Consider the following 127693-nt stretch of genomic DNA (forward strand, 5'->3'; position numbering starts at 1 on the left):
TGGAGAGACGGGTAGTCCAGACTGTCTGCTTGCTACCCTCGACATGCAGTTCGAGTGCCACCCAGGACGCTTCCCCACTGCGTGCTCTCGGGTGGCACAGCTCACCTCCCTGCTCTCCGGACGCGCGGCAGAGTGGGCTGCTGCGCTCTACAACTCCAAATCACCGGAGTGCAGCGACTACGCTGCATTCGTGGCCACTCTTAGAAATACTTTTGTTCCACCCAGCAGCGAAATGGGGGCAGAGACACGACTCCTAAAACTCCGCCAGAAGGAGCGCTCTGTGTGCGCATATGCGTCGGAGTTCCGCACCATCTCCGCCAAGCTGCGGTGGGATGACTCTGCCCTCCGAGCCGTCTTCTTGGAGGGACTGGCAACCTACATCCGGGATGAGATGGCGGGAATGGAGCTACCCCAGACCCTGGATGAAGTTGTGGACCTGGCGTTGCGCATGGATCAGCGGGTTTTGGTTCGGCCCAAGCCTCTCATTCGCCCATCCAGGGCGCCTGGACTTTTTCCTCGTCCCCCCACGCCTACTCCCGGACCCGTTGTCACTGAGGAGCCCATGCAACTGGGCCACCTTCTTCCGGAGGAAAGACAGTGACGGTGGCGCGAGGGCCTCCGCGCCTATTGTGGTTCCCCCGACCACAGACGCATGAACTGCCCCCTCCGTTCGGGAAACGAAGGAACCCACTGAGTCTCGGGGTCGCTCAGCCTGGGTCACCTCCAACCCCTGCCCTTTCCAATCGGCTCCTTCTGCACGTCACCCTCCAATATGGCGAGACCTCGCTCCAGATGCACGCGCTGGTGGACTCGGGGGCCGCTGACAATTTTATGGATGTGGATCTGGCTGAACGCCTACGGATCCCCACTACCCCCTTGGAGAGGGTTGTACCAGTGACCACGGTGGACGGCAGGCCCCTCCAGCCTTACCCTGTCCAAAACCGAACGCAGTCTCTCCAGATGACAGTCCAGGGCCACCGGGAGACCCTCCATTTCCTGATTATCCGTGCTCCATCCTCTCCTCTAATCCTGGGGTTTCCCTGGCTCCGCCTCCACGACCCACGGATCTCCTGGTCCCAAGCTCGCCTTCTGGAATGGGGGGCCCAGTGCCGGACCCTCCTCTCTCCTCCTCCACCTCGACCTGACTGCCCGGAGGGTGGCTCCGGTTCAGCGCCACCCAATCTGCCACCGCCCTATCGGGATCTGGCCGCGGTGTTCGATAAGCAGCGAGCCACCGCACTGCCGCCTCACCGTCCATACGACATGGAGATCAAGCTCCAGCCAGGAACCATTCCACCCCGGGGGCACCTTTTTTCTCTCTCCCCCGCCGAGTCCAGAGCTATGGAGGACTATATCGACCAGGCCCTCCAGCAGGGTTTCATCCGACCCTCGTCGTCCCCAGGTGCTGCAGGCTTCTTCTTTGTGAGGAAAAAGGAGGGTGATCTCCGCCCCTGTATTGACTACAGAGGACTGAACTAGATCACAGTCAGAGATCGCCATCCTCTGCCGCTCCTCACGTCCGCCCTGGATGCCGTCTCCCAGGTGCAGATTGTCACCAAGCTGGACCTCCCGAGCGCCTACAACCTGGTCCATATCAAAGCTGGAGATGAGTGGAAGACGGTGTTCATCACCCCCACCGGTCACTGGGAGTACCAGGTCATGCCCTTCGGACTGTGCAATAGCCCCGCCGTTTTCCAACGCTTCATCAATGATGTCCTCCGTGACATGTTGGGACGGTGGGTGTTTGCCTACCTGGACGACATCCTGATATACTCCAAGTCAGAGGCTGAACACCACCACCATGTTCGCGCGGTCCTGACCCGGCTCCTGGACAACAACCTGTTCTGCAAGCCCGAGAAGTGCTCCTTCCACCAGCGGTCCGTTTCATTCCTGGGCTACCTGATCTCGGATCAGGGTCTAACCATGGACCCTCAGAAAGTCCAGGCGGTTAAGGACTGGCCCCTACCTACCAGCCTAAAGCAACTGCAGAGTTTTCTGGGTTTCTGCAACTTCTACCGTCGATTTATCAAAGACTTTAGCACCATTGTAGCACCTCTCACTTCTCTCACCCGACCGAGCCCTCCTGGTCAACCGTTCCGGCTCACCCCAGACGCCGTTCGGGCCTTCCACTACCTAGTCGCTCGTTTCACATCGGCTCCTATCCTGCGCCACCCGGACCAGGCAGTCCCTTTTGTGGTCGAGGTTGACGCCTCGGATGTCGGTGCTGGCGCCATCCTGTCCCAAGGCGGCCCCGACGACAGGCTACATCCCTGCGCCTACTTCTCCAGGAAGTTCTCCACCACCCAGCAGAAGTATGGCGTGGGGGATCGTGAACTGCTAGCCATAAAATGGGCGTTGGAGGAATGGAGGCAGTGGCTTCTGGGCACCTCTCAGCCGTTCACTATCTGGACTGACCACCAGAACCTAACCCACATACGGTCCGCCAAGCAGTTAAATCCTCGCCAGGCACGCTGGACGCTCTTCTTCGAACCCTACAAGTTCCATCTCGCTTATCGCCCCGGGACAAAGAACCAGAAAGCGGACGCCCTCTCCCGCCAGTTCACCCATTCAGCGCCCACGTCTGAGCCGGCGCCCATCCTCCCAGAGCACCGTTTTGTGGCCCACCTTGGGTGGCCGTTGGAGGAGGCCATCCAAAACGCCCTCCAGGGTGACCCAGCGCCACCAGAGACCCCCGCCGGTCGGCTCTACGTCCCCTCGGCCTGTCGCAGTGAGGCGTTGTCCTGGGCCCACTCATCACGCCTGTCTGGTCACGCAGGCTTCTCTCGGACTCTCAGGTTCCTTAAACGGGCTCTCTGGTGGCCACGTATGGAGAGGGATGTTAAGGAATACACGAGCGCTTGTGACGTCTGCGCCCGCTCTAAGGCATCCACCCAGGCTCCGGTTGGCACCCTCAGACCTCTTCCGGTGCCCAGCCGCCCCTGGTCCCATGTGGGGCTGGACTTTGTCACGGGTCTCCCGCCGGTCAACGACCTCGACACCATCCTGACGGTCACTGACCGGTTTTCCAAGGCTGTTCACTTCATCGCCCTCCCGGGCCTCCCCTCGGCCCGACGCACTGCAGAACTGTTTCTGGAGAACGTGGTGCGCCTCCACGGGTTCCCGGTCGACGTGGTCTCGGATCGTGGTCCCCAGTTCACGGCCCGTTTCTGGAAAGCCTTCTGCCATCTAGTGGGATCCTCTGTCAGCCTGTCTTCGGGCTACCACCCACAGACCAATGGTCAAACGGAGCGGGCAAACCAACAGTTGGGCCGGTACCTCCGCTGCTTTGTTTCGGCGCAGCCCTCGCAGTGGCCTAAGTACCTCCTCTGGGCGGAGCTGTCTCATAATCTCCACACCTCCTCGGCCACTCAGATGTCCCCTTTCGAGGTCTGCTATGGCTATCAGCCCCCGGTCTTTGCCCACCAGGAACCCGAAGTCGCGGTGCCGGCCGCTCAATCCCTGGTGAGGCGCTGCAAAAATGCATGGATCAAGGCGCGGGCCTCCATCACCCGGGCCAACGCCTGTTACTCCCACCAACACCTCCGCAGGCACCGCCCGGGCCCCTCCTATGCTCCAGGGGACAGGGTCTGGGTGTCCACGGCAGGCCTCCGGGTCCGCGCCGGTTCCAGGAAGCTCGCTCCCCGGTTCCTCGGACCCTACCCCGTGCAGAAGGTCATCAACCCGGACACGTACAGGCTGCGGCTGCCTACAAGCCTTCGCGTCCATCCCACCTTCCACACCTCCCGGCTCAAACCTTATGTGGAATCCTCACTCCTGCCGCCTCGGGCTCCGGCGCCTCCGCCGGCCCGCTTCCTCGACGGTGAGCCCATCTACACCGTCCGGCGCATTCTGGACGCTCGCCGCCGGGGTCGGGGTTGGCAATACCTTGTGGATTGGGCGGACTACGGCCCCGAGGAACGCTCCTGGGAGCCGGCCCGCTCCATCTTGGACCCTGCCCTCATCTCGGACTTCTGGGCCCACCGAGGTGGCCCGGGGACTTCTGGAGCCGTCCCTTGACCGGGGGGTCCTGTCAGAGTCCAAGCCCCCAGGCCGGGCTCTCCCAGCTGACCGGCTTCTGTCTCGGACCATTACCCAGCATGCCCCTCGCGGGGATTCCTTCCACGTTGCACCTGCGTCATCATGTCTATATATGGAAGACGCCACACCGGCTCTTCACTCAGTCATCGTTCCACCGTGTTCCATGATCAGAGTATTCAGAAGCTAAGACTGTTAAACCTCCACCTTTCTAACTCAGACCTCATCCTTCCGTCAGCCTTTTCAGCACCGCTTGCAGCCAGCAGTCTCTAATAAAAGCTCTTACTCCCGAACCCAGTCTTCGAGTCTGACATGAGTACGGTTCCAGTCATCTCTTTTGCACCAAGTTCCTGGATGTGCAGCCATGGGTGCAACTACCCGTTTTCTGAGGAGTGTGCAGACACATGACGTGATAAATGTGAACATTTTATATTTAAAATAATCAGTCTGGTGCATTTAGATAAAGCAGAGTATCAGGCTGGTAAGAAAGTGTAAAACAGCATCTATTTGTGGCATTATTCATGACGCTGTCCTTCCTTTAACCTTTGTTGAGCGCTGACCACAGCTGGTGACTGGGAGGTCCACTGATGCGTCCCTGCGGCTCAGCGAAGCTGAACTGGTGTTGCTTATTTACCGAAATAACAAACCAGCTGGGCAGCGCTCGCTGTAGAATGTGTGAGCGTGCAGAACGTAGAAACTACGTTACTCTCGCGACGATTTAAGGAACAAAGTCGAATCGAGCTGCTGTTATTTATTTATTGTTGTTTATAACAACATCATATATCAGGGAGGCTCTCAGCCCAGGGCTGGAGTCTGCAGATCGTTATTATCATAATTATTAGAATCGTGTTTTCTTCACACCGACACCAGAATATTCTGCTTTAATGTGCAGACACCCAAACCTTTAAAATAAAATAAAATCACATTAAAATGATTCATATTACATTGTTATTGAGAGATTATTTATGTGTGCACGCCAGTGGTTTGTTTAAGATGCCTGCAGATGAACGACATTTATAAATGTGGCTGCTATTTAAAATGTTACTGATTTGAAATTTGTTTAAATCATTTGGAAAATAATAGATTTACTGAATTTAAGATTTGCGTTTAATGTTTTCTTTCCATCGTGCAGAAGAATTTCTTTTCAGAACTGTACATTTCTACTGGAGTATAGATAAGATTATAGATTGTGTTCCTTCAGCGGGTCCAACCAGTGGTGTAGATAATTTAGAATACTGAAAAAAGCTAAAAATGAATAAAGTAATAAATGAAAGCAGAAATGGTTTTGTGACTGAGCTTTTACTTTAAATAGCATCTCTGTTTGAGGTAGAAACAATGAACAAATCGGAGATTTTACACACGGTAACACGCTCAGAGTGCATCTTCGAGCTGAAAACGTCTGATTTGTTAAATCTTGACTCAGACATTCCCAGTAACACTCAGCATAAGGAGTTGTTTGTGATGCTCTTCCAGACTGTCAGCATGTTGGATGAGAGTAGCTTTGTCCTTTGCCTTTACGGAAGGCGGAGATATCATTTATTTGTCTCTTTCACGTCCTTAGGAAGCAGCTTTCAGGCTCATTGTCCATTCTGAGACCTAAAAATAAAAGCATGAAGTGTCTTCTTTAAAACCTGCAAATAAACATCAACTGATGGGTGATAACACTGGAGAGAAAGCACCATAAAGTGTCAGTAAAATCCTGCGAATGTGTGCAAAGTTTAGATCTTATCAGCAACGTGAGAGCATGTGGCTCTGATCCAGATGTGACTTGACTGTTGACTAATGATTACAGATTCAGAACAAGCACAGAGGTCCTTCAAACAGGGGAAAAATCAGCAAGAGGAAGAGTCGTGTTCATACGGACAGAGCTTCTCTGACATAAACTTTAGACGAGGAGGCAGTGGTCCTCATGGAAACCTCTGTAGCGGCGTTAGAAGGTCTGTGTCCTCCTGAGGTCCCCTCGCCAACTGACCGGCTCTTCCTCCTGAAAGAGTTCCTGATCCCGGTGGAGAGGCGTTCAGAAACACGCCTCATGACCCGTCCAAGGCCACGATTCTTAGGCTTGATCAGACCAACGTCGTCCTCCAGCTCCTCAGGCGGCACGTCGATGTTTCCAGAGTACCAGAAGACCCACCAGATCAGGCTGAGGAAGATGATGATGGCACCAACGTAGATAAACAGGTCGTGGACCACCAGCCCTCCAAACACCCCCACCATCATGATGAGGACACCGAGTATGTCGTGGGCCACTGCGAACCAGAAGGAGCACTTGCAGCGGCCTACTGCGCCATAGCTCCTCTCTGCAACTGGCTCCACGCGCACAAATGTTGACATTGTGGAAGGTGAGATCCTCTAAAGAAGGAGAAGCAAAGTGACAGGTGCTGCAGGGCAGAGACGACACAAAACAACCCGCTGAGACTCCGCTCAAAGTCCACACAGTCAGTTATCAGCAGGAGCCGCACCAGCTCGGACTGTATTGGATGTTTCAGTTGCATCGTCATCGCTGACAAACACCAAGTCATTCATTCAAGCCCCTGGCTGAGTCGATCCCGCTTGTGCTTCTCCTTCAGAACAGGGACCCACACCAGCCCCACCACGACAAACATCAGCCCGACAGACAGGCAGGCCGAGGCCACGGATCGGGACGGGTCGGCGCCCCTGGGCGACCGCAGCGCGAAGAGTAGGATGCCTGCGGCGGACATCAGAAACCCCATCACCATGGTGATGATGGCTTTGTTGAGGATAGTCCAGCTCAGTGCTGCTGCTTCCCAACGCGAGCTCTGGGTCCCATCATGATGGGAAGCTTCGTCAGTCACCTCCATCGTTGAGCTGGTGCTCGTTTACGCTTCTGAGGAAGAAAATAAAAAGCGTGAAACAAGAATCTCTAGAACTTGAGTTGATGATTCAGCAGCAGCACCAGGAAAGACCTGCATCATATGCAGCAGATACACCCTTGTTGGGTTGAATGAACACAGGACCCACCCTCCTTAGCATTACCACACGCATGGAGCAGCTGCACAGGCTACAGCGTGATGACAATAGGGACGTCACCTGATACGGTCGACAGGTACACAGCTGACGGCTGGATTCATCACAGGTAAACAGTTGTCAAGGCCGCCGCAGCTTCAAGCCAGCAGTTTGTAGATTAGACCATTTGTCCACATCGTCCTCATTCACCCACATTTTTAGGGCTTTCCAGCATCAACTGCCTTTCAGGTCAAAGGTCTGATACTCTCCTTCAGGGTGTTCTGTTTAGGCGCAGCATTGAGGGTTAAATCCTGTCAGTAAATATCTGTTGCCTTTAAAAGCACATCACCATAACATATTGCTTATAAGTTTCCATTTATCTGATTAAACAAGCGCATCAAATGAAATCAGCTGTTGTGGTCAGACTTTTGAGCCTTTTTACCAAATAGCTTCTGTCACCGAGTCTTTTTCTGAATACTTATGCATGTATTACAGTAAGGTTCCTCTACCGTCCTCCTCTGGTGTGAAACAAAACACTGCTCGAGTCTGTTGTGAGCTTCCTCCTCTTGGTTCTTTTTTTTACTGGTGAAAACGTTTTGCACGACTGGATTTTTTTGTGGGTGGTGAACCAAGAAGCCCTGGAACTACTGTTGCATGTAAAAGGCTTTTAGCTACTTAATAAAAGACCGTTCCCCTGTTGCAAACACTGACATAAGGTTTCGTTATGAAAGAATTTACTAGTGTTTCTGCAACGTATATTAACTTATACATGTAAACCGCTTTTCTCCTCTCATTTATACATACATACACTCGCCTAAAGGATTATTAGGAACACCTGTTCAACTTCTCCTTAATGCAATCAACCATCGCTTAGCGTTTCCCGAGGCCATCGGCGTCCTGGTTACTAACTTTTCTGCCCTTCCTGAATGGTGGATAACCTCCAGTAAGATCATTTAGGGGCTTCACTATTTTTGAGAAGTCCTGGACAAATCGGTGATAATACCCCGCAAAGCCCCAAAATGACTTCAGCTCCTTGAGTGTCTGAGGTTTTGGCCAGGTGCGAAGGGCAGCAACCTTTTCGGGGTCAGTTTCAACTCCTTGGTTAGAAACAATGTGGCCTAAATACCTCACCGAGGTCTGAAAGAACCGACATTTAGAAGGTGAAAGTTTTAACCCATTTTCTCTTAGTTGTTGGAGGACGTGTATAAGCCTGGACTCATGTTCTTCTAGTGAGCTTGAAAACACTATGACGTCATCCAAAAAGACTAGTACTTCCTTGAGGTGTAGGTTGCCCATACACTTTTCCATTACTCTTTGGAAGGTACTAGGGGTGTTGGTAATGCCCTGGGGCATGCGATCAAACTCATAAAACCCCAATGGACAGACAAAGGCGGTCTTCGGCTTATCACGTTCTTCCATCTCTATTTGGTAATAGCCTGATTTAAGGTCCATTACTGAAAACCGTTTTGAGATGGATAAGGCGGAAAAGGCTTCTTCAAGATTGGGGAGTGCATATGCATCACGTATTGTCAGGGTGTTCAGCTTACGGTAGTCAATACATAAGCGGACCTCCCCGTTCTTTTTCCGTACCACTACTATTGGGGAGGAGTATGAGGATTCTGATTCCCGAATAATGTTAGCCTCCAGTAGGGTTTGCAGGTGTCGTCTTACAGCCTCGTGGTCATTTGGGTGAATTGGCCGAGATCGTTGTTTGAAAGGTGTGTTGTCGTTCAAGTTTATGTGATGTTTCACTTTTGTTGCATGGCCAAAATCTAGGTCATGGCAGGCAAAAACATCTCCATATTCGTTCAGTTTGTTTGTAATTCTTTCTTTCCACTCATTTGGGAGAGGAGACTCGCCAAATTGGAAGTTCAGTTTTGGTTGGGAACTCTGATTGGCAGGTTGAGTGGTTGCAGCACAACATTGGATGGTATCTCTCCCACTAGTTTGTGCAGGTAAGTCATGAATATGTTCTGGGGTGTGCAGTTCTGCTATAACACAACCATTGGGAAGTGTAATGTCATGCTCTGTCTCGTTCCTAATCCAGACCGGTAACCTCTGAGGGTGCTGCTCAGGTAAGTTCACAAGACGGCATTCTACAAAGATTCCACTCGGTAGGGTAGAAGATGGCTGCTCGATGATCACACATTTGCCAGCGTGATTAGCTTTGATGTAGCATTCTAGGGGCATTCTCCCTTGAGCAGGGACATGATGTTGTAATTTTCCTCTCAGTGTCATTAAGCCAACTCTTCCAGTGGAATCCTTTGCGTTCCTCAGTTTGAGAGTTCGGAGGATTTGCCTATAGCCATAGACTGGAGAAAGTTAATTTGGATTTTTTCTATTACAATACCCATCATAAACTACATCAGGTACATTGGTACCAATAAGGACTGGTAGATCACTGTTTGATCGTACATCTGGAACAACCAAAACTAAGGTTGAGACTTCAGGTTCTGCCTCAACAAAGTCTTTGGGAAATTTTAAGCTTAGCTCTACATAACCCAGGTACGGGACGTTCTGACCACTGGCAGCTTCTACATCTAAACATGCAATGGGGTGAATGGGATAATCTGAGAGGTTCGCATGATAGAACGATGATGACAAGTGGTCACTTGAGACCCAGAGTCTAGGAGACAGTTACACTGAACTCCTGCAACTGTGACGCTAGCAGTGCATTTCTGACCTACTAAGCCTTTTGGTAGCTGTATCTGGTCATCATCTGTAGAATAGGAATGAATGAGTGTTTTGGTACCGATTGCTGGTTCTGAATCTGTGGTGGGACATTCTTGAATGGGTCCAGTCCCTGTATGTCCCTCTGCAGGAAGGTCGGTTTAAAGACAGTTTACATTGTTCCTCGTATGCTTGTTGTTTTTGCTTGAACTCTGTTTAGTTCCAACAAGTTGTGGGTTTGGGTCATTGCTACACTCCTCAATCCCTCTCGTTTCCCTCCACCCGCATGTGCTCTGCTGTGTGTCTGATCCTCCCTCTTCCCCGCCCCTACTGCTCTGTGTGTGGACAGTCTGGACACACAGTTACACATGTTGACCAGCCGGCTCTTAGAGCTGGTTCGTTCACGACCAACACGTCATTACATCAGACCATTAGAAAATTCACTTTATGCATCTATTCATGGACGTAATTTTAGGGGGGGACAGGGGGGACATGTCCCCCCCCCCACTTTTTCCAAAGTCAAGCTTTGACCCCTGCATGTTTTACCATCCAAAAACAATATTACGCTATTTTAAATTGACACTGGTTGAGCTCTAGGACCAAGCAGAAAACAACCATTTGTGTTGAAGCCTGTTTCCCATTAGAACATACTGTAAAGACCCCCACCCCACCCCCCCACCCCACCCGTGTCCCCCCCACTTCTAAAGTGAAAATTACATCCATGCATCTATTATACACATTTTTTATTGAAAAAAAAGAAAAGAAAAAATAACTTTGGGCCATCTTATTTTCCCTTTCTAGACTTGTTGTCCGTCCTACATTTTCAGAATTCATACTTTTGTTTACCAACTTAAGATTTTAGGTTCATCTTAAACCTGACTGAAAAAAATCAGCTGGGCACACTGGGCCAGGTGTTTCTAGTTGTTTTAAGAATTTAAACATTTGTAACATCCTCTACAGACCCAAAGATTTTCTAGTTACCTAAATAAATATGTAATTCCTATACTCAAAAAAAGATTATCTGAACAAAAACTAAATGATCCAATATGCATGTAAACTATAGCTGCGTCAATAAACCTTATAGGGATCTGGCTGGAGTTTCATCCTGAACCAGCCCTCATGTAAACCCCTCTTATCTCTTAAGGTTGTGAATGACCAGTCACCAATTCTTGTCATGTGTCTTGCCCGTGTATGTCTGATCTCTGAATTGTGTGCACTGAAACTCTTAATTTCCCTCTGGGATTAATAAAGTATCTTTGATTTGATCACTGGGATTACAGGGAATTATGATGCATTTACATCAGTTGGTCAGCAGGTGGCAGTGTGTGGAGTATTTAGCCACACTAAAAAGTGTATCTGGAGTTAAATAAAAACAAACCTCACATTATTTACAACAGAGTTTATAACATGATAATTACATATAGAGAATAAAAGGATTGTTTAGAGTCAAATGTCCATTTTGAGTCTGTACAAACACTAGACGATCATTTCGCTCTCAGCGCTCTTCTTCTGCCCTTTTTCTCTGCCTTTCTGGCCGGTTTGCTTGGAGCTTTAGCTCCTTTCTTCACACCAGCAGGTTTAGCTGTTTTCTGCAGCTGCTGCTGCTGCTTCTTGGAAGGTTTCTAAAACAAAAAGATCAATGATCAAAGAGGAGAACCTACAGCCTATAAATTATAATTTAAAACTAATTTCACAAGTTGCAGCAGTGGACAGCACAGACCTCCAGTTTGGGCTTTTTGGTGGGCGTTTTAATGGGAACCAGCTGTGGGATTTCCTCATCCTCTTCCTCATCCCCTACTGCCTTTTTCTTCGGCTTGTCCTTTTTCTTTGCAACAGTTTGCTTTTTGTCTTCTGTCTTCTTACCTTTCTTTCTCTCTGCAGCTTTCTGAAATTTCACAGACAGGTTTAGCCGACAGACCGCATCACAACCCTTCCACCTTCATGTCGGGGCTCACCTGGCCTCGGGGGAAGTCCTCCCCACTGAGGTGGCTCAGCTCGGAGGTGTAGATGGGTAAGGCCACGGATGCTTGACTCTTTAAATGGATCAGCTTCATTACTGGTCCTTTCTGTCAACACAGCGGGTAATAAGTGATGCAAATGAAGTGTGAGTTTGAACAAAAACTAAAGACTGTGTGGGTTAGCAGTTCCACAGCACAAGAAAACAGAAGGTGGCAAAGGCTGGACAGCACTGATGCTAGAAGAACTCGAGACAAAGACTAGCAACATCACAGACCAGTGACACCAACATCTGCCCAGAGGTTTGAGATGGTTGGAACCTGCACAGACGGAAAAAGAGCTTTTTCCTCAAGCCTTGAGGTTTCCATCACCCCCCTGTAGAATATTGTGCCTTGTGATTATTTTGTAGAAGGGAGATTTATTTTTCTTTCTAAAGCCCAGTTCACAGATCTTTTAATCGTCAGATCATTTACCAAGCACAAGGGAAACACGCGATGAAAAGGCACGGATGTAAAGGTCACAGCCCAAGGGTGTGGTGTGCAGTAACTCGGCTAACGTTTATGTAGCTTTAGCCTTTTACTGCAGGTAACAGGTAACATGGCTGGGAAAATAGGAAACAATGAGCGCCCTGAAAAGGAAAGTTAAGCAGAGCGGCAGACATCGCTGATAATAAGGTTGACAAAAACTGTTCACTTGTGTGGACGTGTTGTACCCAAGCCCCCACAATGCGGCTCTAAAATTGGGCCCAACCCGGAAGTACCAGAAATTGCAGTTCCACCCTCATCCACTGGGGGCTGGTGTCAGAAGCGAGCAAATCCTCACTGACTCCCATGTTAAAAATACCAATTTCACAGCAGAAATAAACATGTTTACAGCCTGGTACCAAAACATGTTTTTGGTTTAAATTATCTAGTTTACACTCATGACAACTCTGAGGGGGGTGAATTTTATTCTCACTGTTTAAGTGTATTAAAAGCCTAAAATTCTGTATAATTAATGAGCATCAGACCCACGTGACCGCAGAGCTAGCTCGTGGAAAGGCCTCAGTAGAGCCTCGGTCTGGCTTGGAAACTGCTCCGGGATTTTGAGTCTCTGTGTTTGTGTATTCTTTATTGGATATTATTTGTGCAATTGTTGGACAAAACAACTTGCTGTGGCATTAATTGCGCTAATAGAGCGTCCAAGGAGTCTCCACTTCATTTTTTCGGTAAGTAAAATTATATTTTTGTATTTTAGATCACTGCCGAGCTGAGCTTAGATTTTAATAAGTACTGTTTAACCATGAAATTTAAATGTAATAGGGTAAAACCCAGTGCATTTAACATAAAGCTGCACTTTAGAAAATGGGTTGAAATATAACATGTTGGTGGAGCTGGGTTCTAACTATCGGCTTGTGGAGCTCTCGGTAGACGGATGTTTTCCACCCGGTTTTACACAGCGGTCAGCCCGGCGTATCTCTGACTCAGAAGCTCTGGTGTTGTGCACAGTTAACTCCGGTTGTAGCTAGGTTGCTACCTACGTTAGCTTAGCTCCAACATTCGCATTAGCTTTGGGTTAGCTTCTGGTTAGCTTGAAGCTAGTTCAACCGGGTGTCGTCACTTGATCCCAGCCTTACAGCCCCACCTCTTCCCTTTTTTGGAATTGTCTGGGCTTGACGGCAACCTGCTGAAGGTTTTCACTGATATGAAACTTTGTTTTGTTCGTTTTTCGCTGTATTTTATTGCTTCTTAAATAAACTACATTTAAAACAATCAGACATTGAGAATTGAATGTCTGTTTTTATTTTTATTTTAAACCAGCAGAACATTTTTGTTCATTTTTGTTCTGTTCTCTAATGAGAGAAGATTTCAGTTTAAAACAACTTTTGTCAATCCAAAACAGTTCAATAAGGCTCGACATGTTCAGCTTTAGAAAATAAATCTTTAAGTGAAAAATTATCTTCTAATATATTCAAATCTCACTTTAAAGCACCGGAGAGCATCAAAGAGGCCCAAAAACAGTGATTTGTTTTATATTGTGATATATACTGACTGATAAGAACTGGCTCTGACTGATTCTGGTACCAGTCTGAACACCAAACCCTGGTGGTCTAAATTAGTTGTTTTTGTTGACAGATGTTGTCTAAATAACAACAAAGACACCAGCAGCAAATAAGTAAAATGCTTCACACTTATCGTGCATTTGGTCATTCTTAATTGGTGGAAAAACAAGTTTAAAAGTTGTGCTGAATAACCAATCTGACGAGTAAAACAGACAGCAAACAGACTATCAAAGATCAAACTCTCAACTGTATCACACCCACCATCTCGAGTTTGGCCACGATGGCTTGGACCGCCGCTTCAATGTTTTCTGTCACCTCATCTGCTGTCATGTCCGACTGAGCGACGCGTGCCATGCTGGAAAATGACCAAGTTGGATGGTGAAACGCGTGGCAGCAGAACGACAGGTTTTAACACAACCGTTACGCTTATTATGTATCAAAGTTGTAGAGACAGGCTCCATCAGAGGGAGGACCATCTGGATTTACATTGAGTCTCTCTGGCACCAAAATAACCCACGTCAAACAGAAACCATCAACAGGGTTGTACAGAGGTGCGGTTGATTCACAACATTAAACTTTCATCCCAGTCTGTTACACCCCCCCATTCAAATAAAACAGGTGTTTTCAATCTGCTGCAACAGGGATGGAAACATCCTGGGACTGATCTCACCAGCAGCAGCCTTTGTTGGTGACCGTCAGGGTGGTGCCCTGGATGATGTTCTGGATGTCTCGGGCCAGATGGTTACTCTGCAAGTTCACAGATAGAGGTGCTCTGCAAAGACAATAACATGGCGGCAATACTTGGAACTCCCTTCTCTCAACACGCTCACTTAAACAGCTGGGATAGTTCGTACCTTTTCCTTTCATAGAAATGCTTTCCGAGATGGGACGGCAGAAGCCGACGGACACGGGCATCGGCGAGGAAGATGCTGAAGTTTCCCAGCAGGCGACGCTTGGCTTCATAGGGTTTATATTCTGTCTTCAGAACCCTGTACGGTATAATCTACCAAAACAACAAATAATCAGTACATTGGAAACTTTGACTTTGTTTAATGACCAAACTGTTACACTGCTGACATCACTGGACATTGTGGTAGAGTTAAATTATGGTAGCATGGTCAGATTACCTCTGATATGTTCTTGACACCTTTCTCCTGCAGCAGCTTCTTATAAAACCTCTGGGTCTGATCTGAGGTCATTCGGGGCTCATCCTTAGTGAAGAGGCAAACTTCCTCCGTGTCAGACTGATGGCCATGGGGCAAAGGACTGAAGAACGGAACACACACTTAAAATGATGGCAAACACAGTTCAGTAATAGAGCAACTCCCCAGTCCCGGACTGCGGGACTCACATCTGGATGCATTGCTTCTTCTTAGGGATCTTCCACAGGGTGAAGAGCAGGCTGATCGGCTGGGTCTCCTCCGAGAACAGCGAGTCTGAAGCGGCTGCTTTAGTTTTGAGAAACGCCTGCAAGGCTTGGACGGCCTTTTTCACCTGCAAATGTAAATAAACGTAAACTTAGGAACTCCTGCTTAAAGTCCCAGGACATCCACGAGGTCCAGAATGAAGCTAGCGTGTCTCGAGCCTGACTTAACAACGCCCAAACAAGCTAACTTGTGTTCGCTACATCTACCGGAAATAGCTACAAGCTCACAAACGCAGTTTCTGATACTTCAAACAACACTTGATACAACTGTGAGAGGATAAACGACACTTTAGAGACTTTTACCTGCGCCCGGTCTAGTTTTACTTCTGACTTTTCCGCCATGCCGTCCGCTTCACGTGCGAAGACAACGCGCATGCGCAATACAGACTCGTGGGCCACGTGACGAATACAAATTGAAAAACTTTATTCGTATGTCAAAAACTGACAAAAATGAGAATTTGAGGCTAAAATACTATTTCACGTGCGCATTTTTCTGTTAACACGTTTCAAAAACAAAATGTGATCAGAATAAGTGAAACTATAAGGAAGAAATTTGAAACCCAAAAATATCTTTGCATTAGTTTTTATGCAGACATAAATCTAGCAAGAAAACCTGTTTATACTAGCTTAGATGTGTTTATTATGACAACTGTCTCCAGCTCAGAGAAGTAAACAGTGTAACAAACTATTTTTAATTTAACTGTCTGGCCTTACAAGATATAAAAATTAATAGTAAAACAGTCTGACTGAGTGCTGCCTGCGTGGTTGTGCTTACCTGTAAATATTAACCACTCAGGGAGGAATTCAGATTTTCCTAACTTAAGTCCAGGATTCCCCATTCAGAGCAATGTGTGTAATCTCTGAGGTGACCTGAAGAAACCCTTAGATCCAACATTAATAAAGCTTATGTCAACACTGATGCACGTGTTAAACTCTTTAATGAAGATCTTCACTTACAAATGTGCACACCTCCTCCTAACTTGGTCCTGATAACATAGTGGACTGGGAAAACTTTGAAGTATTCAGTCTATTAAAGTAGATTTGCGTTAAATTCATTGTTTAAACAAGCAGATCAAACATGTCGAGAGTAAAACATAATAAAACAAGTACACTGCTCTGTCAGCTTGATCATTTATTTTCAGTTGAGATTATGTAACAGCCTGTTTTCTGAGAGCGTTTGTCCTTGGATTATCAGAGTAGTACTGTGTGAGCTCAGTCCAAATAACCCAAACTAAAATTCTGATACAGCAATCTTTAAAATCAAATATCCACCGGACTCCCAAGTCCACTCTAAAGAAGGGAGATGCACTTTTAATTATAATTACAAGCCAACTCCAATGTTTGCATGATGTAGAAATCACTGAGCGTTTTCAGCTCTTGCTCTTCAAACTCAGCAACGCCGCATCCACAGACCTAAAGAACAAATAGCGTGTCCAGCCGACAGCACAGCTGGCCCTGGGAGTAATCAAGAGGGGCGTGTAGCTACATTAGTGGCATAGCCGAGCTCTCAATATGAGAAAGCTGACGCGCTGGACATGGACTCGTTTCATGTTGCTCATCATATAAACTGATTTCAGTCTTGTTTTCTTCATTTGATATGATTTGACTCTGCTTCCTTCCTCCTTGTTGGCGATCTTCTCTTCAGCAGAGTTGTGTGTAGAGAGAGAGGAGCTGTTTGGGTCAGCTCGGGCAGCGTTTCTCCTCAGGTAACGAGTGAAGGAGCTCCATGCACGCAGGTGCATTTAGTCCTTTTCTGGAACCAGCTTCAGCACTTTGCCGATGGCGATGGTTTTGCCTGGAGATTAGAGTTAAAGCTCGTGTTTATACAGGATGTAGAGGTTTGTAAATACATTTAATTTCCACCCACAAAGATGCAGCAAATATAAATACTATGGGACACAAAAGTAAATAAAAACAGCAAAGAATGACAACTAAAGGCTTACGGTTTCAGTTTGCATAAACAAAATCTAGATTAACTTTAGTTTCTAATCCATGTAGAAACTTCATTTTATTGAGATTTCACACAACAAACGGTTTGAAGTTGGCAGACATTTTCAGCTGCCATCATTTCTTATAGGACTATACGAGTCCTGTCATGTTTTCACCGACTGATAATCCAGAGCTGAACCTCAGAACCGCCCCGATGAAGACGAGCGGGCGTTTGCTCACCTTCGTCTCTCAGCGTGAACCGTCCCATCTGAGGGAAGTCTTTGAAGGTCTCCAAGCAGATGACTCCTGCTGCCCGGAGCCTGGCGATACACACCTGATCCTGCTTCACAAAGCGAGGTCGTGTTTTGCTCTTATCGCCCGTCTTCTTGTCAACCAGACAGATTAATGCCTGAGGGTGGAAAATCCAGACTCTCATCAGTTCAGGCGAGTCAGGAGGCAAAAACATGCACCGCGCAGGAACTACAACGGTGTGTTAGCGCCACCCAGAAGACGTGCGTTGGTGTTTTTAGCTACGTTCACAGCAGAACTAAAGGAGCTTCGTTTATAGTCTCGGACATCATAACTTCCTGTTCCAGCTCTGAGCTGCAGACGCCAGCTGTAGCCATTATCAATCTAACTCTAACAACTAGATATAACACAGCTAGGCTTGAGCGGTCTCCACATTTTGATGCCATTAAACTTCCTCCACATTTTACCAAGTTGAAATGAAGATTGCTCTTACAAAGATCCATTGCAGATCTTATGATCAGTGTGTGTTAGACTTAACAAGTTAATAATTCTCTACACTCACACACATCTTCATGAGACACTAATTAAGTTTAAGGTTCACCTCACATAAAGTTTAGATTCTTATTCGCCGAGTTAAGCGTCTTGTATCTGAAGGAAGGCGTGGCTTTCTGAGGAATGTTCTGGTAAAGCCTTCCAGTCACGGCTCATTCTGATTTGCCAGAATGGCCAGAAATCATAACAAGGTAGTTTAATAAATCAGAGTAATTCAGTTTCTAGCGGAGTTCCAAACCGGCCAGTTCGGAACAAGCATCTCTCTGGACATACCGTCAAAACCTGTTTGCACGCTTTACGCCGACACAGCCAGACGGCTGCCTAAGAACCACATCCACACATCCACACAACCACGCAGACGAGCATTCCAGCTGCTGTTGTGACCTGGAGACGTCTCAAGACTGGACGGGTCGTATCGGAGTTTGATCTACAAAATCCCGGTGCCGTGAGGTCCACCCGACTTCTGACAGTCCGGATCTGCTGGGGGTCTCCACCAGGGTTTGTAGACACGCGTCTGATGCTGTTTTATTGATAATCAACTCTCGTTTATAGCAGACAACTAATTCTTTTACACCCAGATTTCACAATTTATTTCAGATGCAAAGGTTCTGATAAACATCTAGCTTCCATCACACCACCTACACACCCCACTCCATCACCTCTCATTATTCATATCTTGTCAGGTATAATCATTAGTTTAGAAAAGAATAAAATTACTTTTCAACTAAACACCTGACTGTCTGAAATAATAAGAAGTGTGTTTATGGTCCCTGAACAAGTAAAAGTAACTATAATCCTCTGATTAAACTTCAAAGATCAATCAGGTTGATATTTCATATTTACATGCAACCATCACACCTTATTGGTCATCATTAATTTGCAGTCGTAACGCTACAAAGTGTGACCGCTACACACGGACATTGTTGCTGTTTACGGTATTGCAGTCATACTGCCCAAGCCTAAAGAGAATATTACTGTTTACTGTTTAGTCAGTAAAACCACGGTCTGAATCCTTCCTCCTCATCCACGCATCTCCTCTGGGTGGCACCAACGAACCACTGAAGAGAACAGCTTCAGCTGGAGCAGCCATAAAACAAAGCATCACGTATGCTGAAGGGTCTTTAGTGACCAGCTTACCGTGATTTGCACCTCCTCAATGCAGGTGTGGATGTGAAGAACGGCGTTATATCCTGGACAGATGATCGATTTGTGCTCAATGATGACGATCTGAAGGAAACAGATGACATGCGTGCTAGTTCCACCCGGGCTCAACACTAAACACAGTCACACAAGTGAAAACAGTTGCACCCGCTTAGACCCCAGCGTGGACAAAGTATGAGCCCAGTCATTTGTTGCTGCTGCTATGGCAACCTGTAAGATTTAATTCTGTTTAATCTGAGAGCAGACGCTGCTCCTCAGAGAGAAACCCCTAGGAGCAGGAGAGCTGGTGTCCTGGTCTTTACCTGGGCATCAAACGTGCGACCCGAGTGGCAGAGGTTATCAGGGCTGCAGAGGATGAAACCTGGAAGGATTTCTTCTTCTTCTATTCCCTTCAACCTCAGCTTCAGGTTCTCTCCTGGACTCGCGTCGTCTGTCTCCACGTCATCACTAAGCAGGCTCAACACTTCTACTGTGTGCTGTAAGACACCAGAACCGAGTGTGAACCACCTCTGCACAGAGCATCTTCAGTCTCAGCATCTTCAGGACTCGTAGATGTTCTAGTCATCTCTTGAAGGTGCCATGTTTGCTCCCAGAGAGATGGAGCGGCACCATTCACTCACCCTGTTGGGCATCATGACCAGCTGCTGGGCTTTACTGATGGAGCCAGACTCCAGCTTCCCCAGGATGACGGTGCCCATGTCCTGCAAACACACGCAGAGCTGTCAGACCACAACATCTGTCACGAGTCAGTCAGTAGGACCTTCTGCTCAGTAAAATATAAACACATTACACATAAATACTCCTCTCTACAAGGTTGAGAACAGCATCAATATAAAATGCAGCAGGCCTCCGTAGCTGATGAGGTTCAGGTCCGTCTACACCTGGGACCAGAGAGGCTGAGTCAAGGTGAATCAGTGAGATGGCTCTAGACTTTCTGCTCAGGTGAACTCTGACATCACCGTGTGTAGAAGAGAAGAGAGCTGAAGACCTGCATCCGAGTTAGACCTCACAGATCCATCAGGATTCGTCAGCATCAGCATGTCATCGGCAACACGGAGCCGGAGCCACGCTTGTGGTTTATGAACAGGAGGGTCCATTCCAACAGCGAGTGGGTTAGTGGCTGCACTGCCTGTCCCAATGCATTCTGGGACGTGCAGTTCTACATGCATTTGAACAGGCTGATCTCACGGGTCTGATATAATCTAGTTTGACACGTGTGACTGAGTCTCTGTGGTTCTGCTGAAAGTTTGCCATCTCCAGCTATAGAGCTCCAGGAGTTGACGTCACGTCTCCCGGCATGCAACAGTCCAGATCGAAACGGCGCCATCTTGGCAGGCAGAAGCCCGCACCTGGACTATTTGTTATTGTCAGAAAACTCAAACGGGAAATATGGTAGATTCCTGTTGTGCCCCAGGATGCAGAACAGACACGGACGACATAAGGAATGAGCCATCTACAGGATTCCCCAAGATCCGGAGCACCGCAAACGTTGGATCATTGCAGTAAAACGCGCTAGTGACCGGGCTAAAATGAAGCTGTGGGATCCCGAGAGTAAAGGTTTTCGCTTATGCAGCGACCACTTCATATCAGGTACTTAAACCAACGTTTCCTCAACTGTGTGTGGTATTTATTTTAAATGCTTTTATTACGATCCTTAGTGGGCTTCCTAAACTTATTCTGGCGTGGCTTTTTCTGTCTTATTACTCACAGCAACAAGTAAACGTCACGTAAAACGTGAGCCTCGTGATTTCTGCGCGCTGCCGTTTACGTGTTTTATGATCACAGCAATTAACCGGCTAAGCTGTATTTAATTTTTAAGCAATGGCTGATCACACGTAAAAAGCACTTTGGATTGCTATTATCTATCTCACCGACACAGATCTCAGACAGATCCTGAGACGCTCCTGCCTGACATTTTTATTTATTCACTGTAGAAAATCAGACTAGTGATTTCTCTTGGCGTTCAGTTTATACATTCAAACAGCACAGCACTCTATTTAAACTACTTACGTGTAAATCTGTTATTTGTCCATCCATTTTCATCCGCTTATCCGGAGTCGGGTCGCGGGGGCTGTAGCCTAATGGGCTCGACACACGGGAGGCGACATCGCCTCTCCTCCATTCATTTTCAATGAGACATGCGCGACAAAGCGATAATCGCGGGTCTCCCTCCTACTAAGCGAAACGCGAAAAACGTGCGTGTGAAATTTTGTGCTCGTGCACGTGTCGTGCACAGGCGACCCAGCGACACGATCCCAGAAAGTTGAAACATTTTCAACTTTTCATCGCTGTTGCACGGACGAGGACCAATCAACGGAGGTTTCATTCACTGACCAATGAGCGGACAGGATGCTCCTCCGAGCAAACATGGAGGAGAAGTTGATTATTATTATGTTTTATAGTAAAATCAGAAGTAAGATTTCACATAACTCTAGCAGCACCTTGTGAAACATCATATCTACCACTTTTTTAACTCTGAACCGCTTAAATAACCTTAATTCCCTCCAACCTGACACAGCCAAACAAAACAACGGAAGTTTCAATTTCGCCATGGAACAGAACGCGTAGACGGCTTTGCCGCTGCCGGGGGTCGCCTCCCGTGTTTCAGGTAATAAAAGCGACAGCGACAAATTTCGCTGATCGCGGTGGTTTGTCGCCTCCCGTGTGTCGAGCCCATAAGTCGAGAGGCCCAGACTTCCCTCTCCCCAGCCACTTGGGCCAGCTCCTCCGGGGGAATCCCAAGGCGTTCCCTGGCCAGGGCCGCTCCGACAGCTTCTGGCGTTTTAAAAAGTATCCAGGGGCATGGTAAGGGTCGTCGATGTTTATAGTCTATTTAATTTCTGACTATATAAAACGATGTCTTTGGTTTTAAAGTGTGAAGTAAATGCCGACGAAGTAAAATCCAAGCCGATCCCGCCTTTGTTGCCTGCCAACATGGCGTCTACGCTCTGAGTCCGGAGCTCTATTGGCTGGATGACCTTATTAACACATTCACTGCCAGCCGTTTCCTGATCAGAAAAGCCGTTCGCTGCCAGCATTTTTCAGTGCTTTCATAGTTATTTTAAGAGTCACAGAACGTTGCGTTCTGGGATGATGTCGACGCCAAAACTACCAAAACAAAGCGGAGACTCACCTCTTACATCGGGAAGAATCCGCGCGCTTCGAGCTTTATCCGTTCTTTCATAATCCGTTGTTGAATTGTGATCGGCAGAAGCTTTTCCGGTTACCGCCTCACTTTTATTACAGCAGCGGTCCAAAATGATCTAACACATGGATTTTCTGCTTCCTGATCACGTGACGTGTGACGTATGCGGAAAAAGATTGACTTTAGAGCTTAGATGTTTGTTCTCACGGTGCGGGGGCTCGTTCCGACGCCCACACAGTAAAAACATGCAAATGACGACTTTATTCGTCAATGGCAGTGAATGAGTTAAGCTCCGAGTTGAACAAACCACAATCCCATTACATCAGAAGAATACCAGTTAGGCTCCTTCCCACAGCTACAGTTCTAGCCAACACAGGGAGGAAAGGACATTAGGGAGGCAGCAGACAGAAACTGGTTGTCTCTAGCCTGCCAGACTCATCCTCTGTTTATTCTACACAGAGAAATGGTACGGTAACTCACAGGCAGAGAGGCACTTGAGAGGCGGGACTAGCCAGCGCAAAAATAACCCATAAAAAAAAGGCGGAAATGTAGATTTTTAGCTGTAGTCAAAAATGGCTTCTGGCCCAAACATCTTTCTTTTGAAGAGGCTTTTAGCGCTTCTACTTGTTGTGGTTTTAAAGACACGTTCAAGTCACTTAGATCAGAGGAAAGAGACGTAGAGTCACAGTGTGTGACGTATGCTGCTTGGCGCCGACTGTGCGACTTTTTCACTTTTTTGAGCCGATTCTCCACTCGTGTGAGAATCCACAAGATCAGGGCGAGTTTTGCGCTGAGCGTCGTGTCGTGTACAGGGGGTTACGAGAGGCGATTAACACACGTGACCAGCTACCGATCAGCGATCGTGAGCTCGCACGGACTTCTGGAGTGTTTGATATTTTGCTCGTTCCTCATGAGGGTTGAAGCGGCGCTGCGAGCGGCTGCGACCCAAAAAGTATCAGAACCGCTCACGGCGCATATGCAATCCTGCATCAACACTGCTCGCCCGCTATTTCCCTAATAACACACGTTGTTTGTTTTTATTTCTAAACGTCTTTTTTTACACACATTGACAAAGATTGTCAAGAAAGCGTGTTTGTCGTGTTCATGTCAAATTAAACTGATCACAAAACACAGATTTACTTTCTTTATTTCGTTTTCCTCATCCAACCCCCATAAATCCCTGTGTGTCCTCCTGCAGCACTCCCGAAGGACAACAGGCAAAACAAGACAAAAAAGTCTGACGTGTTGTGTAAAAACTGCTATTTTTAGCACATTTTTAGGGCCGACGTGTTGCTACCAGACGTACAGTGTGAGCAGTCAGGTCGCATCCGAGAACTGGGTCGTGCAGCGTGAGCACGACTTGTGAGATCTGCCCTGCGAGGAAGTCGTACAGTTTGAGCTGAAGCTGAGTGCTACGAGTGAAAAAGTCACACAGTGTCCGCCCGGCTTAAGAAATCTCAGGGGGCGGGGCTATTTCAATAGGGAGCTTAAGTCACGCCCATCTACTTCCGGACCGTGGTTCCCTGGAAGAACAAAAAAATGAATGCAAGCCAATGGGGCTAAAAACGCTATTTTCTAATTCGCTTGTTTTGTGCCGTGGATTTCACAAATGATGTTCGTGAGTTTTAAAGACATTTTGATACCAAGTGAGCGCTTACTTTTGAATGGGGGGAAACGCTATTTTAGGTATAGAAGAAAACCTAAAATAGCCTCAGAAAACTGAGGGAAAAGGGCTGGAAGTTCAGCAAACTTCCCAAAGGAGGAAAGAACCGCCATAATCTGGTCATGTGGTAAGCAGCGGCTACGTTAGGGGAGAGGAGGTCATGTGGTGACGTCACAATGGCGACGTACCGATTTCTGGTGTGTAGTCATGCTAATTATGAACTTTTACAAGCTGATAAATCTCAAAGTACATGACAGGCAGGGTCGAAACACCCATCATTACTTTTCATTTAAATTGCAGTACAACATGTGTGTGATCCAGGGCGTAAGGGGAAGCGGATTAGAAAACAGCGGTTTTAGCCCCGTTGACTTGCATTCACTTTTACGTTCTTCTGGGGACCCGTGAGCCGCCCGGAAAGGAAGGAGACTTAGGCTCCCTATGGAAGAGTTCCCAGACTCTCAGCTCTCCCTTCCCATAAGGAAGCATGGGGCTGGCTGACCAGGCTAGGTTGTCTCTGCACCACAGCGATCCCAACGAGAGCCAAGAGGCTGAATGATCCTAAAGAGGAAAGACCCCGGCATGCCAAGGTTTGCCTGCACGAAAGCCTTTGTGTTTCTTGGAAAATCTCCCAGGAGGCCAAAAACCATCTGAGTCAGGCGATCAGATAAAAACCCACTCCTGAGTACAGGTGAAGGCCCTGTGCTGCTGCTCACCTTGTACTTGTCCACAATGGGAAGTCTGACAGGCCCATCGCTGGATCGGTTGAAGTTTGGCAAACTGTCCAAGTGGGAAATAAATGGCAAACCCCTGGTAACAAACACAAGTGGTCAAGTTAAAATGTGTTTTCACGGTCCTGACTACATCCTGGTACTGTGTGTGTTTTAGACGTTCCCGTTTCATCTTTGGAAAGCTCCGGCGGGTAAGCAGTGCAGATTTATGGGATGCTGGCGGGGTGAGCCCTGACTTACGTGTACCAGGGGCACTCGACTACGGGCTCCTTCAGGTTGGCACCCGTGAGTCCAGAACAAGGCATAAAATGGATGTCCTTCTTTGGGTTGAACCCGACTTTTTTCAAAAATGGCACCAGCTTCTCTTTACATTCCTCATATCTGCAGGAAAAGAAACGATTTCACCCTGAATCATCCAAACAGTCACAAATATTTGTCACAAATAAAGCATCGGAACATGTTAAAAAATACTTTATTGCTCAACTTCATGTTAAACCCGTTTGTATTCTCACCTTTCTAGACTCCAGTTCACAGTGGGGTCGTCCATCTTGTTGATCAGAACGATGAGATGTTTAACTCCGGCGGTTTTGGCCAGCATGGCATGTTCCCGGGTCTGCCCACCCTTCTCAAATCCCGTCTCAAACTCACCCTTCCTCGCTGAAATAACCTGAAACGAAGCAGGAACGCTTGACCGTCTAGAAACTGAAGATATTTCTGCGCCTGCCTCGGGGCCAAACACATGCGATCATGATATTTACTCACCAGAACTGCGAGGTCAGCTTGCGACGCCCCGCCGATCATGTTGGGGACGAAGCTCTTGTGTCCGGGGGCGTCCAGAATGGTAAAGTGTTTCTTCTCTGTCTCAAAATAAGCTCTTCCAACCTCCACCGTCTTGCCCTTGTCTCTCTCCTCCTGATTTGTGTCCAGAGCCCACGATAAATACCTGCAAATACGTCCCATCGCACGTTTTCAGACACGCACAAGTAGTCAAGTCACCAGAACGTATCGTGTCACGTTGTGACTTCTCACCAGGTCTCTCTGTTCTTTTCTTTAGCTTCTCGTTCGTATTTTTCCAGAGTTCTCTTGTCTACCATCCCCGTGAGGTACCTACAACACCGGCACACACAAGATGACTCACACCGAAGTAAGATGAGTGTTTTAAGTCTCCTCTAACAGGCAAGCTAGCGTGAGACTTTGAGAGATGAGGTAGAATAGAGGTAGACTCACATAATCTGTCCCCCGATAGTGGACTTTCCTGCATCTGATGTCACAAAAATAAAAATTAATCTGAGATGATTTAAATGGCCGGTAAAAAGAGGACGATTTTAAAGATAATGAACGATACACACCCACGTGACCAATAAAGACCACGTTCACGTGTTCTTTCTTGGGTGCATCAGGAGGTGGAGGAGCCACTTTAGGCATAGGCATCTCCTCCTCTTCCTCCTCCATCATCTCCTCGTCTTCCTTCCCCGTGGCACCTCCCTCCTCACAGCCATCTCCCATCTCCCTCTGGTCCTCATGTCCCCCGCCTCCCTCGCCTCCCCCAGGCTCCTCCTTCTGTTCCCACGTTTCCTCCTCAGCGGTCATGTCCGCCTCTGTGTTTCCATTCTCTACTGGAGCTGAAACCACAACAGGTTTGTTACAATCGGTGTCCTGCCTCACCTCAGAAGACCTGTGGCCATCCTCTACTTGTTCACAGTCATTCAGCTAAAAGCTGCTGGGCCTCACAGGGGATGCATTTTCCCATGAAGATCAAAAAAAGCGGGCTGCGCAGTGGTTAGAGCTGCTGCCTTGCAGCAAGAAGGTTCTGGGTTCGCTTCCCAGCCTGGGATCTTTCTGCATGGAGTTTGCATGTTCTCCCTGTGCATGTGTGGGTTCTCTCCGGGTACTCCGGCTTCCTCCCACCGTCCAAAAACATGACTATTAGGTTGACTGGTCTGTCTAAATTGTCGTTAGTTGTGTGTGTGCATGGTTGTTTGTCCTGTGTGTCTCTGTGTTGCCCTGCGATGGACTGGCTCTGTCCAGGGTGTACCCCGCCTGATTTCCCATTGACCGCTGGAGATAGGCACCAGCCCCCCCCCCACGACCCTACGTAGACAAGCGGGCTCAGAAAATGGATGGATGGATCAAAAAAGGCCTCCCAGTCTTTGTAGCAGAAATTACACAGCCTCGCGACCGTGAACACTGACTTTTTCTTCTGAAATTCACCCATCATAGGTATGCGAGAAGCTCCAGTCCCCTCTTAACTCATTGGTTCTTTGTCACCTAAGCTCTGCTGAATCTCTGGTGACAAGCAGTAAATGGTTTAAAGGGACAAGTTAGGAGGCGTTAAAACACCACCTCTTTATAACCTGATCAGGACCGGGGTCTCATCCATCATGCATTGCGTAGAATCCTTACTAAAACCCTACTTAAGCTCAGCAAAAAAATGTTCTTACGCCAAGCAGGTTTGTGATCTGTCAAACATGGAGTACGCACAGCTGCACGCAATCTCCGCTTCATAAATCTGAGAGTAACGAGAAAGTGTCTCAGCTGCATTTTAGTCACATCCCGCCCTCACCACGCCCACTTACTGCCATAAATAGTCAATGCAAAGTGCCTTGTGGATCTCATGCATATACATAAGCCGGCTGTTGCAGCGCTCCGCCAATGATGATGGCGACCGTAGATCAAGGCAGATCAAGGAAGCGCAATTTCACAGAAGCAGAAATTGAGGTACCTGTGGGTGAGGTGGAGAAATGAAAGGAAGTGCTTTTGCAAAACAAATAAGAGAAAATCCACGGAGTGGTACAGCGTTGCTGAAGCCGTCAATGTTGTGAATTCTTCAGAGAGATCTGTGGTGGATATAAAAAAATGGTCCAATCTGGATTCGATCCCCAGACTCCCGGGTGAAAGTCACGCGCGCTAACCAGTCAGCCAAACTGAGATCTCCCCTGTCCAAGTAGCCAGGGCACATGATCAATTGGGTCACAGTGACAGGACACACGCTGTCACAGACGCATGACATTCTGTCTCAATCTGTCCCCGTGCTGATATTCTGCATTCCATATTCTGTGCTTCAGGCTGTGTGTGTGTGTGTGTACGTGCACGTGTGGGGGGTCTTTTTCTGTGTGAAAACGAAGCGGTACAAGTGATAAAGCTGCAGGATTTCATAATTTTATCCTTCTCAGCAGCAGCACTGCAGGTGCTCTCCATGTCCAAAATGTGCGTAAGGACCTAAGTCAACTTAAAGTTGCGCACATTTTTCCACTAAGTTTTCTTTCATTAATCCCAAAGTTTGCGTGGAAAGTTGCTTACGCAGTTTTCCGACCCCGTTTTGTAGTAAGCAAGCTAGATAAATGAGACCCCAGGACGACACATGTGCATGAGTCTAACTAACTACAAGCATGTCCATATGGCTCTGACGGACACCCAACTGACTCCACTTGTCACAGGAAGTGTCAAGTGAGGTTGCGTCATCTGTTACGTAGACGCCCTGCCCCATGCACATGGCCTTACCAAAGCCAGAACCCCCACCCGCCTCCCTGTACCGGTGCCATCAGCCTGAGAGGGGACATAAGTGGGACCATCCACACGCCGCCTATCTGTTCACACCCTGCCCGACATGTGGATCTGTGGCTCGCTAAATGGAAACGTGCTGTCAGGTGTTCATACCGACTGGGTCTGCCACCTCCATGATAGCAGCTGGGTCAGGGGTACCTTGTGGGGCAAAAAAGAAAAAAAAAACAAAGCGTGTCAAAGTTTTCATGAATATTAACAATAAAATGTTGATTACGTCTCATAGTTCGTATCTGTAATTTGAATTAAAAATTAATCATTGAGCTGTAGAGAAGCGCATGCAACAGAGCGACTAGCTTAAGTGAGCAGAAACGTGACAAGCGAGTTGCTCACACTAAGCTAACTTAGCTGGATTAGCACGCGAGTTAGCAAGTTATGCTAAATTCACGGTTAACCTTACCGTCTGGAGACGGCGTTTCCCCGGGGCTGGCTTGAAGAAAGCTCGGTACAAACACCGGAGCGTTAACGTTGGGGACAAAAGGCTTGGCGTTTACGTTGAGTGAAGCGAAGGCAGCCGGGAGGTCCGCCGCCGGAGCCGGGGCCTCGGCATCTTCCTCCTGCTCCCACGAATCCGGGGCTGTGTCTCTCGGGTCCATGACTGCTTCGTCCAGAGTTCTAAAGCTTCACGCCACCATGCGAGGCTTGGCTGTTTGTAAAGTTCGGTTAAAACGCGACAAGTTGCTGGTGTGTTTCAGACTCTTAGCAGCACGTTTGGTGAGGTTCCCATCGCTTTAGAGCCTGGCTCTGATCAGCATATGGGTCTCTCGTAGCTGACGAGGAGCGCCGAGCAGCGTCACTTCCTACAACCACCGCTAGGGGGCGCGGTCGGACAGTTACTCTAGAAGAAAACCAGACCCGTTCACTTCATCACCTTTTATTTTAAAACATTTGAACACAAACATGAATAAAACACATGCATTTAAGGGCAACACGTCTCAGTTACACAAGCTCGAGGAAACTAATAAATACTGCAGCTATAAATAGAATAAATACCCTAACAGGGGCACTTTGAACAGTCAACATTAACATGCATTTGATTTGATCACCATCACTCTTTGGCATCAGTGACTCCTCCGCCAGAGATAGCAAAGGTGGCTTCATTCTCAGGCATATCAGGACTAGAGGAAATCACAAAAACACTTGGAGTTAACAAACATTCCCCAAACGACGTGTGATGGCCTAATTCAAGCCTCAGATGAAAAACCAATAATTTGATTTTATGCAGAAGTAAAATGTAAAAGTTTCAACTTTTGACTCAGTCAGACTTAAAACAACATCCAAGCTACACATACCTGTCAAAAATCTTAGCGATTCTCATTTCTCCACGCCCTTTCCTCAGGCTGATCCGTGTGGTGGAGGCGTGGGCCAGGATGTGCCCACCAATCGGCTTCTTGGGATCAGCCTGAAATCTAAAATGAACAATAATTCCAGTTTCAAAACAAACTTACTAGAATGACAACGGTCTTAATAACTCCGTCTTACGTCATTCCTGCTCCAGGATCAGCGGTCATTTGGTTGGTAACAAACACGGCTACGTTGTACTCTAGAGAAAACGTACATTACACCAGTAAACAAGAGCGGGGATCAGACATATTTATGGACCAACAATTATACAGAGTACCACAAAGTGATAGACACTGGTAAAAGCCGTTGTAGTACTAATATGTACTTACGTGTATTTGCACTATTTGGTTGTTGCTCCAAACTCACCTGATTTACAGGCTAATCACCAAACACATTATGTTAGCTCAAATTCTGACGTGTAATAAGGCAAACACTACAACACATGCCTGTGTGTGTGCGTGTGTGTGCGTGCGTGCGTGCGTGTGTGTGTGTGTGTGTGTGTGTGTGTGCGTGTGTGCGTGTGTGTGCTCTGTCTTCTCGATCCCCAGTGAGTCGTGGTGGATGGCTGCTTATACTGAGCCAGGATCCTCTGGAGGTTTCTTCCTGTTAAAAGGGAGTTTTCCTCTCCACTGTCGCTAAATGCTTGCTTAGGATGAGGATTGCATCAAGTCACTGACTAGTGTCAGTGACTTGATGCAATTTGCTGGGTTCCTTATATAGGAAACATGATTTCTGATTGGCTTAATGAACTGACCTGAATTGGAATGTTTATTATGTGAAGTGCATTGAGACGACTCTTGTCGTGATTTGGCGCTTTATAAATAAACTTGAATTGAATTTGTTCGGGTTTCTGAGCTGAAGACGTCTAACGAGGTGAGAGGAGGATGTTGCCACTTGTAACAGCAGAGCTGGACACACTCCGGTGGATAAATCCATTCCCCTCCGGCATTTGTATAATGGAGCTAAGTCAGCAGTTTCAATAAACAGCCTAGTTGTTCTGTGATTGAGGCTCAGCTGGGCGTGAAAATATAATGAGTGTCAGAAAAACTGCACAAATAAGAATGGATGAGTTTGTTGAGGAAAAGCTTCACAGCCAGGTCACGTTGGGTCCCATGAAACAGGGATCCACTCAACACGGGGCCTAAAACTCGTTCGTTCTGGAACACGTGTCTTATTCACACCTTCAGAAATCTTCTGCAACCGTGAAAGCATCTGAGCCAGCTTCTGCTGCCGCTCGGCCAGCTCCCCGCGACCGGAGAAATCCACTCTAAACAGAGCCATGATGGAGTCGATGATCTAACGGAACACAGCAGATGTAATCCAGCTGGATGAAACACACACCGCAGATGAACCAACAGCGGGGAGTATCACAAGTACAGGCGTTCAAACGCTCACCAACAGTTTGAACACTCCTCCTTCTTCATGGAACTTTGCTGCTACAAAGTCCAGCAGCTCCATCTGGTGCTCACCTGCAGAGACAACACGCTCCTCCTGACTGAACGGTACGTTCACACCAAAAACTAAACCAGCGTTTGATTAAAATGATCTCGTTGAGAGGAGCTGTGGCTCACTGGTGTAGGCTCGAGCGTAGAGCACGTTGTCCAGCACGGCGTCGTGGTCCACGTTGAACCTGTCAGCGATGTCTCTCAGCCTGTCAGGGCGGCTGGAATCAGACGGGTGAAGGATCACTCAGGAACACTGGAGCTACACGGACAACCACATCAGCTGGTGTCAGGAGGATACAAGGTGTTCTCTGTGTCGATGAAGATGACTTTTCCACCCGAGTAGCCGTCCTCGCCCGGCAGCTGCGCTGTAACTGAGCAAACACACGCGAACGCTGATTGAAACCAGGTAGATTTGTGAGGGTTTGTGTAAACGAATACCGATCCAGACTCACCACAAAGTGTGTGGGACAGCTGGGTTTTTCCCGTGCGGAACTCTGGGAAACAGATTTCACAAGTTAGTGTGAACCGTAACTTATTGTCTGGACTGCTTCATTCTCGGTAACGTCGCAGGGAGCTGGCGTCGGACTCCAGCCAGCAGCGTCGGGTGACAGGCAGGGGACATCCTGGACAGGTCGCCAGTCCATCACTGGGACACACTCAACCGTCTCACTGACCTGACGTGTGTTTTTGATGTGTGGGTAAAAACCCACGCATGCAGGAGGAAAACATGCTCACTCCAGGATTAGAACCCGCAGCCTTCTTGCTGCAAAGCAACAGTGCTACCACCACCACCATGCAGCCCTTCAGTCAACAACAGGAAATGCTTCTCACCTCCAAACGCTTCGGTGATAGCCATGCTCTCTACTCCTCCACCCAGCAGTTTGCTGCAGATGACAGGTAAGGCTGAAGCACGCAAAGCCAACAACATACTTCGTATCACCATTAGGACTAAAGTTTTACTCAAACTCCTGGCTCCCGGTCGTGACGTGGAACACCTGCTTCCTCTTTGCGCTGTACTCGAAGGCTGTCAGGAAACCAACGTTCTACAAGGTGAAACAATCAGACACACCATGAAGCAGATTCTCTATAAAACACCTCGTTGCTGCAGGCACCTTTAGACACTGGCGACAGAGATTCAGATCTAACCAGCATTTTTCCTGCGGCTTCCTTGATTTTTTCCACCTTTGCTTCGGACAGGCCCTTGATGTTGCACAGGGCTTTGCGTGTGGTCATCTGGATCCCCTTCACAGTGCAAATACCCACAGATTTCAGCTTTTTGATGTCTGCCATGTTCTGATATCAGACATAGAGGGACAATCACACATGGTGCATGTGAGTTTTGATGTGATGAATGAGTCTCTAGACCTGCTGTTTACTCACAATCCCATGCTTCTGAAGGAGGTCGATGTCCTGGAAGAAAGACTCCTGTTTGGTTCAGAGAAACACACATCTACATCAGAACTGGTCAGAACGTACAAAAACAATATCACTATTATCATGACACCACCACCATCAGTTTAATTCCACACACATATTTACATAATTTGTTCACACTTCTGCAGTTATTTAACCAGAAACTGATGATAACTCCCAAAGGTGAACCTTGATGCACGAATGACCAACATAAATAACCCAGTAAATAAACAATCTGTGACTGTAATGTACCCCAGTATTCGTCTTCCTAAACAAAAAATGTCCCAGCTTTATGTCCAGTCATTTCTAAGGAACACAGACATCCTCACAGACGGTGAAGTTATGGACTTGATGCCAGAATGTTTGCGTGGAAGGGGGAGATGTACTTGATTTTACTCTTTCTTTTTAATCCAACAACAAAAACAGGGAAAATAAGTGATTTGGAATCTATTCTTCCTCTGTGTGTGTGTGTGTGTGTGTGTGTGTGTGTGTGTGTGTGTGTGTGTGTGTGTGTGTGTGTGTGTGTGTGTGTGTGTGTGTGTGTGTGTGTACAAGGTCTACACCAACACCAAAAGCTAAATGTAGCACATCCAGAGCATCCGTGGTTCGAGGTAGGGCAGGGTGCGGTAAATCAAAAATGTATCCTCATCAAAATTTCTGTCTCTAACCGACGTCATTTTTTCCAAGTCAATAAATTTGGTAATGAAACAAAATGAAAATGTTCCTGTGGGTCAGTGATGTTCATGGACCTTTAAGAAGCTGTACGGAGTCACATGACAACGTGACTCAACATAATACATGTGACAGCCCCATAGTGGACGTTTTTCTTTGCATGCATGTTGTTATCGTGCATTTATCATTATTAAGGTGAGCTCCTCAATATACTGTGACATTGATTTTAGCCCTAGATCAAGGACAGTGAGAATTTATTCATATTTCTACAAGTGACAACAGATTTCCATGAACTGCTACGTGATTTTAGTGACTGTAGCTGTTCTAAAACAGCAACAGCTCACATTTGATTACACTCAGTAAGACCAGAGAACTCATCAGTCCTGTTTCAAGTAAAACGCATTTCCCCAAACAAAGGCTGTTCAGTGAGGAAGTTAAGTTTGTAACTATTACTTTTCTATTGAAATACACAAACTAGCTTATCCCCTCCATAGGATTTTACTTGTGTGTGTGTATATACCGGTATATAATTATTTAATTTAATACATTACATCGTCATCCTGAAAACTTGTCTCATCTTCAACAACTTGATCCTCAGCGACTTTCATTTTCAAACAGAAGCCAAAGCCTTACAAAATTAAAAGCTAAAAAATTAGCCAAAATCGGAAGTTAGCTTAATTAATAGTTTGATAGCTGTCTTCCAGCAACTGGTAAAACACACAACGCAACTAATTTCGTTCGACTTGATCACGTTACCCACAAAAAGGTGACAAAAGTAAACGTTTTAGCAAATATATATTTTGTTTTCAGCTGTAATAGTTCTAGTTTCTTCTCCAGCCGCTTTTGTTGGTCGCGCGACTGGCGGGACGTCTGATGCGTTCAGGGAACAACGAAAATTCGAGATTTACAACAAATGATAGATGACTTAATCATAGTTTTCTGTGTCGTTGATTATCTCAACAAATATTAACATTCATAATACCATAAATATATTTCAGGTGCTGCCAAAATGAGTCTTAGCCACAGATAAATGTAAAAAACAAACAAAAAAAACCTGACAACAGTCAGTGAACGCAACATCAAACTCACAAGTAGGCTGATACTTTAGTCTCCAATGATAATCCCTTTTAATTGCAAATGCGAGTAAAAATATGTAACTATTCTAATGCACATCAAAATAATTTTGCATTTCCACGCAAGTCATGGTCGGGAACTCTTTTTTTATTGAACACATCTTCTTGCCACAAAACATGTTTGTTGCTTCTATCCTTTCAGTGATGTCAGACAAAAAGCAGCGACATGGGATAGCGAAGGAGAACGTAAACTGATACATAAATGATGAAATTAAGTTGTCCCATTTAGAAAATAACAAAATGACCAAGTTTAAAATAAGTAGAGATGCCATTTGGCTTTTCTATTGTGACAAATGGTGGCAGGAAAAATACAGAGCACCTTTTTTTGCATTTAGATGTTGCAGAATTTAACGTTAATCAATGACAGGATCCAGCTGTTACAGTTCTTTAATACTTGCTTGTCATTTAAAACTACTTTCTTTCCCATTAGTGCAACTAGCAAGTACACAAAGAAGGACCAAAAACCCAGATGGACATAACCATCCATAGAACTGCAAACACTAAGACACACACACACCTTTTCTTCCTCTCATGTATCCATCTCTACCAGATGTTCTGCTAACATAAACCATATTTAAGATGAAATTAGTTTTTTATTTAAAATAAAACATAGAAAATAAAAGCAGTGCTCCAGGAATTTAAGTCTCTGCATGATGTTGGAGGTAAGAAAAGACAGTGAGAGCGAAGTGTCCCATAAATTTGGAGGGAGCCAGATGCAATGCTGTTGATGCGTTTCTGTGCTCTTCTCCATGGTCTCCCCGTCTCTTCTTGCGAGCGGCCCAGATATATTGCAGGCAGCAGATCTCAGATCGGGTCATCTCTTCCTATCTTTCACATCTTTCCAGATGCTGGAGGCATCATGCCTGGCATCCCACCGGACACAGCAGTGTTTGGCCCCAACAAGATCTGAAAAAGGCAAATGTATTTGACATCCTCATCAGCATGTACATTTCAGCATTCGCTTTCCCACTATTATAATGCGAAAGTTTGTGCTTCCAGAAACAAATGCCCTGTATTTGTATAGTGCCTTCTTAGGGTTCTACAACCCCCCAGGGCGCTTCACAACACAATCAGGCATCTACTCATTCAAACGCTGGTGGTGATGAGCTACAAAGTAGCCACAGCTGCCCTGGGTCACACTTAGAGAGGCAAGGCCTGCCGAACACTGGCTCCATGGGACCCTCCGACCACCACCAGCAGGCAAGGCAGGTTAAGTGTCTTGCCCAAGGACAACAGCAGCATTCTTTGGCCGGAGCCGGGATCAAACCTGCGACCTTCTGATTACTGGACAACCAGCTTTACCTCCTGAGCTACTGCTGTCACAAATAAAGGCTGTGGTTTACCCCACCTGTCTCTGCTGTTGAAGCTGCTGCTGCTCCAGCTGTAGCCTCTCCGTCTCAAACACCACCGGCAGAACCAGGATCATGAAGGATGTGGTGCCTACCCAGAGCGCAGATCGGGAAAAACTGGAAGTAAATCATGACGCCAGTTAGTTTCTTTTATGTTTCGTGAGCTTTCCTCAAATTAAGACAACATTTTTTTCTCTGAATCATATTTAGAAAATGACCTCTCTTCTTAAACTTCATTCTACAGTAAAATAAATATTTTAACTCTTTGACATTTCTACGTTTTCCTCAACAATTCCCATTATACTCTGGAAATAAATATCTGACTTTTCCCTCGACATCTGGAGCCAAATCTGGACACGTCCTCTCTTTTAGCCTCTTGTTCATCAGAGGCTCTAGCAGACTGTCGAGGACTCACCTGTAAAACTTCTTCAGCAGTGAGACGGAGCACTGAGCTGAAACGTCCGCAGCTGAACGAACCGAGTCAGGGAACATCTCTGTCAGGCCCCACAGCCTCTCCACAAGGGTCTCATCCAGCTGAACGTGAACACACACAAGACTGCATTAGGAGGAGGGAAATTACTGTTTTTCTATAAAGATCTGTCTATACGTTGGCCTTTAAGTGCAGATCAGCATAAATCAGACTGTTTTAACATTCGTATTTGTTTTGCTTTTCCTCCTTTATTGTTGTTGTCTTTTGATTTGGGCTTTTATATCACGTGCAGCACATCGGTCACTGTGTGTATAAAGTAGTTTATAAAGGTTAGCTGATTGGTTGAAAAACAACTGCTACTAGTTAAAGTAATCTGTTTAGTTAACGATTACAGTTAAGTCAAAGTTATAAATTGAAATCAAACACTGCAACACTGACTGGAAAGCGCATCAACTCGGTATGCTAACAGCAGACCAGGAGCACAGAGGGTTAGCTAACATGTTAGCCTTCGTACGACCCTGCTAAAAAGCACAACTGAAGTCGAGTGACTTGACACCCACGTCTTCATCTTCGTCGTCGTCTATCTCGTCCTCAGGTGGCCGGGTAGACACTGGGCCTGCGGGGGAAAGCTCCTCGATTGCGGCCATCGTCCTCTACCCCGCTCCAAGCTCGGTTGTTCGGTTTTGTTAGCTTAGCTGAGTCGCTGGCTGGCTAAAGCGTAAAAAGGTTTGCAAGTTAAACGGTTTCTAGTAAATTACCACTGAGTTTCATTGAAACTAAGAAGAGCGCATCGGTTTAACGATAGTCTGAGGTCACGGTCGGAAAACGTGAATCTTGTCGGGGTCACATGTCGTAAGAGGGCAGGGGTTAGTTTGTAGGACCGGTGGAAAAAATTGCGCCCCCTGTCGTTAGGGATGTATTACAGCTGGTGCGGTTCAGAGCCAAGACACACATAAAATTAGTTTCTTTGTACTTCAGTCAATCTCATTACGTGATATCTATTTTTTACTGTTTATGAGAGCTAATCTGTCGTGCAATAAAGGTGGAGTAAAGAGTCAAGTGGGATGTGTGATGAAAGGGTTTCAGTCATCAACATATATACAGTAGAGATGAAAGGAAAGGTGTCGGTAGTGAGGCCAGCCGAGACAGTGTCCACGAGGAAAAGACTGGAGCAAAACTGGAGGCTGCAGGCTGAAAACTTTAATGTTCTCTTTGGGAGTGACGAAGATGGATAGGAGGATCATGAAAGAGTCCATCAGTGGGACAACACCTGTTAGATGTTATGAAGATAACCTCAGAGAGGACAGGCTGAGATGGTTTGGACATGATGAGGCTGGAGCTACCAGGCTGAGAGGAAGAATAAAAAGGAGATTCATGCAAACAGGATATGAAGTGGAGCAGGAGATAGGACTAAATGGAGACAGCTGATTGGTTCCCCTGAAAGGGACAAACCCAGAGAAAAAGAAGATACTAGTTATATCTATAAAGACCATCAACACATCATCATCATCATTATTATTAAAGACGACTGAATAAATATGACATTTTCTGAAGAACTTTTACTCCTTATTTTAACAATTTCGTAAGATCTTTACGTAAAAGGCGCGACGTCACTGAGATTGCGATGTTCAAAGATTTACTTATAATAAACTCTCTGAGGTAGGTAGCACATAAAAGAGTGTGTGTGTGTGTGTGTGTGTGTGTGTGTGTGTGTGTGTGTGTGTGTGTGTGTGTGTGTGTGTTGGGTTGTTCTCGCTAGCTCCGAGGCCTTTCCTGTATTTCTGTCTCATTCCAGACTGGGCCGATGATCCAGAGCTGGTGCTGGGAGCAGAGAAGGAGCGGTTTTGGGACTCAGGGATTCCTTGTTTACATCCTCTCGGAGTACGCCGGTGGGGGGAGCTAGGCGGGCATTGGCACCGCCCCCATTCTTTAGGCCTGACGTCATTGTCGCTTGTGTTTTTTATGAATGAAAGAATCCAACCTCGGAGCAAAAGTAATTCCGGGAAAAGGCGGACTCGGTCTTGTCGCCAGAGCTGCTTCGAACCAACAGGTAATTTCTCCTTTTTAGGGGTAAAACAACACAATTTGTTTAAGTGTTTGCTTAAACTCGGCGGTAATGGCCGAGCATTAGACGACTGGGACGCTGGGCGCCTCACAGACCAAGGACAAGAGAGCAGGCAGCTGTTCGCTTTAATCCCCTTTAGCTCAGCCGCTGATGCTAGGTGCTAACGGGTAACATTGCTAAAACATTAAAGATAAGAAGTTAGTCTCGCTTTATGTTTATGTCTTTGTCGTTTAAAATCAATTAACACGCTTTACCTTATTATAATATTTGTTCTTTTTCGATTTCCGGTTGAAAATGTGACCGTCGGAGGTACTTGTTTACTATCGTAGCAGCGCCTTTGCCCTTAGCTAACAGCTCTTCTTTGAGAAAGGAAAAACGTGGATTGTGACATAGTTTTTACAAACACTTCAGCGGTGGTGTTCAGTGTTTATATTTCAGTTATTGATCGATTGTACACTATTTTAAAGTAGATGGTAAATCTGTGAGGTTCAGGTTAAAGCCGTGAGGCGTTCACTTGTTGCTGTCCTTTTTGGGAATGCTGTTTAAGGCTCTTTAATCTGTTAGTCATTGTGGAGGTTTTAGACGGAATTAGAAATAATAGTATGTTTTTTGAGAAGGAAGTAGCAACAGCTGCTAGTTTCCTTGGGTTAGCTCACGCTGACAGTCTTGGCGGAGCTGAAGGCTTTCTTGCTGAATCACCCTGACTTTACGAAACGGCGGTCTCATCGGTTAGAGCTGGGTGGATGGACGCCTTTTACTGGCATCCCACGCATGTTTCTGGGATGCAGCTCACCGTAAACAACCTGGTGAAAACGTAAAAATATGTTTTATATTCAGCCTGGGTTTAGCCACCACTAGGACGGGTGGTGAGGCGGCCACAGACCTGCGAGGGGCCCGGGGAGTTTGAGGTTTCCTGGTCAGGAGTCCGCCCCTGAACGTGGCTGTTATTGTTTCATGTAACTTTCTAACACCATCAGCACGTGGACATAAACGGATCACCTACAGCATCTAAATGACGCAAAAATACACTTTCTAAAGAATCTACCGGAAGATCAAAAATCCAAAAACGACCCAACAGCTTCCAAGTGAAATGATGTAAACAGTCACCAAGAGACAGAACATAGCAACCCAATGCAGTACGACCACAGAGGCGAAGGAAAAGCCGTTTCTGCTGAGTGAAAATGTCATTTTAGTTGTGGGTTGTACCCAGGGAGCTGCTGTAGCTGTAAGTCCAACTTCAGTAAATCTGCTGTTACTGTGCAGTTGTTGTTCCACCTTAAACTTTCTCGAAGCTGCTGGGTGTGCCTCAGATTCAGAAGAGGGCTTCTAAGTGGCTTTTTGATTTATGGTTTTACAGATATAATTAGTATCTTTGCATATGTAGATGGCTTCCTGAACAGCACCTGTTCAGGTAAATAAGTCATCAGGATTGATGAGCTAACCGTTATTTACATGATCTACTCAGTCTGTACACACCACCACGACATTTGTTCAGGCAGGCTTTCTTGAATACCTAACTGCAAACATTTGCTTGACTGTGTTCTTCCTACTGTTATATTATGTAGATTTTAACTAATGTGTCAATGTGCAATGTGTATCTTTATGATACTGATCTATTGATTGATTATTTATGGCTTACCTGTTGATAATTTGAACTTGAATTGTTATTTAGTATTTTAGCATTTTACTGCTTTAATTTTTAACTTTTTGATTTGTATTGTTAACTTAACAGTGTTCTAACCTGTAATATGTTAAAGTGACCTTACGCTTACAAATAAATGTATTATTGTCGACAGCTAGCTGGAGCTAGCCTCCAGCACGTTTTAGTGGTTTCTCTGCTCCAGCACACCTGTGCAGCAGCTCTTGAAGCTTCAGAAGCCCGCTGATCACCTGCTGATTGTAATCCGGTGTGTTGAAGCGGAGTTAAAACTAAAACCTGTTGGATACTGGCCCTCCAGGCCCAGAATTGAATACCCCAGGCCTAGACTAAAGCAGTTTGCTGGCACCTGTAAATGACCTCTTGCCTGTTTTCATGAAAGCTGCTTTACACTTTATCACAGCACACACCTCTTCTGACAACATCTGATGAAGTTCCTCCGGACCAGATGACCAGAAAGTGCTATGTTTTTCTGCTGCTGTGATTTTTTGATGCTTCTAATTGTGCGAGAGAAAAAATTTGGCTAACAGCTAGCCTGAATGCAGCAAAAACAAAAACCCATTGCTGCTTTCATAAAACAGTTCCAGTCTTTGTTGTTTGACCGTAGTTTACACAAACAGATTCTCATCAAACGTTACACCACAGACCGTTATGCCACACCTGTTTGATTTGGCCTGAGTACCAAGACATTCCTGTCGGACGTGACCTCTGGGCGTACCGGAAGTACCGACGTGCACTGTTAACCCGACTGTTGTGTAAAGGTTGATGCTTGCCACTTTTATCCAGGCTGTGCTCAGGCTAGCCATTAGCCTATCATTCCTGTCAGAATTGAACCGTTTTTCCAAACGGAGGCTGTTCAGCGAGTGGTCTGCCACGCTTAAGATATGAATTAGTTGTGACTCGCGTCAAAAAGTCCTAAAGTAAACGCAACGGTTCTCCAAGGTAGAACATGTGAACCTTTATTCTGGAGCAGAGCATTTAAAGGAATGCTTCAGACTGAATGTCTGTTTATAACTGCATATCTGCTGAAAGTGGGTTAAAGGGTCATGATAACACCTTAGGACCTTGTAAACACACATGACTGGTTCAGATTGAGCTGTTTGTGTGATGATGTCCCTCCTTGCACCTGACAAACATCCCAATAGGTCAACACGAGGAAGAGTTTGTTTCGTATGAAAGTGAAATGTCGTAAAAAGCCTGGTTTTCCCCGACTTGTGTGGATTAAAGAGTGACTTAGTGAGAGGAGGACGTTTGGTGTGTGAGGAGGAAAATCCAGTGTTGCACCAAAGCAGAGCGATAACACTGACGGGGCAGAAAGCAGCAGGGGAAAGCACCTCGAGCAGCTTTTTTCATGATGTGAGAGTTGAGTTTGCTGGCCTTACTCAACAGTGTGTTGGTGTTTTTATCTGTGTGGCCATTTTGTTAAAGATAGAATCAATGAAAGTGCCCTTTTCTTTTTGCTGAATCACTTTGGTAGCACGGCAGCAGCCCGAGTCCCGCAGGCCGAGGCAGGGCTGGAGGGGTTGGTTAGTTAACCCACTTAGAGGTTAGACTTTGATCCCTCACAACAACATGTGTGTGCTGACATTAGGCTGAGTGGGACGTCCTGATGCTATCTGAGCCTCTGGCTGACATTAGAGATGCTGCTGCTGTATCAACAGTTTGTTTGTTACGAGGGTGCAGTTTCACAACGGTGGTGAAAGATTCAGGTTCTAGGAGCTTGAAAGTTGGGCGTGTTCCGGCGTTGTAGGGCGAAAGCTTTGAACCGTTTGGTGTTGAAAGCAGGAAGTGTTGGGGGAATTGGTTAGGACACCTGTTTTGAGCAACCAAAGGCCAGGCACATGATAACTTCCCCCTAACCATTCCAGCAAGCAGAAGAAAGAGTGAAAGAAGAAAAAAGGCCCAGCGTTTTGAAAACCTCCTTCCTCTAGTATCAAACCTCACAGTTTAATGAGAGAGGGCCTTTGGAGGAGCATGAAAGATCTGTGGCTTCCTCAGCGTGCATGACTGGCTGTCTTGTGAGTGGATGGTAAATGCCAGGTCGGATACAAAGCAACGAGGCTTAAAGTCACATGGGAAAGCATCACTTTGGTTTTTTTTTTTTTTTATTCTTGTTTTTGTTTTTTCCAGAGACTATTTTTGTTTCTACTGGTGCTGCGGGGCAACACGGAGGATAACTGGATCATGACGACGGAGAGAAACAGCAAAGCCTTGAAGGTACAATTCAGCCAGAAATTAAAAAAAAAGAGCCGAGTCATGGTATAGCCCTAAACTACGGTTTGTGTTTCCACCCATTCAGGTGAAGCAGGAATGTGGGGAGAATGTGCCCTTCCTGTCGGACAGCGAGCTCATGTCCCTGTCGGTGCGGGAGCTGAACCTCCACCTGCGCGGCCTCTCCCGGGAGGACATCCAGAAACTGAAGCAGCGTCGTCGCACCCTAAAGAACCGCGGCTATGCGGCCAGCTGCCGGGTCAAACGCGTGTCCCAGAGAGAGGCCCTGGAGCAGCAGAAGATGGAGCTCCAGAGGGAGGTGGAGCGGCTCGGGGCTGAGAACGCCGGCATGAGGAAGGAGCTGGAGGGTCTCGGCGCTCGCCTGGCCGCCCTCCAGAGGTTCGCCAGGGGTCTGGAGTCTGGGGGGGCCAGCCTGCTGGCCACAGCTCCACGCCTCAACACCGCCTCGGTCATCACCATAGTGAAGAGTCCCCCTCAGCCTCAGCAACAGAGAGATCAGGAACCGTCGTAGGACCGCCATCGCTACCAGACTGGGGGGGGGCGGGGGGCTCAGCTGGTGGACAGTCTGCAAAGGAAACACACACGCACGCACGTAGGAAAATACTAAACGTGTCTGCATTCTGCCCATTTCACATTATGGGATGCAGATGTGCTTCACTTCAGAGCGGCAAGTTGGGGTGTTGCCTAGCAACAAGAGATTAGTTAGAAGTCATCCTGGGACAGAAGGACACGTCGTCCGAGTCACTCGGGTAAAGGTTTTCAAAGAATGATCAGAAAGTTGTAATGTACACACACACGCACACACACACACACACACACTGGACTCTGAAGCCAGGCTGACCCAGAGTTATCGCACATCCAGGAGAAACTTTCTGCTTCCACCTGACTTTCAGCAGAAGCTGAACAAAAGTGGGCGTGTCCCTCTTCCCGCTGACTCTGACCTTATCCGACATCCCAACTTCCCGTTTAGTCCGTTGATCAGCCTCTCTGTCGTCGTCGTCCGAGGTGGAGTAATGAACGTTTTCAAATACGTATTTCACGTGAAACTTGTGCCATCTTGAGGCCACATGAAAGGTTTTCTGTTTAGGATCCAGGAAACACAAGTACCCCAGAGGCTGGAAGCCGACATCTCCCCGCTCCGTCCGCCACCTCTGTGTGGTTGCAGATCTTCCATCAACGCAGTGCCTTCGGTCTGTCGGAGCTCAGAAACCTCAAAAGGAAAAGGTGACAGCAGGTCGAACCCGACAACACAGAACTTTCAATGGGATGGCGTTAAGAGTTTCAGGGCTGTGACCTCACGTCAGCTGCTGACACGGCCATTATGTTAGGAACACGTCTGCTAGGAGTCCCGCTCATGTCTGTGATGCAAAAACCTTCTGAAAACATTCCTGTTTGGTGTTATTTGTAATGTTTGTACGTGCTGCAGAAAGACGAAGATGTTGCGTGACATTTATAAGAGATCTATATATATTCTTTATTTTATTTGTATTTAAAGCTAGATATTATGAAAAGACAAGCTAACGAGTGCTGTGACGTGTTTCCAGAAGTACTTACGACTAGTCTGAGGATGTTCTTCTCATGTCTATTATTGTGTTGTGTCGCAACAAAGATTACAAATGTTAAATATGATTAGCAGCATAGAGACGCTCAGAGCTGACGGCTGTGTCCACGTATGATGACTTTGTGTATGTGAGTGTGTTTGCCACGTTTGTAACAGCTTGTCCTAACGCGTTCTTGGGAGGGACACTTATTTTTCTACGATGGTTTGTATGTTTTCAGAAGCCGTTTGAAATGTGGGGACAGGAATATCACTGGGTGTGAAGCGAGGAGAGGGATGAGAGGATGAAGGGACGGTGGGTGAGGGTGAAAAAGGAAGAAGCAGGTTGGAAAAGAAAGTGCAGAGAGCTGATTTGATACACTTGAAGACCTTCGTGAGACGTTTGAGTGCAGATGTTTATTTATCCGCTCAAACAGATCTGACTTTCACGTATAGTGCTAGCTAGCAATATTCCGAGTTTAGACTGTAACACAATAACTGTGTTGAGTGTACGAGGCGTGGTTTTAGCTATATGAGTGTCGTTGTGGCAAAAGCATTTATTCGCAATATTTTACCGTCTCGACGTCCGTCAAACTGTGCTGGATGTTTTGTAACACCTGCAAAACAATATGGTCTTTGTATTTATTACCTGTATTTTTTTTCTATTGTGAAAATTTAAGTACATCGTCTATTTTATATATTAATTATAATAAATGTTGTACATATTGTACATAAAATGGTGGTGTGTGTGTGCTGGATTGGAGTGGAAATACAGCATCAATAACACAAATACAGGTTAAATAACATTTTATTATGTCTGCTCATTTGATGTAGAAACAGTGTGAGCAGCTCAGACAGAAGAAGAAACCAACAGATATGGAAATGTTGCTTCAACACCACCGCAGAGACCTGAGACCAGGTTATTTGTAACAATGCTAAACTGCTGCTAAAATCATCCAAGTACCCAGAACAGAGCAGTAGCTGTTCCACCCACTCATACCGCCTTCTTGGTTGTCACCTTCAGCAGACTCAGGTCATGAGGTAAATGGCGTGTATTAGTAAAGCACCTTCTTAGGGTTCTACAACCCCCCAAGGTGCTTCACGACACAGTCACGCGCTGGTGGCGATGAGCTACGATGTAGCCACAGCTTCCTTGGGAAGTCGAGGCCTGCAGAACACTGGTGTCACCGGCCCCTCCGACCAAGGGCGTCAGTTTGTTGTCAGAATTGCTGGGGACAATAAAGTAGGCTAGCACAGGGGTCGGCAACCTGCGGCTCTGGAGCCGCATGCGGCTCTTCCATCCATCTGATGCGGCTCTCTGTGCTTATAAAATAATGACTGGATATTTAAATAAAATGCTTTATATTTTACTGCATTAATTTTACATCTGTATGCCAATTCTAAATGTAAAGATTGTCTGCGTAAACCTGAACAGTTCCAACCCGGTCTTACTGTGAGACCGGGTTGACGGGTCACGCTTGTGCGTAATCATATCGGCGCTTCTGAGCTGCTTTCTGGCCTTCCCCACCTACAAAGTTTAATTACAACAATCAAACGTGACAGAGCCTGGATTTGTATTCTGAACAGTCTAAACATGTTTTAAAAAGAAACGTAGGACAAAAGTGGCACCTGCTCAGTAAAATATTATTGAAGGCAGAGACGGGCTACAGCTTCTGGATCCACTTTATTTAATCGTTTTATTGATTATCTTTTTATGAAAGATAACTTTGACGTAAACGAGCGATCAGGCGCGTTGCAAGATTTTCAAAAGTGTGGGGGATGTTGTATGTGCCTAAAATAATTTGATGTTATTCATCTTGTTAGTTTAATTTCCATAATAGCGGAGCAGGTGCGAATTTTAGACGCGTCACGCATGTCTCAGTTTTAAACATGTTTAAACTGTTCAGAATACAAATCCAGACTCTGTCTCGTTAGATTGGTGCAACTAAAGTTTGTACTGAATGAAACTACATAAAACCATGTTGAAAAGAAAAGGATCCGATTAAATCGTTTCCCCCTTACAGTCATGGACTACAGTGCAGTGCGCACGGCTCTGGGGTTAATCAAGTTTAATTGTTTCTCTTTGCAACAATCTTCACAAGAAGGCAAAAGAGTTAAATGACAGGTTACAGATATTTCCATTTGACTGTTTATTTTGACAGATAAACTCAAGGATGTTGGTTGATTTCCTCCCACTGAAGCGGTCTGGAAACCCGGTCTCTCTGAGGGATGTGTCACTTGGAAAAATGTTATTTTTATGAAATTATGAAAGTTTGGCTGAATAGCGCTTGTTCCTGTCTCCAATATGGAGACGCATGATGCATCCAGTCGCCTCTTCAGCTCATAAAACACCTGTAGAGACATTTGGTCACGCACAAAGTTCATGTGGAGCAGAAGCGGTCGGGCCACGGCAGGTGAAACGTTCCTAGCCTACATGAAGTGAAACTGTTTAATTGTAACATTAATACGTTTCTGGACACGCTGGTGTGGTTGGTTAGACCAGTGTTTGAAGTGGAAAACACACACACACACACACACACACACACACACACACACACACACACACACACACACACACACACACACACACACACACACACACACCAATTAAAATAATGCTGATAGCGTGGACTAGAAGACAGGTGATGGGTTACGTATTTAAATGATGATCAGGCTGCTGTAAAATGTAATCTCCATCCACATCCAGACACAATTATCCTCTATTCTTTCTCTAGTTGCTCTGCTCTTGTCTGGGCTGACGTATCTGATGGTGCGCGCGGTGCGCCTAGTGGCTGTGATGCACATTTTACGCATTTGGAGAGGTGGGCTGGATGCTTTGCTTTCACTGGAAGATGGTCCACTTAACGCACGGGTGTAGACTACATGTTAATGACAAATGAATGAAAATTAAATTGGGAGTTTTTACTTCATATTTTAGAAATAAAAATGACGGGGGAATACATTCATGACGTCTTTTTAAACAAAATTTTCTAGCGCGACCTGCCTGCTTCACTTAAGTCACTGCTTATCAAGGCCTGTCCAAAATTACCATGGCTCACCCAAAAATGAAAACCTGGCGCTGCGCCTGTTATAATCCTCTGCAAATTATTGTTCTTCACGTTATCAAACTCAGACTTTGTACAGCTAATGTCAAGATGTAAAATTATGAATTCAGTCGAGCTCTTCCGTCCCTCCCTCTCCTGCTCTCCTTGAACCCGACATCGGCTGTCAGAATAGGGGAGGTGAAGAAGGAGATGAGGCAAACAGAGTGAGTGCGACCTAAAGAAACCAGACTGGAGTGGAGGTGAGCAAAACAGCTGGAAAAGTGTGGGTGTTGCATCCCCCACGGGTGCGACGCCCATGGTACCGGCTGCTGTCACCTGGTTGTGAGCAGCTCTCTGCTGTCTGAGGGTAGGCCCCGCCCACAACGCTGCGCTGCTGTGGCTCCCAGTGTCTTCATTACTGTGGGAAATGGGTAATAATGGCTCTTTGATGGGAATAGGTTGCCGACCCCTGGTATGAGATCTGAGCTGGTAAAACAAAAATCCTCATCAGCAGGATTTTTTGAAAGTGGGGGGGACACAGCTGCCAATCACAAATTTTGCCGGGGACATGTCCCCGGCGTCCCCGGTTAAAATGACGCCTATGCCTCCAACCACCACCAGCAGGCAAGGTGGGTTAAGTGTGTTGCCCAAGGACACAACAGCAGCATTGTCTGGTAGGAGCTGGGATCGAACCTGCGACCTTCCGATAACTGAGCAACCCGCTCTACCTCCTGAGCTACTATTAATAAAACGAGATGATCCTCAGAATCCGTTTATCTGATAAAAACAGAAACTGAATTAGTCTGAAGCTCGTGAACTGAGCTCTGCAATAGTCTGGGGATCTCCATTTGTCGCCCCCTAGTGTTCACAGTGAGCTACGACGCACAACCAGAGAAAAGAGGCAGTGGTGAACGTTCCTGTATGGTGCGTTCAGGTGACTCTGGAACTCCGGCTCAGATTAAAGAAACATCACCTGTGGTAGGATTTAGTGTTTTATTAACCAGAACAGTCATGATAACTCATCTGAAACTTGTGTGACTGTTTCTCAGCTAAGACTTCAAGACGAGCGGGAAACCAGCGTTGAACAGGATTTTAACACTGAGCTGTAAACAGAAGACAGTTCTTTTACTGGATGATTTAGGACAGTTGTTAAACATGACCAATCAGAGGTAAATAACTCCGATTCAATGGGAGATTTCTTTTATGAGTTATTTTACCACCTTACCTGTTGTGGATTGCTTCCTGAACAGCCTCTGTTTAGAGAAACAGGACTGATAGGCTAACAGCTAGTTTGAACTCTAGCAAGACCAAAATGTGTTTCTGTTGTCATAAAACCTCAAATCTACTAAATTTCACATTGACATAACAGCCTTCAGATTTCATGAATGTTACTAGTACAGGAACAACGTAGCACATCCAGCAGGAATCTCTTATTCTGTCCAAAAACTTCACATACATCTAAATCCCTTTTTAAGCAGGCAGCTAATTCTCCTCTGGTTAACTGTTAGCTTACTGCGCCGCTCGATTGTAAATGCTACTTCTCCAGACAGAGGCTGTTCAGAAAGATCATTCTCAGCTCTGACACTGGAGCAAATACCAAAATGGCCCCCAGATTCATCACCTGCTACAAGCTGAGAAACAACAATGTCATGAGGTTAAAGGTTACATATGTTCCATCGTTCCACCTTCTGCTGTGTTTGGTACTTTATTCCAACCGGAGCAGATGACGACCCCCCCCCCCCGGACAACATTGACCCGTGTGGGTGACATCGGCTGAGCCGGCCTACTTCCGGGTCACGTTCCCATCCATTACGGTCCATGTTACAACACAGAAACAACTTTAAGCACATGGATCTACTTTACAGACAAACCGCTGTGTCAGACTCTTGCAAACAAACTACCAAAATACATTTTGAAGTTAGCAAAATAAAAGTATATATCTTTGACAACAAATTTTCATTCCATTCACAGAAAATATTTAAAACTCCAACCTTGTTTTTATCATGAACCTCGTCCTTCCCTAGAGACACCACCAGCTGAGAGGACTGCGCTGCTACCGAGCCACACCTTTAGGAAATGTGGACCAGCTGAAGGATGAAAACAAGCTTCAACCCAAGCAGGAGAAGCTTGTCTGTCCGATATTAAACAGGATTTCTAGTGCTGGAGATGTGACTCTACACAATCAACACTTGTCCCGCCACAATAAGACGTCTGGGTGATGTGGGCACAGGAGTGTTCATGCAGGAGACCACTGGGTCTGTGACCATCCACTATCGGAGGACAGTTCAGCTGCAGGAACCAGACGGGCTGACCTGGAGCGCTAGAACTCATCATCAGAGCTGAGCAGGAGCGTCTTCTCCGTGTCGCCGCGGGCGCCAACGATACTGTGGGCCCGGGAGATGGGCGGCGCCGCCCCCTGCTCTAGTGTGGACTGCTGGGTGTACTGCTGGTAGGCCGGGGAGAAGTTGTGGATGGCATCCTGGACCATGTCCCCGGGGCTCATCGTCTCCTTTAGGCTGCTGGAGATGCTCTTCATCGGAGCACAGCGGCCTGTGGAGGAAAGAGGAGAGGGAGTTAGAGCCCAAAAGGAGAGAGCAGGAGAAAGTCTAGAAATATTCTTCTGCAGAGAGAAGGTAGGTAGGATGGACTTTCTGAGGGTTTTTAAAGAAGGAAGAATGCAGGAATGAAGAGAGAGAAGGTGGAGAAGAGCTGGAGGGTGGAAAGAAAAACAGGAAAGCTGTGAGAGAGAGAGAGAGAGAGAGAGAGAGAGAGAGAGAGAGAGAGAGAGAGAGAGAGAGAGAGAGAGAGAGAGAGAGAGAGAGAGAGAGAGAGAGAGAGAGAGAGAGAGAGAGAGAGAGAGAGAGAGAGAGAGAGAGAGAGAGAGAGAGAGAGAGAGAGAGAGAGAGAGAGAGAGAGAGAGAGAGAGAGAGAGAGAGAGAGAGAGAGAGAGAGAGAGAGAGAGAACCAGAGAGAGAGAGAGAGAGAGAGAGAGAGAGAGAGAGAGAGAGAGAGAGAGAGAACCAGAGAGAGAGAGAGAGAGAGAGAGAGAGAGAGAGAGAGAGAGAGAGAGAGAGAGAGAGAGAGAGAGAGAGAGAGAGAGAGAGAGAGAGAGAGAGAGAGAGAACCAGTCGTGTATAGAAGGGCTGATGGACAGAAGGGAACTGAGAAAAGACGACAGGATTGGACAGAAACACAAAAACAAAACAAGGGATTCTACAGCCTGGATGAAAACGACCAGAACCGGACCCAGAGTGAAGGTTTCAGGTCATGAAGGAAGGTTTAGAACCAATAACATCCTCCATCTTTAAACAATCTCAGTTTACAGAACTACAGATTAGCTTTGACCAGATTGAAGAGCTAACAGCTAGTTTAAGCAGGAGCAAAGCTGATTCCTGGTGTCATATCCCCAGAAATACCTCCTGTAAACACCACACCACTTGTCTGGCAGACACGTTACGTTTCAGCAGGAAATGTGCCGTACTGCACATGAAGTGCTGCTGCATGTAGAAAAACTGATGGCAACATAAGAGCTCATAATCAAACATCAGCAAGAATCAAGATGACAAGGTTGGCTGGTTTTGGCGCCACTCAGATTAGCTGAAACTCAGTCTGGCCAGAAGTAATCTCTACTTCTTCAAGATGAGGCTGTTCCATAAGCCATCACCCTTTCCTCAGACCCCCACTTCAGTAATGTGAATGATCCCTTCAGAAGTGTGATTTCAACAGAACCGAGTGCATGCGTGACACAGGAAGAACCTACCAAGCTCTCCGTGTGTAGGAAGAGGTCCTTTGAGCGGCAGCAGAGAAGAAAAAGAAGAAACGCAGACAGATCCAGATGGAAGCGAGGAAATGACAAAGAGTACAGGAATGATCCAGAAGGTGATTCATGAAAAGAAAAAAGACCATCAGAAGGGAAACTACAGGAAGAAAAGGAGCCAGTGGGATTAAAGGTCAGCACCAGGCACTTCTCTCACCTCGTGAGTCCAATCTTTTATCCATGTAGACTCGATACGTGAAAGCGTGTCGCAGGGCCAGAGCAGCAAAAAACATCTCGATGCAGATGATAAAGTTCTGGTAACCGGCGGCGACCGTGCCCTCTCCGACGGACACCTCCAAGGAGTTAATCTGAGGGATGGCCCCACACTTCTCCAGGATGGCCAGCAGCATGCCTGGACAGAAATACAACCCAGCTACGTCTCGGTCGCTTTCCTGTGATGAACTCATACGAGCCAAGGCGGCATCTGCACAGGGTTGACACGGTGGGGGGGGTGAAGACTTCCTACCTTGCCAGAAGGAGAGGAAGATGACAGACTTGATCACAAAGAACTTGAGCATGGGGCTGTAGGGGCCGAGCAGCTCCCGGGTGGTGAAGTAGAAGAGGAAGAGAGCGTAGAGGGACAGGCTGACGGAGATGTTGTAGATGATGGTCACATACAGGTAACCGCCGGCAACGCTGCAGAGGGAAATGACCAGTGGCAACAGCATCAGACACAACACAGGCCAGGACCAAAGGTCCATCTGAAGCTAGGGTTAGCATGAAGTTAACGCTGCATCATCATCATCATCATCCGTTATCCTGGAGCTAAACTGGTGGATCATCAGCTTTTCCCAGGTGCAGCACTCACTTGAAGTCTCCATCTTTATATTTCCCATAAGCCTGCAGGATCACGGTGATGATGGCCATCAGCGGCTTGACTACACAGAACTGCAGCGTGGCCTGCTTACAGAACCTCAGGAACCCGATGGAGTAGGCTCCTCTTAGACAGCAGGTACCGTACAGGCAGCTGGACCTGAGCACGCACACACACACACACACACACACACACACACACACACGCACGCGCGCACACACAGCATGGTAAACAGGGATGTTCACCTGCAGAGAGACAGATCATCTCCTCATCCTGAAACCTACTCAATGGGTTTCCCACGGATCTCTGCCATAATGGCGCTCTCTCCTCCCAGATACTCGTAGCACAGACTCAGGAAGTTGTAAATGACAAAGGCTGTGGAGGGACAAACATCAGAGCAGGGCGGTTAGAGATGAAGAAGCTCCACATGCGTGACACAGTTAAAGGAGAAGATGGTAGCTGGGAGCTTCTCAGAGTGTTTAAATGTTCCAGCGGTCCTTCTGGGACAAGGTTAGCATTTAGCATAAACTGGAAACGCAGCTGTCATTTGTTTGTCACATGCCTGAAGTCATGTAAAAACAAGGTACATCACTTCAACTCACACTTGTTTCAGCGACATCACAAGGATATGTTGTAAAGCACTTTTCACAACCATAGTGTACCACTGAGTGCTGCACAACACCGGCAACGTTTCACCACACTTTCCTTTTATGTCTCAAAAACAGGTTTAAAACTGCAGCCGACCACTCTGTGAGACGTTTAACCGCGTGAGAAGGACAAAAGTGGACAAGATCTCATTATTTTATAAAGATTTCCCTCCAGAAGGTCTCGCTATGATATCAGAGCAGGAGCGTCCCGACGAGGCTGAGCTCAGAAAGCTGCTGGATGATCCAAGTCAGTATGGTGTAGTAACAGTTCCTAATAAACACACATCACTCTTAAACCCATGTGGTAAAGTGATGGAGTTGGATCAGCTGTAGATGAGCATCCAGTGAGAGAATTATTAAAGCCCACCCAGCGGTTCATCAAACACTTTATCCTCTCTCCTGCAGGTTTGATGGTACTGCAGCCTGGACCCAGTCCCTCTACTGGTATTAAACACAACACCAGCATGTTTGTACCAAGTTTAAGCCTCAATGGAAAAACAAAATAAATGTTTTCTTATTGCTTCTTTTAATTCAGGGAAATAAAGGTAATAATGTTAAATAATGTTATGCTATTATAATATTTTACCTTTTATTCAAACATCTTTATATATAATTATTTAAATTTAAATTTTAAGGTGTGGTTCACTTGTTTAATCAACACATTTCCAATGGTCTCTAGTAGGAATAAATGCCGTGTAGGTCATACAACGGGGAAAAAAAGCTCTGGTGCGCACGTTTGAGGAACTAGAAGTTAGCCAGATCAGAGCTGAGACGCAGACGGCAGGATTTGGAGTCTTGTTTCCTGATATTTGGACATCTCTCCTCTGACTGGATAACAGCAGCACGACTGTACCACTGGTTGGGTTGGGTTTGCAACACTTATGTTTCACCTCCACAAACAACACAAGCCTGAAGGAGTTCTGCTGTGTGGTGAAGTTGCTAATGCCAATGGTTAGCTTCTACTAGATGGGTGGGTCCATGAATGTTAGGTCACCGTGCAGTGTTTCCCGTGGAAAATGTCCGGCTGTGGCGCTAGTTGTGTGCGAGTGGATCGTTTCGCGTCCGTGCGTGGTCCGTGGGAGATCTTGTTGCCGCGACGCCATACATGCCCATTTATGGGAAACACTGCAGTGTGACATAGATCTTTCAGGCTTTTCTAATCCTAGAGTTTTACCATCTATTTTCTATCAGAAGCTGATGCAGCAGATAGGTGTAGGAGACTACTTTCATGCTCGGCCTGCATGACAACTGCTAATCAGATTTGGTTTAAAACTGTTGTTTACACCTGTGAGTTCAGCACGTGCTTCAGTATGAACTAGGGACTGAAATGTGCTCTATGGAGTGTCTGATTAAAGGGTTAGAGGCGGAGCTTCAGCCTACATAGAAAAATCTTATTATTCCCCATCGACACACAAGAAGCCTTTGCTGTCAGGGGAAAGAATTATTTATGGTTTCCAGAACGTTCCACCTCAGAAATGGGCTGAGGCAGAACCTTTAGCTATCGGGTTGTTTTCCAGTGGAACCAGTTCTGGGTACGTGATGCATCTACCTTTAAAATCACCTGTACCTGCATCCTATAGATCATTTACCTTCATGTATGCGGCTTCAGGTGTTCACCTATGAACACATGATTCAATTAAACCGTTCACATGTTGACTTGTTCTCTTGTGCGGAGGTCTTATCATGAATTAGCGGTCTCTAATTATGGTGATCGGGTGTTAGCCACCACACACAGCATATTAAAAATGAACACACACACACACACACCTTCCCCTGTCTGAATAACACCCCCCATCTCCTATGGCCGGTGGGTAATCTCCTGCCTGTGCTGCCTCACCAAGAGGCAAGTGATGATCAGAAAGAAGCTCAAGGAAAACACAACACGGCTAATCCCGTTAGCCCCGAGGAACTCCACGTCTGCCTGTGTGTCTACAGGCTCGGGGCGGACGGGTCCGGGCGAGATAAAACAGTGTGTGCTCGGCATGAGGAAGGCTGCACTTCACCAAGTGTTTCTGACTTGCTGTTGCGTCAGCGCTCTGCAGCTGAGTGGTTAGACGTCCCTTTTGTCCCCATGCTGATCCTCCGCCCACAGACGCTAGCTCTGACTGATGTCAGACAAAAGCGAGGTCAGAAGATGCCACACATGCCTTTTGTAGTGGGAGAGCCTTAAAAGTCAACAGAGAACTGGTAGATCAGCTCTGTTGTTTACCATTATGCTCCCACGCTCCTCCCCCAAAGGATGCCCGTCTCCAGTGCCAGTTGCCACGGTGATACAGTAAGCCTACACACAATGAGACGCAGAACTTTGCAGCAAGTTTGGTAGAGGAGCATTCATTACATAATGCAGCCAGTTTTGGTTGATGGGCAGGATTTGTGAGCGCAGTTGCCATGCAACAAGTTGCTGAGGAAAAGATCGGAGACGGAATTGTAAGGAGATGAGAGTAAAGCAGGAGGAGAAGGGGAGGATGAGATGGGGAAGGACAAAGGTATGGAGGAAGGATACACCATTAAAGGGAAGGGAAGAAAAACGAGGAGGCGGCCATCACAACACTTCGTCAGTTTGAAAACCAGGACTACCATTTCTGTCCTCGGGGTGACAACAGTGGAGAACAAAGGGTCAAGAGCCTCTCTTCCAACCGTCACCAGACGACTCACAAGAGCCGTTTCAGTCACACGAATATAGCCGTCATCCGCCTGAGGGCCACCAGCAGCTTCTTTAGTAATCAGTTACAGCAGATCGCTGGTAGACCAGGCACCAGTCCCAACAGGACAAAGCTAGTGATACTCTCACATTGTTGGGGAGAAGTCCTCCAAGGCCCTGATCTCACCTCGTCTTCACTTCTGGGTAAAATAATTTCATGTGTTCAGTCTGGAAGCTCTGACCGCTGATTTAACTCATTCACAAACTTTAGGCAAAACTTTTAAATATGTAGTGAGAGGACCTACTTACCCTCATAACAGTCCCTGATGGTGTCAAAGTAAACGTAGAACTGGTCGTTGGTGAAGAAGAGGAGGCTGAGCCAGGAATCGAAGGCGTAGATGGGAACGATGAAGAGGATGCGCACAATGTGGCGCTGCTCTCGGGGGGAGGTGTAGAAACGGAGGTGCATGTAGATCTGGAACACAAAGGAAGGGAGGTGTCCATCAACAACACAGTATCTGTGTGGGCTTCCATAGCAGCTCTTCTCTGCTTTTATAGCAGTGCTGCACATCCATGTTTACTCTCATCATAGAAGTGATCCATCAGTTAGTGAAGACCTGGCATTGGGCTTCTGGTCATGATTTTAGTTAAGTTCATGGTTGAAATCACCAACTCTGCTACCCACAGAAGGAATATGGGGGCCTTGATCTCGTCTTGCAACATTGAATTTTAAGGATTTGCAAAGAAAAATAAACTTAAAATGACATTTTTATCACTAGTGTGTGTTAATTAGAACTAATCTGAAAAATCGGGCTGATATAAAGAGCTTCCCTCATGTCAATGTTTTTGTGCTTTGCAGCACAAACACCTGCCAGGGTCGTTGCTTAGCAACCCCTGGTTTTCTCTGGGCCTTCTGTTTGTATTCAAAGGATCACCTCACCTGTGTGTTGAGTAACACACCTGCTAAAGTCAGTCATGCTTCTCTAAAAACACACGATTCATCCCTCCAACCAAAAGCTGAAGCTTGATGATTTAAACCTGAGGTACCTGGTGACAGGTGAGGATGAGCGCAATCCAGACAAAAAATCCAGACACGGCCTGCGCCGCCGGGGTCATCAAGAAGGTAGGCTGGTCCGTGCCCAGGAGTGGGGCTTCGGAGAGCCAAGAAATGTTGGGCCCCATGGGCACGGCGGAGGGTGTTCCGGGATCCCTGCGGAGAGGAGAGTCCTCTCTCGGCCTCTCTGACAGCGGCACGTCTCTCCTCCACAGCCTCAACATCTGCACACAAACATTCAGCTAGCAATCATCAACCGGACTATCGATCACACGCTGGGTGTTATCTGTGTAATCAGTCATCTGACATGGTCAACAGTAGCTACAGAACATACGAGTGCTCTAATTTTCCACATTCCTTCTGAGAACCGTCACACCCAGATGTGGCTTCAGACAGCAAACATGGTTCATAAGATTAAAGAGCAGATTTTAAAGGTGTGGTTCATTTGTTTATTCAATACATTTGCAGTGGTCTCTGGTAGGATCGAATGCCTTGTAAGTCGTACTCTGGGGGAAATAAAAGCTCCGGTGCACCTGATTGAGGAGCCAGAAGTGAGCCAGATCAGAGCTGAGCTTCAGACGGCAGGATTTGGAGTCTCTTTTCCTGATATTTGGACATCTCACTTCTGATTGGATAGCAGCAAAGTGACTCTACCACTGACTCAGTTTGCTTTACAACCTTGATGTTTTGTGGCGGAGTTGCTAATGCTAATGGTTAGCTTCTACTAGCTGAGACGCTCTCTGCTGCTTCCTGGACGCTAAACCAACAACAGCCTTCCTTGTCAAGATGGGTGAGTCCATGAATGTTAAGTGACAGCGTGATGTAGATCTGTCCGGTTTTCCTAACCCTAGAGTTTCACCGTCCCTGTTGAGACAACAGGTGAGGCTGGTGGGAAGAACTACAGAAAATAAATTGGCTTTAACCTTCAGAGACCTGAGCTTTTGTTTTTGTGTGCATATTTTAAAATCTCAGACTCTTAGGAGCTCTTAAACTAACAGAGAAACGTTGTTTTTAAGGAAATTAGTTATAATACATGTTATAATGATTTCAGAATTAAAAATTAGAAATGAAAGGTTTGTTTCCTAAATGAGGATAACAGGTCTAACTTCATAAAATATAGGAATATAGTGAAGAAAAGCCAATGAATCTGAAGAGGTGGTCAATTGTATATTTATTTTTACCGTTACAACAAAACTCCCAGAAAAAAACAAACTAAAGTAATAGTTGACAAGATATTATGCTCAACAGTTTATCACCCATGTATCATTTAAGCAAGAGCCACTTTTATTCTACAATATTTGGGAACCACTGAGTTTGACTTTCAAAACCAAAAACTTTCCGATCTCAGCCTCTTTCATTAATGATGACACCATTCTGGATGTTTTCATTCTGACCTATAAACGCTTTTATCCCTACGCCGTAGGACCAGTGATCATCTCGGAGCATGACTGAATTTAGGTCAGTATGAACAAAGGACGTGATTTACGTGGCTTCCACATGCTCCAGAGAGAAGAAACGTTACACCCGTGGAGATGTGCACGTAATCGAATTATTAACATCAGCTCAAAACGTTCACACAAAAAAGTCGGTGGAAAAAAAGCTTTGGAACATAATGTTCCCCCATATTTCACGTTGTTAATATGTTTTAAGTGGATTCTGATGAATGAGAAATGGAGTCTGAGGTAGAAGACTGTTGTGCGAGTCACGATGGAAGAACGAGGGCAAAACACACTGATACACTTCCATCGTATTTGTTTCCCCAACACACTGTGGCACAGATTTCAGATCTGGGCTCCCTTCTCCCACCTCTTCTCTGCTTTTATAGCAGCAGTGTGTGTCCACGTTACCTTTATGGGATCAGTCATGTTTTAAATCAATCAGTGCGTGTCTACATACGCTATATAAAAGATTGTTTTCTTTCTTTTTTACGGGTCGAGATAATCCAGCTTCTGTTGACAAATCTGTATAATGTTTCCAACTCAGAGTATTTTCAATTTGGCTAACTCCCCTCCATACAGAACCTGTACATCTCCTGGATATTGAGGCGTGCAGGTCAGATAACAGCCGACCCGTGTCACCCAGGACAAACACACGCGCACACACACGCACGCACGCACACACACACATTCCCAGGAGTGAAAACGTACCACTGTTAGAGAAATCATGCTGAGGCAAAGGGACATCTGTGTGTTTCATTTGGAAGGCAAAAAGGTCACACACACACACACACACACACACACACACACACACACACACACACACACACACACACACACACACAGGAATAATAAATTAGAGACAGGGGGTTTAGGAATAAAGCAACAGATGGAAAGGGGGGCTGCTGGGAGGCAGACTGGCTGTGTTGCTCCACAACACGGTGGGCAATAATGATATCAGTGTCAGCCATTCTGGATTATACAGTTGTGGCAATAACAACACAATACATGGCCCATAACTTATGTAAACTTTTATTTTGTTATGTTGCTAGAAATAACGCAAACTGGTGGATAGATCTAGTTTAACACGTTTCTATCATATAAAAGTCATGCTCACTTCCAAAGAAAAAGAACAACAAAGCATAAACAGACCTTATTTACTGCGTGAGGAATGTTTAACAGAGTTAGACGTTTTCCTGAGCCCAAACTCACCTGGCGAAATGACCTCCTGGTTTGAAAGTCCCTTCTCAGCTTCTTTAAACAAACTCTGGGATCAGAATGACCACAGACGGCCTTAATTGTTCGTTTAGAGGTGCACCGTTGCTCCCAGGACATCCATGTTGATCCCTTAGCGGACTGCCCCGTTAGCGTCCCCCAAAAGAACACAAGTCTAAAGTTTGACTCGCATAATTAACAGCCTCTTGTTTCTGCCTTTACTGCTCCGGTTTGTCCGTTTAAGCGTCTAAAGTCGGTGTTTTGAGGAGTTCAAACTGTTAAATCGGTCATTCCTCCCCCGCTAGGCTCCGCTGTAAAACCAATCCCCCACGGATTAACGCCACATCACACCAGCCCCGCCCCCTCCGCGAGGACAATCCTCTTAGCCAATCACAGTCCCGCCACCCGGAAAAGGGCGGAGTAATGGCCTGGACCCGGTGCGCTTGCGCAGTTTTATTTCGGGATCACCAGCGATGAGAAGATGCACGAGTTGTTTCCACGCGCTCAGTGAAAGCTCTTGTTTACAACTTCCGGTCCTAACTATGTAATGTGTGGGCAGTAACTGCGCAGATTAATAACTCCAGTTAAAAAAGATAATAAAACTCCAGTTTAAAATTTACCCTTTCGAGCAGTCGTAGGGGCTTAAAGGACTTTCCTGTGTATGTTTTTGTCCTGTTATAGATGGAAAAGCAGCTCTGGTGGCACAGCCTTCTGTTATCGTGTTGTTTCCTGTAATATTATTGGAAATGTGTGACACAGTTCCACATTTTTTAATGTGATTGAATATTTAGAAGAACAAATGGCATTTGCCTGCTTGAAAATTCAGTTAATAATGCTGTTCACATTTCTCATCATTGTTATTTATTCAAATGACGGTTAGTTTTATTTCAGCTAGATTAAATCTGACTCTTTCCAGTCACTGTGTGTGGTCATTTGTAAACCTAAGAAACAATTAAAAAATCACTTTTCACTTATGATTGGAAGTTTCTTGATAAATGAAGCACAGGAAGTTACAAAAAAAAGTAAAATCTTCATATAGTTGTAAAAAAATGTTCTCCAGTTGGTGTTTTTACTCATGTTTTAAATGCATTTGATCAATGTTCCTTCATATTTTCTTTTACTGATGGCAAAGTCGCACATAAGCAGTCACCACCTGACGTCACTCCAAACACTGCCATCTACTGGCCATCTGTGTAATGGCAACCAATAAATATATTTTATTGATATTAAAAATAATCATAGATCTTTCAAACACGTTTTAAAAAATCTAAGCAGTTTTATTTATTTTATTTAACTTTGCTTAACGTTTAAATGATTTTCAATAATAAGTGTTTTACTTTTTAATAAGTTTAAATTTATTTCCTAATGTCCATAATTATTGCTTGAAAATTTTAAAATATAGAAAGAAAATCTATCAAGCTTTCTCTCTAGTAATTTATCGAATTTTTTTAGCTAAGCAGCAAATGAGAGATGGAACATATTGTGTTTTGGGGAAAGGTGCAAAAAAAGTTCAATTTGAACTACATTTTTTGCAACATTTACCTTACATAAGCAAAACAAAACAAAAAGACTTGCCTAATTCACCAGTCAACACTCTGAATATGTATGAGCAGAAGTCAGATGAGGGTGTGTATATTTTTATTGGGTCAGAAAATATACACAAGTTAGAAAGTTGAAGCGTGGTAGAGAAATATACAGAACACCTGTTCACCCAGACTGACACTGGTCTGATCTAAATACTTTTAATTCTGTTTACATGGTTCCTCCTGTCATCGTCTGTCAGAGTGATCAACCACACACACACACACACACACACACACACACACACACACACACACACACACACACACACACACACACACACACACACACACACACACACACACACACACACACACACACACACACACACACACTCACTCATTTACAGTTTTTTGCTTCAGGGTGTAAGAATATTGTATTTTCTCTCAATCCCATCTTTGATAAATAAATCTGTCACATTCTGGCGAAACATATCTACACTTTTCTGTACACGATGTATAAAATGGAAAAACAAAATAGAGAAAAATGTGACACCAGACTTGTTGGCTTCCAAGATAACTAAACTTTCTCAAGTCTTGTCATACCTGGAGTTACAAGCTGGACTAAGGCTTCATCGTATCACACAGTCTTCCACGTCTCTGTCTTTAGTTTGGTAGAGAACAGGGACCGCTCTGCCCTCGGCCATTCTTCATCTCTCTCCTCTCCTCTATGGTTCATCTATTTAGACTCTTTTGGGTGAATCAAACAAATATTTAAGACAATGAAATGATCTAACTGATCTCTGACTGGTCTCCATAGCAGCTTCTCCTCTGTTCTGCATTTGTTTTTCAGGATGTTTGACTACACTTTTGTTTCTAATAATTACCAGAAAGCAACGTTTTGAGTTTAAATTAACCCACATGTAAACCCCAGGGATTTAAACAGAGTTCTTTTGTGCACTTTGATGTATTGTTGTTATGCAGTTGGTGCCTCTGACTTGACACGAAGATAGGTGAAGCGGGTCTGGAGATCCTCCAGTCTTTCCCTCCGCCTGACAGCAAAGTGTAAAGCAGAACCAGACGTTTCCAGCGTGAAGGTTGATCCAGTCTATCTGTTTCTGGGCATGCTCACGTGGACAACGATCCTCTCAATCCTCGTTTATCCTTCTTTACTCATTCACCATTTCCATTCATTCGTTTGAAGAAGTTTGGGGTGTTTGATGCCCTTCAGCTGTTGAAAAGCAACACACAAACACAACAGAAAGAGACAAATTCAGTGTGACTGTAATAAGGTTCTATATCATTTATATCTAGATTAAAAACACACAAAAACATTATTAAAATTGTCATGAGGTTATATGGATTGCCACCAGTGAGTTCTGGGGTGCCACAAGGAAGTGCCTTGGGACCATTGTTATTTTCCATTTTTATCAATGACTTACCTTTAATTTTAAATCATACCAGTACTCTAATATACACAGATCATTCCAAAATGTATACGTCTGCAGGCACAAATGTTGAACTGTACAGGTTTTAGACAAAGACCTAGTGATAATAGACACATGGATGATGAGAAATATATGAATTTTGAATAAAGAAAATCAAAGTGCATTATTTTAGGATCTAAATACTCTTCATAAGGAAAACCGAGGTGATCGTTAATGGTAGGTGACTCAAACATAGAACAAGTCAGATGCTAATTTATTGGGGGTATAAGTAGATAGACAAATGTCATGGAATAAGAAGAATAGCATTAATTAGATACTGAAGCATTTGCCTTATCAACTGCTTACACAGGTTTTTATTCTGGTCAAGCACATAACATGGCTAGATTACAGAGAGCTCAGAATAAGGCAGCTTGTATGGCCTTTTAAGTGTTCCTACCGTGCTAGCGTACCTATGCTAGTACGTAATGAATTCTCTTCTATCATGGTTAAGTGTGGATTACAGGAAGAAGTACTCACTTCTGTGCTTTTCCAAGAGAGTAGTTAAGAGTAAGGTACCAGAATAATTTCATAGAAAATCTTTTTCACTTTCTGATGTACGTAATCACTCTACCAGGTAGACGTCACACTGCAGGTTTTTGTTTCCTGTGTGTCGAACTACTTTAAAGCTGCTGTCCAGAGATTTCTCTGTTAGGAAATTATTTATGATTATTTAGAAATTCGTAAAAGTGATTGTCTTATCTTGTACTGTGGTATAAAGTAGGAAACACGTCTTTTTTTGTGTGTGCAGTAAGGTTAGTTAATTTTGAACCCTTTCTTCAGGAGGAAAGAACCACAATAAATCTGGCCACATGGTAAGTAGCAGCTATGCTAGGGGAGAGGAGATTCTGTGGTGACGTCATATTTGCGACATGACGTCTGATTTGTAGTCATGCCAATTACAAACTTTTACAAGCTGATAAATCTCAGCACACATCGAAACACACATCATTACTTTTCATTTAAACTAAATTACAACATGTGTGTGGTGCAGGGCGTAAGGTAAAGCGGATTAGAAAATAGCTCTTTTAGCCCCGTTCACTTGCATTCATTTTTTTCGTTCTTCCCGGGACCCATGAGACGACCGGAAAGGGAGGAGACTTAAGCCTAGGGCCCACGGAGACAGATGTGCTGCGGAAGCTCTGCAGTTTTGGGAAGTCAAATGGTCACACAGGATGCGCCGCTGAGCGTTTCTTGGGAAGTCACGCGTTAGTCACAACATGACGCGGGACTTGAGAACAGGAAGTGGAAAGTGACTCTTGTTTTTACACGATCAGACTTGCCGTCGTGTTTTGAGAGACTCTAATTAATTAGAATAAGTACGCTATTTATTAGAATATTTTAAGATCAATAGTACTTTAAAGTTATCAATACTGTGGTTGGGTTTGTGCTTTAAAGCCGTTCCGCATCTTAATGTCTGCTGTAAAGTACTCCACAATGTTGTGAACACCCGCGGTGCTGCTTGAGATAGAACTGACGCCTATCTTCAGCGCCTCGGCGCAGCGCTTCTGGACCGTGTAGCCACTCTCATTAACTATAATGGCCTCTATTTAAAATGACGGTGCAGCGCGGGCTTGACATGGTGCGCTTGTCTCCAGTGTGCCTAGGCTTTAGGCCCAACGTAACGCCCGATCCCGATCCCAATCTAAAACCACACGATTGAGACAGATTTCCAGTCACGTGATTGGATCGGGACATCCTTAGCTATTACCTCAAGAAGAGCAGTTGATTTGTGTTTTAGTCATGGGAAATATGTTAGAGTATGTTAAACGAATTGCCCGAAAGGGCGGGAAGTGAGGCGTTCATGGTCCAAAACTGATTTTCTTTTATAATATGAGCAAGTGTCTTTTGTCCTTGTGAGAATGTGTGTTTGAGTGTAATAACTATTACATGGATGAAAGAGACCAGACCGATGTACCAGCTGTGTGTGTGTGTGTGTGTGTGTGTGTGTGTGTGTGTGTGTGTTCTTACCTGCCACAGACCTGCAGGCCATTGAAGGGAAACTCACTTTGCCAGATGTTCAAATGGCACATTGACCTACGAGTAGAGGAAGAAAACCAAGGGCTTGGAATGACCACAAAATTACATTAAAAATTTTAAAAGTAAGGAAATTAGTGTTCGGTTGGTCATTTGTAACAAGGCGTCCTGGCAATAAAGCACATATTGTTGGAAGCCTCAGGTGTTTCTAGAAGTTTTTCAGAAACCTTTCATTGGACATCAGCTTTTCTTTTCTTGTTCAGTCCTTTTGTCTCAAATGTCAAAGCAACTTAATATTTAAACGGTTCAAAACGTAAGAATCAAAAGTGTCTATTTGTCTAATATAGTTCAAATGATCTGGTGCTGGCAGTAAAGAGCCAAAATGATTCTTTCTGCTTCTTCCATGGCTACGAGGCCCTCTCCTGTGCCCTACCCATCATCAGCGGCTTGTTCTTGTGACAATCCCACATGATTACACCACGGCCCGGACACATGCATGCTAACACAATTCTCTCATACTGCAGCCTGTTGCTTCATGCTAAAAAGATCAAGCCTGCCTATTTTGCAGATGTATTCATTTCAGTCCAGGGCTGGTAACACTTGCATATCAGTGCTAAGTGATTAGCATTAATGCTAATCTTTAAGTCAAAGAGTTGGAGTACCCGGCCCGGAGGGTTACCGGGGTCCCACCCTGGAGACAGACCTGGGGTTGGGGCCCGTGAGCGAGCGCCTGGTGGCCGGGCTTTCGCCCATGGGGCCCGGCCGGGCCCTGCCCGAACCGGATACATGGGCTCATCCAACTGTGGACCCACCACCCGCAGGAGGAACATGAAGGGTTCGATGCAATGTGGATCGGGTGGCAGACCAAGGCGGGAGCATTGGCGGTCCGATCCCCGGACAAGGAAACTGGTTTTTGGGACATGGAACGTCACCTCGCTGGCGGGGAAGGAGCAGGAGCTTGTGGCAGAGGTTGAGCGGTACCGGCTACATATAGTCGGACTCACATCGATACATAGCATTGGCTCTGGAACCCAAGTCCTTGAGAGGGGTTGGACACTCTCCTTTGCTGGAGTTGCTCCGGGTGAGAGGCGGAGGGCTGGGGTTGGCTTTTTGTTAGCCCCAAGACTCTCTGCCTGTGTGTTGGGGTTTACCCCGGGGGATGAGAGGGTAGCTTCCCTGCGCCTTTCGGGCCAGGGAACGGGTCCTGACTGTTGGTTGTGCTTATGCGCCAAATATCAGTTCAGAGTACCCACCCTTTTTGGAGTCCCTGGGATGAGTGCTAGATAGTGCTCCATCAGGGGACTCCATTGTCCTGCTGGGGGACTTCAATGCTCACGTGGGCAATGACAGCTTGACCTGGAGGGGTGTGACTAGGAGGAACGGCCCGCCTGATCTGAACTCGAGCGGTGTTTCGTTATTGGACTTCTATGCAAGCCGCAGTTTGGCCATAACGAACACCATGTTCGAACATAAGGATGCCCATCGGTACACTTGGTACCAGGGCAGCCTAGGTCGCAGGTCGAAGATAGACTTTGTAGTCGTATCATCTGACCTGCAGCCATATGTTTTGGACACCCGAGTGAAGAGAGGAGCGGAGCTGTCAACTGATCACCACCTGGTGGTGAGTTGGATCAGATGGCAGGGGAAGATGCCGCGTAGACCTGGCAGACCCAAACGCATAGTGAGGGTCTGCTGGGAGCGTCTGGCAGAAGAACCTGTTGAGACAGTCTTCAACTCCCACCTCCGACAGAGCTTTGACCGCGTCCCGAGAGCAGTGGGGGACATTGAGTCCGAGTGGGCCTTGTTCCACTCTGCGATTGTTGAGGCGGCTGTTGCTGGCTGTGGTCGTAAGGTGGCCGGTACCAGTCATGGTGGAAATCCCCGTACCCGCTGGTGGACACCAGAGGTTCGGGGAGCTGTCAGGCTGAAGAAGGAGGCCTACAGGGCGTGGCTGGTCTGTGGGTCTCCGGAGGCAGCAGACAGGTACCGGATAGCCAAGCGGGGTGCAGCAGTGGCAGTTGCCGAGGCTAAATCTCGGGCGTGGGAGGAGTTTGGTGAGGCCATGGAGAAAGACTATCGATCGGCTCCAAAGAGGTTCTAGCAAACTGTCCGGCGCCTCAGGAGAGGAAGGCAGCAACTCGCTCACACTGTTTACAGTGGGGATGGGGAGCTGCTGACGTCAACTGGGGCTATAGTCGGATGGTGGAAAGAATACTTTGAGGAGCTCCTCAATCCCACCAATGCACATTCCGAGGAGGAACCAGAGCCGGGAGACCTGGGGATGGACTGTACAATCTCGGGGGCAGAAGTTGCTGAGGTAGTCAAACAACTACGCAGCGGCGGAGCCCCGGGGGCGGATGAGGCTCGTCCTGGGTATCTCAAGGCTATGGATGTTGTAGGGCTGTCGTGGTTGACACGTCCCTGCAACATTGCGTGGTCATCGGGGGCAGCTCCTGTGGAGTGGCAGACCGGGGTGGTGGTCCCCATCTTTAAGAAGGGTGACCTGAGGGTGTGTTCCAACTATAGGGGGATCACACTCCTCAGCCTCCCTGGAAAGGTCTACTCCAAGGAGAGGAGGGTCCAATCGATAGTTGAATCTCAGATTGAGGAGGAGCAATGTGGTTCTCGTCCTGGCCGTGGAACTGTGGACCAGCTCTATACCCTTGCAACGGTGATGGACGGGGCATGGGAGTTTGCCCAACCAATCCACGTGTTTTGTGGATTTGGAGAAGGCTTATGACCGTGTCCCCAGGGGCACCATGTGGGGGACACTCCAGTATGGGGTGGGTCTGTTAAGGGCCATTCAGTCCCTTTACCAGAGGAGCGTGAGTTTGGTCCGCATAGCCCGTAGTAAGTATGACCTGTTCCCGGTGAGGGTTGGACTCTGCCAGGGCTGCCCTTTGTCACCGGTTCTGTTCATTACCTTTATGGACAGAATTTCTAGGCGCAGCCGTGGTGTGGAGTGTGTTGAGTTTGGTGGCAGGAGAATCTCATCTCTGCTTTTTGCGGATGATGTGGTCCTCCTAGCTTCATCCAGCTCTGACCTTCAGCTCTTGCTGGGTTGGTTCGCGGCCGAGTGTGAAGCGACTGGGATGAGGATCAGCATCTCCAAATCTGAGACCATGGTTCTCGACCGGAAAAGGGTGGCTTGCCAACTCCGGGCCGGGGGAGAGGTCCTACCTCAAGTGGAGGAGGTTAAGCATCTCGGGGTCTTGTTCACAAGTGAGGGTAGGAGGGATCGGGAAATCGGCAGGCAGATTGGTTCAGCCTCTGCAGTGATGCGGACGCTGAGCCGATCTGTCGTGGTGAAGAGGGAGCTGAGCCAGAAAGCCAGGCTCTCGATTTACCGGTCGATCTACGTCCCAATCCTCACCTATGGTCATGAGCTTTGGGTAATGACCGAAAGAACGAGATTGTGGATACAAGCGGACGAAATTAGTTTCCTCCATAGGGTGGCCGGGCTCAGCCTTAGAGATAGGGTGAGGAGCTCGGACATTCGGGAGGGACTCGGAGTAGAACCGCTGCTCCTCCGGATCGAAAGGAGCCAGTTGAGGTGGTTTGGGCATCTGGTCAGGATGCCTCCTGGACGCCTCCGCGGGGAGGTGTTTCGGGCATGTCCTGCCGGCAGGAGGCCCCCGGGTCGACCCAGGACACGTTGGAGAGATTACATCTCCAATCTGGTCCGAGAACGCCTTGGGGTCCTGCCGGAGGAGCTGGTGGAGGTAGCTGGGGAGAGGACGGTCTGGAGCTCCCTAGTTGGGATGCTGCCCCCGCGACCCGGACCTGGATAAGCAGAGGAAGATGACGACAACAACGGCTAATCTTTAAGAGCTTGTGGTCATGCCAGTGTTAGTGTTAGGTAACTAATCCCTGTTTTATAGTCAGATTGAAGATGGATGAAGGGACAACAATGTGAAACAAAACCAACCGTTTGATAACTGGGAAAGCCACATCAGAATAGGGCATGAATTTTGAATTATATTATTCATGACATTTGGTCATCTCTCCTCTGATTGGATACCAGCAACGCAACTCTACCACTGACTCTGTTTGCTTGGCAGCATTGATGATTTATCTCCACTAATAACACAAGCCTGAAGGCCTTCAGCCATGTTGTGGCGTTGCTAATGCTAATGGTTAGCTTCTACTAGTCGAGGCGTGCTCTCTCATGGACGCTAAACCAACAACAGCCTTCCCCTTCATGAGCCAAGATGGGTGAGTCCATGAATGTTAAGTGACTGTGTAACTTAGCTTTCTAATCTGAGAGTTTCCCCATTTGTTTCATATCAGCAGCTAATGGAAATAGGGTTAGAAGAAGTAACCAATTATATTTGAAAAATAACATGTATAAAAAGGTTTTTCTGGGAACTTGGTCTTAAATAATACTTTCCAATGCACTTCAGAAAGCCAAAAGACCGCTGATCAAGACCATTTTGTAAAATATCTGAGAGTTTGGTTTATTTTTTAGGTGAATATAACAAACAGGGTGAATGAAGACTTCAAGAGAGAGACCCAAACTGCATAAAGAACCAGCAGGTGGATGCCATGAGGGATTAATGTCAGATTTTAAACTGCACTCTTACCAAAACCATTTTGTGTCACTGGCTGAGATAATTATGGGATTATATGCAAAATAAATCACCTTTCTTAATTTTCCAATCATCCCGGATTACAAACATGTAGCAGTTTGAGTGGAAAAGTCAAACAGAAGTGAAAATCCCACCCAACCCTTACTAATTCTGTCACTACATCAAATGATTATCCAGACCGATATAGTGTGGTATATATTTATCCCAAGAGCCTGTAATCTTTATTATTGTGGTATTAGATTATATTTATCTTTTTAGTTGAGCCTAGAACTTTTACTCCTTCATCCAAAAAGGTTTCAAGGAATTTAGTCTGTTTACCCTCAGTTGGATAAATAATGGATTTTATAAATTAAGGGATCATTGAGATGCACAATCATTGTTGTTAATGCCTCTGGTTTCCCACCTGTGATGAGGTCATGTGCGATTGGTCCAGACGTGCATTGAGATCGGAGGACGAGACGTTGGCTGGGGCCCCGCGGTGAAGTCTCATGGCCACCTTCCTCTCTCGCTCAGCTCGTTCTGCTCTCCCTGCCTGAGGAGAGCGGTTACCTACACACACACACACACACACACACACACACACACACGCACACACACACACACACACACACACACACACACACACACACACACACACACACACACACACACACACACACACTTAAAAGCACAGTCCTGATTCTGGTATTGTGTGACGTTCACACCTCCTCCTAACCTGATGGTTGGGCGCCACGTGCTGCTGGATTCGAGGGGCCGGTGTCTGGCTCGTTTCTTACTCTGTTGACTGCAGAGGCGTTTGGACCAGGAGGCAAAGCTCGACCTCCAGCTCCTCTTTGGCCTGGTCCTGCTCGTTCCTCGCCTTCTTTGCCTTCCCTTCTGTCCCTCTCAGCATCTTCCCCTGTCCTGCTGGCCCCCTGAAGCACAAAGAATCAGCTACAAGTGTTTGCTCGAAGTTAACACAAGAAAGCCAAAACTTGACCAAGTGGCATTTGCCCAGGACTCCAGGAACAGTTTCCTTTCAACAGACAGGACAAAAGTTGGGTTTTGTGAAATAATACAATGGTAGCAACAGAAAGCATCTGTAAAGCATGATGGTGGAAGGCAGACATACAAAAATACTTAAAACTTACTTGTTACAAAGCTAAATTTAACTTCCGATTCCAGTTTCCGATTTGGGAAATGGCTAAAGGGAAACTAAACTCAACTTTTCTCTACTCTGACCATCTTTAATCTGCTCTAGCTCAAAAACTACATCACCCACCCTCTTCAAACCTGTACTTGACACATACAATTCCTCCCTCTTTATTTTTTTACATTTAACAAAACCAAATTACATTACAAATAATACCTTTGCAGGAAAATAAAGAAGTATGTATAAAAAAGGATACAAAGATAACACAACTGTCAGATAACAGTCCAAAGCATTCTAATATATTTACAGAAAAAGATACATAAAAAAATTAAATAAGTTACCAAATAAATTCAATAATAGCCTAATTAAAAGAAAACAACAAAAATAAAGCCCTAGAAACATAATAAATATAAAATGTCAGCATTGTTATGTCCATAATTCAAAGGCTAGAGGGATGAGGGATTACCAATAAAGGCTGAACCTAACACAAGCTTCTAGAGTTTTATTTGGTTTGGGGTTTGCAGAAGATTGGATTGATTGAAAGTATTGTTTAAATTTTTCTTCCTCTTCATTTAAACCCACGTTGAAAATAACTGTAGTGTTGGATGCATGCCGTAGAGCCCCATGCCTCCCCCTACAGTCCGGGAAAAAATGGGCTCACAGCGGAGACGCCGCAGAAGGTCAAAACGCTGCTAGCTCCGCCTCATTTCCACATGGGATGTACACGCGTCAAGCACAACCCAACATCAACACAGCCTTGATGGTTTTACAGTCCACCACGAACCCCTTTGTACCACAATACTCCGTTAAGAGTGGGACCATCTGTTTGAGCCTGGGACAAATCTGGTCATAAAACAGAATAATGTTACTAAAAGTGGCTGAGAAATAAAATGTTGGAGGTAAGGCAGCAACCTTGTCAAAGGACAGATCCATGTGTGGACCAAACCTGAATGAAATACAGCAACAAAGAATAAAGACATAAAAACTCACCACGACAATGAGATACACGCAGGAGACAGCTAATGTAAGTTAGTACCACTAAAATATGGTTTCATGTCAACGTGATGGACTTAGTGGAAGAGTTCTGCAGGTAAAATTCAACAAGAGGCCTTTACTGGAAATGGTTTGGGACTAAAACATGTTCAGCTTACAAACTTCAGCATGTTCCAGTCAAAGACGTAGTCGTACGAGAAGCCCTGTCTGTGGAAAAGGTTCCTGAAGAGCTGCCTCAGATAGGAGTAGTCTGGCTTGTCATCGAACCGCAGAGACCGGCACAAGTTCAGGTATGTGGAAAACTCAGCTGGGAAAGGGAAAACAGGTCCAGGTCAACTGTAAATACAACCTCTGGTGTTTCAGCAGCTCGGATGTTCATGCACAAGTGCCACTCACAAGGATATCCTTTGCAGAGCACCTCAATAGGGGTGGACATCTTCTTTTCGCTGATGCGTTCGTATTTCTGCCGTTTGGTTGCAGCCTTGAGCCCCTGCCATGGCAGAGAACCCAGGTTGAAGTACATGAGGACGTACCCCAGAGACTCCAGGTCGTCCCGTCTTGACTGCTCTGTGGAGACAAAAGGAGTGGATGGAAGAGGAGAGAATGAAGGGAAGGAGAGGGAAGGGAAAGGAAAGGAAAGAAAGGGTTCTTTTGGGAATCTGATCTTACCGATTCCCAGGTGGGTGTTGATGGAGGCGTACCGCGCGGTTCCGGTGAGGTTCTTGTTCTCACGGTAGGGGATGTGCTGGTGCGTTCGGGCGTCACGGTATTTCTTGGCCAGGCCAAAATCGATGATGTAGACCAGGTTTCCCTTCTTTCCGAGCCCCATCAGGAAGTTATCAGGCTTCACGTCTCTATGGATGAAGTTCTTAGAGTGGATGTACTCTATCCTACTGATCTGTGAGAAAGACATGCAAATAAGTGGTATTCATGAAGGAGTACCATGATCTGTCCAATCCTTTTTACGTGAGGACTTAGGTCTTGTGCTTCATGTAACTGCAGCGAAGTTTAATCTGTGAATGGGTTTAAAAATCTCAATCCTCATCCTCTGGGTAAATATCAGTTAGATCAGTGGGTCTGACTGGCAATCAGAGGAGAAAAGACAAAACTAAAGAGGATTTTACATCATCAGCTAAGTGGTTAGGGAATGAGGCCAGTGCTGCCAAGAGACTACGAGATGGAGAAAATATCCAAAAGAATTACATAAGAGGAATAAAAAAGGCTAATAAACGCATTTCTGGGGTTGAGATTGGGAGGTTTGGAGTAAACGACTTTTGTGTTGGAAAGTGTGGCCCAACAGATCTGATCTGTTTACTTCCAGTCTAAAAACAGATTCATCCTCTCACTGAAATCTGTGTGAAAAAGTGACAGTTTAGACAATTTTGCCCCAAGACATTGACAGTCCAACAACTTATTATTAAGGATTTTATAATTATTGTAATTAAAGAGCTTGTTTATTATCATCTAATGACAACATGTGATGAGTCACAGCTCAGGATCACTGAGAACAGAATTTGGTTTGTTTCTCAGAAAGGAGCGATAAACGTTTTGGCTCAGACAGACAGTCTGTCTGTCTGTCTGTCTGTCTGTCTGTCTCTTACCATCTGATCAGCCAGCAGCAGAACTGTTTTCAGGCTGAACTTGCGGGAGCAGAAGTTGAACAAGTCCTCCAAACTGGGGCCCAGCAGCTCCATCACCATAACATTGTAGTCTCCTTCTGCCCCGCACCACTTTATAGATGGAATTCCCACTAACAGGTGAAGGGAAAACAAGGATTGGGAAAGAAAAATGTTCAGTTTGAAATTGATCATGCCACTGTTAGAGAACTATGTATGTTGTAAGAGGTTATAGTTATTACATTACTTCAAAATAAAAACATTTTCCACACTATCACGTTTAGAACCCCAATCTGGGTTGTTCTAATGAATTCACAGCACAGTCAAAATATCGTGTCTCATTTTTGACCAATTTTCTTTAGATTTTTATGCATTAATTACAAAAGTTTGTAAATCAACCAGTTGTTAGAATCGATTATTTGGATGAAATTCAAAGTTTGTTTGTTATGGTGGGATCTGTCCTTAGGCATCCCACAAGGCTGTATTCTTAGTCCTGCTTTGTTTACACTTTATGTGAATGATTTACTACAAATTTACTTTGTTTATGTTTGATGTATGCCCAAATATAATGGCTAAATATATTAGCATTAAAAAGATATTGCAATTTTTGTTTGAAGTGACTCAAACACAAAACTTCATCTCTACATCTTAATTTATATTTGCCAGAAGAACTACCCATGGTTCGAGTTGTTCTTTTAATTATACTGGACTCTAAGTTTTCCTTTAAAATCACATATCTATAGTGTATAACTACAGAGTATAACTACAGTTTATTACTATCGTATTTAACTATAGTGTATAACTAAACTATAGTGCCTGGAGGGTACGTGAACAAAAGTATTTGTCATGGTTAACACTGCTCTGCTCCTTAATGAAACTGGCTCACTGTTACCTTAAACAGTCTGAAGCTGACTCATGCTCACAGTTTCCAGTCAAAGATGCCTTTCTGTGTCCCTGAACCAACTGTTGAAATCCTTGAATGTTCTAAAAGCCCTCTAAATGCACTAAGATGGATCATCTACGCCCCTCCCGACCTCACTCTAACGTCAAACACTTCTCTTGGTGCGTGACTTACCTCCACCCTGCATCATTTTGTAGAATTTGCTCTCTATGTGGAGCTGTGGGTGTTTCGTCTTCACACATTCCAGTTTGATAGCTACTTCCTCTCCTGTTGCAATGTTGGAACCTGATAAGAGAGGAAGTTGCAAGAAACGGCACGTGTCAAAAGGCACTGCAATTTAAAAGTGTGGTTCATTTGTTTAATGGAATAAATGCCGTGGAAGTCGTATTCTGGGTACAAAAAGTCTTGGTGCACCAGTTTCAGGATCTAGAAGATTGCCAGATCAGAGGAGAATGTCAGATGAGAGAATTTGGAGTCTTACTTCATGATATTTGGACAACTCACATTTGATTGGCTAACAGCAACTAGGCTCTGCCACTGACTCTGTTTATTTTCCAACTCTGATGTTTTATTACAAATAACACAAGCCTGGAGGAGATTTGCTGTGTGGTGGAGTTGCTAATGCTATTGGTTAGCTTCTACTAGATGAGGCGCTCTCTACTGTTTCCTGGACGCTAAACCAACAACAGCTTGTGGTTCAAGATGGGTGAATCCATGAATGTAAGTGACAGTGTGTTGTAGATCTGTCAGGCCTTTCTAATCCTAGAGTTTCACCATGCGGCAGTAAACCGTAGAAAATCTGTTTATTTCTTTAAACTGAAGCACTGTTAAGTCAGACGCAGACTTGACAAACTGCATAGCTTCTGGATTAAACCATAATTTGATCAATTTCTTTCACTGTGGCTCTTGCTAAAATCATTTTTTTCACCACACTGGGCTGGATGGGGCTAGTGCAGGGGTGGGCAATCCTGGTCCTCGAGGGCCACTATCCAGCAGCACGTAGAAACCAACAGTCCTCTAAATATTTATGGTCAGTGTTCGCAGTACAACATGGCTGAAAGCTCTCTGTCCAGACAACCCAGGGCAGACCGGAGACCTGTCATGACAGCAGTCAAGTGCATTCCCATATCTCTACAGCACAGGAACCAAGATGCTACTGCTAATCTCCATAAAGTGAAGAACATTAAGGCTACAAGGCTTCCTGTGGTAGGAATGACAAACCCAACCACAGTAGCTACTGGATTTCCACAGCTATGTGTGATGACGTGTTGTGGTTGCATATGGCTCCTCCACATGCTACCGATGCTCCTGTCTGCTGATTTAAATGATCACATTTCCAGTGTATCTTATTTCAGACTTCAGTCATTCAGTTCTAAGTAAACAAGAGTTGTTTTAGTTAAGTCGGCTTTTCCTTTAGCTCTGCACGCCTGCTTCCCCTCAGTAATCAGCTCACCTGTTCTTGCTTCAGTAATCACATCCAACTGTTCACTGATCACTGTTACTGAGCTGGTGCTCAGTGGCCTAGTGGTAGAATGTACACCCTGGGAGTGTGAGATCAGGGTTCAAAACCGGTCTGGTCAAATCAAAGACTTAAAAACTGGGGCCTAATGCATCCCTGCTTGACAGTCAGCTTTGAGGTTGTGGGGTTAAACCATCAGATAGTTCCCGAGCGTGGCCACGGCTGCAGCTCCTCGCTCCCTGCAGGGATGGGTCAGTGTGTGATGATGACTATGGGTCTTTAAAAGCATTATGGCTGTACCTGGTTCTGATGTTTATCTCCTGTTTTTCTTGTGTTTTTAGCTTTCTATATATTTGTTCCAAGCCCTGTTTTCCTGCCTGGTACTCACTAGTTTTGGTCCTTTAGTTTTTACTAAATGTTTCTGAGTTCACCAGCCTGCCTCCTGCACATTGGGTTAACACCAACCAGCCTTGGCATAACAACAGAATAGGTTCAAAATCATTTAAATTAAGCAAATAAAAATTCTCACCAAGGTAGATATCTCCAAAGGATCCACTCCCTATCTTCCTCCCGAGGCGGTACTTGTTTCCCACGCGTAATTCCATTCCTTCTGAGATTTTCAACTCACTAAATAGTACAGAAACACACAAATGTGCACGAAGGTCTAATCAATTACTGGTGCTTGAGGAAAAGGATGATGTGGTGCAAAAACCTGCAGAAGTTTCCATCCCTGCAAGCTGCTGTGTCAGAGGCAAATGAAACAGCCATTTGGAGGCCAAGGAGAAGAAAAGTGAAACAGTGATGTAGTGTAGTTGGATGTGAATCGGTGGAACTAAGAGGGAAAACACCTCCAGCTGTAAGGTCTCTGCAAGTAACTGCAACCGACATACCCAAATCACACACACACTTGTCAGTCTAAACACAAAACCGTGTTTTAGACAAAATTCAAAGCAATGATGAGGTGTTATTTGGAGGGGGGGGGGGGGGGGGGTTAAAATGAGAGCAGAGGATGTAGTTGCATAATATGATTTACTCAGAGCTGCGGGAGGATGGGTGGGCAGAGGGGTGGAGGGGGATCAGCACCTCACGCACTCTCATGAAAGCACACAGAAGGTTCTACAAGAGAAGAGTGACGAGGTTCAAATGTTTTCTTCATCTGAGCTTTAAGAGTCTGCTCAGAGTTTAGTGTTTACACATAAATCACATTCAGATGCAGGAAAGGATCAGCTGCTGCCAAACCCTCCAACTGCAGCAAACACACACACGCGCGCGCGCGCACACACACACGCACTTACGCACGCATGCACGCACAAAGACATGATGTTTTCTAAGAGCGTACTTCATGCTCCAGATAGCTCAGGATGCAGCAGGAGGTGGTGCAAAACCAGAGATCAGATCAGATGATTCTCAGCAACCGCGCCCTCCACCAGGGAATAATCAGCAAGCACGATCCAAGCGCGCGCGCGCACGCACACACACACACACACACACACACACACCTTGACTAAGCAGCATACACCTCCGACCACACCCCCTCTCCGCCGACTCCCAAGGGCTCTGTCTCATTCAGGACCACGGACAGCGACGCGCCGACGCGGTTCGGGACGACTCATCACCTCCGGGATCTTCCACCCGAACCCCCGGTCCAGATAACAACAACAATAAAATGAACAGAACCAAATAAAATGGCCTTAGGGGACAAAAGCAGACCCGACGAGATACCCGGATGAAACGATTCGTTTCCTTTACCGGATTAACGTAAGTGTGAGGAAAAGCATCAGATAAAAGGTCCTTGCGTGTCCGCTGCGTGCTGCGCGTCTGTCTCCCCCTCACACCCAGTCCTTTCTCAGTTTACACCGCTGACAATATCAATGATGTCATCCGCAGACTCCGGGAGATGCCCGGATTGTCTTAAAGGGTCAGACTCACAAAAGGAGGCATGAATGGAGCTCCTCAGAGCCTCAGCAGCACTCGCCTCTGGACTCCTAATGGGTGAATATCGTTTATTCCTTTAACAGAAACTATCCGACCCACATCTACAGACAGACGTTCTTAAGCATATTGGGTCGTCACGAGGTTCTTCTAAATATTAAACTAACATTTCCATTGCCTGTGTCAGCCCAGATCAGGTTTCGGTCATGAATTCAATCATTAAACATCCTGGATGCTCCGTTGTCATGGCAACAGCTTCCTGGACTAAAGTTTTTAAATTCTGTTCCAACTTCAACTTAATCGAGGTCTGATTCAAAAATTTGAAAACAGGCTGTATTTGATATAGTGCCTTACAGAGTTCTACAGCCCCCCAAGGTGCTTTACAACACATTAATGGGCCATTCCCATCTGTACCTGGTCGGCCCGGCCCGGATAGCATAGCTTGCTTACACATCTTGGTGGCCTGCCTCTTTTCAGGGTGCAACAAGACTGTTTTTCAGCCCTCTTTCTTTCTGACCAGGACCAACACACCCACTGCTGACTGATAAGCTGGCTTATCAGTCGGCAAATTCACACCTTCCATTAGAGCAAGCCTCTGATTGGTGGGTAGAATCAGCCCACATGAGCTTAAGGCATGCTCAATTCATCATCATGCATCACCATGCTGATTACCTAGAAGCTGAAAATGTCTCTGACTGCATTCCTTGCATACCTAAGCAAGGATGTGTGGAATCAACCGGGCCAAGCTGGGGCCGACTGGAGCTATCCGGGCAGGGCCAACCAGGTACAGACTGGAATGGCCCAGTCATACGCCCATTCATACACCGGTGGTGATGGGCTACAATGTAGCCACAGCTGCTTGGGACACCCTGACAGTGAAGCTGCTGAACGGTCCTTCCGACCACCACCAACTGGTAAGGATGGTGAAATGCCTTGCCCAAGGACATGACTGAGACAGACTGAGTGGTGTGCGAACCTGCAGCTCTCCAGCTACGAGGTGGTGGTACTTAACTAATCTGCCACCATCGCCCTATGTTGCCCATCGCCCTATGTTGCCCTTGCATGTATGGAAACAAGTCAGTCAACAAGTTGTCCAAAACCAGTTAGTGCTGATTACATTCCTGATGTCCTGGAATTACCAGTTTAAAACCCCCCACCAATTTCAGTTTTCTTCTCTTTTACACTAGGGATGCACTATAGGTATCGGCAGACGCAAGTCTTTTTTTAACATAGCACCAGGCCGTTATTCACAACCAATATTTTTTCCAGTTTATCTGTTTTAGAGGGTGAAGGGGTGATGTGTTTGTTTAGTCATGCGAGTGATAGTAATCATGTCAGAACCGTAAACCGTTTATGAATTTTCATTCTATACAAAATCTGTTGATTTTAGAAGCATTAATGTCAGTATTTCGGTTATCGGCCATGAGAGTGATCTTAATATCGGTGCATCACTACATTACACTCATTAGTTCATTTTAACTTTTATTACTGTAAACAAAACTAAGAAGCTTCCGTTAATGTTAAAACATGCCACTAAATCAAGTTAATTTACTGACACAGATTTAAAGTTTTTAAGAGACTGTGTTTTCCCTGGCGACGGGCGGCAGTACCATCGACATATATACATATATATCCATCGATATAGACATTTAGGCAGTACATACCTAAATCATAAAAAGCAAGCCATATGTTTGTGTTAAGAGTAAAATCTTACCAACAGATGGCCATTAGGGTAAAAAATCCCTGGGAGCGCAATAATTAAACAAGTATTTTGTCAAACCATTCAACCTCCTGCTTGATAAGCACATGATCAGACTCCCTTTCATCAATGTATTTTGTCCTCATGGGCTCCCGTAGAAGGAAACGTGGCTTTTAATATGGCAATGTCCAGAAACTTGGGCCTGCTTCCATGTATTTTAGACCCAATTTTCATGGGTATATGTTACAAAGCCACCAACATTTTCAACAACTGGGTATCATTTACTTCATTTTTAACATTTTGATGAATATTCCCAGAGATTAAAGGTAAAAACTACACATCGTCACTTTAAAAGTACAAAAGCGCTAAAATGAATCAAAGACCAGACGTTCAACTCAACCTTTATTACCTTGTTCTTTTCTGGTTTAAATTAACTTCCTCCTGTGTTTGTAACATCTGTTATAAATGAAAACATCCTGAACAGGAGTCATAATAAAGACTGACTTAATTTAAATGAAAACATAACAAAAAGGAACACAGTAAATCATAACAGGTAATGTCTTTAACGTGTCTGTAAAACACTGTTCCAGCTCAGCTTGGTATGGTAGGACGCGGCATCTTTACACAAATGCCTTCAGTTGTCTTAAAAACAAACAATACACTTTTATTGCATTAGACAGAAAAAAAATTACAAACGGGATCAAAATGCTGCTAAGAAATACAAAAAAATATAAGAGACATACGCGATAGTGCCGATGGTTTTGAACGTTTAGTCGTCACATTATCCAGACATCTCCAACATCCACACGCTGCCGTTCTCACTAAACTGACATCTATTCTCTTCCTTGACTGGAACGGACAAGTGTTCAAAAGCAAGCGCGCGCACACACACACACACACGTCATGATTTTCTCCTGGACGAGAACAAAAACATTCAACAGAGTAGCAATAAAACACACTCCTGATATTATCTTCTTCATCACATCAGCTTCCATTCAACATGTAACCATCACTCTGTTTTCTCTCTCTCACACACACACACACACACACACACACACACACACACACACACACACACACACACACACACACACACACACACACACAGGGCACCTTGTACAGCGAGTAAATAAGTGATCCAAGTCATCGTTACACCAATATATAACCAACTGAATTTCTTTGAGAAAGAAGAATAAAAGAGCGAGGTCAGTGTTTGAAGGGAAAAAACAAAAAGGAGAAACATTTGTATTTTCACGCGTTTTCTTGTAAAACAAAAGAACAGAACGACTGACGTTCACCAACAGGGAGATACTATTTAGTCTGTCAGGTATAAGAGCAGTGAGTAGCTGATGAGGCAGAGCAACGCAGCTGCAGGTGTGTGTGTGGTCGCTGCAGTCGTCCTGGAAGGGCTTCAGTTGGAGTTCAATCATGTATTGGGTGGTTGGGGAGGGGGGGGGGGGGGGGGGGGCAAACCCAGAGGCATATAGTGCAAGTTTGGCTGATGTTTGTTTTAGTTCATTTTGACCCTGGGTCCCTCTGTGAAACTATTTTTATGCATGCACGCACGCACGCACGCACACACACACACACACACACACACACACACACACCCCAGTACCGACTACAACTCTGACCTTCCAGCCGTTGCCCCCTTAGGTTGCTGCTCACTCCGTAGTGCCGTGCTGTGTTGACAGTTCTACGAACCTCCCATCTGTCTTCACCTCAAGCTTCTAAAGCTTTAACTCGGGATGCACCGATATGCCAGCCAGGTCTACGAGGGCTCAGTCTGCAAGTCTGAATTAGGAGATCTGACCGTGAAACGGTAAAGGAAGAGAAACGGTGTCCGGCGCACTAACGGCCGCTACCCTGGCGGACGTGTCGGACTCTGGCCGAGCCGCTCTACGGAGCATGCCTGAGTGATCGGATCTCTGGTGCTGATGGGGGATTAGGAGTAAAAAGAGGGGGAGATCTAGTCCTAAAAGGTGATGGGTTTCTCCTTTACCCCCCCCAGTTCAAGTTTTACTGTTTGTCTTCATTTAAAGTTGAATGTGCATGTATGACGATAACGTGTTCATGTAGTAAGTGTCTCCGTGTTGGAGAGCTTCTTCTCATTTCATCTGGACTTGTAAATAAAAGCAGAGTGTAACATGTTTATGTGAGATAACTCAGGGGGGTGTGTGTGTGTGTGTGTCAGTTGCCCATCAGATGGAGTCGGCCCCCCCGCCCAGCAGGTCCCCTGGTAGCAGCGAGGCGGGGCTGCCCATCTGGTGGCGATCCTCAAGTGCTGGAGATCCCCAGAGACTGCTGCTGGGATAACTCGCCCCGCCCACTCCACCCCACAGGCCCTGCCTTCCAGCCTCCACATCTGCGGATACCCCAGCTCCGTTGCTGCTCCAGTGGGTGAAGATGCCTAGGCCGGGCCCCTGGGTGGCTGAACGGTCCAATGAGCTGCCGGTGCTGTCCAGACTTTGCCATCCTGAGCCGGAAGACGTCGCTCCTCCAACCGTGGACGTCGCCTCCACCCCTGCTCCTCCGTGTCCTCCCGCCACGCTCCTCTCGCAGCTCCCTCCGTTACTGCTGGACCCGACAGCAGAGGTTGTGGTCGGCCCTAAGCCTGCAGAGCCAGCCGAGGTTCCTTCACTCCCTGCTCCTCCTAAATGTGCAATGTAGCGACCCACGTCCTCCTCACTTACAAACTCAGCCAATATGGTGGTGTTGCCCAGAACGCACCTGAAACCGACAAACACAATGAAGATATCAAACAACTAATGTTAGATGATACCAACTGGACCGGACCAGGAAAAGGTCTACAACCCAGACCTTCAGATCCATTAATGAGCTTCAGGTTCATGCGGTGATGAGAGAGATGGGGACATGGCGGAAACACAAATGTGTTCGTACCACACTTTTACAGCAAGCTTTATTTATGGGCATCGGAGATCTTTCTAAACCAGCCATGCTAATTTCTGGTTGTAATTTAGTCAAAGTATCTCACTCTCTTCACGTTAGCTACCAACCCATCCCAACGCTGCATCAGTTCTCTCACTTTCACTAAATTGTCAAATATTTGGGAGAAGTTCCCAGCATGACAAAGACTATCAGACAATCTCTGAGAGAATATGCGTCTTGCAAATGATTTGGTAAAAATGTAGTTCCTGCAACTCTCAGGAAGAAGGTTCAGAAGCATTACAACAGAAAATCCTTTCATCGATGCCGTCCCCAATTTGTCTCCATCGGTCTCAACTAGGGTTGTCACGGTGTGAAAATTTAACCTCACGGTTATTGTGACCAAATTATCACGGTTTCGGTATTATCGCGGTATTTTTTTAACGTGTTAGATTGTCAGACAACTAAATAAACCCTGTATCAGGAAATATTGTCCTCTGTCCTTCCAGTGAGCTTTGCAGATTTGGGAAAATGTCATCAGGCAGTAATCATTGCTAAATTCATAATTATTCTCGGAGAGAGACCAACTCTTATCTGCCCCTGGGAGCCCCGTAATGCATAGCGTCATTTCAACATGGGGGTGTCCGCGACACGGTTTATATGCAGGTAGCGGCGCTGCGGCTGCTTTATATAGCGACTCGTTGCATTCTCCCTCAACCCAAATCCTCGGATCACGCATTTTAGCTAAAACGCTAACGTTAGCTTGCCTTGCGTTGACTGTAGAGTTGTGGGTGATGGTCACGCAGATGTGTCATGAGATTTGAAGCGTTGCTGCCTTTCACAGACTCTTTTTCTGCACGTGCTGCAAACAGGATAGCCGTCTTCTATCAACTGTCCCTCGGCATTCTTCAAATATCCAAAAATGCCCGTACTTCCCACTTTGTCTTCTTTGAGGGATAATAAATGTCCTCCTGAACGCTGCCGTCTCCTCCTTTGGCCGTTATTTCAGCTTTAGTTTCAAGAAAGTTTTGGTTGTAAACAACAAAGTGCGCATGTGCCGCCGGCAACTTCAGTAGATGATACGGTGGCTGGTAAGGGTCACCGCGCCTACACCGCAGCCACGGTAATCCACCGAGATAATATAGTTTTTAAAGACAAGGTCGGTTATTATTATTGTCAACTTTTTCACCGGGGTTTACCGCTACACTGGTTACCGTGACGACCCTAGTCTCAACCCAGTGAGATACTGGTTTTAGTGACATGTCCAACATTAGAGGAGCACTTCCTGTGTGGGTCTTACATGTGGAGGGCACTCTGAGCCTTGGCTGCCTCTTGTTTAGAGCTGTATCGGATTAGCGCCGTGCCCTGGGTCAGACCAAGGTGAAAGGTCAGCAGGGGACCATGCTGCATGCAAATGGTCCTCAGAGTGGAGCCATCAATCTGCAGACCAAACACACAAGACAGAGGGTTGCTTTCTTTCATGTTAGACTCAGAGCAAAACAACAAATGTGTCACGTGTCAGATCTGTGTGTACCTGCGGTGTGAGATTACTGAGCACCAACCAGCAACTTTCCCGAGAACTGCCATCGCTCCAGGTCGATCCTGCACGCACACACACACAGCAAACAAAACACAATCCAGTTTTCCTCTCAGCTCCTTAACAGGAATTTATTCAAGTTTTTCTTGCTGCTTTACTAAAATCTTATTTACTCCTTCAAAATAAAAGCTTAAAAGACTTTAAACTTTCCAGACACATGTCATCCATTAGCTTTGATCCCTGTGATGACATAAATCCCTTAAATATATTCAACAAGTCCTGTGAATAAGACAAGAAACCAAAATATTGAAGTCCTGACTCAAACTGGGACACGGATCCTAAAAGAGTTAGCGTGGACATCAAAGTGGACGTAGCATTCGCAACACTCCGTTTCAAAAGAGAAATGTCTTTTTTATTTTTATTCATTTTAATATTTAAGTTGAAAGGGCACGTTTTGGTCATAAGCCACGCCCACTTTGACCTATCATTACTCTTTGTTGGTGGGTTGGTCTGATGGCTTCTAACTGACCAGGTGACCAGAGTGTAAAACTACTCCGTTTAAGTGGTACTGGCACTATCCTGGTACACAATACCATCAATGCAGTACTCATACTTGTGCAATACTAGATTTACATAGTATGTCAGTGTCCCTTACAGTAGGCTGAATAGCTCAGGTACCCACGTTTTTCATTTTTATTTGTGGTTTTAGTGGTTGGAGGCTATAATAATAGCATACTGCCTGTGTGTATATACATGTACCTTTGTTATTGTTTTTCTCTTAACTCATTCACTGCCAGTGACTAATAAAGTCGTCATTTGCATTTTTTTATTGTGTGGGTGTCGGAACGAGCCCCCGCACAGTGAGAACAAACATCTCAGCTCACGTCACGTGATCAGGAAGCAGAACATCCATGTGTTAGGAGATCGTTTTGGACCGCTGCTGTAAAAAAAGTGAGGCGTGAACCGGAAAAGCTTCTGCCGATCACAATTCAACAACGGATTATGAAAGAACGGATAACGCTCGAAACGCGCGGATTCTTCCTGATGTAAGAGATGAGTCTCCGCTTTGTTTTGGCGTCGACATCATGCTAGCGCTCAACGTTCTGTGACTCTTAGAAATCAGTAAAAATGGAGAACCGCTGGCAGCGAATGAGTTAGGTGTTGGTGCTGCTGTAACAAGTGCATTTCCCCGCTGTGGGATCAATAAAGTCTATTCTACTCTAGGATTTAGTCTTCCTACAAATCTGTAGCGCCACGTCTGTCCCTCAGTGGTTGTCTGGTAGGGAGGCGTGGCCAACCAGAGAAACCAGTTAATTCTTTATGTTTAACGGGGATAAGGACAGATAGTAGGACATTGATGCTTTATGCAAAGTTTTAAATGAATGAAGCCAGGAATCCTTGGAGGAGCTGTCGAAATTAGCTTCTGCATTTTTTGCTATCAAGCCAAAAAAATGTAAGCCTGCAGGTCAGACTTTTCTGTGTCGTCCAATCATCGAAAAGCATCAAGAGGAACGTAATACCAGTGTTTCCTGAGCCACTTCCCCAGCCCCGGCCAGCCAGTCGAGGAGCTCCTCCTGACCAGGGGGACAGAGATGGCTGCTTCTGACTGGCGAGCCCAGGAGGGAGGCGGTATAACTGGGCCTGGCTGCTGCAACGACTGGATTTCCAAGACTTGTGTCCAATGGGCTCTGGGGGCCAGCTGGTCTTGTAGTCTGTGTACTTTGCTGCAGGGAGAAAAAAGTAAAAACCGTTTATGTGGAGCGTTAAACACAAGAAGAACGTCTGACTCTGGCCCAACTCCACAGCCTTTGACTTGTGCAGTCACCTGAGTTGTGTGCGTTGTTGGGGGGGCTTTCTGAGGCACTGTAGGGCCAGGCACCAGGTGAAGGCAGCAAGGTGTTCAGGGGAGGGGTGGAATCTGCAAAAACAGCAGTTCCTTCTCTAGTTTACTGACCAATACAAACACTTCTATTCCTCATTTCCGTGAACAGACACACTAAACCATGAGTTTCAGTAAGAACCAAGTCAAACATCAACACATCATCTCCTAATGACGTGGAAATAAGTTTACACAAGTGTGATTATAGGTACCGGTATTATCTTGTAACAACTGGTGCTCAGTGTCATTGAGACTGGGGGACACTGCAGTTCCCATCATGCTCCCTGGGGTCATGTACGGGTCAGACTCGGGGTCAACACGATCAATTCCCTTCCAGGGCACACCGGGCTGGAACTCTGAAGGGGGGAGGGAGGAGAGACACACACACACACACACACACACAGCTGATGAGCCAAATAAACTAGCACCCCCACCCACTGGTGTTTCGTTACACGTAGGTTCGAGGAAGCCAGAGGTTTCTACGGGTCAGGACATTCACACCTGAGTTGCGTTTTACCTTTGCTTAAACCAGTGACCAACAAACTAACGACGGAACTAGATTTCTGTTGTTCTGTACCGCGCGACGGTGAGGCGGCCGCAGCCTCTAACACGCTGAACACTGAATCTGCCGGTAAATCTAAAATGGTGTTTTGTTTTAGAAAACCAAAAGCTGTTTATTTATATCGCAGTTCATTTCCTATTAGTGACATCCAAAGATGAGGAGCCAGGACAACCTGAACATGTGAGGCATTAAATGCACGAGCTTCATCTCCATAGAAACCAGCACCCACCAGGAGGCCAGCTCGGTGTGTTGCTAGCTTTGGCACCAATCTTGTTGCCGGGAGTCCTATGCCAGTTGTCACCTGACCCGTCTCCGACCATCATGTCGTACTGGGAGTAGGGCGAGCTCCCTGGCATCTTGATGGGGGTTACAGGACCTGACAGGTATCCAAACAGATGATTAGATCACCTGACACCAGATGGCGCACTAATCACCTTCACATGTAACTTCATAGCTCAACCTGGTAACCCATCCACATCAACGCTGCAGCATTGTGGTCGCAACATGGACGCTCCAGAAATAACACATCAGGGGTCTGATCTCACCATTCTTGTGGTATGCATTTTCAGGAGAAGTGTCAGGAGAACAGTTTCCCTCCATCATCCATTTGAAACGAGACTGCTGAACCCCCAAGTCCTTCATGGCTCCAGGCCCCCCCACTATGGAGCCGCTAAGGTCCAGACCTGTGCGGTTCACCCCAGAACCAAACCCTGGTCAGAGGAAACAGACAGAATCATTATAACCCGTCTCTGGTTCTACCTGTCTCCAGGTGTTTCCATAAAGCCCATTTGATCCTAGCACCATGTTTGGTGTCATCATGTGAACACGCACCTGTGCCGAGTGTGTTTGTGTTTAGTAGCCATCACTAACCAGAGTATGAGCCCAGAGCTTTCTGCTGCAGGTCGGCCACTGATCCTGCCAGGCCCGGGTGGGGTAGCGGTTCAGCCCCGGGCAGTTTTGGGCCCACTCCCCCCTGGTGGGAGGGGGAGAGCTTAGAGCTGCCACCTAAACCCCCAACCTGCTGGAGCTGCCTCTGCTGCTGGAGGACCGCCATGATCCTGGCCAGCTAACGGGATACAATGAAATAGGATTATGTGGGGTGGAGGAAGTGAAAATACCAAAGCAGTGTGTGTGTGTGTGTGTGTGTGTGTGTTACCTGCTGAGGGTCAGATTGCTGCCGAACATTAGGCGGGAACTTCCTCTGGTTTTGCAGCACCTGCTGCTGTTGTGGTGGCTGCTGCAACAGGAGCTGACAAGCCTGCAGCCAGACGGCAACACAGAACATTTAATAAACACACACAGCTTTTAGGTGTGTGTGTGTGTGTGTGTGTGTTGATGGCGAAACTTGGCAAACTGTCTGGTAAGTGATTAAAAAACAATTCTCCATTCAACTATTATCTGTTTGCATCACTGAAACAGCATTACATTTTATTATGAATGGTTGACTTTCCCCTAACCCAGTTTACTCCCAGTAGACACAACGAACCAGGGAAGTTTTGTTCCTTTTGCCACACTAACACGGGCAAGTCAAAGTTCATGCTGCGTGTATGTGGGGCTCAGCAGGCCCATGATGAGGGTGCAGACATGTGACGCGCTGCTTCTCACCAGCTGAAACTGGATCTGAGGTGGGTAGAAGCTCAGCATGGCAATCTGCTGAGGGGACAGCTGCGGTGGAAACACACCTCCCCCGACACCTGCTATCCCTCCCATGCCACCAACACCCCCCACACTCCCGCTGGAAGGGGGCATCTGCTTCAGCACGGAGCCTGGCACCTGGACACACACACACACACACACACACACACACACACACACACACACACACACACACACACACACACACACACACACACACACACACACACACACACACACACACACACACGCAGTGTCAATGTCACAAAGTGGAAAAGTTTGGATTTAGTTTAAGTTGCATGATTGGTGTTGTACTGTTGAAATGCTTATTTTGTGTTTTGAATGTGTTTTTCCCTTCGTGGTACCTCCCAGAGACACTAATTGGAATAAATGGGAACAGGTGTGGAATGGCCACAGGTGCAATGGAGGTATAAAAGGAGCTGAGGAAAGAGTCCAAGAGAGCAGCAGACACCAGAGACATGCATGAGGCCTGAGAGTGAGAGACGCACCCTGGACGGCGACGTCTCTGGCAAGGACACGAACGCCCGACCACCCTGGAATGCAGAACGGCACCTGGAGCACCGTCCCGGGATGTGGACAAGCGACCAAGTGTGCAGGATTGTGAGTTGCCCTCTCCTCCCCCATGTGAGTGGTGCAATGTTGGTGCTGGTGCCTCTGCGTCTTGTTAGGGCCTTGGGCCGAGGAGGGCGTGACGTGTCCAAGGAGCGGAGCTGTGCCAGGGGGCTGCAGAGAGACTGGCGGTGTGCGCAGCAGCCAGCGGGCGAGAGGACGACGCTGGAGCCATGGCGGCAGCACAGACAGGTTGCTGCAGGAGGTTGACTTTGTGCCCGACAGCTAAAGGACAAGGTGGGGCAGACTGGGTCCCAGCTACGTGGGTCAACACGGGTCAGCTGGAGCCAAGAGGTGGCTCCTTGTACTGGACACCGTCCCACCCCTGGTGCTGCACCGGATGTTTTAGACTGTTTGTAGGACTGCTTTTATGTTTTAGCGGTGTTTTGCTCCTCCAAATAAATGATGGGTTTAGTGTTAAGTGGTTCCCTGCCTGTTCTTTGAACGATGAGTCACTTGTATCCGGAACCTGCAGCCGTGGGCGGGCTGCTACGGGGTGACATCAACACAAATATGCCGCCATCATTAGTGACAGAAATTTACCATAAAGAATTGGGATTCTGTTTCATGTAATGAAGGGACCTGACTTTACCCTGCAAACTGCTCTCCACTCATAATTAAGACACGATCGCTTAGTTACCTACCCACTGGTGCCGGGTCATGTGACTCTCCGGCAACAAGTCATCCACAGGGACTCGACGGCTGAGAGAGTTCTGCTTGCATGTGACCCAATGAACAGGAGGGTGGAGATTAGACATTACTGCTGTAGAAACTGCTTCGAAGTGGAAGGGAAAAGGGACTTCACAGAATCTGGATGTTAAGAAATCCCTTAGGACTACTCAAATATTTCCAGGTACAGACTCTGTAAAATTCAATCAGGGTCCAGCTAATCTTACCCATATATTTTTAACCGGCACTGCCCTGTCGAAATTCTGGGACTGTTTTTAATTCACTTTCACTTATTGTGTCTTGGAGGGTTCCACGATCCCCATTGACGGCTCTATTTGGGGTGTTACCTGCTGGTCACTCCTTGCCATCTCACTTTGCTGATCTGGTTGCCTTTCTTACATTATTGGCAAGGAGAGTTATCCTGATGAGTTGGAAAGACCCCCAACCACCGACCCACTCCCGCTGGATTAAAGATGCCCTCTATTTTATGAAACTAGACAAAATAAGGTTCATCCTGAGGGGCTCGGAAACTGACTTTGCCAAAATTTGGAGGCCGTTCCAAGACCATGTGACCTCTGTGACACTTCACATGGACAATTAACCTTGACCTTGTAGAGCTATCGCCAGCACAGCCACACGTTGGTTGCTTATTTGTTACCGCAGCGCATAAAGGTTTTAGTTATTATATTTTAGTGTGTAGGTATGTGGATGTGATGCGATTGTGGAAAAAGTTATAAATAAATCATATACAAAAAAAAAAAATAAGACTACGAGAGGCAGCGGCCTAGCGAAGCTGTCTAGCTAACAGTTTACTGAATTTGTCTCCATATTCATAGCTGTTACACCTCGCTTTTAAGACCATCTTAGTGGCCTTTCCCATTGACAAGTCATATTCTGTTTTTAGTTGTGATCTTTCTGTAAAAAGGGAGGGGGATGGCGAGATGGAGTATTGATGATCTTTCTATTCAATTGAGCGTTCCAAATCAGCCAAATTTCCATTTTGTGCCTTATTTAATCTAGAGGAGTAGGAGATTATCAGACCTCTTAGATAGGCCTTAAGGGTTTCCCGTATAGTCGAAAGACTGATTTCAGGGGGCTGGTTTGTATCAACAAAGAAACTAATTTCTGAAGTTATAGATTTTGTAAACTCCTCTTCAGCGAGAAGAAGAGAGTTCAGCCTCTAATTATGTCGAGGATGAACTGATACGGTGAGACTGTGGTATGTAGGGGAGTTAATACTTCCAAGTAATCTATTGTCTACCAGGAAGTAATCGATGCGCGTGTATGAGTGATGAACATTGGAAAAGAAGGAGAACACTTTTTTTAGTAGGATAACCAAATCTCCAAATGTCAGACATTTCAAATGTTCTGCTAAGGTTATTAATAGCTTTGGCAGATTTGGAAAGTGGGTACGGTCTACTGGACGATCTGTCAAAGGCAGTGTTAAGGACACAATTAAAGTCGCCCACCCATTATTATGTTGTAGTTGCTTCTGCTGGGTATCCTAGCAAAGAGTTTAGTAATAAAAGTTACTATCATCCCAGTTGGGAGCATATACTGAGATCATAATGACTGGGGTGGAAAAAAGGTGACCACTGACTATAACTTGGCGCCCAGCTGAGTCTGTAATCATGTCCTCTAACTGGAACGGGACATCTCTGTGCACTAAAATTGCAGCACCTCTTGCTTTTGCATAAAATTTGGAGTGAAATAGATTACCGACCCAACTTCTTCTAAGTAGCCTACTCTGGTCCAGTTTCAGGTGCGTTTCCTGAAGGAAAGCAACATCTGTTTTTAGTTGCCTAAGATGGGAGTCCATTTTTTGCCTCTTTGTGACATTATTAATACCTTTTACATTTAACGAGGTAAATGTGATTTTTCGATTGGTATTCTTAGATGTGGAAGTCATGTGAGAGTAGGTAAGAACACTTCGAAGAGATCTATGTTTACAAGCTTAAGAGTATTGATTGATAGTGGTCTTCGAGGAGAAGAAACTGACAAGAGGGGGGGGGGGGGAATAAATAAATAAATACATAAATAAGTTAATAAAAAAGGGGGGTGGGGGTGAGGGGGGAGCACACAGAAATGGTGACACGTCCAGTAAGGTATAATTACTGAGAACTCTGTCAAAACACTCCACTTCTTCTGAACTCTGTTCTGAAGGTTAATGAACACACATAAGATAATGGGAACCTTAGTGTGGGGTACACACAGCCACAACCAAAACATCCTTCACATAGTTCGTGATGGGGTAGGGGATGCACAAAGAACGACAGCTGCAGCATCAGATTTAGCAATACCTGCCAACAGCCATTGTAATATACAACAACTCTTTGATGACTTGATTATTGTTATTATTCTGAGCTACTATAGCAATCAATTTCCCTCTGGGATTAATAAAGTATTTTTGAATTGAATTGAATTTTGACTGCAAGCTGATGCTCCAAGATCATAATGCAATTTTACAGTTAACGCCCATAAACCATATGTTGATGTCATATAGCTCTTTCCCGTCAGTCCCTGTTTGTCTACCCCCCCCCTCCCTTTTTAATATACATTTGAACCGAAACAGAAACCGTCCCTTCCTCCCGGAGAACTTATAAAAAGCTATGAGCTACCTTAATTACGTGTCGGCAGGAGCCGGGATGGGGTCCACTCGATTAACAGACCGGCACGTGGCTCCAGCTGGGTTTATGTCCAGCATCGGGTGGATCTTCAAGGGGGAAAATAAATGTTTATGTTTTCTTCGCTTCATTAGCCAAGAAGGCACGGGCCTCCCCAGGAGAGAGGAAAGTTAGTCTCTGACCAGCTTTATCCGTGACCTGGAGTCTGGCGGGGAAGAACATCCTTTAAGAGTAGCCGGCGCTCCTGAGTTGGGACTTTACATCAGTGAAGGTGGCCCTCTTCCTGGATACCTCGGGACTGTAGTCAGGGAAGATGCGGATTTCAGTACCACAGTAGGACAAATGGCCCATCTCTCGTGCTAGCTTGAGGATTAGTTCTTTGTTCTGGAAGTGATAAGACTCTGGCTAAAGCCTGATTTATGCTTCTCCGTCTGCGCCAGTGCGGAGACACGCAACGCCATTATCCATCCTTGCGTAGGGCCCCGGCAGGCACGCAAGTACGTACGAAGTCGAGCCCACTTTTTTAAACATCTGCCGAATGAGACAGAAAACGCAAGCTTGTAAATGGCCAGGGCACCGCTGTCGTCTACACCGCCACCATTGGGCCCTCAAAAACATAAAAAGAGCCGAGGATAACCAGCGGCAGACACGGAGAAGCTTGAAGAATGCCTCACGAAAAAACTCTAAAATATGAATGTTTAATTCCCCCGTGACTGGAGGAGTGAAAAGATATGCAGCAAGTGTTTTATTTGTGGACGGAAATGACAGGAAATGTCGGTTTAGAGGTGGTGAGCGCATGAAGAGGTGGAGGAGAATGAGAGACAAATGTGTCCATGTTAAAAAGTCTCTTATATACAAAAACACAATATAAACACACTATCTTGGACCGATACATGACAGTAGAGCCCTGCACGGGCCTAAAATCTGAGCCCGTGTCCGGCCCGGCCCGAGGGGGTGGAGCCCCAGCCCGACCCAGTCCGAGAAGGTTTTCAGGATTCTCTGGCCCGACCCGAGCCAGACTTTTTTTTTAACCTTTCATAATGTTTTAGCGTGATAGAATACTCCGCATTCTATTTATCTGTGGGAAGCGTTCTGCAGAAAAAAAAAAAGAAAAAAAAAAGAAAAACAGCATTCATGCAGCTTTTTTGGTAACAGAGCATATTTTTCGAGCGGCAGATGAAATTTACGAACACTATATTAATTGGATGCGTTTGTAAATTTAATCTGCTCTGAAAATGTGCTCTTGTGCAATTAGAAAAAAAAAGCAGCATTCTAATTTTCTAACTGCGAGCGCATTTTCAGAGCGGCAGATTAAATAAACATTTCCAATTAATAAAGCGTTTGTAAATTTTATCTGCCACTCTGAAAATGCACTCTGCAGTTAGAAAAAACCCAGCAATGAATGCTGTATTTTTTTTAACTGCAGAGCGAATTTATTCACAGAAAAATAGAATGCTGCCATTTTCACGAGAATAAACGAATGGTTTCTGACATCAAAGTGGACATAAAATGGCATATTAGAATAGGGGCACATGTTTCAATCAGCAGTTTGAGAATTCGTTTATATAGGCGCATTTATAAACCACACAGACCTTAACTGAGCTAACGGTGCGAGAGAAGCAGGCAGGTGCTGCTGCGTTTAAGTGTTTCAGTTTTTTTATGAATTTGATTAAAAATAAAGACGCACCATCATCTGCGTCAGCCTGAGGAAGCCTGCAGCCACCGGCGAAACGTAGCAACAAAAAGGTAACGAAACCGTTTGTGTTTTAAAAAAAAGAATGACAGCATGGAATTAGAACTAATACACAGCAAGAACACACCTAAGATATAAAAATAAAGGCGCCCGGCCCGTGTCCGAGGTAATTACACAGTCGTTGGCCCGAAGCCCAGCCCTCGGGCCTAGGGCTTCAGTGCAGGGCTCTATATGACAGGATACCACAGAACAGCGCTACACCCTCTGTTGTCCTGCCAGGGAATTGCTTTGCAACACTCCCCAGGAGACGGAGAAGTATGGGAGCAAAACGCTTCAATCAATCCGTGCGTGTCTGTCCCTTGCGGAGCTGACGGAGAAGCATGAATCAGCCTTAAGAGCGGGCGGGGAGCCCCTTCATTCCGGTTCGGGACGCCGGTGCGATGGCCTCTATCCACCAACAGAGGCTCAGGGAACGCATTTAGACCAAAAATCTCTGACAGACACTCCGTGATGAAGACGGTGGGACGGGGCTCTTCAGCCTTTTCAGGTAGGCCAGTAATACGGATATTATTGCGCCTGGATCTATTTTCTAAGTCCTCAGTCTTGAGCTTTAGCCTTTCGTTCTCCTGCGTTAGCATGTTACAGGTAGCTTCGATTTCCAACATTCTGGTCTGTGTGTCATTCATCGAGGTCTCCAGATTCTGTATGGTACAGTGATGTTGTTCAAGCAGTGCCCGGTCTACTTTCAGTTGAGCCAACAGTTTAGTTGCTATCCGGTGCTCCAGACCCTGCAGCAGAGCTTCCATGTTGGCACGCGTTAGCGAGGTGACAGGGATGTTAGCGGCCCCCGCAGCCTGGTTGTTATGGCTTGATTGTAAATTGTCCTCTTCAATGAGTTACTCTGGGGCTTGAGCAGGCTTTTTCGTTGTCTTACCCATCTCTGTGGATGTGTTGTGTTGCTGTGGTATATTTTCAGACAGTTTTGAAAGGATTTACACAGAGCTCCTCCGGCTTGCTGCCTACTCCGCCATTAGCCAAACCGGAAGTCCCCCGTGATATTGATTTTAAGCCATCAGCCTTACGTTGAACCATCCTTTCAAGACCTAAGAACTTATTTGCCAAGTCTGCAAACACTCCAGCAAATGCAAATTTCATCTGACCTCCAGCAGTCACCCTGAAGGTGTCTTATGACCTGCGGTAAAGTATTCGAGGTGGACCTACGAGCTTCGAATACCACAGAATTCCATCGGCAACCTGTCCGTGCCGACTTCTCCAGCTCCTTGATCGCCAGGAACCTTCACCACATGGGTTTGTAGATTCTGCACACTGGTGTGGATGGTTTTACTAATTGATAAATTGTTAAACCATTAAATATACAACCAGACTTATTTTACAACCCAGAAATCACAATTTTTTAAAAACTTAATTAGGCTTTTTAACATAACATCTAAACTCACATTTCATTCATTGTCTCAGTTATATTGTTTAAACCATCATTTATCATAATTTGCTCTGTATCATCGTTAGTAGTAGAAATATAATATTAAATTGATTTTTGTAAATATTTTTGCAACCGTCTCAAATTATTATAAAGTGTTTCCCTAACATTCCCAAATTACCAGGTTTCACCATCTATCAAATATTAAAGGGTCAATAATATTGGTAAACCCTATTTTTATTAAATATTACATATTATGGAACATCTTTATATTCTATTGACAATTTATTAAAAGTCGCCACTTACATCATGTTACACAGAATTTTCAAATCCTAGAGCTTCATCGTCTATTTTCTATCAGAAACTAAGGCAGGAGATAGGTGTAGGAGACTATTTTAAAGTTCAGCCTGCATGAAAAACTCAAGAGTGACTAATTATGATCAGAAATATTAATTAAAAATTGTTTTTCAGTCAACCACACCTTTAAGTTCACTCTTAATATCTGCAAATAGCGTCTGGCTTTTAGCGTCGTGACAAATCGTGATATTTATCATATCGCCAGATTCTTGCTACTACACATTCTTAATAAACTGGTGGATGGGTCTTTTTCTATTACTCACCTCTTTGCCTTTTAGCATGAAAAATATTTGCACTAATTAGAAACGTATGCATTTTCCTTCTAAAACAGATTAAGACCATGTTTATAATTTGACCAATTGTGTCTCCAGCAACAAATGTTTTTTTAATTTGACCACATTTGTGGTATGAAGCAGCAACCTTACACCCGGAACACACCAGACGTGGAAGCTAGACGATGCGCCGTGGAACAACAAGCGCTTCTAATCGGCGCCCTTGTAAACCTACGCTCTTGATCACATCAGTCGCAAAGCACCACAAAGGCTTGCGCCGTGCAGCGCTTCTTTTGGCATGGGCCCTAATTTTTTCGTCAGCTGTGAGTGAGCCTCGTCAATTCTGGCAGGAAGTGAAACCAAAGCAGAAGAGGTAGGCCAGTCAATTTAACAAAATAAAAGAAATTTTTAGAAATTACACACCGCAATTGATAAATGTGATAATTTTTGCGTATCTAAACAGACTAGAGAGATGAAAATGAACAAAGACACACACACACACACACACACTCCTGTGGAGAAACATAGTGTTTGCATAATTTTAAATGCAGTTTTTACATCAAAAAATGGATTTAATAAATGTGAATACAAACAAAACACACAGCAGCAGGATCAATGCAGTTTTTGATATCAACAAGCGGGGCAAACTGGTTACACACACACACACACACACAGCAAGGGCACGGGCGTGGGGGGGGGGGGGGGGCAGCAGGCGTGAGAAGAAGTGCTCGTTGGAACAGAGGAGGAGCGGACAGCAAACGAATTTTGTGAGCGGTCCACTTCTAAGAGCTTCGCAGCTGGTGTGTTCCGGGCGTAACACTAATGTTCCTCTGTTTTGCATGTTTTCTTCTCAAAAGCAAACAGTAAGTGTGAGGAGCTTCCAGACATACAAAATAAAAGGCAATGCAGTACAATGAACGACCCCGTAACTAAATCTCACACATATTGGGCCAAAGCAGAATAAATAATGTGGTTAATAAAGGAATGTAGATCAGACAAGAGGAATCCAGTACCTGAGCAGACAGGAACTGATGAGGCACTTGTGCTCGCATCCCCGGGGACTGATTCATGGATGGGACACTCTGTTGGTGTCTTGAGTGGGCCATTCCTCCTGTACTTCCAAAAATACTGTGACTACCCTGCAATTAAAAGAAAATAATGTTAACAGAACACAAGACTTCAGAGACACACACGACAGATAAAATGGATGGCGAAGGTTATGAAGTATAATAACATTAATTACTAAAAACTACAACAGCTTGGTGGAAAAACAGCAGGACAGGGAACAAAAGGAGCAGTCATCTTACTTGTCTAAAGGGGACAGAGTGGTTGAAGAGGGTATGGGGCTTGCAGACAGTGGGTGGTGAGTACAGAGAGCTGAGACCCTCCTCCCCAAGGCCCCCATCCTGACTGATCAATTGCAACGTCTGTCACAGAGACAGCCATTGGAAGACCAAATTGAGTAGTGGTGAAGGGTGTGGGAAGGGGGAGACAGAGAAATAGAAACAAGACAGGAAAACGGAAAGAAAGAGTAGAATCACAAAAATAGTGATAAAGGCCGAAGGTTTATCTAGACAAAGACGTAAAAGATGAATAAAAGTGAGGCCATACCTTGTCATAGTAAGATCCTGTCTCCACTGGGGCTGGCTCTTTGGACCCAGGAGGGCGAAAAATCACTCCCCCTCCACTTCCTCCAACTCGTCCTCCTTTCCTCATGTCACCATTGTAATCATTCATTCCCATGCCTCTTTTCTCAGCTTCCATCTTCTTCTCTTGAAAGGGACCTAGACCCAGGTCCATGTTTGGGCTGCTGGGGTCATCATTCTGTCCAGGGGAAAACATCTCCACTGTCATACAGAACACTGTAGTCTGTTTCAAAGTTTAAATTGTCAATAAAAACTAAATAAAAGCTCCTTTTTACCAGAATTCCCATGTTAGAGAACTGTCTGTTGAAATGGCTCATCAATAAGTCCCCTCCACCAGCCTTCAGAGGGCCCTGAGAGACGAGCAGGAATCATGATTTCACCACAAGTTCGTTTACGACAACTGAAGGACTTTTTCTGAAACTAGTTTTCACCACCGGGAACACACCTTGTTGCTGGCTTTCTTTACAGCTTGATTTTGTCCCCAACCTCCATTGCTGCCCTGTCCCCAAGACGAGCTGCTTCCCTGGGAGCTGGTGCTGTTCCACATGCCTTCCTCCTCATCCTCCCAGCTCGAGTGGCGAGAGGCTGCCACTGGGCTCTCTTTGTCCACCCAGCCATCTTGCATAGACTTTGACCCTGAATCACAATGAAAGATAAGTGTATGCTTTAGCTCAAAAGGATGTAATTCCATCAGTTTTTAAGAGTTTCTCTCACCAGATCTGACTTTGTTTGACGGAGGATTTCCCCAACATGTCGTCTTCCCTCCCACTTCATCAGGATCTCCCCAACCTGTGGGGGCATCACTTGGTTTTCCCCAGGCTGCGGTGCCATTGTCCACTGTTGGACTAGTTGGAGAAGTGTCCCCCCAGCCTGATGGATCTAAACGCAGATGGGGACATTTTGGCCTAATGTGGTCTCAAACAGTGTTTCAAATAACAACCACAGAAGCAAACATATATTCAGTCAGCCATAAGAATTCTCTCAATTTTCACTTAAGACATATTTAAAATATGCTTATTGACAGGCTTTGATGTCTTTGAGACATTTAGGTTTTTTATTACAACTTATAGATGACTCTTTCCCTTGATTGCAAAACCAAGCTATAATTTACCCATAACAGAGGTTTTAGAAGATCCGTGACTGGCGTTGGTTTCTCTGGTACCACCAAGTCCTGCAGGCTGCCTGCTGGGTTGTTGCAGCACGGGAGGTTCCTGCTGCTTCTGGGGCTGAGGCTGCTGCGGCTGGGGCTGACCTTGGCTGTGTGGCTGCTGGCCAGCAGGTCCGCTGTTTTTGTCCCACAGGTTCACCGGCTTGTAATTGTAATGAGTTGGGTCTCCCCATGCTGATGTTCCATCGTCTATGTCATTCTTCCTGCTTATAGTCTGTGGTGAGGGCTCTTCCCAACCACTTGGTTCAGATCCACCTCCACCTCCTGTTGATCCTCCTCCGGAGACACCAGGAATAGTTCCCGAGGTCCAGCCTGAGCTTTGGTTCTGTGTCTGAACTTGAGAGACGAGCTTCCTCCCCCCGCCCCCTTGCATAGCCCCCTGGTCCAACGCTTGCTGCAGCTGTTGATGTTGATTGCGAGGCTGTGATTGTTGCTGTTGCAGTTGTGCCTGTGGGCCTGAGAAGGAGCCCGATTGGCTGTTTGGCATTTGGTGCATTTTGTTTCCCCCACTCCAACTCTGATGAGGTTTGGACCCCATTCCCCCTACCCCTTCAACCCCCCCTGCTCCACTGCCTCCCCCCCCTGTGCCCCCAGCTCCCCAGGTCCTACGAGGTGTACTGTCGTCCCAACTACCCCAACCACCTACACCTGAATCCCCACCTGAGTGTCCTCCATTCCTTCTCTCATCACTCCAACCCCCTCCACTGCTACTTGATTTGGACTCTTGCTCTAACCAGTTCTTACCTGAGCCAACCTTCGGTTCTGCTCCCCACCCACTCCCTTCACTACTGCCTCTAATTTCCTTCCAACCCCCTGTGCCTTTCTCCTGCTGACCTTCTCCCCAGCCTCCACTGACCGAGTCACCTTGCTGCTCAGTATCACCCCATCCTGATCCCTTTTCTCCTCTACTATTGCCTTTCCATTGCTCATTCCCCCAGTTCTTGGCCTCATGGTCATCCCTACCCCCGGACCAGCCTGCAGCATTTATCTGCTGGCTAGGTCCATGTGCTACCCCTGACCTCATTCCAGGAGCATTTGTGGTCACTGGCCCAGACTGTGAGACACCGTGACTCCTCATGTTGGTGCATGTAGGTGGGGGAGCTCGCCCAGACAAAGAAGCCCCGCTACTACTGCTGTTGCTGCTGCTCTCCCACCCCTCTCCTGAAGACCCAGTTGAAGGAGGGACAGAGGGACTGATACCTGGACCCATAGAATCGCTGCTCAGGGTCCGAGGGCCACTGGGGTACTGATTAGAACCACCAAGAGATGCTGGGTGTTTAGGCGGTGGTAACGCAAGTCCACCTTTTTTCTGTCCTGCATAGTCGTCTACATCCCAGGATGTGTTTTGTCGGATTTGTGTTTGGCCCCACCCAGAATTGGATAGGACTCTAGGGTCTAGATCAGACCGATTGAGCAGGCTTTGTAAGGCAGCTTCAGCTGTAGGTGCCGGTCGCCGAGAACGATTATTGTTAGGTCCACTTCCAGTCCTGGAATTTCCACCACTAGATGAAGACCCTCCTTGTGCTCCCTGTCCTCCTGATTCATCACCCCATTCCCCTGCCTCACATTCTCCTTTCTGATTGTCCCAGGCTCTGGTTGTAGTGGTGGTTGTTGACGAGGAGGAGGATGTAGCAGGTGGGTTATCTGCTGTGCTACCTCCACTACTGCTGCTATTACTACTGCAGGTTCCCATTTCATCTCCTCTTGCAGTTGCTCCACCAGTGCCAGCAGATGTTCCACCCCAATCACCACCAGAACCCCCTCTATTGCCTCCAACTCCTGATACCCCCCATACTCCCTGAGATGCCCCGGAGGTTTGACCACTAATTCCCCCATTTTCAGCACTTCCCCAAGCAGTAGCCCCACTAGTGGAACTAGGAAACCCCCAACCTGAAGCCCCTTTGTCCACATCTGCAGCTCCTAAACCTCCACCTCCTCCAGCCTCCCATCCATCTGTCCTTGAGGCACCCGTTTTGGAGTAAGCAGCAGGGAAGGAAGGCTTGCCTCTCCATGAAGTTGCAAGGCTGGGGTCTCCCGCACTCATCCCGCTTCCTCCCACTCCATGGTCCATTAATTCCCCCCCTGCTATTTTTGGTCCCGCTGATTCACCGTCCCATTTCCCCCCTCCCATTTCTCTGTCTCTGGATTGCATTTGGTGAAGTTGGTGCTGATGGGTGTTTGACTGATTCACAGATATAGATGGGTGACCCCCCAGCACCCCAGCTGCACCGCTTCCAAGCCCCAAGGAAGCAGAGTTGTTGGCAGGCCCTCCAGAGCTCTGGGGATGAAAGGAAGTCAAACCTCCTTCCCCTGCAGCACCGGGGCCATCCTGCTGCACCAGGGCAGGCCAGGCTGAAGGGTTGGCATTTGGACTGAAGTTGGCACCTGGATTCCCACTGTTACCTTCAACAGAGCCACTGGCATCATGGCTCCCTGGCACAGTGGAGGCTTTGGAAAGTGAGGAGGGCTGTGGTAGCAGAGACCCAGCAGCAGCTACTGCAGTACCTCCTCCAAGATGACCCTGGGAGGCAGTCGCCCCCCACGCCAAGTTGTTGGGCGACTGCATACATTCACTGGGCAAAGAGAAAGACGAAGTGGGTGAGGACTGGTTGCCAGAGGCACTGATGCTATTCACAGGCATTCCGTTGTTGCCACTGTTCCCTCCATCACTGCCAGGTATACTAGGCCACTCCTCTAGGTTATTGCCATCAACAATGACCTTCTCCCTGCCTTGAGAGGTGGCCTGGCTGCCTGAGCTGGTCCCCCACATGGAATTTGCATAATTAGAATTAGTTGTAGAAGCAGCAACTGATGAGGCGTGAACCAGTGAAGATACAGCCATGCCAGAATCTGCAAAAGAAAATCCCACAAGAGACAATTTCATGAAATCATATAAACTATCTGAAGAATGAAAATAACCTGCACATTTTTGAATTATCTTTATTCTCAAATATTAACTATGTGAAGTCATAATCTGCCATAAAGGGCTTAATTTTGATCTTGGTGTCTTGAACAAGCAAGTAAACAAAAATGGAAGAAACTTGTGATGGAACCTTCAATATCTGCATAACTGGACAAATTTAACATAGGACAATGCAAACACTTACCTGAGACAGCAGCCATGTTTGTGCCATCTCCTCCCCCACCCAACAGCATGGAGGACAGTGGTGGCTGACCCCTCTTCAGTAACACTTTATGGTCCTGCTGGCAGCGAAATCGTGGCGGCACCTCTCTCGGCATGTAGCGCGAAGCCTGCTGAGGCGTCTGAGCTCCGCCTCCGCTACTCGTACTAGCGTTTCCAGCAGCACCTGGGCCGCTGGCGTTGGAGGAAGAGCTGGTGGTGGAGGTGGACTGTCCGTTGGCCACTGCCAGGCGCTTAGCATTGTTGCCGCCCTGAGATGGGGTGGCAGCACTGCCAGGGCCTGAGGTCGCTGGGGATGGAGACGCAGTAGGGGTGGGTCCAGGGCTGGGGGAGGCAGAGCTGCTCTGAGTGGCAGGAGACTGGGCAGAAACCGGCTTTGTCAAGTCTGGCGCTGGGGAAACGGCCATGCAAGGAGAGATATTGTTAAACACATTAAGGTAAGCACAATTTCATCATCAATTGGTAACAAAAACAGTTCAGTTTGTTAATTGAAGGCCCATTAGATTAAGCACAAAAAACTCACACTTCACAATCAGAGATGACTGGTCGCCATGTGTAGAGCTGATCTGGAGGGCCACTTTCATTTAGCAGCTTGATTCATCACAACACAATAACTAGCTGAATAGATGCAGAAAACCCTGCTAGTTTCTGGCTACAGTTTAAGTCTGGCCCCATCCATGTAAATAAATAGAACACTGTCTTGACTAAATTCACTTCAGATAATTTTTTAGGTTAACGTTTTCTTTATCCATGCAGCGGTGGCCTTGTTTTGTGTTCAAATGTTTATCTCAATATGTTTAGTTTCAGTTATTCCTCAATGCTTACAAAACACCACGACTGGGTGTGCGGGGGACTTCCAGTCCCACATCCTGAGTGGTCAGAGTCCAAAGAAACAACATAGATATTGTATTTAGGCTTTACTTTCATACAGCTAAAGTCATGTTTATGTCTGAAGCCAAATCTGCCATCTACAGCACTGGACCACTTCTGTAACTGACCGGAGATGCCACTATAACCCACAAAACAACTAATATTTAGAAAGAAATATACTTCTCTCAGAAACCATTGTTAACGTGGTTTTAAAATGATAAAGCAGCAATCTGTTAGGTTACTCTGAAGATGTGCAAAACATTTACCATTAATTTGCCAGTAAAACAGGATAATTTGTTAGGATGACGATTACCAGGACATTGTCTGTGGTGATCACAACCTTATAAAATGCTGGCTGTCAGTCACGTGACAAGAATCCAAGCATTCATGAAGCTACATTTACAAAATGATTATTGCAGAGAAGAAACTCACTTTTTTAAAAGAGAAAACATTTTATTTTCTGCTTACCTTTGTTTTTTTGCTCCGTGACCTAAGTTCAAAAATAAAAAATCTGTTAAAACCAGAAACCAACTGGACAGCGTTCAATCTTAATAGCACATAAGCTAATGAGACATAAATCTGATGACACATTAAAAAAAAAAAAGTATATGTAATTATTTTGTATGCACGAAGACAACACCTTAAAAAAAAGCAGCTCACTGCTACAGTTAAACATTCAGAATCTCCCGTTAGTAAAAGTTGAGCTATGACATAGAATCCAGGATCTTGCCTACAAATAGTAAAAAATACTATATTTAAATTTACAGACTTGTACAGAAGATGAAATTGTTTAAGAAAGTTCAAATGAGGAAAAAAATGACAGAATTCATCAAGTCCTTTTAACCCATTCACTGCCAATGACGACTAATGTCGTCATCTGCATTTTATACTGTGTGGGAGTCTGAACGAGCCCCCGCACCATGAGAACAAACATCCCAGCTCTAAAGCCGACCTTCATCCGCGTCCGTCACATGACCAGGAAGCAGAAAATCCATCGTTTTGGGCCGCTGCTGTAAAAAAAGTGAGGCGCAAACCGGAAAAGCTTCTGCCGATCACAATTCCACAACGGATTATGAAAGAAAGGATAACGCTTGAAACGCGCAAATTCTTCCTGATGTAAGAAGTGAGTCTCCGTTTTGTTTTGTTAGTTTTGGTGTCAACATCATCCTAGCACGCAATATTCTGTGAGTCTTAAAAAACAGTAAAAATGCTGAAAAACGCTGGCGGCGAATGAGTTAAATGGCTCTTTATATTGGATAACATTACAACAAAACCATCACAATTTATTAAGAGCAAAGTAGAGCGGAGGAAAATAATCCAATAATGGATGCATCGGGATGCGGACATAAACGATTCTGCATCGTAGAAGAGTACGCCATAATCGATTAGAGTGGAATGTAGTTTGGTTTTTAAATGGCGGCACCAGCGCAGCATCCACATCTGTCAGAGTGAGCGTCCTCCACATTTACCAAGTGGTTCCGCCTTAATGTGGTACTACAGGGCTGAGCGCTAGAGTTGCAACCTGAGACCGAACCGGAACCGAATCAGCCCGACCGGTTCTGTTGGATTTGGGCCGTGAATTATGTTAATTTAGCGGGTTGTCACGCAGCGCGCTCTGCTCGCTCGATCAGCAACTGAGAGAGAGCGAGAGAGAGAGAGGATCGGAGGACGAACCTCCAAACACGCGTTATTATTTTCATAATTTAATTATTATTTCTCCTGGAAGTGCTCAGTCAGAGCGAGTGTTGTGATGTCGGGAGGTCCGGTCTTGGGGAGGGGCGGGGTCAATGACGGCGGCTGCAGCGTGATTGTCTGTCTCTTTTATTTAGGGACACGGAGAAGTTAAAGGGAGAGAGAAATAGAAGATAGAAGTTCTTGTTCCACTTTATTCTTTTGTTTCATGATGATAAACTGATGTTAAATTAGATTTAAAAAACTGGGAGGAAGCTTTGGTTCATTTTAGGTTACAGGAGGTCTTGTCTCCTATCTGCTCCTCCAGAGACAGCATGGACATGAGGGTCCCACAGGACAGGTTAGTGGAAAGGTTTGTAGTTAGCTGGTTAGTGAAAGATTCATCAGCTGGGTAATTTAATCCTAATCCAGCCCACAGCCTTCTGCTGGTGTTATTATCAGGAAGAATAAAACACACATCTTAAATATTATTGGAAGTGTAGAATTTGTTTTATGTTTTATTATTTTCTGCATCAAACAGAACTTGATTCATTCTCCAACATGTCAGAAATGAACCACTGGGTTCAAATAAAATAACAAACTAAGTCAAACATTTCATTTGGTGTTATTTCTGACACCCTTCAACTGCGGCATAAATATTTGACTCTAGAGCTGCTCAGAGACATTAAACACTCATATATGAACCCATTATGTAATTTATTATTACATTATGTGTCCTGTAGGTTTTCAGTACTTTTTTACATTTTGTGAGATTTTGCAAAGCGTGTTTTCTCAGCCTGAGGCGTGGTGTTGAACGAGGAAACGGATTGTTTTACTTTGTTAAATCTTCTTAAATGTTTCAAATGTTTTGTCCTAACCTGTTGTGAATGGAGAGCTTTTGAGGGATGGCAGGTTGTGTCAATTACATTTTTGATAAAAAAATAAATAAAAAGCAATCATCTGACATCTTCTATTTATCGATGAAAACAAATCAATATGAAATAATCGTGATGCATCGGGATATCGAATTGAATCGTTGACCCAATAATCGGAATCGAATCGGGAGACAAGTGAAGATTCACACATCTAGAGTCAAGGGCAAACAGAACGAAGTTGGACCAGCAACACCTGAACTTATATAAGGTCGCTGCTGTTAAAGATATAACAGTTTACTGCTGTCTGAACATCACAACAGAACATGGATGCAAATTATAAGCCTCGTAAAAACAAATGGAAAAAAAAACAAAAACAAGGTAAGGCGGTATTTAACGATGTCCGTCTACAACACATCTACATGAGTAGATTTAAAGTGCAAGAATAAATGAAAACTAACCTTCTGAGAGGTTTCCCTTTTCTTTTTATCTTCTTTTTTCCTTTTCTTGTCTTCCATGAACTGCTGCTCCTGGCCTGAAGCTCCTCTCTGCCAAAACAAACAAGGACACATCAAAATGTGGTCCGAGCCGAGGTGAACTGTTTAAAAACAGCAAATCAACATGAGAGTGCTTCTTCCTGTAGTAATGACATTTAAAACCCGTGAAAATGTAACAGTGAGGGGCAATTACAACTAAACACGCTACTGTAGTTGGCACTAGCATGCTGCTCAGAAACACAGACTAAACACAGTGAGTGTGGGTGAAGGCACGATAGCAGTGGCGGATCTACATTTCACTTGGGGCAAAGGAGGAGCAAAAGGTCTAGGCAGGGTGGCAATAATGGACCTCCTCATTGGAATGTTAAAATCCCTTTAAAGTAAAATCGGTTACACGTTAAAACAATTTTATGTCATTTCTTTTCATGCCTGGGCAACGCTGTGTTTTTTGGCCATCCTAGACCTCGCTATGAACAGAGTCGTGACAAAAATAAATAAATAAGGTGCACATGAGGATGATTTGCAGGTCTGTGGTTGTTCAGTGTGACCGGCTCAGCGACAGCTTATTGAACACTCTCACGACCAAACTCAAAAGCCTTCAAGCACTGAAAACCTACAACTTCAGTTTGCAATCGACCAATGAAAATATGCCCAGGGAGTGACGCAAAAAACTAGTGATGAGTGCACAAGAGTAGCATCAGCAACATTAGCAGCAGTGGAACATGAGTGGAACGCTCCTTTCTTGCAGTTTGGTTCAGAGTCTAATTAACAAAGTCTGCACACTGGTACTTTTCTCTGTTCGTCGTCGTTATCTTGGGCACCTGTCGGAGTTTTGTGACGTTCGCCTTTCAGCGAGTATGTTGTGCAGTTTGGCCACAGTGCCACGTCCCTCGAGTCCTCGCAGTGTGAAAATAAGACCTTTGCGACAGCTGAAAAATGTACAGTTAGGCCTGGGCGACAAAGACGAGGCTCTGCTGTAGATCCACCACTGCAGGAATGTTTCAGCATGTCTATGTTCAATTCATCCTGTCAGCCAAGTCATTGAATTTTCATTTGACAAAAGAAACCACAATCATTCCTTACAGCAACACGTGCAATACATGAGAAGTGACAAATAGTGATAAAAAATAAATAATAAACTAAGCATTTGTCCAAAGGTGCGCAGAGCAGAATCTGAGATACCACACAGGCTTGGGCTTTGACTAGTGGGACATGTTTCATGTAAAATACTGGGATGAACAGATGAATAGCTGTGATGTCAGGAAATGAACCGCAGCCACAGGACAAGGGATCTGTCTCAGATAATGAGCTTAACTCACTTCCTAAAGGATGTTTTAGATAACGTGATGTTTACAGAGACCACGGCAGGTATTGTCTGCGGAGGACGTTTGCCTTAAAAGGAAGAGCTTAGCTAAATGTTGACGTTAGTTTCGTTTTTGCTCTGAAGCTTGAGATACTCCCAACAAACAGGATTCCTGGACAGACAAAACCAACCTGACATCCACCCCCCACACCCGAATCAGGCCTGAAGAACCACAGTCACACCAGCTTGTAGTGTTATTTCTATCTGTCAGATCTCCAGCAGCCCTTCAGATGTGGGGGGCCAAACTCCACCACTATACGCTGCCATTAAAGACCCCCTAAAACCACCCCCTTTCAACCAGCGAACACCGCTGATGCGTTTCAAAGAGGAGCTGCTGCAACAGAACCGAGCACGAACTGAATCACATTTACTAACTTTACAGGTTTTAAATGGGCGCTACCTCGGTGCAGCGCTACCAGCTTATCGAGAGTCGAAGCCAAACTGATAATAAAACATAAACGAGTGTCAGATTTAATAAATACTGTTAAAATGTTCAAAAAGAACACCGTGTCAGTACTAATGAAGGAGTGGTTGCGCTTCTGCGTAAAATACGACTACATGTTAGCGCACGTTAGCATGCCGTGTGCGACAAAAATCACATTCACCCAAATAACTAGTCAGTTGCTATTTATTATAATAAAAAACACTGAATGTAAACGATTGAGCTTAGCAGTAAAGTTAAACCGCTACCAACACTGCTACTGCAGCGATCCACCTAAGCTAACTTAAGTTAACGTTACCTACTGACAGCAGCTTCAAGTAGCCTGATCAGATCAAGTTTCAGCGCTATAAAGGAGCTCCCACAACGCTACATGTTACTGACTCTCAATGTGCTTTTGCATGCAAACAAATAATGTCACAACGTAAAGAAATCGAGCCCAATTCCAGCTACTCACCTCGGGAATCACATATGAAGACGTGCTAGCTAGCTACCTAGCTTAGCTAAAGTGCTTCAGTGCAATTTTTTTCTTTTTAGATTTTTGAGGCATTCGTCGAGGCTACAAAAACAGCGACGCCTGAGCGGAGAGTCAAGTAGGTGGCAGGTGATGAGAATATACGATAAATTTTGCACTAATGTTACAAGTGCGAAGCTCAAATGTGTAGAAGAGGAATTCAAATTTCCAAGCGCTGTGGAGTCAGTCAGTCGGTTGACGGGCGGCCATTTTGCGTCTCCAATTGGCAGCCGCGGGGAAGCTCTGTGACTGGTCGGCTTCTGTCAGGAGGGATGAATAAAACACACTTCTGACCTTCAGAAACTTTTCACTGCCAGTGCATTCCGGGTTATTAGGCTGCCGAAACGCGTGATGAGGAGCAGCTTCTGGTAAAGGAACCCCAGTAGAGAAGGGCTAATTTGTCTCCTTTAATTGATCGGATGGGTCCGAGGAAAAGGAAGAACGAGGATGCTTTGGAGGATGAAAAAGAAGTTGATAACATCACCAAGAAGGAGGAAGCCGTGGAGGAGGAGAGAGGGGGGAGAAAAAGGAGTCGTGGGAATAAATACATTGGTGCTCATGTTGGAATCCAAGGTAGAAACCAGGCTGTGGACAGGGGCGTATCTAAAGAGGTCTAGAATGGGGCCATATAATCTTAGGGGAGCTCACAGTTTAATCATGTTTTGTGGTGTTTTAGACCCTGTACACATGGTTTTGCCTGTCAGCCACACGAAAGTCACCCCTCTGAACACAATTCTTTCTAAAACTCTGACCTGAGCGGACATTTGTCATCACTGGCGCGGCCGCCATGTTGGCGACATACGAGTTCTTGTTGCTTGTTACTACTGACAACAGCGCACTCAGTCTCATTCTTGCGGCTTAATTTAATCTATCATTAATTTAATCGGTTATATTACGCAACTATGGTAAATCGTTGCTGTGTTGTGGGGTGCAACATGTGATCGCCAAGGAAAATGGTGGAAAATAAGCTAACTTTTCACAGTTTTCTGGCTTGGAGGTATAACCACGGAGACCAAGTATTTATAAAAAAATCTCAACAGCTCACTTGGATTGCAGCTGGTAAGTTGCAGATGGTGTACGTTTTTTATGCATTGTTTCTTTCCTTCAACTACGACATGCACACACAGCACACAGATAGGCTACACACGCATAGACTAATGCGGGCACGCTGGCACACAACACACCTTCTCCTGCTACACTTCTTCTGTGGGATGGCAATTTTGATTGTTTTACTAGAAAAACCAGCAAATTAAACTTTTACCTCATCCGGACGTTTACATCCGCTCATACAAACAAGATGGCCCAAAATGTTCGTCATGCAGAGCTGCACCAGCAACAAGTTGTTGTCATTGCTCAGTCTTGGGTCTTTCATATGGATCCAAATCATTTATAATGCTGATGTTGTCCATGTGCCGGTCCCCAACGTCTTTATTTAATGTATCCTTGTATATTCAGCATCATTTAGGGATTTTAACATGTTTAATACTTCCTTCCTCCCAAATCGGCTTCTTTGCGATGTACTGTTTGTTTTCACTGTTTGTTTAGACTGTAAGGCCATCAATATGTCTGCACACGTCCCAGAATGCAACGCATAATCACGTGTGATCCAAGCCCTATTCTCTGTTGACAGCATTTGTCTGTGTATGTAAATAGACGGGCTTTAGGTTTCTCAACATTAGCGCTCTCTACTTAAATGCTCTAACATCACATGTGCAACCTGTGTTTATACTTACTAGCTAAACTTAAAGCTCAATTATTGCTCTATGTAGAAGACCACAGGTGAAAGATGACATTAAGGATGGTTATTACTAGGGATGTGTACTGGTGACATTTTGGCGATAAGATGCATATCACGATACAGGAGAGACTATACAATGTATCAAGATATATTGTGATACATTCAATCAGACACTATTAGCAATTTTTTTTACTGAAATTTTCTAAGGAAAATTCAATAAACAGTCCAAACTGACACTTAACATGTTTAACATGTGGTATCTGAACCATAAATGAGGGATTTACATTTCAATGGTGGAAACAAAACCCACTGCTGCCAACTGGCGGGCGGCATTTGAATTGCACCAAAAGAAAAGAAAATACACAAATGTTTGCATTAGGGCTGGGCAACATATTGAAAATGTATTGTTATCGAAATTTCTGCATCTTATCGAGATTTTTTTCCCATATCAATGCATTTTATAATACAATTGTGTTTAGGTTGGCAATGTTCATGTCTCTTTAAGAAGCGGTACCACTTTGAGTCATGTAAAAGTGTGACAGCCCCATCTAGTGGACAACTTTTGTTTCTTGGCATACCTAGGTTACCTAGTTTACCATAGTTATCGTCCATTTATCGTTATCGAGGTGAAATCCTCAATATATTGTGATATTGATTTTAGGCCATATTGCCCAGCCCTAGTTTGCATGTAAATTCTTCCAAAAATTAGAAACACAGCTTTTGAATATTGCTGTAAATCGCAGGAAAAAATATCACGATTACCATATAGATATTTTCTTACATCTCTAGTTATTACTAGCCACCTACCTATTCTACGTCCAAGAAATGTTTTTCGGCAAAGATTTTGGGGAACTTCTGCTACCTACTGGCTTGGTATACAAATGAATGTGGTTTCCAATGCACTGGATTTGTGTGTGTGTGTGTGTGTGTGTGTGTGTGTGTGTGTGTGTGTGTGTGTGTGTGTGTGTGTGTGTGTGTGTGTGTGTGTAATGAGGTGGTGTGGACGGACCCAAGTTTTTTCTCCTAGAGACCCCTAGCTATGTATGTGCATGGCCTTTGTGTGATCTTTATTGAAAAATCGATTGATGGTTGACCTTGCACCTTAGGTGGGATCTGGAAAGCAGTGGAGTCCTGTGTAGAGATGGGTGGGTACAGTTTTGCCCTGTTCCTGGGCTCTCAGCGGTCCTGGAAGAGGCCTGCACTGGACCAGAAAGCTGCAGAAAAGTTTCAGGAGCAACGTTGTCAGCATGGGTTTGATCCTGCGCACATCCTGCCTCATGGGTCCTACCTGATGAACTGCGGATCTCCTAAAGATGGTTTGTTAGACAGAGGTTTTTTCCTGGTAATTTCCCTTTTTTGCTGCAGCACAACGTCTCACTCTTTTACTGAAACAGATGTCTTTGAAAAGAGCCAGGCCTTGCTGGTGGACGAGCTCAACCGCTGCAGCCTCCTGGGCCTCAGTCTCTACAACTTCCATCCTGGATCCTCTTTGGGCACCATCACCACTGAGCAGTGTGTTGAGAAAATAGCTGGAGCTATAAACCATGCTCACCAGCAGACACCTTCTGTAGTCACAGGTACCATGAACTACCTCAGAAATACCCAGCAGCGATTGATCGTGTTTGTAGTTGACATTCTAGTATGGACACAGTTAGATATATTATGCAGCTCTAATATACTTAGCATCCTTAGTTTTACACAATATTTTAAAAAAATGAGTGGCCAAGATGATAAAGGAAAGTGCTTCATCCATCCATCCATTTTCATCCTCTTATTTAGGGTTGGGTCATGGGGCAGTAGCTTAAGGCCCAGACGTTCCTCTCCCCCAGCTACTTGGGCCAGCTCCTCTGGAGAAAGCTCATTTTGGCCGCTTGTATCTGCGATCTCATTCTTTTGGTCTGTTAATAGCCTGACACGTTTAGAATGCTGTCCCACAGTCAGTGTGCTACTATAATAATATAATAATGCTAAAATGCTCAGATGGGAATCATTTCTTGATTTATTTTGTTACATCCACAATGTTCTGTGTGTGAGGTTTACAATGTCAGAACACCTGCATGAGACACGGTGTTAATTACAATCTGGCAGGCACCACCTTCAGATTTCTCCAACACCGTTAAAAATGATCAAATACGGAACATATCGGCGTGCGCCAGGCCAGAGCGCTGAAGCTCGGCGCATTGTTATTATGAAGCTAGGGCACATGTGGAGGACACACACAAGCAAAATATACTTGTTTTCAATTGCATTTATTGTGCCCACTTACTTTTTCTTAGGCCCACCCACAAATGAGTTTCTGGCTACGCTAATGGTGACATATGACAGACTTCTCTGAGCTCCGCAGCCATTACACTTTTCACCCCGCGCACCCCCTAGCGGCAGCTCGCACTTAGGGAATCCCTGTTCTAAGGGTATAGAGATGGTCCAGTGTTCCACGGCCAGGACAAAAACCACATTGCTCTTCTTGAATCTTACAGACCCTCCTCTCCAGAACCCTGAATAGACCTTACCAAAGTGCTTTGTGTTTACATAAAGTGTCTTGGTGGCACATGTGTCTGTGCTGAGGATATATACTTACACAACTATTTCTGGTGATGAAATAGAGGTTTTTGTAGTTTGGACAACATTTTTAATAACTGAGCTGACACTGAAGTGAAACAATCCTGACTGTTGACTTTTTTAGCATTGTTAAGTGATGTTGATTACTGAAAAATACATCCAATGGGAAAACACCAACCATTTGGTGATATTTACTGAATAGATAGATGCTCCTCCTTTCTTTTAGGTAAAAGTTTGGACGGGCTCAAAAGGCTGAGGGGCAGCTTCCTGTGCGGCTGGTGAACTCCGGCCTTCGACTTGCTCTCTGCACTTTTAAATTGTTTTAATGTATTTTTAAAAAGGATATTTAAATACAATAAAGCAGACAAAACAAAGAAGCCCAAAATACAACAAATATGTTTTTTAAACAAACCCAGTAGTTGTTAATTAGTAATTCAGATGATTGCACTGTTATGCATATTAGTGATTTAACTTGTTCCAAAAGCAGTAGGATGCTTTGGTTCTCTACCCCTAAATGAAATCAGCACACCAGCAGTATCTGTGATAAAAAAGCTAAATAACATCATGTAAATGAATCTGAATATTGCTTATTGGAACGAACACACACACACACACACACACACACTTATATTGCTTTTCATGTGTCCAGTGTTGGAGAACATGAGTGGCCAGGGCAGCACGGTGGGAGGGAAGTTCTCTGAGCTGAAGAGCATCATCCACAAAGTGCGAGACCAGACTAGAGTGGGAGTGTGTCTGGATACCTGCCACGCCTTTGCAGCAGGTGAGAAATCCGCCAGCACTCGTCTCACAGCTGCATAAAAGAGCACCAATAGTCTGCAGTAAGATGGTAGGACCTTTTAGATGGGTTTTATCTATTTCTGGGGACTGTTTTTATTTTCCATACTTAATAGTATCCTGAAATTTTAACTGTTTTTAACTAGCTGTGTACCTTATACCTGTCCCCTATACTCTGTAGCACTTTGAGATTACTTCTGTAATGTAAAGCGCATTATAAATAAAATGTATTATTATTATTATTAGGAAATGCACACGGTGGTTGTTAAAATGGGTTTTGGATGTTACGGACTTCGACGGAAAGCGTATGAACTACTGTCGCAGACTAGACTAGTGAACTAGACCAAGTTCTTGCTTTGCAAAGTTTGGTCTAGGAACGCTCCATTGGAGCCTCCGCAGCCCCTAGCAGCATTCTGGCTGGCCAATCACAGCTCTCTAGAGAGGTTTCAAACTGATAGAGCGCTGTGATTGGTCCACAATGGTGGAATCACAGCTCTCCACCGACTTTGTGGGCCAATCACAGCGCTCCATTGGCTTTGTGGGCCAATCAAGGCTCTCTATTTGTCTGGTGGGTGGGATGACGGAGTGGAACAACATGGCGACAGCTCATTTGAAATGGCTTTTTGGGCGTGGGATTTATTAGAATCAAGGGCAGATAGATGTATTAAAGTCCTTTAATTAGAAAAAGTATGTATTTTACCTTCTTCTTCATTGCAGTGAGTACGTCACGTTGTTCATTGTCCAGTAGAATGCAGACGACAGTAGAACCCGCCCCACAACTGAGATGAATCCACTTTATAACTGGCCCTTGTGTTAGCATATCAATCCAGTCAGACCCACTCTTGGTTGCAGTAAACTGAAGCTTTCTAAAGAGAGAGTCACTCATAACTTTTATACAGAATCTCATTTTATAAATGTCCTGTCACATTATTGCTCCCCTGTGCCTTGAGTTTTTCCTTAATTGTGTCCACCTGCCTCTTGTTACCTGATTACCCATTCCAGTGTGTATATAAGCCTTGTGTGTTGCTTGTAGTTTTGTCGGTTCGTACTCGTTACATGTCAGTTTATGTTCACATCCGTCTACCCTGTTGTGTCTGCACTCCTGACCATTAAAAGGAACCAAATGTCTGCTGTTGTCTGGCCTGGGTTGATTTACCTGCCTGAAGGATCCGCTCTTCCTCCCTCACCTTCCCTCCACATCGTGACAGAACGAACCGACCAAAAGGATCCTGCAGTGAGTTGCCCAGGTCTTCTGGGGATTTCCTGTGCTCAAGATTGAGGAGGACGCGACGCTCGATCGGTGCATCCACAACTCTCCGGGTGGTCGATCTGGTTGTTCTCCTCATCTCCATCTGCTGTTGGCGCTGCTGGCCAGGCACAGCGTAACCTGGCGCCACCTCTGTGTTCCTGGTGGGTCAGGCTTCGAGGTGCTGCGTCTTCGCCTTCTGGGTCTGCGCTTTCAGTGCGGTGTCTCTCCTCTGGATGCCTCCTCTCCTTCTGGTGGGTCGGAGGGGCGTTACGCCGCTGCTGCTGGATTTCCCCATGCCTACTTGTCCTCCTGCTGCTCCTCTGGCTACCTTCGTTACAGCTGGTTAGCGGAGGTTCCTGCTTTGCCCCGCTTGAGAGATCCTGTCTTTCGAGTTTGTATTCCTGTGCTCCTGGTTCCAGTGGTCTCGAATCCCTGTGGCTTTGCCCCGCCCTTGGACGCTGGTCCCCTGACTCTCAGTGACTTTGGTGACTTGTGTTTTTGTGTTGCCCGTGAGCGGGTGCTGCTGGGCGTCAGGAGCCGCCCTTGAGAAGGGGGTAATGTCACATTATTGCTCCCCCTGTGCCTTGAGTTTTTCCTTAATTGTGTCCACCTGCCTCTTGTTACCTGATTACCCATTCCAGTGTGTATATAAGCCTTGTGTGTTGCTTGTAGTTTTGTCGGTTCGTACTCGTTACATGTCAGTTTATGTTCACATCCGTCTACCCTGTTGTGTCTGCACTCCTGACCATTAAAAGGAACCAAATGTCTGCTGTTGTCTGGCCTGGGTTGATTTACCTGCCTGAAGGATCCGCTCTTCCTCCCTCACCTTCCCTCCACATCGTGACATGTCCAGACTATTAGTTTAATTGGGGTGTGTGTTTTTGTGGTGAAACATTCTTGTTCTGATCAGGGTACGACCTGGCTGCAGAGGGAGGAGTGACAGCCATGCTGGATGAGTTTGATCAGGAAGTCGGACTTCACTATCTCAGAGCAATCCACCTGAACGATTCCAAAGGTACAGGCTGGACTTGGCCACGCAGAGTGTCGGCTACAGATTAATGACAGGCTTTATCACTTTGTGTGTGCGTCTGCAGGTAAGCTTGGCTGTCACCTAGATCGGCATGAAGATATTGGTAAGGGCAACATTGGAATCTCTGCATTTCGAGACATTGTCAATGAACCCAGACTGGACAACATCCCTCTGATCCTGGAGACCCCTGGACGGTGCGATAGCTGCAGAATAAAACAACCACATTCCTCATATCCTCAGTTTTCATGTGCATTTTTTACATATCTGTTTCTTTATTCCTTGCAGGCCGGGATTTGAATATCCGGAGCAAATAGAGCTCCTGTATTCCCTCTGTGAGACCAAGTAAAGCTGCTTTATTAAAAGAAACGGACGTCACACAAATGTGATGAAGCACACTGAGGACACTTTTCTAAATGAAAAGATGTTTTTTTTTTCTTTGAGCTAAATAATAAATGTTTTGGTAAAACGTTTTCACACTTTTCAGTCATGCTGTTTACTTTTGGGCCACAAGGGGGCACCAGAAAACCACAAGTAAACTTGATATTCCAATACCTGCTTCAAGAAGTCACTTCTCTAATTCTCACATTAACTAAAATAATCCTTCCTGAGCTTAATTAGGTGGCTAAGTCTACGATGGATACTTGGGTGTTTTCATACGGGTTTGTAATGATTTCACAGATCTAATTAGACTCCATTCGCCCACCACCGAAGGCTTTACTATAATGTTTTTGCCCGTGAGTGTTTGTAAACTAAATGTCTCATGAACCATCAAGTGGATTTTGAGGAATTTCTCTCAAAGTAATGATTAGATGTTTAACTACAGAACTTTCAGAGTGGATCCACCACAGCTAACTGATGCCAGCAGCTACATTAAATGCTTCTCAGTTCTACAGACACTGAGCTAGCAGCTGGTGTGATGGTAGTTCGGTCTTTCCTACACATACGAGATCTTTGTACTGTGGGAGACTAATCCTCAGGAGGTCTTTCATGTTCGAATGTGTTGACGTGAACATAAAACATTCAGGAGTTATGCAAGCCTCTGCCACACGCTACAGATGACGTGGTGAATCATGAACGTTTCCTCTGACGTTTGCTGTGAATCCTGATGTGTGTGGCCGTGTTGACCTACAGTGGGTCCTTTGGTGGGTGGGGTGATGTTTTCATGGACTAGGCTGGTTCCTGCTCATCTCACCGATTGGCTGGTTTAAATTCAGAGATTTGCGCTCAGGCTGATGGCGGATAAAGGACAGAAACACCCTGTAGTGACCTATGTAGGTCTCACTGAAGGCCTGTAACACCACGGAACCACCCCACTAGCCTTTATAGCAGTTGTCGCCCCCTAGGGGGGGGGGGACTGGTTATTTGACACCTACTCTTTCACCCTGTGGTGCAAATAAACTCACACAGAGAAAGTATTTTGTAACTCTTCAGTTTACCATGAAAAAGACCAGATGTTTTTATTTTCAGTCCCCATCAGATGCATCACATCTTTGTTTCCTGTTCTGCTTGCAGCTTCATCTGAATCCACTAACCCACTCAACACGACACCCCCACAAGCCTCGCTCTCTCCCTTTATTCCATGCACAGGTCCAGACATAATGTCTGTCAGTGTGTGGCGTTCACAGAGACAGGAAGTGGAGGTGCCTGGCTGAAGAATGTCTCGCTCTCAGGTCCCACCCACAGGAAATGCCTGTCCAGCCTGTTTGATGAAAAGACGTCTTCTGTTGGTGGAGTTGAGCTCAGGGTGGAGGAACGGGTGGAGGGTGTATGTGTGCTCTGCTGCGTGGATAAACATGTTGTCTGATGGGTTTCAGAGGCGCTGTGGTGATCTGTTAGGGTCAGGGGTCACGACCCAGGGAAGCTGGAGACTGAACAGGGAACGTGCGGTCTTAAACTTGACACGAGTTGTTTTTGGGAGGAGGGCTGTGAAGGAAAACTGACTGAACTTTAAAATGCATTGCTTGGTTCTTTTTTAACAGCAAATTTTTTGTTTTTACCACCAGAATGAACGTACGAAACATGAACTTCAAAATGTTTCTTCTATTATCTAAATATCCTGAGATGTGTGTGGATCTGTCATGTGTCATGAGCTGTTTCCACTGCAGCTGCAGCCCACAGATTTAATTACCTCTAATACCATTAAGTGTCCTTCATTAGAAGCTCATAGTGCACGTTTAAACATCCAGGTGTTTCTCTCAGAAATAAGCTTCAGTTCTCATACTTTTCTGAATCCTTACAGTTTTGCAGTTTCACCATAAATAATCATGCTCTTAAATAGAGATGAAGACATGTCTGTGGGTACAGACTACCATCAAGTTTTCATTTTGTTTTATTGCAGCCGTTTGCTAAAATAATTACAATCATTTTTTTCCTTGTTAATGTTCACACAGCACCCCATGCTGACAGAAAAACAGAAGTTTTGAAATTTCTGCGGAAGTATTAAAAAAAGACTAACTGAAATATCACATGGTCCTAAGTATTCAGACCCTTCGCTGTGATTCATATGTTTAACTCGGGTGCTTTACATTTCTTCTGATGACCTTTGAGATGGTCCTACCGTCATTGGAGTCCAGTTGTGATTGATTACACTGACTGGACTTTATGGCAGAATGACCCGTCAGAAGCCTCCCCTCAGTGCAAGACACATGAAAGCCAGCATAGAGCTTGCTAAAAGACATCTGAAGAACCCTGAGATGGTGAGAAATTAAATGTTATGGTCTGATGAGACCAAGATACAATGTTTTGGCCTTAATTCTAAGTGGTATGTGTGGAGAAAACCAGGCACTGTTCGTCACTTGTCCAATACAATCCCCACAGTAAAGCATGGTGGTGGCAGCATCTTGCTGTGGGGGGACAGAATGACAGTTGTAATCGAAACGATGAATGCGGCCAAGTACAGGGATCTCCTGGACAAGAACCTTCTTCAGAGTGCTCAGGACCTCAGACTGGGCCGAAGGTTTACCTTCCAACATGACAATGATCCTAAAGCACACAGCTAAAATAACAGGAGTGGCTTCACGGCAACTCTCTGACTGTTCTTGAATGGCCCAGCCAGAGCCCTGACTTAAACCACAGTGAGCATCTCTGGAGAAACCTAACAATGGCTGTCCACCAACGTTCACCATCCAACCTGACCGAACTGGAGAGGATCTGCAAGGAGGAATGACAGAGGATCCCCAAATTCAGGTGTAAGAAACTTGTTGCATCGTTACCAGTAAGACTCACGGCTGTGTTAGCTCAAAAGGGCGCTTCTCCTACTGAGCAAAGGGTCTGAGTACTTAGGACCATGTGAAATTTCAGTTTTTCTTTTTTAATAAATCTGCATATAAACTTCTGTGTATTTCTGTCAATATGAGGTGCTGTGTGTTCGCTAATAAGGAAAAAATGAATTTAACGGATTTTAGCAAATGGCTGCAATGTGACAACATTTTGCGGGGGTCTGATTACTTTCTGTACCCACTGTAGTGTCTGTTCTGGTTCTCCAATTATTTTTTTGTTTAGTTATATTAGTATCTCAGTTTCTTCACAAACCAAATGCAGATGGAACAGGTTCCATCAGTAGATGCTAGAACAGTTCTCCAACGTGTGACTGTGTTGTTGAAATCATATTCATAATGTAACACATGACTGCAGCCTTCTTTACATTTTTAATCATAATTGTCTATTTTTTGCTCATTTAAAATATATTTTGAATCATTTTCTAAAATTTTTTTATATTTTATTTTATTTTTTTGTTTTTGTGAAGCATCCCATGATTTTTATCTTGAGAGGCGCTATAGAAAAGATATTTTCTTCTTCATCATCATCTTCTTCTTCTTCTTCTAAAACATGCAGAAAATGTGCTGGAAGCAGACTGCAGCATCATGTATGTCAACTCAACAGGTTGGGGCCACCAGTCTGAAGTTGCAAATGTGGTATTGTGGCCACAGGGGGCAGCATGGGCTGGGTGGCCTGTCATTAACCCTGTAGTCATTTTAGCACATACTGGCTCAAGAAATGGATTTAAAAATACAAAAAACTTGCATAGTATGGCTTTAACTGATATGACATCCAGGAGGTTGGAGTTGTGTCAAGACAGCAGCAATGCACTTTTTTTCTAGGCTGATCTCAGACTGGCAGTTAGCTCATCAATCTTGTAAGATTAAATCTCCATTCCTCCAAAATAAGACCCAACAGAAAGTCATCTACAACAGAAGGGTAATTATTTACACCTTTTCCACAGAAACGCCTGTGAAACAGCCTGTACATCATGTAAAATGAAGTGTCCACAGGCTGTTACAGAAACACCCGTGTTAACAACAAACTCAGATTCTGTATCAGTGCGATTACGGTGCTGTAAAACCGGCAGATCTAAGCCCACAAAGCTGTAGGAGTGAAGACATATCCTGCTGTGAGGCATGAATGTACAGAGGGAAGTTCTGACTTAGAGCTGCTGGATTACTTAGTGGTGATGACAGTTTTAAAAAGAAGAGCTCGAAAGGAGGAGGCTTTACATGACAGCTGACGACACTTGAGGTGGTTCCTTAAACGCTGTCTAGTCCATGACTTTGACTCAAACAGTGAATAAAATGATGAGGATCCAGAGTCCAAGCCAGGGCTGGGTTAAAGCATCAAATCAGAGCTGGTAGACAAAAATAGTCTAAATAAATCCCAAACCAATCTCTTTCTGATGCACAGCTCCTCAGGTTTAACTTTTAAAGCAAAGCATATGTCCAAATTATTTTTTTAAAGAACACGATTTATCTAATGGGTCATTCAGGTATGGAACATGGAGCTAGCTCTGGCTGCAAATCGCTTGGACAACAGGAGATTTATTTAGACTTAAACTGTCAAAGGCAAGCAGAGTTAAAGTCAGCAGAGACAGATGGGGGAGAAATGAAAGAAAAATAGGCTGTATGCGTGGCTTTTCTGTTCCAGTGTGTCTTAAATTTTGGGCTGAGCCAAAACTCCTTTAACCATCTGATCACCACAGCCTGAGTGCTTCATCCGCCTGGTTCTCTGCACATGTGCCACACAGCAACACTCAAGTCCCTTTAGGCTTTCAAACTTACACACACTCTCACAAGTGTTCAGGAGAAACGGGAGCTTCAGATCAGGGTTGACTCAACTCCTTCTCTCTCAGCAAATCTCTTATTTTGGCACCTCAGCAGCAGTGCAGACATCACACCCCGCCTTTAAGATAAGGCATTTCATTCCCCTCTGTGAGAGAAAGTGTGTGTCTGCAGGCTATTTGTATTTTAACCGAGCAAGCTTTTGTGGCCTTAGCTGGAGCGGTGTAATGAGTGAGCAGAGGGACTGTAAACAGACCCGCTGAAACAGGGGAGGTTTAGGACCAGTGAAAAATCTAGAAATCAACAGTTTGCAGAGGAAATGTCTCCTCAGAGGTCTCAGATCTACAACACAGGAGATGTGCTGGAGATGGTTTTTCCCTCTCGTCTCCCCCGTCCGATCCCTCTCTTCCCGTTGGCTCAGGAAAAGGAATGCTACCCAGCGGTGGCTGGGCATCAGGCCACGAGGAGACAGGCCGTCACAGCAAAGCAGGAGGGAGAGAGAGAGGAGTAACAAAGAGATCCTGAAACACACAAACTAAAAAATGGATGTCACCAAAGAGAATATTTAATTCATTGTATGGTCTTGATTCGGAATCAATCAATCAATCAGATTTATTTATAAAGCGCTTTTCAAACAAAGTGTACTCAAGGTGCTTTACAAAATGACCCCAGGAAAAGGTTAGAATGCCTTCTCTGGGTCAGAGGTGAGGTCCTGCCTCAGGTGGAGGAGTTTAAGTATCTCGGGGTCTTGTTTATGAGTGAGATTGATAGGTGGATTGGTGCTGCATCTGCCGTGATGTGGGCGTTGTACCCAAGCCCCCACAACGCGGCTCTAAAATTGGGCCCAACTCGGAAGTACCAAAAAATGCAGTTCCACCCTCATCCACTGGGGGCTGGTGTCAGAAGCGAGCAAATTCTCATTGACTCCCATGTTAAAAATACCAATTTCACAGCAGAAATAAACATGTTTACAGCCTGGTACCAAAACATGTTTTTGGTTTAAATGATCTAGTTTACACTCATGACAACTCTGAGGGGGGTGAATTTTTTTCTCACTCTTCTGTTTAAGTAAAAGCCTAAAATTCTGTATAATTAATGAGCATCAGACCCACGTGACCACAGGGCTAGCTCGTGGAAAGGCCTCAGTAAAGCCTCGGTCTGGCTTGGAAACTGCTCTGGGATTTTGAGTCTCTGTGTTTGTGTATTCTTGTTTGGATATTTTTGTGCAATTGTTGGACAAAATGACTTGCTGTGGCATTAATTGCACTGATTGAGCGTCCAAGGAGTCTCCACTTCATTTTTTTCGGTAAGTAAAATTATATTTATGTATTTTAGGTCACTGCCGAGCTGAGCTTAGATTTTAACATGTACTGTTTAACCATGAAATTGAAATGTAATAGGGTAAAACCCAGTGCATTTAACATAATGCTGCACTTTAGAAAATGGGTTGAAATATAACATGTTGGTGGAGCTGGGTTCCGACTATCGGCTTATGGAGCTCTCGGTAGACGGATGTTTTCCACCCGTTCTCGCCTCCCTGCAGCCCGGTGCATCTCTGTCTGATCGTGGCTTCTGTCTGCTGCGCGGGTTGCCGGCTTGTGGAGCTCTGGGATGGAAACCTTTCCATCCGGTTCTCCCCAGCGGCAGCTCTGTGCATCTCAGATTGCAGCGGCGCTTGTCTGCTGCGCGGGCTGCCGGCTTGTGGAGGTCTCGGAGACCTCTGTGTTCCACCCGGTTTTACCCAGCGGTCAGCCCGGTGTATCTCTGACTCAGAAGCTCTGGTGTTGTGCACAGTTAACTCCGGTTGTAGCTAGATTGCTACCTCCGTTAGCTTAGCTACCACCTCCGCATTAGGTTTGGGTTAGCTTCAGGTTAGCTTGTAGCTAGTTTGACCGGTTGTCGTCAGTTGATCCCAGCCTTACAGCCCCACCCTCAGCTCCACCTCTCTTCCCTTTTTTGGAATTGTCTGGGCTTGACGGAACCTGTGACACGGTCAAAATGGCAGTGGTGGTCACCTCCCATTTTAGTACCAAGTTACACCTGACCGCAACGGTTTAAATTGTGTAGAAATAAATTTCTTTACTATTTTAAACCTGACTCTCGCTTTCCTTGGAGTTAATATGAAGTGTCACTTAATCCCTGCAATAAAAAGTTCCGATCTTCTGGTTAAAATAGTCAAAGTTCCATCAGATTGATATTTCATAATTCTATGGAATCTCATAATTTATGGTTCATAAATAAGATGTAAACGATTCATTCTTTACAGTGGTTCCTGATGACATATCTCCTAGGCAACCGGGGTGGGGCCAAGACATCAAGGCGAGGTTCCTTGGCATTGAGAAACACCCTCAGACCCACTCCCATGTATTTTAGACCCAATTTTTATGGTTATATGTTAGGGAGCTGCCAAGATTTTTCAACAACCATCATTTAAGTAATTTTCAACAGCATTTTGATGGATATTTCCAGAGATTTTTGGTAAAAACTACCCATTTTCTCTTTAAACATATTAAGACAAGTACACACACACACACACACACACACACACACACACACACACACACACACACACACGCACACAGGCCCTAACCCAGACCAGCGGATGAACTAAGTAAACACACAGACGTGTTTATATAAGCATCACTGTTATGGTGCCTTCAAACTCACAGACTCAGACAAAAGGCTTCATATTCTCAGGTTCAGCACAGAAGACAGCACCGCTCTGCCACATACCATCAGGTCTGTAAATATCACACCGTCCTCTGGATCTTTTACTTCCTCTGACAGCTTGCGTGAGTCTATCTGAGGCTGGGTTTCACCTGTTGACCTGTGACATGACATGGTCTAGGTCACGGGACTAGACTTGGACATGAAGCTGAAAACACATTTTTTTTACTATCTAAACCATTCTATTCAAATTGAAATTCAAAAATACTCTAATAGTCCCAGAGGAAAATTGATTAAATTATTTAAATTAAATTAATGAATTAAACTAGTAACTAAACACCCCATCACACCTCTGCATGTCTGAGTCGACTAACATCTAATTTATTTGAGTCACCCACTTGATGAGTCTGATCTACAAAAATCCTCTAAATGAAATAACTGTCATAGATGCTTCCTGTAAGAATCGTAGAACCCCCCAAGGTGCTTTACAACACAGCAGCCACACAAACACACACACACACGCACGCACACACGCACCCACGCACGCACGCACACACACACACACACGCACTGGTGATGATGAGCCACAATATAGACATTGAAACCAAGATTCCCCACAAACAGCATACACATGGAGCCTGAGGAGCAGATCCATGGGAGAACTGTTATTGTCCCTCCTGAGGAAAGGCAGGTGGATTTAGGGTTCCAGCCTAGGGATAATTTGGCATGATGTAACCCTCAACAGAAGGGTGGAACACTGTTAACGTGAAAAGAGACTCGTCTTCCCTAATCTGCCTCTCTTAGTTCTCCTGCAGGTTAGCATTCATGCTATCTTCGTGTTTCTTTCCTGTTTGAGCTTTGCAGCAACATAAAGTGTAGCCTTACAATAGCCCATTGTCTCGTCTCTCCTCCACGCTTCCTGCCTGGTCAGAATTCACGGAAATAAGGACACAGTGCAAACAAACAACGGCGGCTACAGCTCCCCACCCACTGCCAGGATCTTCAGGAGGAACCCGGCTTCGGCTCAAGGGGTGGGGTGGTAGCGTTCCTGTTAGGAAACCAATCCACGTCATGTCCCCCTTCAACAACCAACATCTACAGTGTGCTCGTGTGTGCACTTCAGCGTGTGTGAAAGTAGTGTGATGAGGAGGTGGTGAACGATTGGCTGTGCTGGGGATTTCCACCAGAGGTCTTTGTATCAACAAGTGTGATTTCACCCACAGGGGGTTGGTTTCTTTTGTTGGGAAGGTGGGTTTAGCAGATTTTAAATACAGTACCTTTAAGAAGTCTTGTTTTAAAATATAAGCTTCGTTAAAGAGCAAGTTCACTGAAAAACAAATTTTAAATGACTGACTGAAAAACAACCACTCAAATGCTTTTCTACCCATATTTCCTGCACTAAGTATTAGCATTAGCATTCATGGACTCAGCCATCTTGGCCTGTGACAGGAAAGGCTGTGTTGATTTAGCATCCAGGAGAGAGCAGAGCACGTCTCGGCTGGTAGATGCTAACCATTAGCATTAGCAAATCTCAAGGATGTCAGTATTATTTTAACATAGCTGAGGTCAGTAACCATAACCATATAAGAATAATGTTTCATTACAATACGCACAATGTATTTAGGCCTTAGCACCACCTGAGCCTGGTTCAAACCCCACAGCCTACCAGAGTATCGTTGCTAACCATGTCCATCCCCACAGTGGACCCATCTTCTGATGGCTATCTGCAGAAACCTGTTCTGTGTCGTTTGAGGGCAAGCTGAGTTTATTTACTTATGAATTGTATGTGTTTATGTGTGCCTCTTTGTATATCATCTGTTTCTGAGTTCTGGTAATTGCCAACCTTGTTCATGTTTATTTTCCGTCAGATGAACAGACAACTGTGTGAATGTGTTTCTGGTGTTTACTGAAATGCTAAATGAGGTATTAAACAATGAGGCTTTTATTTTGGTAATTTGAACCTGATTGCCCAGCAGACATGCATTTGTACAATATTTCAGCTCTACAAATATACAAAGCCCAGAAAACACAAGCCCACATGGAGAAGGACTCTTGCAAACTGGAGGGAGAAAAGCTCTGATTAGGAAACAGTTTGAGTTAAAAACGAGACATGTGGGATCTTTTTTTCCTGCCACTTAAGTGGTAAAACAGTCACTCCTGAACACATAATTCAGTCTGAAAAAAACGAGCACCTGCATCCACTTCAGACTCCCAAGACAGACGTTTGGTTTCGGGCTCTTGAAAAACTCAGTAGCTGCTGTTATTTTAGGAGTGAAATTAGCAGCCGGACTGCAGAAGTCCTAATTTAAACCAGTCTGGCCACTGGGGAGAGGACTGGGCCACGGAAAAACAAATGTACTCACTGGCACTCAATTTACATTTTTATGCACATCAGCAGGAGGACGATGTTAGACTTAATTAAGTGTATCAAGTCTGGTTCAGGTGGAGAGTTTATAAAACAGTCTGCTGGAAAGAAAACCTCCACATCACCCAAAACTCACACTAAAATCACTCAGCCACCCAAAATCACCAAAAGCTAATTTTGCTCCATTTAGGAAGGACTGTTGGTTGAATGGAAATGTCATAGTTCATAGTTTATGGGTAAAGAACCAGATTAAACTAACTAACTAATTAACACTGTTGGCACCATTTAAAGAGACAGTTTCAACTGTTTTTATTTAACAGGGTTGTCAGAAAAAACATTTTGATGATTATTTCTGATTATAATCGGTTACTCTGAGTTTTTCATGCAGGCTGAACATGAAAATCGTCTCCTACATCTATCTCCCGCATTAGCTTCTGATAGAAAATAGACAGCGAAATGCTAGGATTTGAAAATCCTCACGCTGTGATGTCACACTGTGAATTTGCATTCACGGCCTCACCCATATTGGCTTGTGCCCACCCACAGGAGGGCTTTTTGTAATTTTTCATGCAGCGAGGAGAGAGAGCGGAGTGTCTTAGTGATAGTGACTTTGCAACATGGCTGAACACGTTCCGTTAGCCAATTAGAAGCAAGGTGTGTGCATATCATTAATAATAATGAGCAATCCTGCTGTTTTCAGCCCACCTCTGCACCAGCAAATTGCAGCATCTAAGAACAGGAGCATCAAAGCTTTTTTTAAAAAAAAAGACTCATAAGGCAGCGATTTACACTAGAGAACCCTGCAAATGTACTGAATAAACCACACATTTAAACTCTTAAACCACATTATTTTTTGCATTCAGTAACTGACATGGTAACAGATGTATGTATGTGAGACACCAAAGGGATGAAAAACTTTGAGCTTTTTATGTAGGTGTGAATCATCATGGACTAAATTTGCTGGAAGATTTTGACAACGGCGTAAAAGAACCCTGATAAAACGGTTGGTGGCGATTGAAATCGTTGGCACACACAAGTATTTACACAGAAATACTTATTAGTTTGTTTTTGGTTGAAACTTTACAGAATCTCCATTGATGCTTGTTTTTTTAACCTTTCTGCCGTTCAAAAGGAAAATGTATCAAACAGGAATCAAGAGTTGTATTTACATCCATACTCATGAAAAACTGTTCCACCAGATGATCAGACAGCATCCTTTAAGCGACTCCTGAGACCATGTGGGAGGAGCCACGGAGAACACGAGCCACAGACATGATGTCTGAAGCCAGAAAAGCAGCGCAGAGACTCGCCAACACCAACGTTCTGTCTGTTTGTCATGCACCCAGGTATGAAGCAGCAGAGAATATTTGAGTTAGATCAAGTGAAATAAATATATTTTCAGAGTAATTTCTGGTGCTCAGAAGGAATATTTGTAGCTACAAAGCCAAAAAGGTAGGCGTGTCAATTCGGTGCTGGAAGGGAAAATCTGTGGGCTCTTTTCCCTTCGTGTGCCCCCCGCCAGACCCCTGCTGCCCTTTGTTCTTTCTCCCCAACATTCATCACAAGCAAAACATCAACAGCGGCTCCTGTCACAAAGGAACAACGGCACAGACACAACTCCTGTGTTATGAGCAGGTGAGGGAGAGAGCTCAGAGACAGAAAGGTGAGTTTACAGGTGAGGGGTCAGTGTGTGGCTGTTTATCTCTGGTGAAACGACTGAAGATGGAGGTTACTTTTACTCCCATTAGACTACTACACACACACACACACACACACACACACACACACACACACACACTCACACACACACACACACACACACACACACACACACACACACACACACACACACACACACACACACACACACACACACACACACACACACACACACAGAGAGAGCTGGAAGGGTTTGGACGTTTGTGACTCAGAGTGGACCACAGCCTACGAACTTGTGTGAGCTCCTCACCCGGTGTGGTAATCACCCTGGAATGATGAAAGTTTCTGACTTTAAATAAATCAGTAACTAACAAACAAGATCTGGCTGGAACATAAGGTCAAAACCCGAAGGTGGCGAGGCGTCAAAACTCACAAACCCGAGTCTCGTCAAGATTCAAGCGAGACGAGAACAAGTCGTGGGAGAGTTGGGAGAAGGAAAAGGGAGAGGGTTAAATCAAGAGAAAGAGAAACAGAGGGGGAGATTTTGAAAAAAAACCACTAAATTTGTAATCTTGCCTCCCTTAAGGGACACAGCTCTGAGCAGCCTCGAAACGCTGGCAAGCTTTTTCAGAACAAATATGTGACATATGTTTATCCTGGGATGCAGAGCAGGAGACAAGGAGAGGAGGGATTGGGGATGGGGAGATGGATGAGAGAATATGATGTAAGTATTAAGAGGAGGCAGGAGAGACATGAGATGCTTGGGAAAGCTTCTAATAAAAGGTTTATAAAATCGACAGCACTAATATGTTGTAACAGCCAACAAGTCACCCAGAGGTTAGGAGGGGTGGAGAACATGGACACGGCTGATGATGGACAATTCTAAAGCTGATTTGAGCCTCATAAAAACCCCAGACTAAAGCACTGACTGACTGTAGATAACGTATCTGCTAGAATAACACAAATCCAAAGAAGGTTTTTTGGGTTCTTTCCTAAAACATGGTTGGTAGTTTAAATTCCCACATAAGCTAGCAGTTACCCACGCTGCTCTGAACCCCACCTCACCACACACACTGCTGTAATCAAGTATTTAAAGTGTTTTACAGAGTTTCCTATTTCAATATCAGAGAAACGCAACCTGAACAAAAACAAAGTGCAGTTTACAAATAATTTCATTTATTGAGGGAAAGTGATCATACCAAACTGAAGCTATAAAGTTTTTCACCTCCTTGGATGAGGCAACAAGATCTCAAAAAGCAACACATCGGTTCTAGAAAACGTGAGCAACAAAGGAGACCGTAAACATCGGCAGCCCTGCAGGCCTCGCCTGGTGGAGGAAGATCAGAGGTCATGGGTCAACAGTAAAAAAAGAGCTTTATAGCCAATCTCATTTAAAAAGTCTGGATGACGATTCAGAGTGACTCCGTTAAACCCATCGGTGAGCTGTTAGTTGCTGGCTTAGCTGAATGAACTCAGCAAATCTTTAACACTTCATCAACACTTCTTGCCAGGAGAGTGTGGGCAAAGGCGACAACAGGAGGCAGACCAAATCTAGAGCACACATAAACGGTCTGGAACAGTTCTGAGCTCTAGTTTCTCCTGGGTCACATCAAAGGACCACCACCAGTAACATCTGCTTCACAAGCAGGATAGTTCTTATCCATGCGTCTTTGTAATAGTAGATTGAGGACATTTGCTATTATAGACATTTAACTTTAAACACAAGAGAAGCTGAATCTTCTTAAAACAAAACATGCTTAACCCTCCCACTGTCCTAATGGGTGTGACCCCGCCAGGAAAGTTGACCATTGATGGTTGATGGTTTATCCCTTGGGTCCATGTGGCAGGGGTGAGGAGTGAGCACCACCTCACCCCTGCCATGTGAACCTCAAGGGATAAACATCAATCCTGCTCAATGGTCAACTTTCCTGGCGGGGTCACACCCATTAGGACAGTGGGAGGGTTAAAAAGAAGAAGAAGAAAGCTGCACAGCAACACATTTGAACTTCTTTTGTGCAATAACTGACTATTTGTCAATTTGATGCACATTCATAGGATGCCTGAATTCATCCTAATCCCTATGTAATATTTTAATTGTCTTTAGTTTGAGATTACTTAACCTGGTCTATGCAGTCTGGCTTGTGTCCATGTAAGGCTGACACATACTTGTATTGTGATGTAAACATAACTGCTGACAGTCACCACCACAGCATGAGTAAGACAGAAACCTCACAGCATGTCAGACACACACGTTACACTTATCCTCAGATGTCCTCGGGGATTGTATACAGATTAGAGCTGTGTATCAAACAGTGTTTTAGCTGAAATGATGCTCAATCCTTTGTCACTGAACACATTATTATTCAGCTGATGTACCAGTCAGGTGTTTAAAAACTCAGACTAACCCTAACCCTGAGTTCCCAGATGTTCAATTCCATTTTGTTTTGATGGACCAAGAGCCCCAAAACATTCTCCAGTGGTTTTTCAGCAGAACTAACTGATGATGAGTCTTACCCAATGACAAACCTTCTGTGACCTCAACCATAGGTTTCTGAAGAGCTGAACTGAAACCCAATCAGCGGTTGCCACCACCGCCAACTTGACCGTGTCACAAATCTCGTTACTCAAATTCAATTCAAATTCAAAAATACTTTATTAATCCCAGAGGGAAACAAAAATGGACAAAGAGCTATAGCTGAGATCTGGACAGCCATTACATCCATCAAACTAAGACCGGATGTAGCTCCACAGGCAGCCAGAGCTGCGACAGCCTGATACCTGGGTGCCCAGGGCACGCACCTGACCCCGCTCTGCTGGTCTACTGTGATCAGAGATGCCACTGTATATGAGTTTTGGTACCATCTCCCTCCCTTCTGGAGGATCTCT

At 45.5% G+C, this 127693-nt stretch overlaps 11 protein-coding genes and 1 non-coding gene across 22 annotated transcripts; 2 read left to right on the forward strand and 10 right to left on the reverse strand.

Annotated features, from left to right (window-relative positions):
- Positions 1–5743: 5743 nt before the first annotated feature.
- LOC107387542 (transmembrane protein 238-like) lies at positions 5744–6512 on the reverse strand. Its single transcript, XM_015962558.3, has one exon. The coding sequence runs from the start codon at positions 6367–6369 to the stop codon at positions 5890–5892; it is 480 nt and encodes a 159-aa protein (XP_015818044.1). The 5' UTR covers positions 6370–6512; the 3' UTR covers positions 5744–5889.
- LOC129166529 (phosphoinositide-interacting protein-like) lies at positions 6418–6871 on the reverse strand. The gene has a single exon (XM_070545513.1). The coding sequence runs from the start codon at positions 6855–6857 to the stop codon at positions 6558–6560; it is 300 nt and encodes a 99-aa protein (XP_070401614.1). The 5' UTR covers positions 6858–6871; the 3' UTR covers positions 6418–6557.
- Positions 6872–11056: 4185 nt separating this feature from the next.
- rsl1d1 (ribosomal L1 domain containing 1) lies at positions 11057–15486 on the reverse strand. The gene is made up of 9 exons (XM_015963685.3): positions 15399–15486; positions 15021–15163; positions 14797–14935; positions 14524–14672; positions 14340–14441; positions 13931–14024; positions 11628–11738; positions 11393–11557; positions 11057–11294 (listed from the first exon to the last, which is right to left on the reverse strand). Exons 1-9 carry the CDS (start codon positions 15468–15470, stop codon positions 11157–11159), a joined length of 1113 nt encoding a protein of 370 aa, XP_015819171.1. The 5' UTR covers positions 15471–15486; the 3' UTR covers positions 11057–11156.
- LOC129166629 (small nucleolar RNA SNORA55) lies at positions 14099–14224 on the reverse strand. Its single transcript, XR_008565614.1, has one exon. It is a non-coding gene; the product is annotated as a small nucleolar RNA SNORA55 (small nucleolar RNA).
- A 728-nt stretch (positions 15487–16214) lies between the features above and the next one.
- Positions 16215–28847, reverse strand: gspt1 (G1 to S phase transition 1). The gene is made up of 14 exons (XM_015963684.3): positions 28484–28847; positions 28180–28224; positions 25872–26144; positions 25750–25783; positions 25552–25629; positions 25285–25465; positions 25035–25189; positions 24763–24903; positions 24508–24601; positions 19607–19687; positions 19289–19462; positions 18963–19052; positions 17265–17433; positions 16215–16890 (listed from the first exon to the last, which is right to left on the reverse strand). Exons 1-14 carry the CDS (start codon positions 28677–28679, stop codon positions 16838–16840), a joined length of 1764 nt encoding a protein of 587 aa, XP_015819170.1. The 5' UTR covers positions 28680–28847; the 3' UTR covers positions 16215–16837.
- maff (v-maf avian musculoaponeurotic fibrosarcoma oncogene homolog F) lies at positions 18253–42539 on the forward strand. 6 transcript variants are annotated; one of them, XM_054749019.2, is made up of 3 exons: positions 18253–18323; positions 41722–41808; positions 41891–42539. In XM_054749019.2, the coding sequence occupies exons 2-3, from the start codon at positions 41776–41778 to the stop codon at positions 42332–42334; spliced, it is 477 nt and encodes a 158-aa protein (XP_054604994.1). In that variant the 5' UTR covers positions 18253–18323; positions 41722–41775; the 3' UTR covers positions 42335–42539. The 6 variants fall into 6 exon arrangements, with proteins under 6 accessions (XP_054604994.1, XP_015819173.1, XP_070401613.1 ...); XM_015963687.3 differs by lacking the exon at positions 18253–18323 and adding an exon at positions 37750–37919; XM_070545512.1 differs by lacking the exon at positions 18253–18323 and adding an exon at positions 38109–38131.
- On the reverse strand, positions 28942–33811 carry dmc1 (DNA meiotic recombinase 1). The gene is made up of 13 exons (XM_015963686.3): positions 33509–33811; positions 32253–32297; positions 32019–32165; positions 31833–31915; positions 31704–31756; positions 31325–31366; positions 31171–31243; positions 30999–31090; positions 30823–30896; positions 30609–30723; positions 29566–29626; positions 29376–29492; positions 28942–29201 (listed from the first exon to the last, which is right to left on the reverse strand). The coding sequence occupies exons 1-13, from the start codon at positions 33563–33565 to the stop codon at positions 29132–29134; spliced, it is 1029 nt and encodes a 342-aa protein (XP_015819172.1). The 5' UTR covers positions 33566–33811; the 3' UTR covers positions 28942–29131.
- Positions 34158–36709, reverse strand: tomm22 (translocase of outer mitochondrial membrane 22 homolog (yeast)). The gene is made up of 4 exons (XM_015963688.3): positions 36430–36709; positions 35855–35973; positions 35439–35556; positions 34158–34996 (listed from the first exon to the last, which is right to left on the reverse strand). Exons 1-4 carry the CDS (start codon positions 36514–36516, stop codon positions 34922–34924), a joined length of 399 nt encoding a protein of 132 aa, XP_015819174.1. The 5' UTR covers positions 36517–36709; the 3' UTR covers positions 34158–34921.
- Positions 42540–48543: 6004 nt separating the features above from the next.
- tmem184ba (transmembrane protein 184ba) lies at positions 48544–58347 on the reverse strand. Of its 2 annotated transcripts, XM_070545509.1 has the most exons (9): positions 58026–58347; positions 55371–55601; positions 54633–54798; positions 51320–51410; positions 51030–51194; positions 50688–50857; positions 50379–50573; positions 50165–50191; positions 48544–48954 (listed from the first exon to the last, which is right to left on the reverse strand). In XM_070545509.1, exons 1-9 carry the CDS (start codon positions 58146–58148, stop codon positions 48725–48727), a joined length of 1398 nt encoding a protein of 465 aa, XP_070401610.1. In that variant the 5' UTR covers positions 58149–58347; the 3' UTR covers positions 48544–48724. The 2 variants fall into 2 exon arrangements, with proteins under 2 accessions (XP_070401610.1, XP_015819169.1); XM_015963683.3 differs by lacking the exon at positions 50165–50191.
- A 2293-nt stretch (positions 58348–60640) lies between these two features.
- Positions 60641–75552, reverse strand: csnk1e (casein kinase 1, epsilon). Of its 4 annotated transcripts, none has more exons than XM_054749017.2 (11): positions 75449–75552; positions 74229–74326; positions 72415–72525; positions 71325–71473; positions 70393–70621; positions 70120–70290; positions 69882–70030; positions 68314–68512; positions 68002–68147; positions 63004–63069; positions 60641–60779 (listed from the first exon to the last, which is right to left on the reverse strand). In XM_054749017.2, exons 1-10 carry the CDS (start codon positions 75475–75477, stop codon positions 63037–63039), a joined length of 1314 nt encoding a protein of 437 aa, XP_054604992.1. In that variant the 5' UTR covers positions 75478–75552; the 3' UTR covers positions 60641–60779; positions 63004–63036. The 4 variants fall into 4 exon arrangements, with proteins under 4 accessions (XP_054604992.1, XP_015819167.1, XP_015819166.1 ...); XM_015963681.3 differs by lacking the exon at positions 75449–75552 and adding an exon at positions 75199–75338; XM_015963680.3 differs by lacking the exon at positions 75449–75552 and adding an exon at positions 75039–75153.
- Positions 75553–79290: 3738 nt separating this feature from the next.
- On the reverse strand, positions 79291–105859 carry tnrc6ba (trinucleotide repeat containing adaptor 6Ba). 2 transcript variants are annotated; one of them, XM_015963677.3, is made up of 22 exons: positions 105638–105859; positions 103343–103429; positions 100807–100828; positions 99434–99859; positions 96270–99176; positions 95873–96037; positions 95604–95794; positions 95434–95508; positions 95124–95336; positions 94820–94939; positions 94526–94651; positions 85800–85967; positions 85351–85452; positions 85065–85260; positions 84740–84904; positions 84424–84570; positions 83845–83988; positions 83579–83671; positions 83274–83477; positions 81751–81818; positions 81517–81656; positions 79291–80060 (listed from the first exon to the last, which is right to left on the reverse strand). In XM_015963677.3, exons 2-22 carry the CDS (start codon positions 103397–103399, stop codon positions 79532–79534), a joined length of 6258 nt encoding a protein of 2085 aa, XP_015819163.1. In that variant the 5' UTR covers positions 103400–103429; positions 105638–105859; the 3' UTR covers positions 79291–79531. The 2 variants fall into 2 exon arrangements, with proteins under 2 accessions (XP_015819163.1, XP_015819164.1); XM_015963678.3 differs by lacking the exon at positions 94820–94939.
- A 48-nt stretch (positions 105860–105907) lies between these two features.
- si:ch211-141o9.10 (probable endonuclease 4) lies at positions 105908–113535 on the forward strand. The gene is made up of 7 exons (XM_015963679.3): positions 105908–106267; positions 108539–108748; positions 108827–109009; positions 110641–110772; positions 112946–113050; positions 113130–113259; positions 113351–113535. Exons 1-7 carry the CDS (start codon positions 106114–106116, stop codon positions 113409–113411), a joined length of 975 nt encoding a protein of 324 aa, XP_015819165.1. The 5' UTR covers positions 105908–106113; the 3' UTR covers positions 113412–113535.
- The last annotated feature ends 14158 nt before the right edge of the window (positions 113536–127693 follow it).

The sequence above is a fragment of the Nothobranchius furzeri genome, chromosome 16 (genome assembly GCF_043380555.1).
Source record: "Nothobranchius furzeri strain GRZ-AD chromosome 16, NfurGRZ-RIMD1, whole genome shotgun sequence".
NCBI classification, from domain to species: Eukaryota; Metazoa; Chordata; class Actinopteri; order Cyprinodontiformes; family Nothobranchiidae; genus Nothobranchius; species Nothobranchius furzeri.

Excerpts from the sequence above, each read along its gene's own strand:
- LOC107387542 (XM_015962558.3), bottom strand. The coding sequence starts at position 6,369 with ATGTCAACATTTGTGCGCGTGGAGCCAGTTGCAGAGAGGAGCTATGGC.
- LOC129166529 (XM_070545513.1), bottom strand. The coding sequence starts at position 6,857 with ATGGAGGTGACTGACGAAGCTTCCCATCATGATGGGACCCAGAGCTCG.
- rsl1d1 (XM_015963685.3), bottom strand. The coding sequence starts at position 15,470 with ATGCGCGTTGTCTTCGCACGTGAAGCGGACGGCATGGCGGAAAAGTCA. Across the intron at positions 15,164-15,398 it reads TAAAACTAGACCGGGCGCAG|GTGAAAAAGGCCGTCCAAGC; the intron begins GTAAAAGTCTCT and ends TTACATTTGCAG. Across the intron at positions 11,739-13,930 it reads TCGTGGCCAAACTCGAGATG|AAAGGACCAGTAATGAAGCT; the intron begins GTGGGTGTGATA and ends CTGTGTTGACAG.
- gspt1 (XM_015963684.3), bottom strand. The coding sequence starts at position 28,679 with ATGGACCCGAGAGACACAGCCCCGGATTCGTGGGAGCAGGAGGAAGAT. Across the intron at positions 26,145-28,179 it reads GGAGGTGGCAGACCCAGTCG|CTCCAGTAGAGAATGGAAAC; the intron begins GTATGAACACCT and ends TTGTGGTTTCAG. Across the intron at positions 16,891-17,264 it reads GTTCACGCTGAGAGACGAAG|GCAAAACCATCGCCATCGGC; the intron begins GTGAGCAAACGC and ends TCTAATCTCCAG.
- dmc1 (XM_015963686.3), bottom strand. The coding sequence starts at position 33,565 with ATGAAAGTCGCTGAGGATCAAGTTGTTGAAGATGAGACAAGTTTTCAG. Across the intron at positions 31,916-32,018 it reads AAGCCGCAGGAAAAATGCTG|AACGTTGGTTTCCTGACAGC; the intron begins GTTAGATCTGAA and ends TTCACCTTGTAG. Across the intron at positions 30,897-30,998 it reads CTACGCTCGAGCCTACACCA|GTGAGCACCAGATGGAGCTG; the intron begins GTGAGCCACAGC and ends TTGTCTCTGCAG.
- tomm22 (XM_015963688.3), bottom strand. The coding sequence starts at position 36,516 with ATGGCCGCAATCGAGGAGCTTTCCCCCGCAGGCCCAGTGTCTACCCGG. Across the intron at positions 35,974-36,429 it reads ACGACGACGAAGATGAAGAC|CTGGATGAGACCCTTGTGGA; the intron begins GTGGGTGTCAAG and ends GTTCACGTTCAG. Across the intron at positions 34,997-35,438 it reads AGCTTCAACAGCAGAGACAG|ATCTTGTTGGGGCCAAACAC; the intron begins GTGGGGTAAACC and ends TGCCTTTTTCAG.
- maff (XM_015963687.3), top strand. The coding sequence starts at position 37,836 with ATGAAAGAATCCAACCTCGGAGCAAAAGTAATTCCGGGAAAAGGCGGA. Across the intron at positions 37,920-41,721 it reads GAGCTGCTTCGAACCAACAG|AGACTATTTTTGTTTCTACT; the intron begins GTAATTTCTCCT and ends TGTTTTTTCCAG. Across the intron at positions 41,809-41,890 it reads GAAACAGCAAAGCCTTGAAG|GTGAAGCAGGAATGTGGGGA; the intron begins GTACAATTCAGC and ends CCACCCATTCAG.
- tmem184ba (XM_070545509.1), bottom strand. The coding sequence starts at position 58,148 with ATGTCCTGGGAGCAACGGTGCACCTCTAAACGAACAATTAAGGCCGTC. Across the intron at positions 55,602-58,025 it reads CCAGGAGGTCATTTCGCCAG|ATGTTGAGGCTGTGGAGGAG; the intron begins GTGAGTTTGGGC and ends GTTTGTGTGCAG. Across the intron at positions 48,955-50,164 it reads TCCTACACACGGAGAGCTTG|GCCGCTGTGCTCCGATGAAG; the intron begins GTAGGTTCTTCC and ends TTTCCTCCACAG.
- csnk1e (XM_054749017.2), bottom strand. The coding sequence starts at position 75,477 with ATGCTTTTCCTCACACTTACGTTAATCCG. Across the intron at positions 70,291-70,392 it reads CAACACCCACCTGGGAATCG|AGCAGTCAAGACGGGACGAC; the intron begins GTAAGATCAGAT and ends TTGTCTCCACAG. Across the intron at positions 68,148-68,313 it reads ACGTGGCGCCCAACCATCAG|GTAACCGCTCTCCTCAGGCA; the intron begins GTTAGGAGGAGG and ends GTGTGTGTGTAG.
- tnrc6ba (XM_015963677.3), bottom strand. The coding sequence starts at position 103,399 with ATGGAAGACAAGAAAAGGAAAAAAGAAGATAAAAAGAAAAGGGAAACC. Across the intron at positions 95,337-95,433 it reads TCTCTAACATGGGAATTCTG|AATGATGACCCCAGCAGCCC; the intron begins GTAAAAAGGAGC and ends TCCCCTGGACAG. Across the intron at positions 84,571-84,739 it reads AAATGCATACCACAAGAATG|GTCCTGTAACCCCCATCAAG; the intron begins GTGAGATCAGAC and ends GATACCTGTCAG.
- si:ch211-141o9.10 (XM_015963679.3), top strand. The coding sequence starts at position 106,114 with ATGGGTCCGAGGAAAAGGAAGAACGAGGATGCTTTGGAGGATGAAAAA. Across the intron at positions 108,749-108,826 it reads CTGCGGATCTCCTAAAGATG|ATGTCTTTGAAAAGAGCCAG; the intron begins GTTTGTTAGACA and ends TTACTGAAACAG. Across the intron at positions 113,260-113,350 it reads ATCCTGGAGACCCCTGGACG|GCCGGGATTTGAATATCCGG; the intron begins GTGCGATAGCTG and ends TATTCCTTGCAG.